The sequence below is a fragment of the Anopheles marshallii genome, chromosome 3, assembly GCF_943734725.1.
Source record: "Anopheles marshallii chromosome 3, idAnoMarsDA_429_01, whole genome shotgun sequence".
Taxonomy (NCBI): Eukaryota; Metazoa; Arthropoda; class Insecta; order Diptera; family Culicidae; genus Anopheles; species Anopheles marshallii.
The window spans coordinates 44,437,366-44,549,252 of NC_071327.1; the positions used below are offsets into that span (position 1 = coordinate 44,437,366).

The 111,887-nt window shown below is 41.8% G+C and overlaps 8 protein-coding genes across 8 annotated transcripts; 4 read left to right on the forward strand and 4 right to left on the reverse strand.

Annotated features, from left to right (window-relative positions):
* Window positions 1-22,688: 22,688 nt before the first annotated feature.
* Window positions 22,689-24,360, reverse strand: LOC128711727 (brahma-associated protein of 60 kDa-like). The gene is made up of 3 exons (XM_053806612.1): window positions 24,235-24,360; window positions 23,958-24,142; window positions 22,689-23,886 (listed from the first exon to the last, which is right to left on the reverse strand). Exons 1-3 carry the CDS (start codon window positions 24,358-24,360, stop codon window positions 22,689-22,691), a joined length of 1,509 nt encoding a protein of 502 aa, XP_053662587.1.
* Window positions 24,361-25,324: 964 nt separating this feature from the next.
* LOC128712662 (uncharacterized) lies at window positions 25,325-26,013 on the forward strand. Its single transcript, XM_053807550.1, has 3 exons — window positions 25,325-25,418; window positions 25,486-25,565; window positions 25,648-26,013. The coding sequence occupies exons 1-3, from the start codon at window positions 25,325-25,327 to the stop codon at window positions 26,011-26,013; spliced, it is 540 nt and encodes a 179-aa protein (XP_053663525.1).
* Window positions 26,014-26,131: 118 nt separating this feature from the next.
* Window positions 26,132-26,811, reverse strand: LOC128712663 (C-type lectin domain family 4 member M-like). Its single transcript, XM_053807551.1, has 3 exons — window positions 26,706-26,811; window positions 26,562-26,638; window positions 26,132-26,497 (listed from the first exon to the last, which is right to left on the reverse strand). Exons 1-3 carry the CDS (start codon window positions 26,809-26,811, stop codon window positions 26,132-26,134), a joined length of 549 nt encoding a protein of 182 aa, XP_053663526.1.
* A 1,297-nt stretch (window positions 26,812-28,108) lies between these two features.
* Window positions 28,109-38,518, reverse strand: LOC128712664 (C-type lectin 37Db-like). Its single transcript, XM_053807552.1, has 5 exons — window positions 38,510-38,518; window positions 34,386-34,539; window positions 28,594-28,694; window positions 28,410-28,518; window positions 28,109-28,350 (listed from the first exon to the last, which is right to left on the reverse strand). Exons 1-5 carry the CDS (start codon window positions 38,516-38,518, stop codon window positions 28,109-28,111), a joined length of 615 nt encoding a protein of 204 aa, XP_053663527.1.
* A 633-nt stretch (window positions 38,519-39,151) lies between these two features.
* On the reverse strand, window positions 39,152-61,799 carry LOC128715784 (uncharacterized). Its single transcript, XM_053810698.1, has 5 exons — window positions 61,718-61,799; window positions 49,852-49,875; window positions 48,196-48,663; window positions 45,642-45,656; window positions 39,152-40,809 (listed from the first exon to the last, which is right to left on the reverse strand). Exons 1-5 carry the CDS (start codon window positions 61,797-61,799, stop codon window positions 39,152-39,154), a joined length of 2,247 nt encoding a protein of 748 aa, XP_053666673.1.
* Window positions 61,800-64,597: 2,798 nt separating this feature from the next.
* LOC128712273 (regulation of nuclear pre-mRNA domain-containing protein 1B) lies at window positions 64,598-65,877 on the forward strand. The gene is made up of 4 exons (XM_053807168.1): window positions 64,598-64,754; window positions 64,824-65,434; window positions 65,511-65,654; window positions 65,722-65,877. The coding sequence occupies exons 1-4, from the start codon at window positions 64,604-64,606 to the stop codon at window positions 65,875-65,877; spliced, it is 1,062 nt and encodes a 353-aa protein (XP_053663143.1). The 5' UTR covers window positions 64,598-64,603.
* Window positions 65,878-66,899: 1,022 nt separating this feature from the next.
* On the forward strand, window positions 66,900-72,332 carry LOC128714007 (intraflagellar transport protein 172 homolog). The gene is made up of 4 exons (XM_053808884.1): window positions 66,900-66,938; window positions 66,996-69,034; window positions 69,107-69,447; window positions 69,529-72,332. Exons 1-4 carry the CDS (start codon window positions 66,900-66,902, stop codon window positions 72,330-72,332), a joined length of 5,223 nt encoding a protein of 1,740 aa, XP_053664859.1.
* Window positions 72,333-86,561: 14,229 nt separating this feature from the next.
* On the forward strand, window positions 86,562-102,668 carry LOC128713427 (uncharacterized). The gene is made up of 7 exons (XM_053808286.1): window positions 86,562-86,766; window positions 86,871-87,008; window positions 90,261-90,401; window positions 94,099-94,249; window positions 98,258-98,557; window positions 99,063-99,476; window positions 101,699-102,668. Exons 1-7 carry the CDS (start codon window positions 86,562-86,564, stop codon window positions 102,666-102,668), a joined length of 2,319 nt encoding a protein of 772 aa, XP_053664261.1.
* The last annotated feature ends 9,219 nt before the right edge of the window (window positions 102,669-111,887 follow it).

Here is a 111,887-nt window from a genome sequence, read left to right on the forward strand (position 1 = left end):
TTGGATATCAAGGTAGTAGTAGTAGTAGTAGTAGTAGTAGTAGTAGTAGTAGTAGCAGTAGTAGTAGTAGTAGTAGTAGTAGTAGTAGTAGTAGTAGTAGTAGTAGTAGTAGTAGTAGTAGTGTTTATGGGTTACATTAATATTCTGAGGTATGGGTACACGGTTTTTGTTTTTGCTGCTAAATACTATGCTAACAAGTCTAGTGCACTAATTGTTGTAAGATCGGATTTTCGCTTACTAAGCAGTTATTATAGTATTTTAGGCTCATACTGGAAAAAAATTCTTCTAATTTGTCTATATTGGTGTTGCGTTGCTACTACAACATTTATTTCTACAATTAAAAGTTACAGTACAATTAATAAAAATATATTGCACGCAGAGGAGTCGACTGTCCTTCACCAAGGCACGTAGAAGAGAGCGTTCCAGCGTGTGTGTGTCTGTTGCACACGTCATCAGGTGGCCATCTGCTGTCACCTGTGAGTGGCTTAAGCGTAGTAACCACACACTAGAACATCTCCAACATCCCCCCTCCTTAAAACTTTGTTGTACGCAGCCATCCACTGTGGAGTTTTTCGAACCCGCGAAGAACGACGTTGAGGCTGTACTGGGGATGGTGTTCCGCTATCAGCAACTAACTGCATGAAGACAATCTAATTCAATGATTGATTCAATGCATTCAATGATGTTTCGTCGCATCGCCAAGAATAAGAAGAGGATTTTTTTATACAAAATTTGAACAATAACAAGACAACATAATTGGCATATTTCAAGTACATACTCGATGTTGCAGCGATCTTTAAATGAGGCACATACGATTTGTCAAGCTAGGTCGGTTTATTTAGTCCTAGACCTTGGACCACTTTTTACAAATTTTCGCACTCTCGCTTCGGAATCTTGATCGCTACTAATCCTCGTGTTCTAATCATCCGCGTGTTGTCCCTAAATTCGTGTCTGCTATTCGCTCCTTATATGGGTATTTTGACTGCGCGCGTTCTGATTCGCCCGAATCCTTGGCCGCCGAACGCTGACCGTTGACCCTTTACCTGTGCCGAACCCTGTCATCGACGCGCGGTGTTTTTCGGTGCGGTATCGATACTCGATCAAGCAGAAATCGATCACTCTTGATCGATTTGGTGCAACTGTCATTCTATCCTTGATCGTTTGTTTGTTATGTCGTGTCAACATCCCCCTCCACGTGAATCCGTGCGTTTGGATTCACTAATAACTAAAGGACACGACCATCAACCTACTCTCTATCAATTTCCGCGTCAATCTTGGCTAGTTTCACTACTGGTCGCTTTAGCCGTTTACCGTGAGCCGTTCTCACTACCGCCTGCCTAACTCTTCCATCAGAACCGAGGAAAATCTCTTCTACTCTGGCTCTCAGCCACTCTTTGCGAGTACCTTCCGTCACGAATACTAACGATCCAACTTCCAGTTGTTGGCCTTCATCTATCCATTTTCTACGCTGGTGAAGGGTTGGTACATATTCCTTCAGCCATCTATCCCAGAAGTGAGCTGTTAGCTCGGCAGCTCTATGGAAACTACTTCTTAGTGCCTCTGCGGAGTGTGGTAGGGCACGGACCTGTTCCTTCTTACAGGTGGAGGAACCTAAAATGAAATGGTTTGGAGTCAATGCCTCGAAATCTGAAGATGCTTGAGGCATGTAAGTCAAAGGGCGAGAGTTGATGAGACTTTCGGAGTCGGCTAAAACGGTTAACAATATTTCATCATTCAACTTCCCACCATCGTTAAACGCGTTCATGGCTTCCTTCACGCTCCTAACCATCCGCTCCCATACTCCACCCATGTGCGGTGCTGAAGGAGGATTGAAGCGCCAGCTGGTATGTGCGTCAGTAAAGGTGTCTGCACTCGAGTACTGATTGGTTGCAATTTGCTTTCGCAGCTCGTTGTTTGCTCCGATGAAATTCGTTCCGTTGTCCGAATATATCTCTTTCGGTGGACCTCTTCGACTTACGAATCGTCGTATTGCCATGATGCAGGCTTCTGTTGACAGGCTGTGTGTGACTTCCAAATGCAGCGCTCGTGTCACCAGGCAAGTGAAGACTGCGACATACCGTTTTTGCTTCCTTCTCGCATTGATAACTTCTAGAGGACCCAAGTAATCGATGCCAACTGTGGTAAAAGGCCGAATGTGTGGGGTAAGTCTTGCCTCTGGAAGGGGTGCCATTCTGGGTATACTAGGCTGACACTTTTTTATTTTACAGTGCTGGCATGCTCTCATCACGTTGGAAACGGACGCGCGTAGGTGTTTAATGAAAAACCGTTGCCTTAGTTCGTTTACAAGCGTTTCGCGATTTGCGTGCCCGAACCGATGATGATAATCGTTAATGAGAAGCTGTGTAATCTGATGATTTGTTGGGAGTATGATGGGATACCGTGTGCTGAACTTTATATGCTTTGTTCGACATATTCGACTGTTCAGGCGCAAAACACCATGTTCGTCTGCGAACGGTGTTAGAGAGTACAAAGGGCTATTCTTTTCAAGCTCTACTGGTTCCTCTGGGTTCCCTTTTCGATGATCCTCTCTCATTTTTCGCACTTCCGACGGGTACACTTCCTCTTGCGTGTGTCTCCATATCAAGTTTTCGGCTCGTTCGTACTCCTCGGAACTTAAAGGAGTATGCATGGCAGGAATGAACTTCTTGATACTACCTTGTTGTAATTTGGTGGCTCTCAAAGTTAACAAGTGTAATCCTTTGGCCTTTCGTTTGCAGTTCGTCACAAAACGAAGTATTACGGCCATCGTTCGAATTAGGATTCTCCACTTGGAGAAACGCGTTGCATCCAGGATGATACGGTTATTTACGTCTGCTAAGTGTGCCATTACATGTACACGCTGTTCTTCTGTTGTTCGTTGGATGGGTTTCTGCAGGGGCCATGTTTCTTCCGGTTTATATAAAAATGCCGGACCTTGTAACCACATGCCATGGGGATGGATGGCTGTCTCATTACACCATTTGGTGAGGTAGTCAGCAGGGTTTTCCCTTGATGGGACATGTCTCCAATGCTGCAACTCCGTCAATGTGAGTATTTCTCCAACTCTGCAAGCTACAAACTTTTTGAACTCCCTAGAAGGGGAACGAATCCAGGAAAGCACCACTTCGGAGTCTGTGTGAATGTATTTTTGGCTGATTCGAAACTCCAGATTCTCACATACGGTACGCATGAGGCTAGCCCCGAGTAACGCTGCTTCCAATTCGAGGCGTGGTATGGAAAGATGATTTATTGGGGCTACTTTGCTTCGCGCCATCACCAAGCTACAATGAACGTCTTTACCCGTATCCATCCGTAAGTAAGCGGCGCAACCGTAGCCAAGTTCACTAGCGTCCGTGAACACGTGAAGTTGAATTTTGTCGTAGTCAACAGTGGTGGTCTTCGAGAAATACCATCGCGGAATGTTCAACTTTTGTATGCTCGGTAACAAGCCTATCCAACGTTGCCATTTCTGGTACTCCAAATCATTTAATTGCGAATCCCAATCTAAACCCGATCGCCACAGATCTTGCATTATAATGCGGCCATGGATTAATGCTGGGGCCAAAAAGCCTAGGGGATCGAATAGGCTCATAACTATCCGTAGCACTATGCGTTTTGTCGGCCTTCGTTCATCCCTAGCGTACGGTTCCAAATCATCTTGCCAGTTGGTAGCAAACTTTATCGCATCCGTCGATGTATTCCAAATGAGACCAAGAACCCTCGGGAACAGTTCCTTTTGGTTAATTTCAATAGCTTTGCTCTGATCACCACCGCACCCTCTTAGTCCATCGAGAGCTCTTGTTTCATTACTAAGCCAATTTCGCATATTAAAACCTGCTTGACTATGAATGTGCTGTACTTGTTTGGCCCTGATGTTAGCTTCATCTACCGTGTCGCAACTATCAAAATAATCATCCATGTAGGTCTTCATTTTAATCGCATCAGAAGCCTCTGGGTATGATTCTTTATGTTTATCGGCATTCAGGTGCATCACGTATTGGGCCGAACACGGTGAGCAGGTTGCCCCAAACGTTGCAACATCCATTAGGTACGTTTTGGGCGGTTCATTTTGGTTGAATCTAAACAGGAAGCGTTGACTATGCGTATCTTGTTTCTGAATTCGTACCTGGTGGAACATTTTCTCTATATCCCCGCCAAATCCCACACGTCTCTGCCTGAATCTACACAGTACCAATGGGAGCTGTACTAGTAGGTCCGGACCTTTCAGCAGCTTCGAATTCAAAGAGACTCCGTTCACTTTAGCAGCAGCGTCCCACACTAGCCGTTTCTTGTCAGGTTTGTGCGGGTGGCTCACAATATTTATGGGTAGGTACCATACTCTATTTGGTAGAGCTTCTAGTAGTTCTTCCTTAGAGGCTTCATGCGCAAACCCCTTTTCCATATACATGTGTATTTGATCGTGTACTTCTCGTTTCAGGTGCTCATCTTTTTCGAGTTTGCGTTCTAACGCTAGAAGTCGCCTTTTGGCCATTGGGAGCCTATCGGGGAAATGAACATTATCTTCTGCCCACAATAAGCCAGTCGTAAATCGCCCGTCATGCATCTCCGTCGTACTCTGGAGGAGATGATTTGCCCTGGATACTTCTCTCGATGCAGGAACGTTATCACTAAATGTGGCTACACCTGTACCTTCCAGCGTGAAATACTGACGAAGCATATCGTGAAGGATTTGGTCGGAACTCCTACCTTCAATGCTGGGTTCTCTTTTTTCGACCGTACTCACTGCGAGGTTGGTGAAATGCCGCAGTTCTCCTCGGTCGTCATGCTGCATTTCCGTTGAATGCCTTGCGTGGAGGTTGACCGCCACGGATGTTGTTGCGCCGTTGTCATGCGGTCCATAGATCGACCAACCTAGCAGGCTGCGTACCGCGACCGGACCTCCTTCGTTGCCCGAACGTACTTCTAACGGTTTCAACAAAGCTACGTCTTGCAGCCCAATCAGCATCCGTGGAACTGCGTCTCGATACAGCATGGCTGGCAGACCCTGGAAGTAATTCAAATTCTTAACCAGTGAAGAGTCTAAACTTTGGATCGGTAAACTTAGCTGTTTGATCGTGTGAGCGGCCGCTACGGTGTAGCGCCGCTCTTCGCCCCGAGCCGATATCTCCAACTGAACACGCTCTGATGCATCTTCCCTCCTCTTGATGTTGCTAGTCCAGCAAATCTCTAATGGCTCTCGAACACCGCTCACTCCTAGTTGATTCGCGAGAGCTGTTTCGACCATCGTAAGGGTGGATCCTTCATCCAGGAACGCATAAGTGTCCACACTGCATTTACCATTATGGACTGTAACTGGCACAATGCGGAACAGCGTTTGCGTAGATTTGATCACGTGAGCATGACATTGCTCGTTTGTAGTTTTTTCTACAATGGACTCTTCATGTAGCAGCGTATGATGCCTAGCGCCACTTCCCGCTTTCCCACAGTTGTACTTTGATTTGCAGGGATTCTGCCCGTGGCTGCCAAGACAGTTTTCGCAAAGCTTCAGGCGCTGTACTTTATCTCGACGAGCTGCTACCGTCATCTGTTTGAATACTTCGCACTGTCTTACACGATGTCCCGAATCGTCACAAACGTAACACTTAACACTTTGTAAATTCGTAGCGGGTGAGGTGTCGTTTTTGTCACTCACCTGCTTTGAGGAAAAGTGTTTATTTTGTTCATTTGCGGGGAACGCGTGCACGAGGGTATGGCCCCGGGTACTTTTCACTGGCGTGCGATCTATCTCTACTTTAGCTGCATCTTTGAGTTCACAACACTTATCCGTGAGTTTCTCCATGAACTCTCCGAACTCTTTCAGCGTGGGTTTGCGAAACTTCCTTTTGTAGTCGATCCATTCGAGTCCCCTGTTCACTGGCAGCTTTTCCACCAGTTCATCCAATAGCACTGGGTTCGCCATATAATCCTCCATATCGCAAGCCTTTAAATGGTCGTACAACTTTCTTACTGTTAAGCCAAACGTTATAAGTTGGTCCAAACGTTCTGGCTTTGGGGCTTCGGCGCGGCGAGCTTGATGGATCAGTTCTTTCACCAAAAGCCCTGGGCGACCGAAAAGTTGTTTAAGTATTATCATCACTGTAGACGCCGCATTCGGCAACGTGAATTTCGACTCTACCGCTTCCCTGGCTGGTCCGGAAAGCGCTTCTTCCAATCGCATGATGTTTTCTACCTCCGTGTACCCACAGGCTTTCGTCGACTCGTTGTAGTAGCTGCAGAAAATAGGCCACTGTTTAGTTTCGCCGGAGAAAGGTGGCAGCTTCCTTCGCCAGATTTTCCTCGCACTTGCACGTTCTACAGCCGTTAGCGTTACATTCTGTGACGATGTTTCCTCACATAACGTTGGCGAGCGCGTTCTCCCTTTTAAGTGGAGATTGTCTTCATGCTTCTGGTTGTTCGTCAACCAATCTATCACTTTAGATGTCTCACAAACACTGGAACCGCTTTTTCTACTGTCACTATCGTCTTCGATTCGACGTCGCACTGTTGCATGGTTCAAACGCAATTTTGCTATCTTAGCATCGAACTCCGCTTGGAGCGCGGCCACTTCTAGGTCCTGTTCCCTTTCCATGCGCTCAAGCTTCAACGCTGTAGCCGTAGAACTATTGCTTTTTTTACTACTACGAGCAACGGATCCACGGTCTTCTTTGGCACTCCGACTGCCCTTGCTTTCGATCACACTGGGCGCCATCGCACTTTTCTTTTCCTTCGCCGATCTCTTCGACGCAGTTTCGAACGCTTGCCTTTCACGCGTGGCTCTCTGCTTGGCTTCTTCGATTTCCTTTGCTGACTCCGAAGGAATTGTTCGGGTATTCTCGTGGTACGGCTTGAAGGATTCGCCTTCTTGCGAACGGGTCTTTCCATGAGGATTCCTGCTCGATTTTCCACTGGGTTCGTGGCTTTTCACTTCACCTGCCTCACCCTTTTCACCGCTAGCACACAATTCGTATACCCACTCAACTTTCTTAACTTCGTCTGAAACACCAGCACAATCGTAATGCCACCACTTAAAACAATGGTCACATCGCACCATATCGGCTACCGCATTATCACGGGTACAACCGCAGCAGTCGAACTTCGGTTTCGGCATTTAGTCCGCGTTAGATGATATGCTCGATTCCAACAAACGAAACTTTATTTACGGATAAACGCTTGTTAAAAGTTTTACTTTTGTAACCTTTACGACTTATAAAAGGATTTACGATTTGTAAAAGCTTTGCAATTTGTAAAAAGCTTTGTTGCAGCGATCTTCAAATGAGGCACATACGATTTGTCAAGCTAGGTCAGTTTATTTAGTCCTAGACCTTGGACCACTTTTTACAAATTTTCGCACTCTCGCTTCGGAATCTTGATCGCTACTAATCCTCGTGTTCTAATCATCCGCGTGTTGTCCCCAAATTCGTGTCTGCTATTCGCTCCTTATATGGGTATTTTGACTGCGCGCGTTCTGATTCGCCCGAATCCTTGGCCGCCGAACGCTGACCGTTGACCCTTTACCTGTGCCGAACCCTGTCATCGACGCGCGGTGTTTTTCGGTGCGGTATCGATACTCGATCAAGCAGAAATCGATCACTCTTGATCGATTTGGTGCAACTGTCATTCTATCCTTGATCGTTTGTTTGTTATGTCGTGTCAACACTCGATTTTAAGTTAACACCTTCGACGCCGAGTCAAAATCGTGCAAGGTATTTGCAACATCTGATGCAAGTCATTTGGTTATTACTTTTACTCCCGAACTGCAATACTGTATATGCTCCAATCAGCTGTGCGTAAATGTTAGTTGCAATATGAACGCATACAACAGCACCTGCCATAACAGAAAATAGGCATCGGACTAAGTCTTTTACCTTTGCATTTTGAACCCAATAAGGATGGTATGGTTCGTTTGTTGCAAGTGCATATCGAATGAAAGAAATGCATTTAAAGCAATGTTGCATATCGACGCATTGATTGGAGCTCTGATCATAAAACAAAACTCGATGCGTTTGCTTTCCCACAGACTGGAACTCCGGGGCAGCATGGATTCGCCGTCGAGTTAAATTGCTTTCAAATGGTATAATAAAATAGTTCGGTTCTCGATCTTTCTACAGCTCATACGTGCAATCATGCGAATGTAAAAATATCTGTCACACTCGTCTTCACTCTGCACGCACTTCCACTTCCGTGCGCAAAACCATCCAACCATTCACACATGCAGAATAGAGTAATGTACACGATCTTCTACAAGACAAAATGGCGCTGTGAAGCATAATGGTATTGCTTCACATTGCTGAGCTTCTTTCCTGTCGGATTTGGATATGATTCGGACATTCGATCTGTTTTGAGTAGAACAAGATTCAGAACAAACTAGTGATCCAATCAATCAGTCGATTGATAATAACGTATACACGGTGGGCTATTATACATGTATCATAACTACATTTCGAGAAGGGACAGAAGGGACCTCCACTGCAGGAACGGCACTATTGACGAATATCGAGGACGAGGATAATCCAACACAGATCCAGGGAGTAGATGATTAAGCTGCGATGATCATTCCGGTGGACATCACGATCATCGTCATCTTGTGATGCTTGGCCTGCTTGTGATGTGCGATCGTTGTTGCCGAGTGAAATAGTTTTTCGGATGTAATAGAAGCTTGAGGCGACACGGACGACTTTCCTATCGAGAAGAGCAGAAGCACGTGTGTATATTTTAGGTTAAGAGTTTGACATTTTTGTCTACAGTGTTTGCAAAGAAAACAGCTACACCATGTAGCTAACTGTCAGGTTGCATCCTGACACCCCTGCTCAACCGCTACAGTTAGCCAAACCAATGCTTGAGCAATGTCTACGAAAAACCGCTACTGGAAGACTCTTAGTCATCATATCCGCTTGTTGATCTGCAGATGGTATATACTTCAGACAGATTTTTTCTTCCCGTATCAAGTCTCGAAGATAATGGAATTTTACATCAACGTGTTTTAAGCGTCCAAAATCCTTCGACTCTTCAGCAATTCTTATGGACGACTGGTTGTCTTCGTAGAAACATATCGGCTCCTTAGGATCGTATCCTAAATCTCGCAACAGTCGTACCAACCACTGCTCATGACATGCAGCTACGCACAATGCTGCTAGTTCTGCCTCCGTCGATGAAAGAGAGACAACCTGTTGTTTTCGGGTAATCCAAGCAACAGTGCACCCAAAAACTTTGAACACTGCACCACTGATAGATCGCCTATCTACAGGATCATTTGCCCAGTCGGCGTCCGAAAACACTTCCATCGTCGCTGCCTCAGGGTTTCCACGAAACACTAAGCCAACATCCAAAGTTCCCTTGACGAAGCGCAAAATTCGCTTCAAGTAAGTCCAGTGTAAATCCGTTGGGCAACTTTGATATTGACTGCAAATATTAACAGCAGCTGCCAAATCTGGTCGTGTAGTCAACGTAGCGTATGTCAAGCAGCCAACCAACTCTCGATAGGGTTGATTCGTTCGATCCTTCTCTTCACCGCGAGGAAGCTTCAAGTGGGTTTCCATTGGAGTTGATGCCACCTTACAATTTTCCATTTTAAATCGCTGCAATAAGCTTTCCAAATATTGCTTCTGGCTGATCTTCATCACACAGTTTTTCAAGTCATGATCGATGTGCATACCAAGGAAGTATTTTACTTCCCCTGCATCAGTCATCTCGAACTCATGTGCCAAACAGTTCTTCACCGTCTCCACCAGCCGCAATGACGTACCAGCGATGATAATATCGTCCACATATATCAGCATGATCACCAATCCTCTATCAGTTTTCCAGATGTACATACATTGGTCGATCATACTCCTTTCAAATCTCAATCTAGATTTAACGAATGAATGAAAACGCTCATTCCATGCCCTTGATGCTTGCTTCAATCCGTACAAACACCTTTTTAGACGACATACCAAATCTGTTCCTGTTTCATAACCTTCTGGCTGACGCATATAAATCTCTTCCTGCAGTTCTCCATTTAAGAAGGCCGTTTTCACATCCATTTGATGTATAAGCATCTTCTCATGATTTGCCATTGCGAGCACAGTACGTATAGTATCAAGTTTCGCAACAGGAGAATATGTCTCACTATAGTCAAAACCACGTCGTTGACTAAAATCACGGGCCACTAGACGTGCCTTGTACCGATCAGGTTGTCCGTTTATTCCTCTCTTGATTCGGAATACCCATTTGCTGGTGATGGCTGTACGACCCAAAGGTAATTTCGTCAAAACCCAGGTATTATTCCTTTCCAGCGAAAACATCTCATCCTGTACCGCAGCTTCCCATTTGGGCCAATCATTTCGATTTCTGGCTTCTGCCAAGGAGTTTGGTACGTTTTCCACATATGCCGTTGCACTTAATGCATATGCCGCAAACTCGACATCATAATCCTTATGCCATTCAGGAGGTTTGCGGTTTCTTTGCGGTCGTTGCTTCGCACTTGACTCCTCACTACTTTCTGGCTCAGCTTCAGATTGATCACGGTAACCTCCCGATGCTGTTCCGCTTCCTTCAGAGAAACTCTCGAATTCGTCATCCGATTCTTCTTCAATTAATGTTTGAGGTTCATCATCATTTATCATTAACGACTCACAATTTTTATCATTTGGATCATTCTCAGCTGCAGGATACATAAAAGGTGCTTTTCGTTCAAAAACCGGTTCGTATCGCTTAGATTCATCAAATATGACGTCACGTACAACCACAATTCGCTGGGATCTTTCGTTCCATACACGGTATGCGTTATGGGAATATCCAACAAAAATTCCCTTCCATGACTTCGCGTCCATTTTCTTTCGGTGCTCCTTCGGAATGTGTACAAATACGCTACAACCAAATGTTCGTAAGTTAGTAATATCAGGTCTCTTACCTTCCCACATTTCGTATGGTGTAACACCAGATGGAATCGCACATGATGGGCTCCGATTCGTAAGATATGCTGCAGTTTGTATTGCCTGACCCCAAAATTTCTTGTCGATACCACTATCCTCCAGCATAGAACGTGCCTTTTCCACTAGAGTTCGATTCATACGTTCACTAACCCCGTTTTGTTCTGGAGTGTAGGGAACCGTCCACTCTACGTAGATGCCTCGTTGTTTGCAAAACCTCTCGAACATTTTGCTTCGATATTCTCCACCGTTGTCACAGCGAAGTCGACTTATTTTCTGCCCAAATTTTGCGGTTACTTGAGCTTCATATTCCTTGAACATATTGAATACTTCATCTTTTGATTCGATGAGAAACACCATTGTGAAATGCGACCAATCATCAATGAAAGTAACAAAATACTTCATACCACATATTCCAATTGGAGTTATTGGTCCACATACATCAGAATGGATCAGTTCCAGTACCCGTGACGATCTTTTTCCTTCGCGTATTGAAAACGGATTTCTAGTTTGCTTACCAAGCAAACACGGTTTACACATGAAATAATTCATGTCTTTGAAATCTTTCGAATCGCATGGCATTTTTACTCCTAATACCATTTGCTTACGAAAAAGATGTTCAAGGCTTTTACCGTTCAAGTGTCCATAGCGACGATGCCATAAATCCATATTTTCCGGTATACGACCATGTGTCAACATCACTTTGTTTCTGTCGAAATTCGATCTCCAGAACTTGAGCTCGTACAATTGTCCTTGTAGAGAACCACACGCTATGATGTCAGATCCACAATGAATTTTTACTTCTCCGTTCGAATACTCTACACGCATACCTGCCTTGTCCACACGCAATACCGAAAATAGGTTGCATCTCAGCTCAGGAACAAATAGTACATCGTGAATGGTATATGTAGCATATTTACCATTCTTAAGCGTTATTACTTTCACTGTACCGGTGTATTCTGCAACGATTGTTTCACCGTCCTTCGCAATTGCTATTTCGACTGGATTCTGCAACGGATGCAACTTTTCGAATAGCGTCTTGTCGTTTACCAGATGATCCGAGCATCCTGAATCGATATACCATCGTATACGATTCGACTCAATGGGAACTGTATTTCCCCTGCTCACACCCACGAAACTTACGCTTTTATTTGATCCACCACCATGGTTTTCTGCATCAGCGAAATTTGCTCTCGGTTTCGCATGTGCAAACATTCTTTTCTTATCTTGCCGATCTTTTAATATGGGACATTCAGTGCGTTTGTGCCCAAACTTTTTACAATAGAAACACTTCAGTTTATGTTTCTGGGCTTTTCCAGCAAACGCCATGGAATCGTTCTTCTCGCTCATTTCTCCATTATTTTCTCGCTTCAAACTCTCGCTGAGAAGACGAGCCTTTACAAAGTCCAGCGTCATTTGTTCCGGAGGCAGTGTTTCTATGACAGTCACTAGCTGTCCATATGAACTCGGCATGGTTTGCAACAGGTAAAACACAACCAAACTTTCTTGTAGTTTGATTCCGGTTGCTTCCAAATCATGTACCATCCGCTCGAACCCGAGTAGGTGCGCTTGGAGAGAACCTGACTCCACAAACTTCATCGCTGAAAGCTTTTTCATAATATAGAACTGGCCACATGTTCCTTGACGTGCGAAAAGGTTTTCCAAAGTGGTCCAAATCTCTCGCGGGGTCTGTTTACCTTTTATATACTCCAACTGTGAGTCGGCAATATTCCGCACCAAAACCGATTTGCATTTAGCATCCTTCTTTTTCCTCTTCTTCAGCTGGTCCTCCTTGGTTTTCTTTACCTCAGCCGAATCAGTAGCCAATACTTTGCATTCCAAAGCCTTTTCCGCTTCAACACGAATGCAATCAATCAGATCCAGCTCCTCCAGCAACACTTCCGTCCGGAAGCTCCAGTTGCTGAAATTCGTACCATCGAAAAGATACACTTTCTTTTCTTCTTCCATTGGATCAACAGTATTCAGGGAGACTACGATGAGAAAAAAAAAAATAAACAGATGAACTAGGTTTGGGTTATACTGGGTGTCAGGATGCAACCTGACAGTTAGCTACATGGTGTAGCTGTTTTCTTTGCAAACACTGTAGACAAAAATGTCAAACTCTTAACCTAAAATATACACACGTGCTTCTGCACTTCCCGATAGGAAAGTCGTCCGTGTCGCCTCAAGCTTCTATTACATCCGAAAAACTATTTCAGGTTATGGGCCCAGTATAACCCAAACCTAGTTCATCTGTTTATTTTTTTTCTCATCGTAGTCTCCCTGAATACTGTTGATCCAATGGAAGAAGAAAAGAAAGTGTATCTTTTCGATGGTACGAATTTCAGCAACTGGAGCTTCCGGACGGAAGTGTTGCTGGAGGAGCTGGATCTGATTGATTGCATTCGTGTTGAAGCGGAAAAGGCTTTGGAATGCAAAGTATTGGCTACTGATTCGGCTGAGGTAAAGAAAACCAAGGAGGACCAGCTGAAGAAGAGGAAAAAGAAGGATGCTAAATGCAAATCGGTTTTGGTGCGGAATATTGCCGACTCACAGTTGGAGTATATAAAAGGTAAACAGACCCCGCGAGAGATTTGGACCACTTTGGAAAACCTTTTCGCACGTCAAGGAACATGTGGCCAGTTCTATATTATGAAAAAGCTTTCAGCGATGAAGTTTGTGGAGTCAGGTTCTCTCCAAGCGCACCTACTCGGGTTCGAGCGGATGGTGCATGATTTGGAAGCAACCGGAATCAAACTACAAGAAAGTTTGGTTGTGTTTTACCTGTTGCAAACCATGCCGAGTTCATATGGACAGCTAGTGACTGTCATAGAAACACTGCCTCCGGAACAAATGACGCTGGACTTTGTAAAGGCTCGTCTTCTCAGCGAGAGTTTGAAGCGAGAAAATAATGGAGAAATGAGCGAGAAGAACGATTCCATGGCGTTTGCTGGAAAAGCCCAGAAACATAAACTGAAGTGTTTCTATTGTAAAAAGTTTGGGCACAAACGCACTGAATGTCCCATATTAAAAGATCGGCAAGATAAGAAAAGAATGTTTGCACATGCGAAACCGAGAGCAAATTTCGCTGATGCAGAAAACCATGGTGGTGGATCAAATAAAAGCGTAAGTTTCGTGGGTGTGAGCAGGGGAAATACAGTTCCCATTGAGTCGAATCGTATACGATGGTATATCGATTCAGGATGCTCGGATCATCTGGTAAACGACAAGACGCTATTCGAAAAGTTGCATCCGTTGCAGAATCCAGTCGAAATAGCAATTGCGAAGGACGGTGAAACAATCGTTGCAGAATACACCGGTACAGTGAAAGTAATAACGCTTAAGAATGGTAAATATGCTACATATATCATTCACGATGTACTATTTGTTCCTGAGCTGAGATGCAACCTATTTTCGGTATTGCGTGTGGACAAGGCAGGTATGCGTGTAGAGTATTCGAACGGAGAAGTAAAAATTCATTGTGGATCTGACATCATAGCGTGTGGTTCTCTACAAGGACAATTGTACGAGCTCAAGTTCTGGAGATCGAATTTCGACAGAAACAAAGTGATGTTGACACATGGTCGTATACCGGAAAATATGGATTTATGGCATCGTCGCTATGGACACTTGAACGGTAAAAGCCTTGAACATCTTTTTCGTAAGCAAATGGTATTAGGAGTAAAAATGCCATGCGATTCGAAAGATTTCAAAGACATGAATTATTTCATGTGTAAACCGTGTTTGCTTGGTAAGCAAACTAGAAATCCGTTTTCAATACGCGAAGGAAAAAGATCGTCACGGGTACTGGAACTGATCCATTCTGATGTATGTGGACCAATAACTCCAATTGGAATATGTGGTATGAAGTATTTTGTTACTTTCATTGATGATTGGTCGCATTTCACAATGGTGTTTCTCATCGAATCAAAAGATGAAGTATTCAATATGTTCAAGGAATATGAAGCTCAAGTAACCGCAAAATTTGGGCAGAAAATAAGTCGACTTCGCTGTGACAACGGTGGAGAATATCGAAGCAAAATGTTCGAGAGGTTTTGCAAACAACGAGGCATCTACGTAGAGTGGACGGTTCCCTACACTCCAGAACAAAACGGGGTTAGTGAACGTATGAATCGAACTCTAGTGGAAAAGGCACGTTCTATGCTGGAGGATAGTGGTATCGACAAGAAATTTTGGGGTCAGGCAATACAAACTGCAGCATATCTTACGAATCGGAGCCCATCATGTGCGATTCCATCTGGTGTTACACCATACGAAATGTGGGAAGGTAAGAGACCTGATATTACTAACTTACGAACATTTGGTTGTAGCGTATTTGTACACATTCCGAAGGAGCACCGAAAGAAAATGGACGCGAAGTCATGGAAGGGAATTTTTGTTGGATATTCCCATAACGCATACCGTGTATGGAACGAAAGATCCCAGCGAATTGTGGTTGTACGTGACGTCATATTTGATGAATCTAAGCGATACGAACCGGTTTTTGAACGAAAAGCACCTTTTATGTATCCTGCAGCTGAGAATGATCCAAATGATAAAAATTGTGAGTCGTTAATGATAAATGATGATGAACCTCAAACATTAATTGAAGAAGAATCGGATGACGAATTCGAGAGTTTCTCTGAAGGAAGCGGAACAGCATCGGGAGGTTACCGTGATCAATCTGAAGCTGAGCCAGAAAGTAGTGAGGAGTCAAGTGCGAAGCAACGACCGCAAAGAAACCGCAAACCTCCTGAATGGCATAAGGATTATGATGTCGAGTTTGCGGCATATGCATTAAGTGCAACGGCATATGTGGAAAACGTACCAAACTCCTTGGCAGAAGCCAGAAATCGAAATGATTGGCCCAAATGGGAAGCTGCGGTACAGGATGAGATGTTTTCGCTGGAAAGGAATAATACCTGGGTTTTGACGAAATTACCTTTGGGTCGTACAGCCATCACCAGCAAATGGGTATTCCGAATCAAGAGAGGAATAAACGGACAACCTGATCGGTACAAGGCACGTCTAGTGGCCCGTGGTTTTAGTCAACGACGTGGTTTTGACTATAGTGAGACATATTCTCCTGTTGCGAAACTTGACACTATACGTACTGTGCTCGCAATGGCAAATCATGAGAAGATGCTTATACATCAAATGGATGTGAAAACGGCCTTCTTAAATGGAGAACTGCAGGAAGAGATTTATATGCGTCAGCCAGAAGGTTATGAAACAGGAACAGATTTGGTATGTCGTTTAAAAAGGTGTTTGTACGGATTGAAGCAAGCATCAAGGGCATGGAATGAGCGTTTTCATTCATTCGTTAAATCTAGATTGAGATTTGAAAGGAGTATGATCGACCAATGTATGTACATCTGGAAAACTGATAGAGGATTGGTGATCATGCTGATATATGTGGACGATATTATCATCGCTGGTACGTCATTGCGGCTGGTGGAGACGGTGAAGAACTGTTTGGCACATGAGTTCGAGATGACTGATGCAGGGGAAGTAAAATACTTCCTTGGTATGCACATCGATCATGACTTGAAAAACTGTGTGATGAAGATCAGCCAGAAGCAATATTTGGAAAGCTTATTGCAGCGATTTAAAATGGAAAATTGTAAGGTGGCATCAACTCCAATGGAAACCCACTTGAAGCTTCCTCGCGGTGAAGAGAAGGATCGAACGAATCAACCCTATCGAGAGTTGGTTGGCTGCTTGACATACGCTACGTTGACTACACGACTAGATTTGGCAGCTGCTGTTAATATTTGCAGTCAATATCAAAGTTGCCCAACGGATTTACACTGGACTTACTTGAAGCGAATTTTGCGCTTCGTCAAGGGAACTTTGGATGTTGGCTTAGTGTTTCGTGGAAACCCTGAGGCAGTGACGATGGAAGTGTTTTCGGACGCCGACTGGGCAAATGATCCTGTAGATAGGCGATCTATCAGTGGTGCAGTGTTCAAAGTTTTTGGGTGCACTGTTGCTTGGATTACCCGAAAACAACAGGTTGTCTCTCTTTCATCGACGGAGGCAGAACTAGCAGCATTGTGCGTAGCTGCATGTCATGAGCAGTGGTTGGTACGACTGTTGCGAGATTTAGGATACGATCCTAAGGAGCCGATATGTTTCTACGAAGACAACCAGTCGTCCATAAGAATTGCTGAAGAGTCGAAGGATTTTGGACGCTTAAAACACGTTGATGTAAAATTCCATTATCTTCGAGACTTGATACGGGAAGGAAAAATCTGTCTGAAGTATATACCATCTGCAGATCAACAAGCGGATATGATGACTAAGAGTCTTCCAGTAGCGGTTTTTCGTAGACATTGCTCAAGCATTGTTTTGGCTAACTGTAGCGGTTGAGCAGGGGTGTCAGGATGCAACCTGACAGTTAGCTACATGGTGTAGCTGTTTTCTTTGCAAACACTGTAGACAAAAATGTCAAACTCTTAACCTAAAATATACACACGTGCTTCTGCACTTCCCGATAGGAAAGTCGTCCGTGTCGCCTCAAGCTTCTATTACATCCGAAAAACTATTTCACTGGGCCCATAACCTGAAATAGTTTTTCGGATGTAATAGAAGCTTGAGGCGACACGGACGACTTTCCTATCGAGAAGAGCAGAAGCACGTGTGTATATTTTAGGTTAAGAGTTTGACATTTTTGTCTACAGTGTTTGCAAAGAAAACAGCTACACCATGTAGCTAACTGTCAGGTTGCATCCTGACACCGAGTCGAATGTCTGATTGCTACTAATTGTAGTACTAACAAATATCAATTGATAGATTAGGTTTTAAAAGACTATAAAATCATGATAATCACAACTATAACGAATCTATCCTTAATAATATGGGTAATATGATATGCAAGTGTTGAAAGATTTCCAGGTGTTTGGAAATAAAATAATTACGATAACGTGTTCGCGACGTTACACTTGTTGGTTAAATCGAGTGAAGTTATCTGTTGATAGCGAGGAAGAAAGGAAAAACTGAACCTACTCGTTTGACGGCTTCGCACAAACTAGCTTATACTTTATTACTATCTTCATTGTGTTAGTAATATTCGCGCATCGCCAATACTTCTAACAATACTTAAGCACATGCTTCACCTTGAAAGCAAAGGTAGGTCATTAACACCCCAAATTGTGCATGCAGATTTGATCACAAGTACCGTAACATATTTTATCCGTTGCTAGTCAAAATGTTTGTGCACTTCTAATTGGAACACAGTTGGTATATACAGATGTTTGAAGTATGGGAACAGTAAAAAATAATTTGCCATGTATGTGCAAAATGGCAATGGAACATTCTAGAGTCCTCGTAGTTGACACTTTACTACATATGTTTGTCCTGTTGATTCAGATGAAAAAGACATATATCTTACATAAGGTTTTTTTTACATAATTTGCGACAATATGAACGAAAAAGACACGAAGAAGGAAGTATTTATAACTAAAGAAAGAAAAGAAAAAGAAAATAAAAGAAAAAACCTAACCAAAAAAATAACTATAGTAAATAGTTCACTATGCTAGCAAGTCTAGTGCACTAGTTGTTGTAAGATCGGATTTTCGCTTGCTAAGCAGTTATTATAGTATTTTAGGCTCATACTGGAAATAAATTCTTCTAATTTGTCTATATTGGTTTTAACATGAAGTAGCCTTGTACTTTACCATATTGGTTTGTTCAGAATTATTTTTAGAATTTTGTTTTGCGTTATTTGTAGTTTGTTTTTATTAGTTTTGGAGCCATTTTGAAAAATCTGTGCGCCGTATGTGAGCATTGGCCTGAAACAAGCAGTGTATAGGAGAAGCTTATTTTTTTAATTTAATTTGGATTTCCGGTTTAGGAAAGGATGCAGAGATGATGCCAGATTTGATGCATGATTTTTCTATGTGGTTTTTATATGTCAGTCTTTTATCTAATGTTAGACCAAGGTATTTCGCTGAGTCTTTCCAGGGGATTGTGGAAGAATTTATATTTAAATATTGTTGAGGTAGTCTGCGTGTTGATGTGTACCTCGTAGAAAAATTTGGCCTCTGATTTGACAACGTTTATTTTCAACTTCTACTTTCTACAATATCTGCTATATGGTTTCAAGGCGAAAGAGTGCTGGCTGAAACCCAAATTGATATTTGGGAATTATTTTCTTATTATCTGTATGAGAACGAATGCGTATTTCTATCAGCTTTTCAAAAATTTTACCCAGGCAACTAAGTAAATTTATAGGCCTAAAAATCTTTGCCTTGTTTAGGGATTGCAACGATTTTTGATGTTTTCCAAATATTAGGGAAATACCCAAGTTTAAAGCAACTATTGAACACTATAGTTAATTTTCCGATTTCTTTTGGCTTAACCAGATTTAATTCACTCAAGTCTGGTGATTGATGATCCGAGAACAATTTTTTGTTTATCGATGTTATATTACGTTCTACTGGACTTTTTGCCAGATATGTGATTTTGTAAGCACCTTCAAATTGTTGCTTTAGAATTTCGCATTTTTCTGAATTCACAATTATAGTTTGATCATTTACTTTTCAAGGAGCGATAGTATTTGTTTTGTTCTTAATTAGGCGAACAAATTTCCATAGCTTGTTTCTATCTTGGATGTTGATATTGATGTCCACAAGTGCATTACTCCACGATTGGTTTCTTATGTAATCTAGATGATAATTATTATGAGACCCGAGGGTGTAATATGCCTTTTTATATTCCGCGCAAAGCCTATGCCTTTGCCATTTACGTCTATACTTGTTCCGGAGTTTTATTAAATCTAGTACATATTTCGGGATTACTAGGTTAAATTGTCCAGGAGTAACGGTTTGACCGGCTAAATTGTGGGCTGTGGTCAAGACTTCATTGAAATGTGAAATCATCGAATCTATTTCATCAGCACAAAGTACAGTACTATGATTTGTGTGAGAAATATTTAAGTTTTTACTCATGGTTTTCTTGAATAGTGACCAATTTGCTGTTGCATAATTGTATATTTTGTTGGGGGGTCTTAAGATGGGTTTAGAGTTTATAATTTTAAATAGAACTGGAAGATGATCAGAGGCTAAATCTGTTAGCGTAATTGGAGCAGTAGTTTTATTTAATTATTAGATATTATTAAGTCCAATGTTGACGAATTTCGACTTGAATCAGCAGAGTAGAAAGTGGGTGTACTAGGGAGATGTATAGTAAAGATACCTTTTTGTATATAATCAAAAAGGGTCTTTCCAGCTGAGTTTGTACTAGCACAGTTCCAAACTCTATTACGAGCATTGAAATCACCACAGATAATAGTGCAAGTTTTATATCTAGTTAAGCTTGTCATATCTGACATATCTATCGTATCTATATTTTTATTGGAACCTGGATGATATGCAGCAACAATTCTTATATTATTTCCACTATTTGTATTCACTGAAATATGTAATGTTTCCATTACATATTCCATTCCATCCGATCTTACTACAATAGCGACACCACCTTTGGGTGCATGGGTTCTATCTAGTTTATTGATAGTGTAATTATTTAGTTTCAAGGATATCCCTGGTTTAAGAAAAGTCTCAGTTACCATCATTATATGAATTTCATGTGTTTTTAAAAAAATATTAATTTCTGTTTTCTTATTTAGGACGCCGTTTGCGTTTCAGTTAACTATATTAAGTCCTTGTATCGGTGTATTCATTTTTGATAGCAGAATTTGGCTACTACTTCAAAGATCGCTTTTATTTGATCTTGTTTTGTTTTACAATTTTGAAGTTTCTACTAAGCTACTACTTCAAAGATCGCTTTTATTTGATCTTGTTTTGTTTTACAATTTTGAAGTTTATTGGAAACTTCACCTACTATCGGGATGATTTCGTTATGATCGAAAAGTTCCTCATTGTTTGTATTGTCTACTGCCGATAAGACACGTGCAGTGTTTTGGCCCAAGGTATTACTGATTGTATTTTTACTCCATGCATTTCGTGTTTGTGGTAGTGGAGGGAAGTATGCCTGAGATATATTGAAATGATTGCGAACATTCGTATTGTGTTTCTTCTGTTTTGGTTGTGGTCTTTTAGGGCATCCGTGAAACCCTGCTGTATGGTGACCTTCACAATTCGCACATTTCAATTTGTGCTCTGGTATTCTACCCTCGGCGGCAGATGGACCCGTCGTTAGCGGACAACACTTGGATTCGTGGTCACCCGCGCATTTGTTGCACTTGTAAATACGGTTACAATTTGCAGCACCGTGGAATAGTACATTATTTTTCTTGAAGTGTGTTACAACACTACGAAAGTCTTGCGTATTGGTGAGTTGTACGACTGTGCCTGTAAAGGTTTGCTTCTTGGTATAGTTCACAACACCAGCTGCTATCACTAATTTGTGTACTAGCTGTACAGATTTGCTCTTAACTATGATCGGAGGAACTTTGCACTCGCTCGCTTTTGTTTTTGTCAACTCGTTAACACTGTCAGTATAATCGAATGATGTCTTTGGGTCATCGTCCAACATTTCGTCATTGCTCAGTTTTGTGTTTTGCGGGGTAAAACTTATTTTATTACAACTTTAAACGCACTCCATAAATATAACACATACGAAAACGAACACAACGAAATAGTGATCGTGACGCGCGCTCGAGCCACGTCCGTTGAGGCTACCGATCAGGATCCGTTTCTTATCTCTCATCACCTCGCAGGACGTATTCTAAAGCAGGGAGAGAAACTACGTGCAACAACGCGAGAAAAAGGGATGACCATATCCGCTACGCATCAGATGGTGTCAGTTCCCAGATAACAACGAGCGTGCGGATAAGCTGGCCGTGGCCTTTTGCCTCATTCCTAAATCCTAGGATAGTCAACCTAGGAATCTTGGAAGAGGCTGTAAGTGACTAACGACATGACTGTTAACATCTTAATCTTTTTTTATCGGCACAACCTCAAGAGGTCTAGGTCTGCCATTTTTAACTTTATTTATCCGCAGCGGGATAGTCAAGCGTTCCTTCTGGGGGCTGACTGTTAACATACCCACAAATATCATCGAAGCCACAAAAACAATACCCAAAATGCCATTTGTTTTGGGTATACATCAGGACATACACTCGAAAATCTGCAATAGTCTGAAGCAACATGGTACACAATCGTCAAACACACAATTCAAAGTCGTATCCGAGTATGCCCGGATTAAGATAAAATTCAAGGAGGAAACGCCTTATAAACATTGTAGAAATCAGACCGGTGCAGGCTGATTATAAATTTTACTAAATTTAAGCCACAGCATGCTGTGTGAAGCTCAGGCTAGTCCTGATTCACTATCAAATCCTTTCCTAAGAATTGTTTGTGGAGACGCCTGGACCTTCTTAGGCAAAGTTATCCAATGTTTATGCAAGTAATAAGTATTGGACCTTTTTACAATACAATCAGATGACTTGCAATGGTCTATTCGATCCGGCTTAGAATCTAAACTAGGCAAGGTAGAGTCAGACTAAGCCATCTTATGGAGTGCTTTGTGATACGAATACGAAACCTTACTTCTTAATCCTACTTTTGTATTGTGTATTTTTTCTTTCACAGTTTAATTGAACCCAAAAACACGCAAACCTATCTGCGGAATGGAAACTCCTAGAGTATTTATTTTCATTAAATTACGAGAGCAGTTCGTAAAAATAGCGTCAAACTGATTGCAGGTAGTAGAGACAACTTCGGATACGGAAGGCCTGCTAGCGTCTTAGTATAATAAAATTGAATATAGGGATAATACAAAATGTGGGAATCAAATGCATGAAGCCGGACCGCGTTATGAATTACGAATGCCGAGCGCTTGTTCCAGTTCGGCTCGCTTTTGGTTCACCTTGGTGAAGAAGTATCTAGAAACCGCTTCTTGTGTCCACGGCTGGTGATAGAATTCGGCACGGCGTTCTTCCTCCGGATTACCGACAATGTCGGTCATCGCCTTCAGGTCGCGCGTTTGTGACACGATCCACTTCTGTATGAAGGTTTGTGGATCCTTGGCGAAGCTTAGGAAGAACTCGCGATTCGTTTTCAACTGGTTGATCGTTTCGACCGTGTCGTGAATCTTACCGTCCAGTGTTTGTATTTCCTGCTGGCTAGCTGTGCTAAGCAAGAACGTATTCATCTGATTCTTGAGTGTGTCGTCAACCTCCACGTCGATATCGTAGCAGGCTGTTTGCTTATTTTCTAGCCCACCTTCAACCGTGATCACATGATTGATAACGATTGGATCCGGTGGGTGCAGCAACGGATTTAGCCGTTGCGGAATCTCAGCAAACTTCATGCGTGGACAGCCAAAGATCTGTTCCAAATATTTGTCACACGCAATGTACTCGCGCTCGTGCGCGTCCTGCAGCTTGTGCGTTTTGATGTACTGCCACAGCGCAGAAATAATGACCGGGCGTGTTTGTGTATGTACACCGAGCAGACGGGCAAGGCGTGGATCAAGTTTAAACTGCAGGGGTTGATAATCGAGCAGCAGCAGAATGGTGCAGCGTACATTTCGATCCCCCGGACGTTTCACCTGAAACCCGTCCGTTTCTTGTGTGGAGTGGGTACGGTGCCACTCGACCAAATGATTGTCCGGGCCGTACAGGTCCTTATCCAGCTCGATGACGAGCGATTTAAAGAAGCTGGAAAATTTACGCTTTATCTTGGTCGGATCGGATTTGTTGTCCTCCAACAGGCGACCCTCAACGCGCAGCTCCCACGATGCTACGGAACCGTCTGGGTTCGCATCGCCGTCACTTCCGTCCTTGCTGGGATAGAACGTGTTGGAGATGAAGATACGCAGCTTACGCTTCTGCTTCATCGGACGCTTTAATGCTTCCTGAATATCCAAACGTTTGCGCATAATGGTGGCATCCAGCTTGCGCTCGAATGCCAACAAATCCATGTAGGCCTGCGACTCGGGTACGAGATCTCGCACTTTTTGGGGTAGAATTTTATCAGCAAGCTTTTTCTTCTTTTTTACCGAATAATCACTGGAAAGTACGAAACAGCATTATAAAAACAAACATATCTTATCACATTAGCGCCTGTGTCGCACACTTACTTCTTCTGCTGCGCTTGATTCATCGCAGCCCGACTTTCGGAACTACGTTTGCTTCCGGAAGAACTGGACAATGGGGAACCCCGCATACTTCCGCCTTGGAAACCGGGTTGCATCGGGCGTTGATGTTGGTTCTGAGCCGGTCCCCCGCCTCCTCCCATCTGTGGCGGTGGAGTGTATGCTCGTGGCTAGAACATAATACATGAATGATTTGTCAATTTTCAAGCCTAGCCTATATTTAGAAAGGGTTGTTGAGATATCTCAAGAGCAATTAACTCACCGAAAAATTACTTCCCGGCCCGTACGGGCGCATCACTGGTGGCTGATTGTTTTGGCCCGGAGATGCCGGATAACGCTGCGAACCCGGACCAGCATTCACATTAGCCGCAGGAAACCGTTGCGACATTGTGAAACGCTTTGGTGTGCAGATGTTTCGTATGAATTGTGTATTTTAGGAAAGTTTTCTTCGCACAAAAAATAAAGCCAAGCCAAAGCGACATTAGACGCTTTTGACAGTTTTGACACTTCTGACAGATGATGGATTTTGTAGTGGTGGTTCGCTGTTCGCTGAGAACGTATGTTCCGATTGCTGGATCGAATAGGGTGTTACCGGTGTCAAATTCAAATTTCAAATTATTCGGTAAAATGTAAAATGTAGCATAATCGAATGTCGCTACAGTCGATATAGTCGCTACCAGAGATAGGTGGATAATGCGTTCCAGAAAAATCCGCGTATCTCGAGTTTCCTCTAAAACATTGCTTATATATCGTATTAAGGAATCGAATACTTATTCTCACGTGAATCGAAGCACATTCAAATTTGATATTTATACGTTTATGTCAAGAATTACAATAAAATGTTATGAAAATTATTTTTTATAAGGATTAAATGTAACGTATGTTTTACGTATTTTACGTACGTATTTATAGAAATTTGCAATTTAAAAACTGTATTCTGCGTGCAGAATTCCGTGAAATGTCAAATTTTTAAAATTCGAGTCTCCAAATCCGTGTAACTCGGGTATTGACTGTAATTTTTATTTGTAATCCTACTAGATACAAAATTTTACTGCATGACGGTTTCAAAACGATCAATATTTTGGTTCAAAGCATGACATAAAATTGTCCTGTAACTGATACCATATGACCATGAAATCTCTAGGGTGATTGGAGCACAAGAGATTATGGTTTTAAATTTCTCTCTTTGTACTTTCTTACTTAATGCTTTACGTAGTCTATACCACGGAGAGTGTACGATTTATTCTACAGGAATAGTTCGTACACACTTTGAGAGGGAGCAAACGTAGTTTCCGACATTCGTTCATTCAGCATTTACGCAATAATAAAAAAGCGTTTATATCAAGTGTAAAATGAAGCTCAAAAATGCAATTTTCGGTGGAATTACGGTGGTAATGTTTTTAATGATTATTGATACAGAATGTTACAACCCGTCAACTGCCCTCGGTAACTAATTTGTGCGAAGTAACTTCAATAGAGTGTGCGAAAAGTTAAAAGATCCTTCATATTACAGAAATGATCCATCAGAACCTTTGTGTTTGCCCGTGTGGAAATCGCAAAGGAGGAAAGCTTTATACTGTTCCTAGTGTGCGTGTAAGTATATTTATGTTCCATCATTTATATTTTGAAAAAATGTACCACATTACACATTTCATACTCTTTTGTCTAATTTCAGCTTAATTGGTACGATGCTATGGCACACTGTAATTCAATCGGCATGTCGCTTGCTACGATAAAGGATGCAAATGATCGACAATTGTTGCAGCTGTATTTGCAGTCAAACAAATACAACTTACGGTCACATCAAATCAAAAGTGCAAATCAGGTACCGTATTGGATTGCAGCCAATAATCTTGCTGCCGATAGTGGTCTTCGGTGGGGTCTCAGCAATCAAGAAGTAAAAACATCTGAATGGAAATTAGGATCAGCACCGCGCAATGATCGATCCGAACGGATCTGCGTTTACATACTGGGTGACACTATGCAATGGGTTCCAGCTCTTTGCGATGGTGAACCGCGGCAATTTATTTGTGAATATTAGCAAGCATGAGATCACGATTAAATTAGCAACACGGTCTGGCAGTTATTGATCAATAAAAAAAGAAAAAATAGATCACGATTAAAGAATAAATGTTGTTGCATTTTATTAAATGGACATTTCAATGCTCTCGAAATTGTTGGCAAACAAACTTTTTCCGCTGTGTGCATTGGAAATCATTCCACCTGAGCGTATCCTTCGCAATGGCCGCGCATCTTTCTGACTGCTGTCCATCCTCATCTAGAGCATTGTTTGGTTCACCATCTGTCCAGTTACTGTATGTTACCGGACGTCCAGTAAGGCCCCAACGATGGGTTCCTTGTACACCCAAATCATTTGCACCGATCCAGAAAAACTCCTTCTCTTCTTCGGGATCTTCTTCCTGAATCGTTTGATGCAAAGCATTTGCTTCTTCCTCATTTAACACCTCAGCTATCTCCATTCCGACACTATTGCAGAAAGCAACTGCACCGAACCAATCACTGATCTGGGAATAGTCAAATTACAGTTAGTGGGGAACACAGGAAACATTGCCAGTATTGTCATAGTACCCGATTGCTGGAAACATAGTACTCTTTCTGTTCAAACGGCTTGCAAGGGCAAAGGCATGGATTTTGCTGCAGTATTCCTTAAACAGGATAGAAGAACAAAAATTAATTCTACAGGATAGAGTGCAAAACTGGCATCATACTCACCCTCCACATTGTTTGCTGTAGTTAGATTACTCCAAGCAACGGAAAACCCAGCGATCAGTATTACTATTGAGTACAAACCCATTACACAGTGTTCTTTAAAAGTCATCACTTGTATCCGTAGGTTACAATACAACTAGAGGCGAAATAGAAAAGCTTACTTTATGTATAAATGAACACAAACCGCGCTGTGTACGTTTGCCAAAGAAATCTCCACTACAATGGGATGGTCGGCGATAAGACGTGTGCCGAGAAGGCTACATACAGGTCAAATTTCATTGATAAGGCTTGGTATTCCCCTTGTTTGCTTTCTGAACCTTAAATAAACGTTTTTTATTAACATAGGTGCGGAATAGTGTTGAAATAATGTTTCTTAAGATTTGTTTAAGATCCGAGGTTTTTTTTTTGAACAAAATAGAATATGATAACGAAAACTAGAACAAGAACAGATTATGAGAAATTTTTCTCTTTCGACTGCAAATCGCTACCTCTTATATTTAATTAATAATAGCCTAAAAGAATACAAATTGCAAATTTTTAAATCGCTAATCATGTCGTAAACTATCAATAGGGACTCATTTGATTTGGTTGTAAAATCCACAATTTCCATTTCCAATCCACAATTTCCATTTCCAATTCCAACGAAAATACGATAGACAGCTTATTTTCTTTCTGGGTTTGTTATATTTTGTGCAATGTGAGTTTTGGCAAATATTTTTTTTATTAATTACACTACACATTTCTGGCCAGTAATGCGAAACCTTATGTACATATACTTAAAAATGTGGTTGAGAGCGAAGAAACAAACACATAAACGAGCACGATGCCGGGTGAGAGGGTCAAAGGACAAAATCTAACGCGAATATAAATGATGTACTAATTATGAAATGTCGATGGACAAAGAGGATAAAACACGAAGACAGGATGACAAAAGTGCACGTGCAAAACGCGTCCAGTGCTGTCTACTAACTGCATAACGGCTGATTTTAACCGAGAGTAAAGAAACGGTGAAAAGGCTAACTTAAATCACTATACTTTGTTCAACGCCCATCGTACACGACCATCGTGGTAGTTGCATCGATCTCGTATGTATGAACTATATAAATACTACACGATAGAGTAGAGTGGAGCGACTTCGAGGTGAGGAGAGCGGAGTTTGGAGCCATTACTACCTCCAAACACTCGCATTTGTAATGACACACTTTCATTGAACACAAATAGCATGACAGCACGAAACAGTAGCGTTGTGAATGGCTTCCGGTGCCGATTTTATAACTGTGGTGAGTATGAGAAGCTAAAAAGGATTCAACGAAGAGCTGGGACTGGTATTTTCCGTTTACTTCGAGGTGGAACGAACGGAAATGCAGGTGGGCGGAAAGGCAACACGAAATCAGTCCGGCAATCGTTTAGACCTCGCAGATGAAGTACGTTTCGAAGCTACAGGGTGTGTCGTTCCACTTGAGACCCTTGCCATCGCGGTTCCACAGCTCGAGACAGTGTTCCTCCTCACCGTTTTCGTAGCGGAAGTTGTTCGGTTCACCGGCGTTCCAATTCGTGAAGGAAAGCGGTCGCCCGTTCGACACCCAGAAGAAGCTGCCTTCTTCGGCCAGATCGGTACCAGAGGTCCAGAAATGTTCCGTTGCAAGACCTGCGATAGAGAGAGTTAGTGAAGTGTAGCAAAAAAACCTTCTTTTATAACAAGCTTACCATAATCTTTCACATATTTCTCCAACCGATCGTTTTCTTCCTGTGTCTGTATACTAGCGAGCTGCATTCCGTGGAACCGACAGTACTGCAGTGCCTTGAACCAGTTAGCCTATAAAGAAAAGGAAGCAGATACATGAGTTTGAATAACTTCTCGGTTTTACGTAGCTCGCTTTTTAAAACATACTTTAAAGAAAATGCTAAGATAGTAACGCTTTTCTCCGAGCTTCAACAACGGCATAGTCCATCGTGGCGGTGCAGACGATTCTTCCACGCAGTTTGGACAGTCTGTGAATTAGGCAAGCAGAAATAAACATATTTAATCATTTAAATTGCACTTGAATTACAGCTTACAATTTACCATACACACTACGAATATATTACATCTTAACCCTTTTTATTGTCCCAAGTTTTTCAGAAGTAACACTTCTTTTTATTGTATGGGATGCATTTAACCCCGCTATACACTATTTTTATTGGAAGCTACAACGACTAGCAAAATTAAACATAATTCGCATTACAATATCACTTGTTATCAAATTAATTTGACCGTTGAATAGTTGAACACTGTCTGTGTGACATATGTACAATCTACAATACAAGCAGAAAAGAGTCATTAATTGGGTAGACCGATGGACGTTGATGCCCAAATTGTATACACAATTTAATGTAACATAGTTTAAATTAACTTCAAGCTGTAGATAGCTGTAGTGCATAGTATTAAAAAATGTAAGTATTATATGAATGCAACTAGGAGATTAATTGTTTATTGTTTAATGTGAATAGAATATTAATTATTTATTAAATCTCAACTTTTTGAAAATGCGTATCGTAGGTAATTATTCATATCCATTTAGCATTTTTGCCATAGGCAAAAAAGAAAAAAATTAGCTATAACACGCGCTCGAAATCATTGCGAGAAATAACATTTACAACAGAAAATATTGAAGCTTAGTCTCAAACGAGCATTATAAAATTAAGGGGAATAAATTGCTTCATTTCCAATTTTACTTTTTATGCTCTGTTTCCCTCAAATGATAATAGAGTTAAAAAAAATGTCAGACTGCAGAAAAATGAAACCACTATTTTAAGACTCCGTTTAGAAGGCCAAGGTTTGGATGTTATTCAAACTGAATAGCTAAGCTCCTACAAAAAAAAAAAAACTTGCCAAACTGAGTTGGGGAGGATCATTTGAATAGAATTCCGATAAAGCGGCATTATTTTTCAAGAGCATGTTTTTCAGCGAGGATATGTTGCAAGCCAACACAACACGACAGACACGAACAAGATTAGATGAACCGTGACATACGGACGGCAATGCACCGTGGACGGATTCCATCGAAGCATGATCGATCAATATGTCTGCTGGATGGACAAGAATTCATCCTGAACCACGCAGCTTCCGATCACGTACGTACTGCTAATCAACAGGCTCGTACGACACACAGGTGCATTAAGGTTAAGGTCATCCGACGAAGTCTCCGGCAGGATAATGTGTTCTCGGTTGTGCATTAATTAATTTCCCTCAGCAACCGAGCTCCCGTCAGATAGGTATTGACAGACAACGTGCCAAGGTTTCGCGCAGCAGTGCAGCGGTACAGTTTGACAATGTGAAATATGACAGGGAATATTATTACAGGCGCTTGAAGTGAAAGGAGTCTGCCTACGGAGTCTCTTCAGTTACGTGCTAGAAGTGCCATTGATGGTATTTCTTCTGGTTTTTATTTCTAGCATGATCTTTTGCCGACAATGTAGATGATTTTGCCGTGATGATAGATGATGTCTGCAACGAGTCATAAATTAGCGTGCTTCAGGATGTGATGTTTGTGGCCAAAAAGTTACTTAGCTGCAGTTCTGTATGACAGTCTCAGTAAATGGACGTCAATAGCTTGCCACTATGCATAAACTCTCTTCATTATTTTTTTTTCTTCTAAACGCTAGAACACGATTAATGATGCGCCGTACCGACTATGGCGCAAAACTTGTTCATCATCCTTTCCATCTTGGAATGCTACATTCATCGTAGCAGAAATAAAGAGGAAACATTACGCCAAACAAATGGCGTTTAGCTTTGAGGACGAATCATGCACACTGAAATATGATCGCATTTCCCAACCTTTCTACAGACGACCATACCGAGGCACCCGCCGCACGAGGGTACTCCCTTCGGAGCTCATCATTGGGATTCGTGATCTGTGTCCATTAAAGCTGGTGCTTCTTATGTAAGCGATGTTGTAGTTGGTCGAATTGGATGAACACCGCAACCGACCCCGTTCAACCCCCGTCCGACCGAGTGCCCATTGCGTAATGGCGTCGCGGGTATGGAGATAATTCAATTTTGACATTCCCGTGCGAAGACGGAAACCTCGGTAGGACGATCATCTCGGTACTCAAAATACTCGATCGAAATGGGAAGGATCGTATCAGAGATATTAATTTTTCGTCTTTCTGCAAAAGGAAGATGATAGGATCAAGAGAAAAAAAGCCACAACCCTACTACTCGCACACATTCTCCCCTAAACTCTCGCACTTCGCCATTTCGACCCCCATTGACATCCGCACAAACTTTTCGGGAGGTTAATATGAGATTAATTGTGCAGTTATGCCTTGACATTTATTTCACAGGTTATGGTGACAAAAGCGGCACATTTATGGGGAGCTGCGTGCGCAAATGGCATGCACCTTGAGGAAAAGTCGTTTGCACAAGCGGTCAAAACACTTCATCTTTGCCGTACACATCACCTTTACGCTGCCAAATTGGTAGGGTGAACTTTGGGGTTTGCTGATGGTACAATGGTTTGATTTCGGTGTTTCACACATTCATCCTTAGTGAGGTATTGTGAAGTGCAGAAGCGGCTTAAGGTCTGCATGTTAAGTTATCAAGCATTTGTTTGTTCACCTGTATAATAGGTTTGCTTGAACAGCAGAAGAATTATTTATTTGTTCGATGAAAAATACCAAGGATTAAATAATGTGTTCATATGTGTCAATTTTGACTCTTTTTCCTTTTGCTTTGATAATAAATTAACTAAATTAAAAGATATTGAAATAGCAAGCACAACATATTAAAATTTTGTACATAAATGAAAGAAATTTCGTAAAATTGTTTTGTTGGAAACAAAAGCAAACTACTGTACCAAAATATTCATCACTTTATAATTCTGTCAGGACACACAGATTAATTTCTCTATGAAACTCGTTCGAATACTTCCTCATGATCAATCTTTTCTGCCTCAGGGAAGGATACGTCCATGACACTCAATCACCAATCGGTGTAAATGCATCCGGTTTTATCTTCGTCTAACGCATTAACCGCACAATCATAAAAGCGGTCCATGGCGTATAACAGACTCTCTTCAAGTGGTCATGGGGTCACTCAGGGTATAGCTGACTTTGATGGGAGATTCCTATGACTATTCCATTTCATTCCATTAATTGTATTGTTAGGCATCTACTTGGTTCATCTGGCGAAGAATGTGCATTTGTTCGCTCGTTAAGCGGTGGACCTCGTAAAAAGATGTCGATGAAAATCTTGATGGAATTTGAGCATCGCGAGAAAACGTTCAGTTAATGCTCAAAATGTCATTAAATTCACATGGACACCGGGTTAGTATGTAGGCAGTTACGAGGATGAAGGAATTGAACGTCACCTTGTAAAAAAAAACAACGAAAATGACAGCGTCCCTGAGGCAGGTTAGTGATGGGCAGGTTACGAAACTTTTGAGCGCCATCGGGCAAGGAAGTTCATTGCGATCTTTGAGGTTTGTGCAGTACAGCTGTGCAATACAGCCGATCGATCCACAATGCCAATCGGTTTCTTACACCGCAATCAACAAATGCATAGAGTGTGCGTACGCTTTAGCTCCGTCGCGCTCGAATCGCCCTATCTGTGTGAAACAATTCATTTGGGCAGCTTAAAACCGTATTATGATCACGCAAACAAGCACACTGTGCAGAGAGTATATGATTGATATGAGGCAATGCAGGTGCGTTAAATGGATGCTTACCAGAAACGACAGCGAGGCTACAACATACATCATAATTTCGAGTACGCATACCGCCACACAAATACGTTGCCCGTGGTAATTTAAATACAATTCTTCGTTAATTTTCTGTCCAATCGGCGCAAGAGGCACAGCGTACGGTTTTGTCGGAAGGTGTCTCAATAGTGACAAATGTACGCACCGTGATTGATACGGATCGCGCATATTTTTCCACCCCTTTGCTGAGTAGTGGGCCGACTGTCCACAAGTGGGAAGGGCACATGCATGTTGCGTTTCATTATGTATATGCGTTCGACATTCTGTACCATTTGATTCAAACCACACCAAACTCCTGCTGTGGCTGGTGGCTAGCATGGCTTACGGTAATTCGTTTGCCGGTAATGGATGATAGCGTTACCTCATACCGTCACCGGTTTTAACACATGTTTGATTAAACCACCGATCGCACTGCGCACGGCGGGGTTAAGATGGATGGATTTTCGATGGAAAGGTTAAGCCAATTTATTAGCCACTATTAGCCACGAGCCTGTTTCTAACGAGTCGAGATCGGGATGAATGATGTTGAAAAGGAAAGTATCATTAGTAAAATTCATCAAATTGCTATTTTTGCTCAATTTAGAGTGCGCAATTTGTTGGGCAAAGATCATGGCCATGAACTAAAGTGTTTGATGGATGATTGATATGTCTTGAAAGAATCAAAAAATATCTTTATTAGCACTGCACAGTTTATTGCTAACTTTTTTGTTGGGAAACTATTCAATTAGCAGTTCAAATTATTTATCGCATTCAATTACTCGAAACTTAGTATTTCACAATATGGGAATTCTTTCAATCTGGATTGATGAGAATTTTATATCCGGCGACATGGTAGTTTTCAAAACCAATGAGAAAAGAAACCAAAGAAACGTTTGTTTTGTTTGTTTGGCCGAACAGAAATGGAACAACAATTTCTCTCAGATCTCAGAACAAGTTTTGTTCATTCATAAAAGAAACAAAAATCGTAAAGGCATCGTAAAAATCAAAGAAAAAGCAACAATATATTTGCAACGGTAATCAATAGTGGCTTTAAGCATGATTTACCGTGCACCGCAAGGTTACCGCGAGAAAACAAACCACCTAGAACAGCCTTCAGCATGTGGAAATGTACCAATTGTTTATTGAACCTTCTCGGTTTGAGCCACATGCCTGCACGCACCGGACAAAGGGAGTTTTTATTTGGGAATCACAAACCATAAACCTCCACAAAACAGCCATTGGATTCGACACCTGACCGGAAGCTTGCGCCATCGACGACGTGGCCCCTTTATTTCACGCAACCAACCCTCGAACGTCTCACGCACCGCTTCGATTGAAATCGAGAATGACAGTGTATGGGAAGTGTAACGCACCGTAGACTGTTGCGAGATCAAGTTTCAAACAAACGAAGTGATCTGGCGCACCACCATTTGCCTGTAATTAAGGTCATTATTGCGAAAGGATATGTAAGCACGGTAGCATAACATTGAATCAATCTAGCACGACTGTTCCCATCAACAGCAGGGTACCCTCGAATCAAAATCGTCCCCAATGTATCAACACGTAACGTAATCCAACCGATCCGCGTAATCCTGGCCCTATTCCATCATGCCACAATCGGACCGGATAACACCGTTCCCCCGTGTGCCCGTGCACGAGCCAAACCGGATCGTTTCGGTGTGTGGCGAAGGGTCACTTTCTTCGGCATAATTATGTTAATCGTTAGTCGCGGGCCCACCATCCGGGCATGAAACGTGCACCGAAACAGTCGGTGCTTTTATCGCTGTGATGTCATAAAGCTAGAGAGAAAGGCAAGACGGTTTCATCTCCCAACAAAAGCATCCAGTTGTTGATTTTTTTTTCATTAATATCACATAAACACACACACTCGCACACAGACACGCGAAGGAAAGAATCCACCTACCACCAACAGAGGGGTAAATTAAGGAATGATAATTATTGGTACCGTGAGAGTTGCCCGCAAGAGCCTTTGGAGTTGCGCACTGAATTACACTTTCACTGAGCAGCACGACCAACACTGCCAGGACGAAGCCCATCCGATTCCATCGCACACAAACAAGCTTTTTTGGTTGCATCATGAAGCTTTGGTGGAACTTTGTGTGAAGATCAATATTATGAAGTCAGCACTTTTCAACGGGTACGGTTATTTGCACTGCTCACTACAAAAGAGTGTTGGTTTATGGTTTATGTCTGCGCGAAAAAAAAAAACACTTGTATTCGCACGACCTAGCGGAGCTAATTAGGATGCACTTTACAATTCATGCATACAATCACGAGAAGATCACGAGTCTCAACTATAAGATGAAGCCACACGCGCCACGTACGTGAGCTTTGTGATCAACGACTGCCAAACCGCAACTAAACACGCACGCGCTCGAAAAAAGGCACCAAAGACGCCGTGCATGCGAGCCGGTGTGCCTCCCTACCACGGTGCACAAAAGCCACCCCCTCCCGACACACGATACGAAAGATCGAACGAACGGCGAACGAATCAACCGAAGCAACCGATCGACAAATGGATGCAGCGGGTGCGCTGCGTCTTCACCCGAGCGAGGTTCGTCGCTTGTCGCGTTCGAGCGCAAGTCTTTCGTTCCATCACCAGCAAGCGCAACCAGAGGAAGGACGAACATGCGAGGACAACTACATGGGAAATCGGATCGGTTTGTGACCGTGCGGGAGCTGGTGACCAAACCTAACCTTCCCCCAGTTTTGCACACACACTAAACCGCAAGGCCCCAAGACCTCCGTTATGCTAATGGTGCTGTTTAAATCATTCGAACGTACAATAACACACAAAACAAAGCAAAAACTAAAACAAGACAGGTGGCCTTGGGAGGTGTGTTGGTGAGAGTGCCCAACCGCCCGCTAATCCGCAAGGTGGTTCTGTTCTGGGGTTAGTTTGTGGGGTTGCGAAAATGAAGAGCATAACCAACCAACGGAATGCAGCATTTGGTTTCGACACCACGGTACGAAGCGTGCGTGAATTCTAGTGCCATCTAAGGGTTCCTCCGTGCTTGCATACCCTGCGTACCCTGTGGTGGGTCAGCCTAGTGCCGTCTTTTACGCTGGGCAATATCTGATCGGTGAACCGGTTTCAACCGACTCGTGTTTAGGAGAGATGAGTCGGAAAGGGTTCCAATGCATGGCGGACTGTACACGCGTTTTGTTTTTTTGTTTTTAGCTGTGAGCGTCTTACATGAGAGCACCTCAGCTGACCACAGTTACTTGGAACCGGACGACAATCTTTACATCATCCCCGGGATGATGATGGGCTGAGGAGGTGAGAAAGAGAGATGGTTTACGTTTTCGTCGCCACTGTACGGAGGTGGGAATTGAACTACCGAACGAGATGTGTTTGTTGTTTTCTCTCTGCCTTGATCAAACATTTCAAAGACGCAGAAGTACGTCCGAAATAGTAATAATAAAAAACACACACACAAAATGGAACATATCTAACGGCAGCTTCACTGTACTTTAAATCCCTCAAATCGTGTGGCATCGGATCCCAACCGGTGTAAACAAAGTGATTACACAAGCATGTCTGTTTCTTCGTGCTCTCCTTTTATAGGATGTAGTGCCATTTTTTACATGCCAAGGAAATTTGGGCATATCAGTGGGAGCGAGTTTTTTTTTCTCCTCTTGGTGGTAGCAGTAACCGTGCTAAGCACCGTTACGTTCACATCAAGACGTTTTGGAATGAAGCACCCAATAACAAAAGGTGAAGTAATATTAAATGTAATGGAACACATAATGACAGTTGACTTGGTTTGAGCTTCCTGCTTCATTTACGCGTAAGAGTTGTTATCTTTAGATTTATATTCGTTTCAAACCCTTCTGGAAGTTTGAACAATCTAAACGTGGCACGAAATCTGCTTGCCCTCTAGCGACGCGAAGCATAAATCACTCACGGTGGTCAATGCTTACCGACAGCCATCTTTATCCCCCTACAGACCAACAGAAAACCACATGAAAAATGGTTTCGATAACGAAAGATCGTGTCATAGCTGAAATCGAAAGTAATGTCATGTGGGACGAAAAGGTGTCCTGTCTTCGGTGCTGCTTGCCCACCTGATCAGATCAGACGATAGTCATCCTTGAGCTGAGCTTTCGAGCTTGATCTCGGGTCACAGTGAGTAGTTCACATGTGCGCGTCCTGATTACGCCGGTCGCCCAATATCGCGGTCCACCGGTACGGGCATCACCAACAACCTTGAGCAAAAGTCCAAGTGAATGGGGAATACTCTCTTTTTCCACTGAAAACAATTGCAACCATATAACGAATACAGACAACTCAAGGATTATTACACTTTCCAGCGAGTACCGCTACCGGGGATTGTTTTTGTATTGCATTTTCTGGACGGTGTAACTTCAGGTCAGGGAAACCACATTCTTAACACGTTCCAACGGGAGCAATGCTGCTGCACGCTGCCACTTTGGAAGAGAATGGAGAATTGCTGTGCTAATTACCCGACCAGCTGGTAGGTTTACGCTGAGAGCTGATTGCTCGTTTGTCGCACTAATGCGAATTGGAGATTATGACAAAATTGTGCTTTTTTATCAAAATCAGGTCAATTTAATTCCCAACATTTCCAACAACATGGTTTTGTACGTTAAAATTACAAGCTGTTAAAATGGCACCGCTTAAAAATCAATGTCGTCATGGGGCAACAAGCAAAGAGTTGAACGCAGTTGGTGCCAATAGCAGTCGCGCTTGCAGTGCTTACTATTGATGTAAACAAACATTTCAGAGAATGCTGATTGGTAATAAATTCCAATTAAAATGGAGCGTTGTTTGCGTGTTACATAAGCGCTCATTCTGGCGGAAACATTCCAGTTTATAGTGAATTAGAACAATCTGCATACCGCGGTATGTGATCCGATGCAGGCTGGGTGCTAAGTAATAATAATAACAATTAGCAAACATTGATTATTTATGAAGCAATCATATGGTAGTAGGTATCCCTGTCACGACATGAATGTATTTTGCCGCCAGCTAAATAGCTTGATTGTGCTGCGTTCGTTCGAACCGTGCGTACACCGTGCAGAAGAACTGTGATTGGGTTGCCTTCGGAACACGTCCTCTTCGTTCGATCGTTTACTGTAAGGCTGCGAAAACATGGGATCGGTTTCGATGGATGTTTAAAAATAGTGCCTTCAACCTTCACAGGCCGTAACTGAGCCAGAACTCGTTCTGATTCTTGGTAATTCTAGATCACCGCTCGGTTCCACCTCGGTGATACGCGCACAAGCGCTCCGGTGTGGGAGGTCATTGTGTTTCGGTGACATTTAAAATCTTCTTATTGCAGGATTCATGTTTCCGGCTAGACGGATTCACTCGCATTGTATAACATATTAGCATATTAGACTGATTATGCCGCAGAGGGTGCATTAAAGCGAATTGTGAATAACTTTGAGAGTCTTAACTGATCGTTGGAGACATAAAAGTTCAATCGCATGGATTCCTTAAGAGTTTTTAGAAAGCGTAGAATTGTTTTAGAACTATACTACAGAACAAACCACATTAAGCTTAATGTCAAAGTTCTTGAGATATCCGATCGGTTGGTTGATATTTCAACGCACAGCACATTTTGGGGAAGATCGTGTAGTACTGAGAATGTTACAAGTGTTATATCTGTTAATTAGCATTTGACATTTGTTTGAATGGCTTCCATCATGGAGGAAGAATACAAAAGGAAGAATTCGCAAAAATGGATAACATAAATATGGCAAACTTTATTCCCTAGAAGGTTTAAACAATGCAAAACGAAATGTTAACCAAAGATGGACAAAACGAAGCAACAACGAAATCAGAAAAACCATGTATTGATGGTGTGCGAATCGGTTAAAATACCATCTCCAAATACCAAATTAAATTGACCGGAGGGAACAACGATATTAGTGAGGCAATGTGTTAGCAAAAATAATTAAGTTAACTACCAAAGCACCAACCATAGTTTATTGGTATACGAATATAAACAAATGTCTATTATAATTGATTAATAGACGAACTAAAGTATTTGTTGAAAATGATAGATTACTCACCAACAATTGGAATCATCTTACCTTGGCCATCCTGCCCAGTGAAAGAGAAAAAGTGCAAATCCACTGTAAAAATGGTGTCTACGAAAGAAACATAAAACAATTCTGACGTTTCCTTTCTATCTTCACAGCTTTAGTACGATTTATTCATGATGAAAACATTTCAATCAGCCCATGCGCAATTTCTCTGACATGGTTTGGTCTTATGCACGAAATGGATCTGCCTGCTGGTAAGCCCCTCGGTTAGTTTTTATCCTTACGCAGCCATCATAGTCTCTATCCATTCGCGTAGAGATTATATTAAACACTACTGTACGGTCTCGACGATTAAATCAGGTCGAAATGTGGGATGTTGCTTGTTGCTTTTCAGATGCTGTTGTTTGACGTCTTGTTTGAGAACAGAAAAAAAAAATACGTAGTCGGGATCGGGTGACTCAACGCTAGCCTAAATTTAATCTGAAAAAAGAATAGTCAACCAACAAACTTTTTTCGTATGGTGTATGAAGCCGTCTGGTATAATGTATAGTTACCCTAAAATCATGTTGAGTATTGCAATGTCCAGTAGCAAGTGTCCCGTTGCTACTCGTGCTAGCTTCGGAATGGTCTACTAAAAGCAGGACCTCCGGCAAAGATTGCTCCTTGACCAGAGATCCAATATTGCAAGTTTTACGTGTTAAAGATGGTGGTGAAGGACACGCTAAACTCGCCGGGATGCTGTCCGGACACGTACACCTTCGACACGGCACTGGTGGCTGTCGGCGAGGGTGCAATCGTTGGTGGCGCTGGTGAGACGACCGGCAACGTTGGTTCAATGGCAGAGAGGAGACGGTTTTGTCGCTCACGCTCTTCAAGCAGCGGCAACAACAGACTCAACTTGTTGGACAGGTCGTCCGCCGGGTTCGTTGTCGGTTGAATGCGAATGGTGGAAGTCGTCGGGATGGTAAGTGTTTCGGTAATGAAGGATGTTATTACGGTGCTGGTAACGTCACTCTCGTACACGGTGGTTAGGATCTCGCGTCCCTGGAATGTGACCGGCAGTACGATCGATTTCGTCTGCGTGACCGTTTCGACAACTTCCTTCACGTGTGTCTTATAGTCGGTGGCCGTTGTCACCACCACCTGATAGCGGTTCGGGTCCGGTAAGAATTCGGTTGGGCGCGGTATGAAGTTGGGCTCGGGAGCTACGCCCAGGTTGCCGAGCAGCAGCTGGGAAAGCAAAATGTTTGCCAGCGGTGCGTTCGACAGTACCGAGTTCGGATCGGCAGGTTTGCCCTTAGTTTGCACGAACGGTGTGGCTTCGTAGATCGTGGTCGAGATGGTGGCGGAATAAGCAGTCGAACGGCCGCGGAAGGTGTTCTGGGACACCGAGATCGTAGTGGTAGGCGTGGAACTGAGAATGAACTTGGTGATCTCGAACAGACCATCATTGTTAAAGGACGTTATCTCCTTGTTGAGCACGTGCACGGGCAGTCCGTTGGGACCTTGTGTCAGTGAGAAGCAGGAGGTACATATCTCCTCGATACTGGTGGTAGTGGTCTTGATCAGACTGATCTCCGTCTTGGAGTTGGCAACCACCGATACGGTTGTATCCGTCGGAAGGAAGAACGTCACCGTCAGTGCGGCCGTACTCGGCTGGATGTTGGAACTGCCGAGACTAACTGTCTTCCGTCGCCAATCCTGCGTCGATGGCGATGACTGTCCGAAACGATTCCAGTTACGACCTTGCTCTTCTTCTTTGTAAGTACCTCGCGAATTACCTCCGCGACGTGAGTTGCTGGGCCGTGTAGGAACCTTGTTGTACGCAGACAGGGTAAACGTTGGTCTTCGACTGTTGGCATTGTAAACATTTGGTTTGTATGCCAACGATTTTAACGTATTGCGATTGCGCGATCGGGCAGCATTTCTAGCCAGGGTCGTTTGTGTTGTGGTGGCACGAGGCCGACTTGGTTTGACCGGCTCGTTCGCAGCAATGCGACTCTTTGACAGCAGCCGATATTCGGAATAGTTGTCGCGAAGGTTCTTGTTCAATCGAGGTGTTGTCGGATAGTCGACGTAATCGTCCGCCGTGTAGTACCGTGCATCAACACGATTTGTAATCGTTGGTGTGTCTCGATACGTGACCCGACCGCGCCGTGACGTTCGGCTATTGATCGCTTGGCGCTTCACTCGACCACTACGATCACCGGTGTCTTCCGGAGATGCTTTTGCCGCTTCCTGCTTTAAACGTATTTCGTTCGTAATCTCACTTAGCACGCTCAGCTCAGGATCATCCTCGAAATCTTCATCCAGCGCATTCAAATCAAGCAATTCGCCAGAATCGCGTGCTAAATAACGTTGAATGCCAGTCGAAGATGTCAGCAAGCGACAGCGCAGTGCGCATGAAGGGGATTCGGCACCCGCCGAAAAAGCGTGAAACCATGGTTTTCACAATGTAGTAAAAACGGTAGCACAGAAGAACAAATAGAAGAAAAGAAAGAAAGAAAAACACATAATTAGGCTGGAGATGACCACCGGCAGGCTAGTGTGCTACGGTTTGCAAGTTGTGTATGTGTATTGGGCGTTTGTTTTGCGGTCAAGTCCGTGTGGTGCGGCACGTGCTTTGTGGTGATGCAGATAGATGCAGTCAGTGTTACAGGGTCAGTAAGATTCGGTCAACACACCATACCGACAAACAGTTGAGCCGTCTCCCTCCGGTCGCTTGTGAAAGGTAGCCTTTATAAAACAAACTATTATTAATAACAAAACTCCCAACATAGATGATCCCCATGTCCATTGACTGTACAGATGAGTAGGTTAATGCCGTGTACGTACAGATAGTGAGAGGATATGGTGTGAAAGTAGAAGTGTGAAGTAGTGTGTTAAAATTGTGTAATATTACTTACAGCTAAAGGATACGAAGGATAATAACCAAACGATTTTTTTCACATGCGCTAATATCTATTATTTGATAATCATATACTATAATCTTTCAGGAACTCGGAGAGAGAATAAGTTTAGTAGCATTTACAGTATATTACAATAAGACAAAAGTAAAGCATATTCAACATCTACATACTTCGAGTCGTCACCGTGATCTACATTTGCTTCTAGTTCATGAGAACTTGTTTTATTGCGAACAGTTGATTTCTAAAATGTTACTTTTTCTTCCATTATGGCTATATCCACTCTTGGTTTCTTTGCAAACAAAGATATTTTCCTAACTTGATTGTGCTTGTATAGAACAGTAACATCTGAAAAAATGGGTTGTCATTGCAAATGATTCTGTTTAACGTTACTTAACAATTTGGAATAATCTTCGTTTGTTTTATCAGTTTTATCGTTACTTAAGAAAGTTTGATCCCAATGAGTCGCATTCGATATCTCTGCTGGCATCGAATGGAATAGATATAGACAGACAATTGATATGAGACAATTATATCATTAGATGCTTATAAGGTTCTTTAATACTAGGTTCTTTTAAACTTATTAACCTTAAAAGACCGACAATCTTTTGCTGAATAGCTAATGTGCTTAAGGCAATGTGAGACAATGTGTATAAGTTGAAGTTTGAAGACTGGACAATATTTTCGTATAAAAACAGTCATTTTATTGTTGATTGCTGTTTTAATAAATAAAAAACTCTAACATCAACATGATCAATCACATGTTCGATGGTGGCTAGGAAGTAGCTTGATCTTACAAAATATCCCTTCATTTTTTTTGTATTTTGAGGCCACACACATTGTGCTCTTCGTTACGAACCCTCTTCATCTTCATTACCATGTTATTCGTTGATTATACAAGTTCAACAATCAATGTTCGATAATGCCACACATTATCACGAGGTGCTTGTTATCTGAAAAAGGGTTATGTTTTCTCACTTTTTTTGTATTCGCAAGCATCGAAAACTAGCACAACTTATCAGACACCATTAAGTACCGTCTGCCAAGTCTAGTTCCGCCCTTGAACTTGATGGCTTACCAGCTTCCTTCCTGGTAGGACACTCGTTTACGAGAAACGCAGAGACGGAAGAGGAAACCCTAGCTTAAACGGGCCTGAGAAAAACTGGTACTCGGCGTCGTAAGGGCTTGTGTGATAAACGAGTCAATGGAATGGTCAGAGATAATACCCTTTGGTTTACACTCGTCCAAACCATCTCATTCCCATCGTTCGGTGGCATAAACTGAGTCTGGGTCCGGTTCACCGGTACCAGTTCGGACGACCTTTACGTACGCGTAACGCGTCGGATTCCAAACGTCCCACGGTGGACCCACCGCGGACTACACCACTGTGCCTCGGGGCTAATTGGCGCGGAATGATAATTGTGCTCTTTTATCGTTTCTCTTGCCCAGTGCTCTCTTGCAAAGCTGATCTTGCGCAGCACCACGAGGCGTTGACGGTTGCAGATGAATACCATCCACATCGTCATCATCATCATCATTTCCATTCATCCGGATCCAACTCTAGGAAAGCGGTCCCATCGCATCCTCCCTTTCCTCCAGCCGGCCAATTTGACACAAATGTCAAGGACGAATTTTCTGTTTGATTTACTGCCCGTAGGTGAGATGCGCGGAAGAAGGTTTATCTTCAGAATCGAATTAGATTGTCGTTTTTATTTCACGCATCACAACAGTTGGTAGTAGCACTCACCTTCTGTGGAAGTTGTCTACTTGCTCCCGTCCATGACAGTGGACGTTACTCATTGAGCATTGATTTCAAGAAGGTTAATTTGCTGAATGTGGTATTTCCGTCTAGGAATGCTCAAACTGTTTGAAACAGCTTACTTACATTATACGTGTCCATAGTGAAGTCATCATTGTGTCAATACCTTTTATTTTGAGCTCCATGGGAAACAAAATCGTGTTACGCGCTTAGAGATGAACTTTAAACTGATTGACATGTCCGTTAGGAAAAAAGAGCACTATTCTTGAGCAGATACAAAAAAACCGAAAGATTTGTTTTGGATATGTTAATGGTATAACATCCAACGTCAACAACCCAAAAGTCGAATTTTAATATGTTTTATTGTATTGCATATGATTTTGCAGTTCTATTGCATGAATACAAAAAAATGAATATCTTATTTTCAAGCCTTATAGATTAACTGCAATGTACTGTTTAACTACAGCCTGACTTAAAGAAAATTATAGGTTATAGCTTAGATAACAAGTTGCGTGATTTGAAACACTTTAGGCCATATCTTGTTTATGGTCATTCCGAATTGGGTACGACCCCCTATTATCAAGACCATTCAGCCAGGTGAACGTAAAATCTTATCCACCTGATTAACTAAATTGCTAGTTGTATGGGATAACTTTCTTACAAAAGTCAGGTTTGCAAATGTGCTATTAAACTGAAGTGTTAAAGTTCGCTAAAGTACTCAAGCAAAAAGAAACCAATTTTTGCCTAGGAATATTGGGAAAATATTATCCGTTATAAGTGGTATAGTTTAAGTAACCCATTGTGTGGCTTTTGCTTTGCAGATCTTTCATAGCGATCCATTCTTTTCCCATAATGTTCCCGTACAAACCGTTCACTTGTTTCAGCTAACAGTTAGTTAGATGCCCAATAACAATAAACTAGAACTGGATCATTATCAGGGTTTAGTGCAATGTTCAGGAAGCTGCCCGGTAGATCAATGCCCAATTATCGTGGGCATGAAGACGATTGCAGCCTCAGCCTTGGCTTCGTTTCTTCACGTGATTGCACCTTGAGTTTTTTTTATTTATCTGAAGAACGGCCAGACCACTATATCTATGCCTTGAGTTTCATGTTGTGTGTGGAATTCCGTCAAACGATGGCCCAACGAACATGGCAAAGCCGAAACGACAGCAACATAGGCTTATGCAGTGCCGTTGATGTTGAACTGTCGAGATGGCTTAAAGGTTAATTACCTGTTCTGTTGCTGGCAGGCGTGCTGACGTTTCGCACCGTATGCGTGTAGCGTGAGTGGCGATTCCACCGTGATTCCGCCTTGAAAGGAATATTGTTGTGGCCATCTTTCTTGTTCTGCACAGCGGTGGTTACCAATACGGCACAGCCACAAACTGGCGTGGGTGCGAACAGAAGCGATCTCATAATTTGATGTTGCTCATGTATTGCGGAGCACCCATCGCGATAGCCATTTTCGAAACATTGCCCGTTTAGCAGACAAAATGCATTACGGTGATCATACGAAAGCGATATGCGTATAAGCGCTGGCGCTGGTTACTGCTGGTGAGGAAAGAAGCTGGGACAGTTAATTCATGTAAAAATCTATCCGTGAACGGGAAGTTTCCTTACGCTTTGATGGCACGCTGGAAACGATCGTAAAATAAAACGATGCCCTCCAAAAGGTTGCATCGAATAAGTCCGCTTTGGCTTTCTTCTCCTGTCTCAAACTCAAGCGAGCGATGCTTTTAAAGGTTCACCTCATGAGGACAAGATTGTGTAACGCAAAGCAATGTCATCCCCAAAAGAAAATAATAAAGAAAAAACCCAGAAACATTACCAAATGGAATTTCCACCCAGGTAGACACCGGTGGCATCAGCGTAGAAAGTAGTAATTTAGATAGTTTTTGACGACAGCTACTAAGCGATTGATGCGCCCAAATGATGGGTTACAATGTTGGCTCGGGTGGCACTTGATCTTTCGGGGGAATTTTGCTACGCATGAGTGGAAACATTCATGAAGCTCGACATGCTTTTTTAAGTGTTGAAGTTACGTTTAAAAATAAATGACGACTTGCACGGCAGCAAACACCGCCGAGTGGATAACCTGCACTTAATGTACCTCTATGACATGCTTAACGGAAAAGGCCATTAATGAGAGAATCGATAAGGACGCTTCAACATCTAGATACGATCAAGATATGAGTTAAACGCTTGTTTATGGTTGGAATAATGGGCGGAAAGAAAAATCGAGACGAAGTCAAAAGGTCAGGTAGGATAAAGATTACTTTGAAGAGCATGTTGATGCTTGAAAATGATATAAAAAGATTATTGTGTTCTTTTTATCGCTGCTAATGCTTCCTTTTGGAACCATACGTGTTTATCTGATATCGTATACGTAGTTGTAAAATGCTGTGGAAATAGAATAACATCGCTGAATAGGTACATGGATTTACATTTTAAATTCACTCCAATAGAATGGTCAAATTGATCATATTTGTTACAAATGATTAATTTTTGTACGTACCCGAGAGCTGAGATGCTGTAACGAAAAAATGCAAAGAACACATTAGACCTCCAAAACATACACACACAGGTAGCAATTGAAAAGAGTGGATTGTTTCTGGGAAGGATGCATAATTATGATTCTTTAATTATTAGTACTATCCGTTCATTTATCTTGTGCCCGCGTGTACTTAATTTAAAAGCAATACATGATTTTTTTTAAGACTTGCTCAAACATTCCACTGTATGTGACAAAGTAGCCAAATCCACCGATCGTCGATTCCGAAATGCATTAGTCCATTTCCCATGAGTAGATCAATGCACCGCTAGTGTTCAGTATGCCAACAAAGTATTGGGAGACACAGTTGCGTAACCGCTCATTAGTCCCTATCACTCACCACTTATCGGCTGTCCGCGTGGGGTGTTTAGAAAATGTTTCACCAACCAAGGAGCATGTTAGATTTGATTAGTTGTCAAACATTTCATCCGTCAAATTATGGTGGCCTGGCGTATGGACTGAATGTGGCAAAACGCACACCAAACACCACCACTGTTGTGTGTCCTTAAAATGAAAAGAATTTACCACCGTACGTTCACCATTCCCATTGCCCCATCGCCCCTTGTAGCCTTTTCTCCATAACAGATTGTAGCTATCGAATTCGTGGTTGCACTGTTGCTGCAATTGGCAATCGATAGGACTACCGTACGAAGTAACCACAAGTGGTATGGTAGCTACAGTGCAAAAAAAATACCTATAATTACCACAAGTATCGATCGATCATCCGCCACGGAACGAATGGGCTGAAAGGCGACGATAGCTAAGGAGCATTCAAAGCATTTGCAACGAATCGATAAATTAAGTCTAATCGAAATGCTTAACGACAGGAGCATTGGGTAATGCTACGGAATGAAGGCTCAAACCTTTCCCTGGAGCCGTAACATCGTAAGCGGAAATACGTCCACACTTCCTGATTGTGGTAAAGATAATTTATCTAGCGTCTGTTACAATTCCATTACTTGACATTTCAACCGTCTGACAAATGATTTGAACTTGGCTTAAATAGCCCTCTGTCTGCAAAGCTCAGAAGGAACGATGAAAGAGATTTATAATTGACATTAATTATTAGATACAAGAAATCATCTGCATCATAAGATTTATATTAATAACTGGTACGCAAATAATCGAGCACATTTCATTACAGATAGTGAAATGAATTAATGAAAATCAAATAAGATAAGTAACATGTTACGCATACCTAACAAACAGGCAGGACAAACACTTAAAAGAGCTAACCTAATAATCGACTTCTCTCCCAAATCGCTGCCCATCTCTTCCGGTTAGCTTTGACACATTGGAAATCAAACTTAAGATAAGCCCAAACCAAATAAACTGGTCTGTTAGGCTCACTGGTGACAGCAGCCATAACTGATCGTTAGTCCCGTGTCTCATTTCCTGGTGATGTTTTAATTCATTGCTCCACATGGACAGTAGCCGCTACGGTGCCCAGAAAGATTGCAGCAGTGGACATTGTGGAGACAGTTCCATTCAAATCAACTCTTCCCGCTACCGATTACTGGCGAATCGGTTCGTTTACAAGTGTTGATGGTGGTAAAATGTATGCACAGGTAACTTTCACAAGACACCACTTCTCTGGATGCTGTTGTTATCGTGTGGTAGTTTTTCCGGTCGGAGATGGAACGAATAACAGCCTATACGTTGCATGGTCGGTCAATCGTGAAGAGAAGGATTTGCATAACAAGCGAATGCAATCGAATTTTTCGTTACACTTGACACATGTCTCTTTGCGGGAACGAACCCGTTTTCCTACGTAGATTTATTATCTACGCAAGTGTTAATAACTCTTTTCGACGAAAAAAAAAAATACCACACTTATGCAACGAGTAATCATAATTTTACGTTACTTGTGAGCCATATAAGCCTTCAAACATGTGCTAATGTGATTCCTCTTGTTGTAAACATCAAGTATTTTAACCAACAATGCAACAACAATATCATGATCGTTCCGGAACCAGCTGATAGCATTTCATCGCTAGCCTAGACATTGAAGGTCTTTCATTGACAGATTGTTCCCTTTACAACCGCACACACACACTCTCTCCAACTCCCTCCCTGTGTTTTTTTGTTTAGTCCTAAGTAGACATAAAATGTGTTTGTGTAATGTAGCTAACCACCGTGTCACCGTGTCCTTCCCAAGGCATGCAGCTGTCACTGTTACCGCCTACCAATGATATCACGATCGCACTCGACCGTTCGGCTGCTCCAAACGGAACTGAACGCTATTGCTCAGCAAATACTGTTTATGCGTCTAATTCCTTGCAAGCACTAAATTATAGGTCAAGAGCGGAGTAAACAGAACAGGTATCTTTGCACCGGCAACCACACCACCAGAACCACCGCACCGCAATGCCACAATTACCTCCCGGACATTCGAGAGCGGTTGTTAATCGTTAGAATGAGTTTGGATTAGGACCGGAGGACTTGAAGGAAAAGGAAGAGGAACTGTTTGAAGGACGCTTGATCGATATTGATTGAATAGGGTCCGCAGGATAATTACCTCTCTGTTTGCTGTAGTACTTGTCGCGGTAGAACGAGTCCACGTGCTCCGACTCGCCGGACTGGAGTGACTCGATGTCGTAACGATCGTTGTCGAACGATTCGCCCAGATCATCGTACTGGTCCAGATCACGCTCCTCCCGGTAATCCTCGCCGCCCGTCTCCTCGTCGTTGTACTGTTCGTCCTGGATGCCACCGTCTTCCTCGGTCCGATTGTACTGCCGGCCATTTCGACCATTGAACAGATCGTACCGCGAGCCGCCATTTTCACTGGAGGTGGTTTGGTTTTGCTGTCGGACGTCCCGGACGGATGCGAGCGGGGAGAAGGGTTTCGGCAGAATCTCTTCCACCGATGGCACGCGAATCTGTGGCTTGCGACCCGGATGTAACCGCCGTTCCAGGTAACGCTGGAGTATCTTCTGCGTGATTAGGTTCTGTCGCTGGATTTCCAGTACTTGTGGGTCTATATCTGTTGGGAGGGTGTTTGCCGTTGTTGTCGGGGTGTCGGGGGTGTGTGGGTTTGTGTGGTTGTATGTGGGACGTTGTTTATGCAGGCAGGAAGTGGGATGGTTGCGTTGCGGGTCCGGTGGCAGATGCGTTTTCGGGTCGGGTTTATCGGCCGTAACGGTGTGGTGTGGAATTTGGTTTATAAATTTCAAGTAGCAAGCAAGATAGCGAATGCAGAAGATAGATTTGGAAAAGAAACAAAAAAGAAACAGAAGTAAAGAGAGAGAAAATACGGAAATAGAGGGAGGGAGAGTGTGTGTGCGTGCTCGGGTCCATCAAAGTTGTGTAATGGAGGCACCAGGGAAACGAAACAAACGGTCCCAAAGTATCCCCGGGATGCGAACATCCGAAACCATCACCTTGCGATGGGGTGTTGTTTTTAAAAGGGTGCTTTATCCAACGTTTATTGAATGCTTAGGAGTGGCCCGCGATTATTTCAATACGTTTGGATGGCGGCATTTCCTCTTGGACAGATACTTAAGACGACGCGAGACGATGGCAACGGTAAACCCAATCCGCGTAACATTGCAAACTGAGGTGGGATCGAACCCTGATTTGAGCTCAACTGGAGAGCGATGGTTTCATAAATAACCGATGAATAAATTGATTATGTTTGATTTGTGTATGCGAAGCGTCTCACCGACCATCGACTGTTGTGTTTTGGAATTCTGCTGCATGATGGGATATGAAGGCGCCACAATGAGGTTAATGGTGAGCATGTGTATCCTATTAAGCTGTTGGTTGGTTGGTCGCTTATCTGGAAGGGTTTCGGATGCCAAGCCCCAAAATGGCGACGATCGCTGAATGTAATATGTTATTACACGCGTGTGTGAGTTACGTATCTAGACTTTTTTATGTTTTATGAAACAATGTTCGATTTTGGGACATGCATTATCCCAAGTTAAATATAATTTGCAAATTACCCCAAAAAGGTGGACTGTATTCCAACACCAAGCAGATTATTCCATATAAATAGTAAATGGATGATCTGCAACTGTTTTTTTTCAATATTTACTCGAGTAAAATGTAATGTAATTAAAGAGCACTTGTACGATCCCTTAACATTGCATCATTTAAACAATATTGCCGCATTTCATACGATTCCGCTCAATGTGATGCACCGCTTGTACACAAAACAATTATAACTCACCGTAACTTTGGCTGCTTTTGAAACCTGCAAACAACGAAACAAGACAACGAGAGTTTCATTACCATCCAATTCAAATCCGTATTCGCAGGGCGCGGTACAGCGTTAAAAGCGACAGGCGGTGGTTAGCAGCGGGGAGAAAAGGAGGAAGCAAGGAGGATGACGAAACGAATTCTTTCGCCAGCAGCAACATTAATGGTAAAAGCTCCTACAACCTCCTTATTTACAGTCCCCCATCCCACCCCCAGGCCAACACCTTGCGCGATCGGTCATAGCCGGAGCTTGGTTTGCGGGTCAAGTTGCCAATAATTTCACTCCGCGTTCCGTCCGATGTCGCTGTGGGGTTGGATCGATGGTGGATATGCGTTTTTTTGCTTAGTTTTCAAATTTTGTAGGACATGGTCAGGTGTGGTTCACGCTGGGCAAAATTACACATACAATCTGGCGGTGTCGTGGTCGAAGCATGGGTTACGATAATGACAAGAAAATTATTTGCTATTTGGCTACTGTTTGGACGAAAGCATGGAGGATGGTGAACCAAGCCGAGCAGGGAGAAGATGTTTGGCATTGACCTTGCGATTGTGCAATCATACGAGAATGTGTAGCTAGATGAGTGTTGCGGTTGTCGCAATATTTTTGACGCACATTATTTGATGGCAAACGTTTCAAACAAAACATATTTATTGACTAATTCAAGGGGTTTTATAGCGTATTGTGTATCGACTCGACTGGTTGTTTGAAGAGATTATAGTTTATAGCTATAGATTATAGTATAGTTAATTGTTCATACATGACAGTTAAAAAAAATGAATCATGTTTAAGCACTGATCGATCAAACGTTCGGTTGAATCGTTTATAAGTAACATTACATTTGGAAATATATAAACACTTTAACATCAGCAGCTCCACAAGTTCTGGGGATGGGTTTTACGTAACGTTTTCCATTAGAAACTCCTTATTGTTATTGTGTTCAATTCCGAGACTATTGGTCAACGTCAACGTTCACTATTGCTTTGGTCAGCACCTAACCATTGCGTATCAGGCCAATTTTCCGATGTATCGACTTCGGCACCGAGAAGCTAAATGAAATGTCACAGGAACTCATTTTCACGCACTAACGTGAGACATTGAGTGGTGCGAGATGAATCTGAGCGTTCCGTCAGGCGCCAACATAGACATTAGAAAATTAACAGAATGTTTTTATGGAATTAAATAAAAATAAAAACATCTATATTCGATATCATCAGAAAATGATTATTGAGAGTATGGTCGCATTTGGGGTATCTTCAGGAGCAACAAAAATTTAATAGCGAACCCTTTGCAAGTTAATGCAAGAATTTATGATTATACCTTGCATTATGGATGCATGATCTTCATAGTAATGGCATTCCGATTGCGTTAATCTCCATAAGGTAGCCCTTAGATTTTTCTTGTTGAGTGTAACGAGCTTGCTCAGTTATTTTTAGATGGTTACTAATCCTAGGTTAGTGTTAATTTGGAATTGAGCCTTGGATTGACGTACCAACAAGAACCACGACAGACTGCGAACCATAATTTAAATCACGGCTTTTCTGTTACTAGTACGTTTGGGATTACACACTTACACATGACTTATATTACGGGTGATATAGCCGACGTACAAATCGTGCGCACACAACGTCAACTTATGTCAGCAATAATAAAACACCAAATATTCTGGTGAAACAAAGTGGAACTCAACGTTCTTTAAGGCATATGTCCATCTATTTAAAAGGGATTTACAAGCAATGTGCACCGATGAGCCACACCATACCGATTGCCTGGTGATTTGTCATGCGAATTGTCTAAACAGATCATATCGCAAATATCGCCCAATACTGTCCTTTAAGAGCATATGCTTAATTTTACTATCCAATATTAGATTCATTGCATCAGTTATGAGTTATAATTGTTTCAAAACAATTATAGAAATATATAAATATAGAAATTATAGAAATTTATATAGAAATGCTATGTTTTTGCTTTAGTTATAAACTTTCTCCACAGAACTATCACCATGGGATTTCCCTTGGGAATGCACAATTGCAACCTAACCGCTGAAGCTGCATTAAACTTCCGCCTTTAGATGTCTGCTAATAAACGTTTAAAAATCCCTACCCAGAGGCCATTTTCTAAACTGTTCGCCCCCGTCCCGAGCGAGATAAATAATATCGTTTTCTTTCCGACCAGATTTTATTTCCCGGTGCCCAACGGTCGTTCCAAGTATTCGGCATGATTTCCGGATCACAGACCGATCCTAAGACCAACGGATGGCGAGTGATTTTCACCCAACCATTGTTGCGATCATAGCCAATGCACCTTAGGTGCAGCACTTTCTCCTCAAACCCCAGAAGGACGGTAATGAATCGACGTAGCGCAAGTGGGTGGAAGGTTGAAAGAAAATCCTTCCGCAGTTTGTCGTTGTCCGGTTAGATTAAACTCAAATTTCTTCAACTGACGGACCCATGGCGTTGGCGAGATCATGGCGATGAATGGTGGGAAAGAAGTGGGCGATGAAGCTCGAGTCTGTACTTGCACATTCGCTCTAACGTCTCTAAAAGCGTGTAGCTCTCGGTAGCTCGATAGGGGAAACGAGTTTTTTTCCACACACCGAACGAACATTGCTCGCTGCCCACATACTGTCCGACTGGCCGGAGTATTAAGGTGTGTGTTTGTGGTTAAGGATTGTGTGCAAAAAAAAGCAACAAGCATTCCAACACCGGTTGACTTCGTTCGGATCGGTAGATCAGTGCAAAAACATAACAAAATGAAAACTATAACATGCCTCCTTTCAGCAACGATCAAGTTGACCTTGCACCGATCTTGTGCCACCATGCCTGAAGTCCCGATGGTCATTGAGCTGTCGTAACGGACCAATCTACTAGATCGGATCAAGTACCTAGCAAGCGCAACGGAGCGGGAGCTATTATGCTCGAGCAGCTTTGTAAATCAATTCCATCTCCAGATCTAGCTTCTCTAGCTCTAAAGCTTATAAAGAAGGATACTTCTTTGTCCGTTCGGGTAGTTTGAATTCATTTGCAAGCAACTCTCTGTTCGCGTCATCAACCTCCCAGCAAGCAAACAAACAGGTAAATCATCTTTCCGTTCACATTCTGCGTTACTTTCGGAGCAACAAAACACACCCGAAAGCAGCCAACTTTGCACTGCGCCGACGAGCAGATGATGATTGTTAACGCAGGTTGCTTCGTACGAAAGGCCAGGACCGGCTAAAGGCGGTCGGTTTGACGTAGAAGGTCGCCCGGTCTTCCGGGCAAAAACGGACACCGGTCAGAGCAACATTCTTTTGCTCCGTACGGGCTCAATGATGATCCTTTCGCGTGGATGGAACAAGCGGAACATTGGGTGGAATGGTAAGCAGTTGCTCAATGATTGTTGATGCTACTTCATGACATTTAAGTTGTTGTTTGATGGGAAATTCCTGGTTAAATAACCATTTTATTTCAATTACCGCAGTCCCAGCTCAAACCCCCTCACGGTAACACCCAACCCAACTCCCAGCTCATGGTTTTAGTGCGAAGAATGTAAATATTTTATAAAAGCCTAATTGCTATTTGGATAATTGTTCCCTCTTTTTTCCATTCGAAGGTTCCTGTTTTTGGTGTCGTTTCTTTTTTTTCGCACCTGGTTTAAATGTTGCACTTCCAATTTTTCGTTTTTACTTTCACCAATATTGCTGCCAAGAGGGTGTCTCGATGTCAGTTATTCCAAACCTAGCAGGTTGGTGTTCCTTTACATCCCCTACATCCACCGGCTGGCATGAAGCGAAAGGTAAAGGTGCAATTGCATCGTCCACAGATTTGGCTGGCACGGTGAAGTCCGTTCACTTTTTCCCCTGGAACACATTTCGCACGAGTCACATTCCGCGGGCCACGGGAAAGTGTGCGAGAAGCGTCTTTTGTCCGCTGGTGTTTGTTTCAAGGAGAGGACGGAATCCATTCCCAACAGGCTGTATTCCAAACGCCCGATCCTTGCGATCCAAGCGAAATGTTTCGTCGGTGCAACTGCGCCGAACAACCGAAGCTAACAGCGCTTTCTTTTGCACAGCTCTCGCTTTACGTGGCGAACTAGCGAACTGGAAAATCTAAAACTGTACCACCCGCTAGCAGTCGGGTCGCTCCAGCCACACACAAACATATGGCGCATAGTTTCTCCTCTGCATCCCGTCCCAACTGCGAAACAAACCGCACTCATTGCACAACTTTTTAGCGGAATTAAACGGTCGGTTACTTAACGATCACGACCCGGTTCCAGGTGATGCGAGACAGGATTTGCACTGCGAACTGCAAAACTGTCTTCGGTGGCTTTGTAGCGCAAATTTTTACCGTTCCTTTCACTATTGTTTCAGTTTGAACATGTGTCGTCGGTTTTCCTTTTCCCCATTTTAGCTCACTACATTACCAACAGGTCCATCCATCGATGTGATAGTTCCTTTTCGGCTAAGCTTGATGTACTTTTGCAACAGGAAACGATGTTGTAGATTGTGACCATATGGCTTACAAGTAATTGCAGGAGCAGGATCTTGTTAGCAAGCTATCAGGAAAGGTTTTGAAATCGACTTTGATAGTTGCTTTATCGCATCCGGAAAAGCGATCTCGGTCTGCCCCGGGCATTCCATTGTTCATAATCTAATATCCAGCTTGAAATCTCTTGACACGACGGTTATAATAATCATACGGATTATTGAATGTGAAAGCCATTAACAGGTTGTCTGATAAGTCCCCGGTCTGACACATAGATGGCGCCGATAGTATTAAATGCATATTATTTTTATACAGTACCAACCTTCAAATGATTCGTGTCAAAATTTGACGTCTGTATGTCAATTAGTTTGTGAGACAGAGCGTCTTTTGTCAAGCAACTTTTGTGCAAGTGTTGTTCCACCAAGACAACGCACCGTGCCACAAGTCATTGAGAACGATGGCAAAAAATCATGAATTGGGCTTCGAATTGCTTCCCCACCCACCGTATTCTCCAGATCTGGCCCCCAGCGACTTTTTCTTGTTCTCAGACTTAAAAAGGATGCTCGCAGGGAAAAAAAATTGGCTGCAATGAAGAGGTGGTCGCCGAAACTGAGGCCTATTTTGAGGCAAAACCGAAGGAGTACTACCAAAATGGTATCAAAAAATTGAAAGGTCGTTATAATCGTTGTATCGCTCTTGAAGGGAACTATGTTGAATAATAAAAAACGAATTTTGACAAAAAAATGTGTTTTTCTTTGTCAGACCGGGGACTAATCAGCCAACCTGTTATGATATTCGTGTAAAACATTGAAATTATTAGTATTTCCATTATATCTCATAAGATAGAGTTATTTACATAAACTGATCCTTTCATGTGGAAAATATTTGATATACGTAATACCTTAATGTTAGTGGGTTTGGTTATCTGATAGTCATATCCTTTGGGCACTTTTTGCTACTGTTATTTATTATTTAAACATAATTCTAGAAATTCAACATATTCATCAATTTTTATGGTACGGAATGATTGGAATAAGTTATATTAAACGCATCAATATTTTTTTTCATTTTCTTTATCCTCATCTTGACCCTACAACCTTAGGGGGACCTCAGGAAGTATGGGTTTTTTAACTTAATTTACACATAGTTTGATGCGTCTACCAAAAAAGGCCGAGGTATTGGATTGGCAGACGAAGGCTCTCGATCGTGAGCGGTTTAGAGGATTCCTGCAAAGAGCCAAGATCGCTGACCAAGGTAGTACCGCCGGTTAAGTAAATTATCATAAAACTATCCTGCTGCTTCAGTATAAAACATTGATCATTGACTTCAATGATCTGGAAACAATTTATTTATTTAATAGTGTAACGGAGGATAAATTTCAATTTATCGATGTAATTCCATGTGACGAGTGTATTGAAAGTAATTAAAATATATCTATTGCTACCTTAAAATGTCATACGTAAAACATTCACAACAAAAATAAAAAAACACGCATATCTCTATGCGAAAAACCAAACAAATAGAATCTTCATCCTCTGAGTCAAATTAATAACTTATCTTGGATCATTACGATAAATCGATTTACTCTATCCCGTGAAACGTGTTATAGCATCGTAATTACTGTACAAATCATCCGTAAAATCCATTGCCACTATCACATTCTCATTCTCTGCAACAGAACCGCCATCAGGTCACGCGATAATCAGGTAGGTGGGTGTACGACCAGCGACGGAATTAATGTGGCTAAAGTGTGGCGGATCTATGCTGAATTGATTCACGTGTGAAAAACGTTATTTACCCAACCATGCCCATGCCGGTGGAGCCTGCAATCAATTTATTGCCTTCGAAGCACACCTCTTCTTCCCAACCGCTCACAGCTGCCGTCGTCTTTCGACTTCTCACAAATTAGTTGCCAATCGCAAATTCATGTTCATGAGAGCGTAAGCGTTTGTGTTTTTGTTTTGCTTCTTTAAGCAACAAGTTTCTGCTTAGCGCCGCGTGCGCCTATTTCGTACTACAACAATGGAGCACTGGAAGGGTTGGAGCGGAAAATGGCACACAAATCCGGCAACAACTCAACAAATGCACAGCATTGACGCTGGTATAGCATAAATGGTTTCATCTTCGGCCCGACCTGCTGTCGGTCGGTGGCAAACGTGTTGTCAAATTGTGCAAGTGGTAATTGTCAAAGTTTTCGGAGAGAACGTTTCAACGCGCCTACCGCAGTGAGCTCGGTGTAGCTAATTGATGATTCGCTGCGTACCGTGATCGTTGATGGTGAGATGGAGCTTTTCTTCCTTCCATCAGGACAGGTGAGCTTCGGAATGCTCGCGAAACGTGACGATAATTACTGGGAACCTTGAACTGACTGGTAAGCATTGTAGTCCAGCTGGTAAGCACTGCTCTGTGATGATGGTTTTGCAAACGTAAACACCATACGTTGATCAATGTTTTGCAAGAGCCACAATTAAGTGCATTTAAAAGGCGTTCATGTGGTTTAAAGATTAAGACGGTTGCAGGAAAAGAGTATATGCTGTTCTTTGCCGTAATTCTCCCACACGTTGGATGTAAGTCTACAGATTTTGAAAAGCAAGTAAGAATGATAAGGGTTTTGTGTTGCGGAGTTACAAATTTCGTTTCTATGACAAGTGACCTTTCGTTTCTGACCAAGACAACGAAGAACATTTCAAATCATCCGAATGTTCCATCATTTGTATGGTCATATCATGAGCAGTTGCGTCCAGTGAAGTACTGAACCAGGCCATTGTAAACTATCTGTACTAAAAAGGGCTCTAAAGAATTGATGATAGTAAAAACGAATATATAAAATGGATTAACCTACCATTTTATGGCACTAGGAAGGTGAGAGTTGTTGATTTTGGAGTTGAACCACTTTTCAATAACCAACCATAACGATTGTCGAACAAAATAATTGAAGTTTAAAAATACCGTAAAGTTAATTTCGTTCTTCTGAATCTTTTTTTTTCTTTTGAAAATGCTTCGGTGCGAAAAGGGATTAAAAATCAAATACAATAATCCCAATGTATTGGGAAAAATGAAAAGCTGAATTCGTAGCATGAAACATAAGAATAGAATGAGGAACATTGCCTATATCAACGCTTGCAGATTTGATTGATGTACTGTTGCTATAGCCCTTGATCACACTTTTCGAGGTTGTCAAACATGCACCAGATCCGCGTGGTACAGTGAGTCTTCTCATGTTCGCAAACAAAAGGCAATGCATTTCATCAAGCGCCAAAGCATCTTTTCCAAGCATAAAATGCGGATTGGCCGTCACTTGCGCACGGTTGCTCAACATTTTGGCTACTACCGAAGGCTTTCCGCAGCACGGTCAGCAGCACGATCGTGTTTCGTTTCGATTCATGCTGTGTGCGACGTTACGCCACGGATCAGTCGCGCTATAGGACCGCAGACGGTCATGGAATTCTCCCGCCGTGTTAAACAAAACTAGACAGCGGAGAGCAAAAAAAAAAAACAAAAACACAAAACGCGACAGACCGTGAGCGGCTTCGGTGGTTGGATGGCCTCCGTAGAATGTGCTACCATCGTTCTATTGGCGAGGGGGGTGCGATACCCAATCCTATCTGACCCCATCTTCCGACGCTAAAGATGACCACCGCTGGAGATTGGTACCGCCGTTGCTTTCGTGTCTCGGTCGATCGTAGCGCGATGCAATTAATCACCCGGAATGAATTAATTGAAATTCAAATTCCCTCCACAACATGAAACGCCCGACCGGTGGCGCACTGCTCGGTGGCGGATGTTAACCGTGAGGAAAAATATATGTTTTTTGCCTACTTTTCACGCGACTACCGATGTGTGGTTGATCAGGTTTCCGTGAAAAGTAGTGTGCGCGTGTGATTTTACAGCGATATGTTACCCGATGACGAAACACGGATTCTTCGCGGATCAACTACCACATTCTTCAGGCGAGGTAAAATGAGTGGCCGTGTAAATGAATAGAATATCATCCACAGCGCCCATTGAACCGTTCTTCTACAGAACAATGGTGTTTTATGCTAATCATAACCAGCGAACCAGTCTGCAAGGAGCGGGACGGTAGCGATCTCGAATGGGCTAATAATAGAATACAGGGTAGGTGGGACCCGAAAATCTCACAAAATGGTGCCATAAGAGTTTGCTTCCTTATTTGCTTGGTAAAGAATGTTTTGTCTGCAGCGGGAAGGAAACAATTCGCAGTTATTTTAAGATTAGATCGCTGATCAGTAAAATCCGATAACTCAGCATTGTTGCGAATCACCTGACAACATTGTACAGTTAGTATTGTTGACAGTTCATTGTACCTTTAATGTATTGCTGTATCTGTTGTCACAAATAGTAAATCAAAATACAAAGTGTGCAAAGGGAAAAGAAAATACGTCATGTTCTTTATAGTTGACATATTCAAGACACTTCCCTTGAATTGAAATCGTCATTGAAATTAAAACCATAAAAACATTTTCAATGCTACAAAATGTTCATTTCACTACATTCAAGGTTATCCTCGCATGGTGTTATAGCATACGGTCGCGTATCTTAGCATTTCATTTCCCTTTTATCTCCTTCATGCGTACAATTTTCACTCCGAAGGTCTAATCAGCCAAGAGGGAAAGCAGCGGTACAGTTATTTTCAGCTACGGTGTGGCGAACGTCATCATCATCACCATCATTCGCGCAGCAGCATCGCGTTTCAGTGTAAAAAAAAAACCGGTTCATCACTCTCACCTGATCACGCTTGCACCCATGATAGGTCGCGACCAGACAGGCCCATGCACCTCCATTAGATAGCGCTCCACAGGGTACTCTACATTCGAAACGACGGTATTTAGGTCACCTACCGCGTGTGTTCGGTATGTGCGTATTTTGTGTTTTATATAAAATCGATTACGTCAAGACGGATTCGTCGCTAGGACGTTCGGAGGGCTCAAGTCTTTCGTTTCGTGCAATGTGCGTAAGTTCGTTTTTAACGAGGTTGATATGTTTTCAGATGAGACTATTTTGAGTGCAGCAAACAAAAACATACAATTTTTAAAGTAACATTTTACCAGACGTATGTTAAACAACTTTTTCCCGCTTTAAATCTCTCTTCTTTGTCTCGATCAAAGCATGACAAACAAACCGGTTTCACTTTTTCCGACGATATTGCGCCATCGCCAGCGATAATAGTGATATGCAACTGGAACCCCGAGGGCTACTTCAATGACGCCACGCTGCTTTAGATGCACTACTTTTCTTAACCGATCTATAGAATGTGAGACATGATGATGGCTGATGCGATGGTGCGCTTCAATGTGTGATGAAAGTGTGATTGCATATGCAGAAGCGTACTATGTTTAGATAACACTTTGAACTTAATCGTCGTAACACATGGGTTGAGCAGACGATGGCGCGTGCTATTAATTCTATTGGCCAAAACGGTAGAGCATAGATGCTGCAATCGATGTTTATGTACAAATTTAGAAACATTCCACGTTGACAAATTGGCGGGGGTTTGGTAGGTGTTTGTATGTATTAAGTAACATGTAGTACGGGCCTTTAGAATTGGCATAATTAAATTATATTTGGAGAAATGGGTACAAATGGTAACACTACATCAATTCTAGCTTGTGCTAATGTTGGGTGGTATCGAATATGCTGGAAATTCCTATCTTGCTTCATAGTGTAAAGTGAAGGCCGAAACCGCCTCCAAGCAACAAGATTTCAAATATTAGCATAACTTTCGCACATCCTATGAATTTATTTTCTGATGGTGGAATATTTGAATAACGGAGTATATGTTCAGACATTGACATTTACATTTAAAGTCATTTCTGTATCATTGACCAAGTCCCATTGACCACGTTTGTGACGCATTGCATTTCAGTAACGACTTCAACCATCACTAGTTGTATTGCATACAAGTCTTCATAATTTATTGTAGATTAATGAGATAAAGTACAACTCAATAGTTGCTTGAGGTTTACAGTTAGTGTGGAGATTAAACCGGCAACTAGATTGATTAGATGATGCAGGAAACCGAGTATTAAGACTTCCCTTGATATATCAATTGAGTCGTAACTTTGATTCTGTCACGGAGAATATGCAAAGTTGTTTCTCTGTCCTGGTGCGTGTATTAACGTAGATGCGATTAAAATTAACTTAATCGTCGATTTACAGCAATTAAAATGTCGCAAGCGGTGATCATGTTTCTGGAAGCACGCCAACACATAACTACTGCCAGCGGGTTGCTGCGGAAATGGGCCAATCAAATTTGCATTCGGCAAAACATCTCCCCACGAACATCTAATCCCGACCTACGCCATCCGTACAGAGTGAAAAATGGTTAAATTTGCACATTTCGTTCCTCCTTTCTTTCTTCAAGGGGAACTTTCAACTTTGACTGGAACGAATCGATGAAAGGATTTCCCCCATGATGATGTATTATGAAATGTTATGGCGTACGAGTGTGAAAGATGGCTAAAAAAACCCACGAGAAGGTCAGACAATGAGTGTGTTGCATCCAAGTGTTGGGAATATTCCTGATGATGGAATTATATCGCAGTACCGTTTCCATTCGTCCCAATTATCACGGTTGTCGTCGTCATCATCATCGTCTTCAGCATGGTCCTACGAATTCGTCCACACCACTATTCGATTGCGATTACATAAACAAATGCGAACAGCAGGAGCAGCAAGAAGAAATAAAACATGCCACACCAAAAGGTAAGCCTTCGGCCGGGATGCATAACGGGTGCGCGAGAAATCGCACCAACCGACCAACAGTCCACCTTGCCGTATGATTGGGGTCATTGAAGGCTTATGCTGAAGTTGTGTTTTGTGAGGTATGAGGTAGTATGAGGTTGGTTTGGGTCAAGACTTTCGCAAAGAAGGACTTTATTTTGGCCGTAGTTTCATGGTTAATGGGACAGCGAATAAAAGAAGCATTGGAACCATGAGGGATGTAATACTTAATGATAAGGATGTGCTACTAAGATATTATACAATTTTGTGCTCACGAATATCCTCTACAGTTACTGTTTGACATTTTCAATATTATATCTACCAAAAACTTTCTACAAATCACTACAAAATCGCCAAACATACAGTCCCAGTAGTGAGTCTAGTTACAACAGGCAAACCGATCGAAAAGAAGGCCAGCCTAGCTGGTTCAACCGAAGGAGGACAAACATTATGCAACGTGTCGGGGTCCGCTAGTCCATGGGGAAGCACTAAAATGCGCACCGTACGCATTCCAAAGGTACTAAGCTAAAACGGAGGCAAGCGAACCGAGCGTGTTCTATACAAGCCCCGATGTAAATATGATTTTAGACCCCCGCAAAGGGGGGAGGGTTTGAAGACCGAGCACTCACCTTTCTCTTTGAAGTTAAAATTGCCGGGTTTTTGCGTTGTCGCCATCGCCACGCACAGCAACAGAACCACTAAGCGTACCATGTTTATAGCATAAAGTTGAATTTTTCTATCCGTTTTCTCGATCACACTTTAGTCCTTTGAAGCAATTCAAATTATACTAAAATCTGAATGTGCGAATTAAAGGAGTACACTTGCGATCAGCAGCTATAAACTTGTTGTCGGGCCTACATTTGGAATGAAATATTAAAACACAGGCAAACACAGCAATTGCTTAATGTAACACTAAAAATCTATAACTGTCAGATCAATCAGACCGTTCCACACGCCAGAGATGAAAGAAACACTAATGTTTCAAAATCTCTATAATCCTTCATCAACAACAAGACCGTTACACGTTTATAACACTCCGCATAAAATACGATAAATTGTTGTTTTGTTTCTTCACTTTCAAGTTACAATTTAAGTGTTATTTATCGTTAATTTAACACGTAACACCACACAAATCCATACACACACCAACAACGGAAGTGGAGGAAAAACCTATGTCAAACTGGCAACTTTCAATTCTCGCTCGATCACAGTAGGGACAATTCAGATCGTGACATGCATGACACACTTGGTAATTACATTTGTTTTAATTATATGCCTTTTTTACTTTACTGAAAGATATCTCAAAAATCAAATGCCATAAACACATCGGCACAAGTAATTTCAACAGGAATAGTTAAAAAGCTACTAACAGGTTTAGGTGGCTTGACATCCGCCAAGATCATGGGTAAAAGTCTCAAAGCCCTAACCTAAATTACAAACTACATGTCCTTGTGCTTGGCGCCACGTGACGGTGCACCGGAAAACGGAACAACGAATTCGAATTATTACAACTCAGCCCGATCACGAACGGATCACGCACACTCCACAACAGCTTCTCGACGGCGCTAGCGAGCAACTATGACTACTACTGAGCGCGAACGATCTCCACCCGGCCACAGATCGATCTGTCGAACGTTCGAGCTCCGTGAAACAATCCCGCACTACTACCACTGCGCGCACACAACGAACGAGCACTAGGCGGAGAGACGATTGTTGTGTTCGGTGTGCACCGGTTTTCGGTGAAGAAACCCGCACCAATCTCACCCTCCTTGGGTTCACTCCGCCCACCAACTGTCCCACCCGCTGGAGAGTGCATGTGCTGGATGCTGTTTGCATCTTGTGACGTTTGCCTTCTGTCAAAACGGGCGCAAACGTTGCACAACGACACACCGGCATCAGGTACGTCGTCACCACAAAACTGCAACGTACGATGCCAAACGCCCAGGATCTTGGCTCGCAATAGACACATGCACACATGTGAAAAGCGCACGAACCTCCACCAAACTGGATCCCAAGCTGCTGCGATGCTGCACTGAAGAAGGTCGAGCCAAGACTGCTGGATAGCGACCGGTGATTTGAATCACTTTCGATTTTTCGAACACACACTGATCGTATATACATGAGCGCGTGAGATAAATGAGGCTTGGGAGGCTGCTGCAGTCATACGGCGTGCTGATCGCGAAAGACGATCTGAGGGAAACCCCTGGTTTCTTGCGCACCCCTCCCGTTAAGCTCATCAGCGATACGGAGGCTTGTTTTACCAGTTTTTTTTTTTGAGCTGCCGTTGTTTTTCGTCTCAACAACAGTAGTTTTACTTTCAACCATATTGTCACTTGGAAGTTGAGATACCTGTGGTGGAAGATCGGTGTAGATGTGAATGAAATACAAACGCACACTCATACACACTTGGTAGCGGGAAACGGGATTTTAAAGTAACGAATCTTGAGACACCTACACGTGTGGCTGCTACGCGGGATCAGGTGGCACGCATGTGAACTCATTTCTGCTGGAATTCAAGATTCCTTTTATGTAGGTTTTCATCACATTAGAAAAGAGAATTACTTGATTCGAGACAATATGTATGGAGTTACAAATCTTCTTCAGCTCATAAAGAAAAATATTATTGAATGAAGATTTATGAAAACATGATCAATGCTCTAATATACTGGGAAAAAGACAATAGTTGCAATAGCTAATAATAAAAGTTAAGACTAAATAAATTACTTAACTGGCGCTGGAATAGCCAGTCAATCTAATATCCCGGCTTTTTGTCGAAGGCATCAACGCCATCACTCCTACTCAATTTGGGCTTACCACGTCCTCACTGTCCATATGGACGACCTAAAAGTACTTTTTTTTTTGTAAAACACTTACGTTTTTACGGAGATTTGAATAATAAGTAAAAGTACTTTCGCTCGGTATTATTCTAATGACATAATAAGCGCAGTATTGGATTCGAAGCGAAGTCCATCTCCATCTCAGAGACAGAGAGGTATCATTATAATAGCTATCTAGTCCAATTAATATGGAATATTGATATGGAATTATGCGAAGTGAAAAGTTTCCAATTTCAAACATGTGAATCATTTCTTTAAAAAAAATTGACCAGATTCTTAATAAAATACCAACGCTACACAAAATGGATTAAACTCACTTATTCCTATGCACTGCACTGTACGCTTGCATTACCGCTATTTTTACCGGTTGTCAAATACCGTCTGTTCGAAACTTCACACGGATCTGTGGATCGCTTGGTATAAACTTCCATGTGACAATTTATACGGATTATCCGGGGAATAACACAGTGCGTTTGTTTTGATAAAAAAAATCTCGAAAGAACGACACCGTGCGACGCTGGGCAAATTTCACTGATTTCTCTAAGTTGAATATTTTTAACTGTAAACCGCGACTCAAGCATATACAACAGCAAAGGCACGGAAGCTGTGCAAAGATAAACTAATTTCTTTAGCGTTTGCCGATCCGGAAGCAGTGAGATTTGCAGATACTTCGAAAGAATGTCCTCGTTCACAGAAACGGGGCTGGTGAAGAAGCTGTTCGAACTCAACCAAAGTCAGCAAAGTATTCAAACCCTTTCACTGTGGTTGATTCATCACCGAAAGCATCACTCAATAATCGTTAAAACATGGCTGAAAGAGCTCCAGCGAGGTAAGCATGCAAGGTGGTTGATAGTATCTTCCGGTTCGCATTGCTCAACTATGTATAACTTCTTTACAGCACCTGCAGCGAAGAAGCTCACCTTCATGTACCTGGCGAACGATGTGATACAGAACAGTAAAAAGAAGGGGCCCGAGTTTGGGCGCGAGTTTGAACACGTGCTGTTAAAAGCGTTCAAAAATGTAGCACAGTCATCACCGGAGCCGAAAACAATCAACAGCCTCAACAGAATTCTTGGGATATGGGGAGATCGGGCTGTGTACGAGGAACCTAAGATCAAGGAGTACTCGACGGTACTAAATGGAACGGATACAATCCCTAAGGTGGAGGTAAACGGAAGTGAAAAAAAGCGGAAAGGTGACAGTAACAGCAATGAGAGTGATTCATCGAAAAAACCTCGTACAGCCGTCGTAACGGAGAAGAAAGTGAAGAGTGAAGTAGTAGAGGTTAACGGAAAGGTAGAAACACACATTACACTCAGTCCCCATCAGCCAGACGGTGATCCTCCTGAACCGGAGGACCTTATTAAGGTTATTTTGGAACTGGAAAATTCAGCATCAAGTGATGCTGCAGTGCGCGAAAGAATAGCCAGCCTTAAACCAGAGGTGTCCGAATTAGCTGCACTAGACAAGCTGGAAGACAAAGATGCAGCAATAAAACTGGCCGCAGATGTGAGTTCCTAAATATCTTATTCTTATGCGGTGATTCTCATTGTTTTTTTTTTTTTTTTGGTTTTCCTTCTTCAAGGTTAACGATGCCATCAAGATTCTAAATGATTATAACGCGCGGCTGGCAGTGGAAATGGATGACCGCAAGAAGCTGACGACCATGCTGAGAGATTTCTTACGCGAGCAGCAGGAACTTCAACAGCAAGTGGAAAATCGACTAGTGGTTCGTGACATTGTAAACAAAACGTTTCACTTAGTGGGTTTTACTAATCTTTTTTTTTTAATTTTAGGAATACCAGAACAAACTTTCTAAAATCAAAGAAGTACAAAAAGAAGTTAGAAACCATATGAACAATCTGCCCGACTTGACCTCCCTCCCGGATGTGACCGGTGGTCTGGCACCGTTACCATCGGCTGGCGATTTGTTCAACGCACATCATCACTAGGACAGCGTGTGTTTGATGATCTGACTTTTAAACGGTGACTAAATCCGAAATCTACCTTCGGGGAGCTCTTTTTCGGTAAAACACTTATGGTTTTACGAAGATTTTAATAGGTAAATGAACAAATGTAGTCGAACATTTACCTGTGCTCCTGTGTGCGTTTGTATACCTTTGTGTTTACGCATGAAAAACAGTGTATGCTTTCTGATTTTCCAAACATTCTCCAATAAGCAATCTAGAACCTCCTATCGGAAAGGACTCGGCGCAAAGTATTGAGCATTAGAACAACAATCAAGAGACCAAATAATATGTAGTCGAATCCAAAGGTTAGTCCAGCTTAAGTTCTAAATGCTGACAACCGTCGTAGGAGAAACAGTTTGATTTGTACTATTTGTTACAGTTTGTATCCTTGGTGCAGGATATGTTGTCCGGGAAATCAAAAAAGCAAATAAATGACTGTTTTAGTCAAAAGTTAAATATGCGTCTCAGGAAAAATTTAAAAATTAAGATTTTTTTCTTAACATGGAGAAATTTAAGTTTTTCATATTTGCCACGTGATTCCGCGTAGCTTTACCTTATTCATATTATTACTAAATTATTTAAAAACTTACTCTTTACTAACTCTTTGTATATAAATTGTATACTCTTTTAAATAACAATTTTCTGCATACTAATATTTTTAAAATTTTACGTTAAAGTCGCTAAAAGTATGGACATGAACCTAAACACTTAACATGCGCATAAACAAACCATTCATAATTTAAATCACATACACATGCGCTATTAACGACAGCAACCTGTTGCCTGGAGACATGTTCATGCGTTAACGTAGACCCACAACCACGTGTTGTCGGTACAAAGCGTTCGTTCAGTTTCCAAGGACGGCCGTTTCCAGGAGACCGAGGCGACAACAAACAAACGCTACTACGGTGCAAAATCGATTTCATCATTTTCAAATGTGTTGCTCGAGCGAAATGCTTGCTGTTTTTGTTCTATAACTTGATTCATGTGTGAAAAGCGGAAAAATGCAGCTAAAATTCATGAAAACTATCATCGAGGCTCAGGTAAGATGTGAATGATGGTTTGGGTTAGATACTTGCTCACCAGATCCGTATCTACAGGATCATTTGTACCGCGTTGCAGGATTATGCTGGTCAGCAAACAACCAGAAGCTAGCAGTGGCTACGGCTGACCGTACCATCCTGCTGTTCGACGAAAATGGTGATCGGCGAGATAAGTTTTCGACCAAAGCGGCCGATCCGAACGCAATGAAGAACTCCTACGTAATCCGGGGCATTACGTTCAGTCCGGACTCTAGTCGGCTTGCGGTAGCCCAAAGCGATAGCATCGTCTATGTGTACAAACTGGGCGAACAGTGGAACGAGAAGAAGGTGATTTGCAACAAATTTCCGCAGGGTTCGGCCGTTACCTGCATTTCGTGGTTAGTCGGAGGATTAATTGTGGCCGGACTAGAGGATGGCAAGGTTCGTTCACTGTACTGCAAAAACAACAAATCGAAAACACTGTACGGTACGGATAGTATGGTGGTTACTTTGGCGCAGAACACCAAAGGGACCGGCGTCCTATCCGGACATGAAGATGGTTCGGTGGTGCGCTTTCTGCTGGTAGAAGAACCCGGGGAACCAACCGGGAGATTGCTACAACATCCGGTGGCCCCAGTAGCACTGGCCTGGCCGCAAGGTGGTGTCGTTGTTGCGGGATGCGATAAGAAGATTTGCTTCTACGATCTGCAGGGCCGTGCTATGCGCACGTTTGACTACGGGCGGGATGAAGTTGAGCGGGAATTTTCTGTGGCCTCCGCCAGTCCCAACGGGCAGGCTGTTGCCGTCGGAAGCTTCGATCGTCTACGCATCTTCAGTTGGAGCCCTCGCCAAAATGCCTGGACAGAGTCCCTATGCAAGACGATCCCTAATCTGTACACCGTAACAGCGGTTTGTTGGAGAAAAGATGGCTCGCGACTTGCCGTTGGGTCATTGTGTGGCGCTGTACTTGCATATGAATCGGTACTGAGACGCACCATCTGGCAGGACAAGTTTGAGCTAACGTTTGTAGCTCCGAGCCAGGTGTTATTACGATCGCTGCACGAACCGATCACAACGATGCTGGTTGAATCACAGCTTGGGCTCGAAATTGACGACATAAGGATTATGGGCAAGGACAGCTATCTGGTCGGACGCACTGAAGACTCACTGATCTTGTGCGATCTTACACGCTCGCTAACGAGCGAAATCCCTTGGATAGCAACCGGACGCCACGAACGGTTCTACTTCGAAAATCCAACCGTAGCGCTAATATTCAACGCAGGTGAACTATCGCTCGTCGAGTACGGTGAACACTACATCCTTGGATCAGTTCGAACAGAGTTCGTAAACCCACATTTAATCTCGGTACGCTTGAACGAACGCGGTAATACGCGTAACAACAAGAAGTTGGCCTATCTGCTCGACATGAAGACGCTGTGCGTGGTAGATCTAATGCTGCAGTCGACGATCGCACAAATATCCCACGATTCCAAGATCGATTGGTTGGAGCTAAGCGAAACAGGCCACAAGCTACTGTTCCGAGATCGCAAGATGCGTCTCGTGCTGGTCGATGTAGGCACCGGGCAGAAACAAACCCTGCTGGCCAAGGTCGCTTTCGTACAGTGGGTACCGTCGAGTGATGTGGCCGTTGCTCAAAGTGACACCAATCTGGCAGTATGGTACAACATTGACCTGCCCGAGCACGTCACGATGATGCCGGTACGGGGCGACGTGGTGGACGTGCTGCGTGAGGATGGCCGAACCGAGATCATCACGCGCGAGGCCGCATCGGAGCATGTGTACCCACTGGACGAGGGTTTGGTGGAGTTCGGCACAGCAGTCAACGACAGTGATTTCGGACGGGCCATATTCTACCTTGAGTCTCTTGGCGATCGTCCGGCGGCCAAAGCAATGTGGCACAATCTGGCCAATATTGCACTGGCGCAACAAAATCTTCGCGTTGCACAGCGCTGCTTTGCCGCCCTCGGAAATGCCTCGAAAACGTTCTACATCGGAGAGATGATCAAGATCGCTGAACAGTACGAGGAGACAACGGGACCCGGCATGACGTGCCCTGAGGTGCGCGCCATGATGGCACTGCTTGGTGGGGATCTAAGGTAAGGGTTATGAATGGAAGAACAAGGTAGAAGGAAAAGCATGCTTAAATAGCTCTGCTTCTATCTCACCAGAACGGCGGAACGTATTTATATCGAGCAAGGAGATATTGAAGCCGCTCTCGCCATGTACACCAAGCTACGTCGTTGGGATGATGCTATAAAACTGGCAGAACGTCGTGGATATCATGGACTTCCCGAATTGAAGGAATCACAAATGGAGTTTTTGCTTTCGACCAGCCAAGAGGAGAAGGCAGGTGAAGTATTGGAGGAGCGCGGTGAAAAGGATAAAGCCATGACGCTGTACATGAAGGCAAATAAGCCGGTGAAAGCCGCTAAGCTAGCATTGAAAACACCACATTTGCTATCAAATGAGAATTTAGTAACAAGAGTGTCGGCGTCGTTGATTAAAGCAGGTAAGCCGTGAAGCGCAATATGGCATTTCAATACTTCCTTTTAATTATGATTATTTCCCTAACGATTACTTGAATTTAAAGAACTTTTTGAGCTGGCGGCGGAACTTGCAAACCGTACCGGACAGCAGCAAACCGCTATAACTCTCTATCGGAAAGGAGGTGCCTACGCAAGGGCGATCGAGCTTGCCCGATACGTTACCCCGGATGATGTGACGAGTCTGGAGGAAGAATGGGGAGATTGGTTGGTGGGAAAACGGCAACTGGATGCCTCCATAAGCCATTACATCGAAGCTGGTTGCACGGTTAAGGCACTGGAGGCCGCAGTCGGTGCAAAACAGTGGCGCAAAGCCGTACAAATAGCGAAAGTCGTTGATGATCCAGAAGAAATACAAAAATACGCCGTTGAACTAGCGGAACATCTGTGTCAGGTTGGAGACGTTAAAACGGCCGAAGAACTATTGGTACGTGCCGAACTCTATCGTGAAGCGGTACAGCTGCTGAATAAGCATGGCCAGTGGGAGAAAGCTTTCGACATTGCAGACCGGTTCCTGCCAGGTGCAGACGTGCGTGAGATGTTTGTGGAACTGGCGAAAGGACTCGAGCAGGAAGGGAAATATCGTGACGCAGAACGTGTCCTGCTCACAGTCAATGAGCCAGATTTGGCTATCAACATGTACAAAGAGTTGGAGCTATATGACTCGATGATACGTTTAGTGGAGCGCTATCACAAGAGCCTGCTCGAACAGACGCACCTTAATCTGGGCCGTCAGCTAGAATCCAAAGGTCGGTTTAAGAATGCCGAGGTTCATTTCCTGGCAGCCGGTGACTGGAAGGCGGCGGTCCACATGTACTGTACGGCAGGCAAATGGGAGGAAGCACACCGCGTGGCCAAACAAAAAGGTGGTCAGCCTGCTTCGGAGCAGGTTGCCTTCATGTGGGCAAAGTCGCTTCCAATCGAAGGTGCCGCCCGGCTGCTGACCAAGATGAGCCTGTTGGATAGTTGCATCGCATACGCCTGTGAGGCGGGTCAGTTCGATTTTGCCCTCGAGCTGTGCAAGGTGAGTGGTCGATCCGCGGATGATGTACACTTAAAAATTGCGATGGCGTTGGAAGATGACGGCAAATTTACCGAAGCTGAAGCAGAGTTTCTACTGGCAAACAAACCACGTGAAGCGATCATGATGCACACGCACGGTGGAGATTGGAAGTCAGCGCTTCGCGTGGCGGAAAAATATCTCCCAGAAGCGGTACACGAGGTGCTACTTAGTCAGGCAAACAGTGCGCTCGAAAGTCGCAACTATCCCGAGTACGAGGCACTAATGATTCGTGCCGATCGACCTGATTTGATCCTGGAGCATTACAAGGAATACAACATGGTGGCGGATGCACTGCGCATTGCCAAGGAGTACGTTCCCGGAGCAGTAGCAGAGTTGCAAAAATTGTACGCCCGCATGAATCGAGGCGCCGGAGAATCAACGGACTCACGATACCTTTTACAGAAAGCATCGGAACACGCAAGAAATGAAGAGTTCCGTCGGGCCACTGAATGTCTGTTGCAGATTAATGAGGGAAATGCCGACGAGCCGACAGTGACCCGGGCATTGTTGAGGGCCGCAGAGATATGTAACCAGTTCCTCGAAGGATCGGAAGCGATGGAAATGGCTCGCGAACTTGGTCCGCGCTTGATCGAGATCAATCAAATAGGCCCTGCAGCCCAACTGTATCTTGCTGCAGAGTTACCTCAGGAAGCCGTAGACGTGTTTATACGTACCGATAACTGGGCGAAGGCGCGACGTCTTGCAAAAGAAATAGACCCGCAGCTGGTAGTGTACGTGGAAGCCCAGCAAAAAGCACGCCTGCGCAATCAAGGCAATGTGGAGCAGTTGGCGGATATTGATATGGTGGGAGCCCTCGATCTTCTCGCCGAACAGGGCCAATGGATGCGTTGCATCGAGAAGGCTAAACAGCACAGTGTCCCAGTGCTGCAGAAGTATATGGCGCAGTACGCGGCACAACTCATCCGCGACGGAGACTGTGTGGCGGCGCTGAACCTTTATCTTGAGCACGGCGTTCCACCGGTGAGCGCCAACTTCAACATCTACAATCGTATTGCGTTGGAGTGTTTTGCCCTGCGGGAACCCGATGCAGCCACCGTGTGGAAGAACGTCCGTACATTTTTGCTCAATCTAGTACAAGCGTTGCGAGGTTCGGATCAGGCGGAAGCAGAAGTTATAGACCGGTTCGAGCAGCTGCTAGTGATAGCGCACTACTATGCAACGAGGGCCGCTTGCCGTCAGGCACCAGCGTTACAATCAATCGCGGTTAAGATTTCGGTCGCATTGTTGCGCTACACGGATATAATTCCGTGCGACAAGGGATACTACGAAGCCGGTATGGATCTGCGCGGGATGGGCCGCGAATCGGAAGCGTTTGTAATTCTCAATCACTATCTGGACGTTTGTGAAGCAATCGAAGAAGGTTCGGGCAATTTGGTCGATCATTCCGACTTGTCGTCGACGGACTTTCCCAGCTCGGTGCCGATTCCGGCAGAACTGCATCTGAAAAACGAACTGCAGCTGCACGAGGAGATCCGCGAATGGGTGCTTGCCGTCAGTATGGATCAGAAGGTTGATCAAGCGTTACCTACGGATGATCGGAATCTGTACGAGGCCAGTCTAGGGTTATCGGATCAGCCGTGCTTGGTGAGCGGATATCCGGTAATGGGACGCCAACCGGTCGTCTTTCAGCGCACGCACCGGCTGGCCAATCGGGATGCATGGAGCAAGCTGACGGTTGCCGCTCGAATGGCACCCCAGACGGACATTCCTGGGGTTATCGATTTCATTGAAAAGTGGTGCGGACCGGCAAACTTTTTGTCGGGCTAGAGCGGAATCGACAATAATTCTTTTTCGTGTGTGCGCCTGGTGGGATGTAAAATATTGGTGATTGGCCAGATAAATGAAATATTTTCAAAAATGTTCTACATACAACATTGAAAATTATGTTGCAACAGACGACGATATTGCACGTTTTTTATTTCGGCATATCTCTAATACAATTGTTAGCTTAAACGTATTCCACTCTGTCTACTTCGGCTGCGTAGGGTTACGCCTGAAAGAAAACAATCGTTGTGGTACCAGGTTTGAACTGTTCAGAGCAAGTAGTTATATATACAAAGCAATAAATATTGTGTTGCCTAAATGTGTGTGCACAAAAATTGTCAATGAATAAAATAGTGTCCTCAAAAGAGATAGTGACAGTGTCATACTTAATTTTTAATCCTTAAAGTTATTACATAATAATATTTAGCCAGCAATACCTTTTAGCATCACTGAAGGGTTAAAAGACGAGTTCACCCTAGTCGCGAGTAATCACATCTTCAATATTTCGCTATTGCTCGGTGGATAACAGCATCCGCCAAACGCCATCGGTTGTGTTTTTGTGTTTGTACCGAAGCTTTTGTTCGTCGCCCCGTAAATATGCTCAGCGACGAGCAGGTGCGCTATTTCCCAATGCCTCGCATACGTGTCCCATTCATTCGTGTCCCTCTCGCGAAGGATACAAAAAAAAACAAATACAAAACACCCGACAGTCCCAGATGGACCGAAATTTCTACCCCCAAACCGAGGATACGGCTTGGTACCAACGGATGCTGCCAGCGGACGTTAGAAGACAGATGAAAGCATTGCGCGAGAATACTATCTACCAGCGTGAGAGCCATGGTAACAATATCAACAATAGCTGTTCTGTTTGAATAAAAAAGAAGAATGGCTAAACATCGTCATCCGAAGCGAGTGCGATGTCCGGACAGGATGCGCGCATGGCACCTGTTGCGAGCGACGGAAACCTGTTACGGATAAACTTTTCCTTTCGCTGATAAAGAGTTGTGGTTCACTCTCCGAGAGATCCTACAATTTAGCATGGCGAGAGTTATGGAGCGTGTGTTGTGTGTCTCAAATGTCAGGAAAGGATGCTGGATGGTTTTTTCGTAAAAAAAACTGAAGACAATGCAAAACAATCTAACAAAAAATATTGCACTAAGAATTGAAATTGTTTCGTTTGAATACATAAGATAACTAAACAGCGATTAATAAATCATCAGTGATTTATCTGATGGAGTCTCGTAGATGTTTTAAATATTTACGATTTGAATTGTCCTAAAATAACATTAAATAGCGTAATGAACATCATGATTAATTGCGAAAATGAACTGTTTAGAATTATAATAACAAATATTTGTTGTTGATGCAAGAAGGCGCGTATTTTTGTTTGTACCAGTGTATGTTGAACGAAGCACACTGGTTACAAGTGGTTTATCAAAACAAAATACTTACAACATCTCACTCAGCAAATCGTTTTGAGAACACCCGAGAGCAGCTGAGAGCATACATCTAGGCGCACAGGGATGCTGCGATCTCTCGCCGTCTCCGCGTGTTATCAGGATGCTATTCTCTCCGCTCTTAAGCTACACCTAAACCTGACACCTGAAATGCCTAGCTAGAGCTAAAGTTATCAGTTGCGTTTCCCGTGCCACTAGCTCAGTTATCAATCTCGGACGGTCGCGAGCGGTTCGCGGATGTATCGCAACCCAGTTTTTCTCCGTTTCGTCACAATATCAAGAGTTTAGTAAGTAGCAGTTTACACAACAGCTTTTTGTAATAGTGTGTGATTTACATAAGTCAAACATACTGAGGCCCGGTACCAATCGTTTGCAATATGTGTTGGGTAAATTTATGTTTCAGAATAGGTGCAAATTGTTTCCCGCAACCCACATCAACAATCCCCGGGGGTGATTTATCGCTATTAATAGGTTTTAATGCTTCGAGCTTTCCATTCCCTAATCACTCAGCATGGAGCACGATGCAAATGGAATAAGAATAATGGTTTCATAGTCTTTTCTTTGTGTGCGAATTGTATGTGTAAGGTGTGTGTGTGTGTGTGTGTGTGTGTGTGTGTGTGTGTGTGTGTGTGTGCTTCTATGATGTGTGATACGTAGGGGTATTTTGTGAGATAAAAGTTTACTTCATAAGAAATAGGTTCACCCTATGTGTAATGGTTGAAATGGAAAATATTAATACGAAGAGGTGTAATGAGATATGCAAATTGAAAAGTGTTATTTGCTTCACTTTTGAATCAACCCAACATTGAAATGAAATTTGAAAAAAATATCTTGGAGTGCCTTTCTTTCTTCGTTTAAAAGCTTTCGTCGAAAAGTGCAGTGGTGTTTTTACTTTTTCGTAAAAAGGTTTAATGAATAATGTTTCTCGTGGAAAGTGAAAATAAGTATCAACCAAAAGCCTACCGAAAAGGATTATATAGATCCAATTTCGTAGAGATCGTCATGAATGTGTTGTATATTCTTAAAATGAGGTCAATAATGTTAGGGGGTATATTTATGTTGTGTTTAGATTAGAAAACAACAAAAGAAACTGATCACTATTTGATGATGAGTTGAAAATTGAGTGATGAAAAAGATGAATAAAATGAGGGTTTTGTTAAGTGGAAAAAGGATGTCAAAAGTAGTGATGTAACCCATAAATAAAGTGTTAAAAAGTGTTATGATGCTCTAAACATAGTGGAAGTTGATGCGAAAATTTGCTGCATGTTACCAATAGGTAAGCTTGAAAACTCCTTTCTCTCGATTACCCATACGGTTAACATCGCTTTTAATTACTATTAACTTTTGAGCTCACATATCAAAAACGGCCCAGGAAACCCACTTAAACCGCAACTGCCGTCCTGTCGCCATTTCCTGTACGATTTACTACGCTTCGTCACCACGGTGCGGCGTTTACATCTCGAACATAAACATCTGCACTCCTTATGTAGCGTTTTCCTGCAAAGGGGAAAACATATCTATATTTAAGACATTTCTAGCATCCATCATAACGGTTCCCGGGGTTCATTATGTCGCGCATTTTGTGCTCGAGTAATTTCACCAGACACTGTTGCGTTTCACAGAAAATGTTAACTTTGTTCAGGTGGGTGCAATTTGGAGTCAAAAAAAGGAAAATTGAAAAGAAAAATACATAAACGACACGCGCTATTCGCATACACACAGAAATGTTGTAGACAACGGCGAACAACGCTGTGTTTGGGAACGCAAGGGAAAGGAAAGATGAAAAATCCGTTACAGACCGAACCAACCGCCCCGGGGGCCAAGCTCTTCATCAGCATGGTCTGAGGAGTTTCTGGCTGGCAAGCGGGGAGCAAACCGTACGGCTACAGCATCCCTGGAAATGACACCTGACCGTGCTCTGTGCCTGTGTTGAGTACTGGTGAAAGTGGGTTATGTTTTGTGCTGTTCTTTTCTTCCTGCTGGCTTCTACTCAAAAAATTGTTTTTTTTTTATCTTTTTATTACAAATTTTGTCCCAATGGAGCGTACAGCAATGACAAACCTGTGTAGGAACGCTGAACCTTTTTTTGGTGTTTGATTAAACGGAAAGTTTCGGTTTATACTGTGCTTCACAATTGTCAAACAAGTTATTACGAAGTTGATTCATTCGGGATGGAATTAAAACATAAAGCAAATAGGTTTAACGATTTTTTTCCCTCGGATTTCATTAAGAGCTTATTGTACTTCAATAATATTGAAGCTTAAAAGTTTATTTATATTTATTCTGTTTCCTTTCCGTTCCCGATGCAGTACTAACTCAATTACCGTTTATATGCCAATTTGTTTTGATGACCTTTTAACGTTAAATTGGGGCCATTAAATGTGGCAAAGGTTAGATGCACCCTCCTGCTGCTTAAGAAGATCACTGATCAAATCAATGTTCCACCCCTGGGGGTGTGAAAGTGAATCTCCACACGAGCACGGATATCATTCGACTAATTGAACGGTCGACCGACCGGTACACGGTGTGAGAACCTCCTCGTATGGCCAAAAGCTTTACGACAATCGTCGCGTATAAACCATCCTATCCTCGGGAGATTGTCATCGAGCCCATCCCGGGGGCGTCCCACCATTTTATCTTCAAGAGATGACCTTTTCTGCGATTTCGGTGACGTTCTGTTCTGAGATCTGCTCTTGTTTGCCACTCCCCAGCAGAGGTCGAAGGGTAACGAATCTAGCATTTGATTTGCTTTATGGTACGGTAGCCAAGCGCCAAACATTCATCGTTGTTGGATGTACGAGGCTACGCACCAACACGTGGTCCTGGTTTCGAGAGCATTTCGTCCTTCATGCTGCTTGCGGATGGATGATGTTTTAAAGCTTGCAGTGCAAATTTGTTACCGGTGGGGGTAATTTATTTCCATATTTATCGTATTGTATTAAATTATGTGTTATTTGCTAGAATCCAGTCCGGGGAAAACTAAGCCGCTTAATGCGACGTGAATTTCCATTCGTTAAAGTTAGATTATTACATTTACAGTGAATATTCGGTTATAAACATTCTTAAGCTAAAATAAAGAAAATAACTTGTTTATTTGTTGACGAAGATGAGATATAAATATTGTATATTTATTAAATATTGATTGTTTAAAAAAAAAAACAATTCACAGTGGGTCGATGGCACATGGTTCGGTTGATCAGCAATTTCAGTAGTATGAAAAGATAAAAAAATGACAAGATTACTAGCTTCCTCCAAAGTTAAGGAACATTTTGTACAAGGAAATCAGGATTTGGCCGAGAGACTGAAGTGAGCTGAAGTTAAAGCTGAATTGAGCTAAAAGTCGTGACGAATATTCGAAACTACCCAACATTTTGTATAACATTACCATATGTCTAATAAACTCTTCAAAAAGTAACATAGAATATCATATTAAGTGCTCAGCTAAATATAGACCTTTTTTGGGTAAGTTTTTGAAGTGTTTATTAGACCTATGGCAATTTTGTTTGAAATGTTGGGTAACTTCGAATATTCAACACGACTCTCAGCTGACTTTCTGCCAATTTCTGATTTTTATTGTAGGAAATGCTCCTTATCTTTCTTATCAGTATGGTTCAAAATTTGAAGCGTCTGAATAGACAAGTATGATCCTTCGGAGGGTTAAGTATATATCCGTATGTTGGCCGTTCATTGGCTGTGACCTTGAATCCAAAGCCACAAATATTGCGCACTCTTTCATTTATTTTGCTTTTTTATCATCAATTTACTCGCACCGTGTATGTCGTTTATACTGATTTGAAAATACGACAGCTCCTAGTATATATTTTGTTCCATTAAAATTTGCTTCCGTCTGCCACGTTTAGACAAACGTTTTACACTTCAAATTCATCTGTAACATCAACCAGCGCGTTTTTCACACCCCAATATGCGGTGTAAGTTTAATCTAAAAACTCCTGACATCCAGCATCACATTCGCGTGAAAGCGTACGATGAATACGGTACGGCGTCGCCTTGCTCATCTTCCAACCATTGTGCTCATTATCTCTCCATTATCTCTATTGCTCCATTAGCGTACGCTCCGTGGGGCTAATTTGCACCTTTCGACTTTACCATCTAATCCTCGTTGCAAAACTTCCCAGCCCAGTGGGACACCACCCAGCACTACCAGGTTTGGGTTGGTCGGGCACAACCGCATTTAGATGCAATTAATATTGTATACCTTCATGCTAAGCGGTCTATGGCGTTCCCGTGTTCCATCAGTACGCGAGAACATCTTTGCCATCTTTAAAAACTGTTATAGTTTAATTAATTCCACCCCGAATCCCCTATCAAATCGCAGTGATTCAACCAATTTATTGTGGGGATTGAGAGATTAAATCTCCTAGCACGATACTAGTGTAAGGCAAAAGTAATTGTATTGAAATAAAAACAGACAAAAAAACCACACCAAGCGCAATATGCCATTTCGTGCGAACTCCCTGTGCGTTTACCATCCTTCCCCACGGATCAAGGTTTTTCGGTATTCGAATTGCGTACAAATTTCATCTTTAAATCATTGACTTTTCACAGTATATTGAGGCGATTGCCCTTCGGTTGCTTAAGAGGTGCTTATCGTTGCAAAGAAAGCAATGCCTTTGTGTCACACGCGGTCGTTCGCGTGCTAGGAATACTTAAACAGAACAGCTTCGTGGTTACAAATGCGTTTCGTTGTCTCTCTGTTCTGATGTTGTGTAAATACAAATACGTTGTGCAGATGATTAGCTAGTGTCAGCAGTAGATGAAGCTTTGGCCGATTATATGAAATAGAAGAAGTTCGAGTTTTTTTATAATGCATACACATAAAAATCTTTTTACGCAATTTTCGCACATTTATTCATAGCATAGAGAGAACAGGCCACATTACTGCAGGAATTTATTGTCTTTAGAAACAAAGATCAATATGGTGTATCGTGTTCGCGGTACCAAACCAAAGCAAACAGAAATTACATTTCAGAACTTATTTCCCTTTTGTTGGTCCCACCCCAATCATAGCATTGTATTAACATTCAAATTTCAGCCAAACCGTAGCAGAATGTCACAAACCCACAAATGGGAAAACATTCTGCGAAGGTTCCCCAAAAGGGAGAATGGACATTTTTCATGCACATTTTTGTGCTGGTTTTGGTTGGTCGCAAAAGTTCGTCCGGTCTCTCTTTCGCTTGGGAAGATAGCTACTACTTTAATCCATTTTCCAACTGATCTTTTGGAATTGAATTTTTTTTTTTTTTTTGCAAAACTGCTGTAAATCAAGGAAGAGCAGTTGATTGCCTTTTTATGGTTAAATTTATAACATAAACTAGCAAATTAATTTTTCGCTTGCGTACTGCAAATTAATTTGTATTGCGTACCGCCATTCATATAAATCACTTCTCACAGCTCGATTATGCCTTCTGCAATGAAAATCTCGGCTATTCGATTTCAGCACGATGATTGTAAACATCTAAATCTCATCCCAGCTCGTTGAAAACCCCAAAACCCAACCTACATAACTTGGGACGGTTATGAGCGATACGAATTTTTATGGAAGGTTTTCAATTGATGTGGCACCTCGAATGACTAGCGTGTAGTCATCGTTGCGGTAAGGACCCCGCTGTACTCTACCACCGCTATAGAGTACTGCAAGTAAGGCAAGAAGGCTGATTGCAGTGGGTGGTTTGCTTGTTTGTGGTTGAATGTTTGCTTCAATAGCGGTCAAAGTGATAAACTTTTCCCATTTTCCGCACGGGTAGAATATTCATGAGAGGCAGATTTTGGATTCGCACCAAACCGGCCACAACTGGTTCGATTGCGCTGGGGTTTCATTTCAAATCGGAGCAATTTGTTGTTTATCTGTTACATCCAATTGTACAGTTTTTGTTTTCAATTATTTGTTTTCATTCTATTCAGAAACATTAACTAGGGGAAATTGGTAGATATTGTTTGCGCTAATGTGTGTTTCCTTTTATTTAAATTACGCAAGATCTTCTCCAAGTTAGAGATTTTACAGGAATTTACAGGTTTCTTCGTTCGTTCTTTCTTCAATAAGAAAATCCGTTAAATTTAAGACAATGTAAGTTTTTATACTTGTAAATATTAATAAACATTTCATTTACTACTGTTCCGTTTCATCGGAACGAAAGAGAGAAAGAGTGAGAGGCGACAAATTGAAATATCGCGGTTGCAGCGGGGCGACAATTAGAGTACCGTTAATCGAACTTAAGCGGGGAGCAGGTCCTGCGCACGATCAGTATGATGTGTATAGCGATACAGATAAGTCGCAAGTGTTGGATCAATAAAGTAACCTCTTGTGCGTTTAAAGAAAATACCGACAGTCTAACTATCAGTAGAGTTCCGCTGAGATATCACATTGGTCCTTCGAACCGGATATACAAGTAGCTGGATTTCGGTAATCGCTCATCATGACTCGAACACCTCGAACGCCACACACACCAGCCGCGAAATCGGTCGTGGAACCGGGATCGGTGGATGTGACTGTTGATGCGATGCCAAACATTCACATGCGTGACCTTGCGTGTGAGGAGTTAACTCGCATATTAGACAACATTTCGCTGGCGAAGAAAGAGGTAAAGGCGCTGACTGCGGTACAGTGCAAAGTGTATGGAAAAAAGGCGGATAGTGCATTAGAAGCACACAACAAGCATTATACAGAAATTATAAAGCTTGTAGGAAGTGATAGTGCAGTGCATGACGCAAAGTATAAGGAAATGATGAAACTGCATGAGACAGTGATGATGGAAATAGAGAGTGCATCTGAAGCCTTTGCGGCAAAATCCATAGCATCTCAAGCAGTAATTCCTGGTCCTAGTGTCTCACCAGTGATTGTGCATGCTCCATTGCCTCGGCCAATTCCTTCGTTTAGCGGCAAGTATGAGGAGTGGGAGCGATTTAAGACAATCTTCAAGGACATTGTGGACAAAAGTGGTGAAAATCCGCGATTGAAACTCTATCACTTGGAAAAGGCGTTGATCGGTGATGCTGCCAAGGTGATAGATGAAAAAACGATTAATGACGGAAATTACGAACGTGCGTGGCAATTGCTAACTGAACGGTATGAAAATAAGCGTCGTATGGTGGACTTGCATATTAGTGGACTTTTCCATTTAAAGAAGTTAACCGAGGAAAGCTATGTAGGTTTGCGTAATTTGGTCGAGTCAGTTGAAAGCCATGTTGAAAATCTAAAGTATTTAGGTGAAGATTTTACCGGTCTTTCGTGTTCAATGGTTATACATTTAATTGCAAATTCTTTGGATATTGAAACAAAGAAAATATGGGAAACTAGCATCCCTAGAAACGAGCTACCGTGTTATGAAAAAACCTTGTGTTTCCTAAAAGAAAGAGTGTCGGTGTTAGAAAGATGCCAGAGAAGTGTCACTGCTGGTCATAAAGGACGATTACTTTCAAAGAAGCCAGGGTCCAACGAACATGCACCAATGAAGTTCAATGCGGCTTCAACATTGTTTGATGAAAATGCGTGTAATTTGTGCAAAGGACACCATGAAACAAATAAGTGTTCAGAACTCTTATTACTACATGGAAGGAATAGAGTGCAATTGGTTATGACAAAACGGCTTTGTTTGATTTGTTTAAAACCGGGTCATTGGAGAAACCGTTGTAAATCGCGTGTGAAGTGTAGTATGTGTCAGGGAGCGCACAACACAGTATTGCATTATAACAACAATTCTGAGAACTCGGAACAAGCAAAAGGGGAAGCCGAAAGAGTGAGCGCGAGCCAGCATGCAGATAATGCAGACAAATCGAAAGGTATTGTCCTGTTGCAAACTGTTTTGCTTTATGCGGAATCAGGGAACAAAGAGTTGTTGTTGTGTCGCGCGTTGCTGGACAGTGGGTCGCAGATTAGTTGTGTAACCGAAGCACTTGCAGTGAAATTAGGACTAAAATTGGAAAGGGTGAACGTGCCAATAAAAGGTATTGGAAACATTGACTCGCCTGTAAGGCAGAAGTGTTCGTTTACGGTGAAATCCCGATGTACCAATTTTAGTATTGGCATTACTTGTTTTGTATATCGTGAAATAACGGGTAAGATGCCGTCTGTGCAATTCGATACACGCGAGTGGAATTTGCCGAATCCATCATTGTTAGCTGATCCAAACTTCAACAAGCCTGGCAGTATAGATATTTTGTTGGGCATGGATTGTCTCCCGGAATTAGTGTTGTCAGGGTCCATAAAGCAAGCAAATACAATGCCGATGATTAGTGAAACCCGTTTTGGATGGGTGATAGGAGGACGTGTTGCAGAAATACAAAGGGAAGAAGAAACTTATACCCATGTGACAGTAAGCGATCGCTTAGAAACGACAATGCAACGGTTTTGGGAAATAGAAGAGGTGACAAACGAGCGTTGTGTGAAAACTGAGGACGAAGTTTGTGAAGAACATTTTCTCGAAACACATTATCGTGACGACACTGGTAGATACGATGTGAAATTGCCTTTGAAGGAATCGGTAACCCAGTTGAGTTCTTCGCGAAATGTAGCATTGCGTAGGTTTTATTCGTTGGAAACCAAGTTGTCGAAAAATCCACAGTTGCGGTCGCAATACCAGGCTTTTATGCGTGAATACGAAGATTTGGGTCATTGTAGAGTGATCGACGAAAGTAAGGACGTTACCCCAACAAGAAAATGGTATCTTCCGCATCATGCTGTTCTTAACCCGGATAAAAGCACCACAAAATGCCGTGTGGTTTTTGATGCTTCAGCGAAGGTTAACGGAAGGTCATTGAATGACGTTATGATGACTGGACCCAAGGTACAACACGACTTACTCTCGATCAAGCTTCGATTTAGAATGCCTCGCTATGTGGTAAGTGCCGATATTGCTAAAATGTTTCGACAGATTAAGGTGGATCCCTGTGACAGTCCGCTACAACGAATATTCTGGAGATCGTCATCACATGAACCGTTGCGTGTGCTGGAGCTTACAACGGTTACGTACGGAACTGCAGCGGCACCCTTTTTGGCGACACGAACGCTGTTACAACTTGCTCGTGATGAGAGAGAACGTTTTCCTTTAGCAAGTCAAATCATCGAGGAAAATTTCTATGTTGACGATGGTTTGTTTGGGGCAGACGACGTTAATACGGTGTATGAGGCGCAATCTCAAATCATCGAAGTGTTCAAAACGGCAGGTATGAAGCTACATAAATGGACAGCTAACGACGAAAGGCTTTTGGAATCTATTCCCATCGAAGATCGCGATGCACTAGCAAGGTTCGATGACTGTCAAGCTAACGAGTATATAAAAACGTTAGGCTTGATGTGGAATCCTAATAATGATGAAGAGATTCCCGAACTGTGCAAAGAAGTTACCTGCAACGCCACAGTACCGTCTGAAACCCTGCCGATTCTGGAAAAGTTTGAATCCTTTCGAAAGACGCAGCGAATATTAGCGTATGTTGTGCGATTCAAACAGAATGCCAAGCGACGTAAGGGTGATCGAATTGATGAGAAAAACCCAACAATTGCAGAACTGCGAGAATCTACGCGTTGGATTGTACGTGCTATTCAACATAAGGAGCTGTCATATGTAATATCAGCCGTTAAAAGTGACAAACCTGTGCAACGTTACCGGAATCTCAACCTATTCCTGGATGGTGATGTACTGAGAGTTGGTGGCCGTATACGTAAGGCAGATCTGCCGTATGAGAATAAGCATCAAATGCTGCTTCCACATCGAAATGTAGTAACCAGACGCTTGATTTCAGCAATTCACCGAGAAAATCTGCACATAGGCCCATCCGGGGTGATTTCAATTCTGCGTCAGCAATTCTGGATAGTGAATGCTCGATCTACGGTTCGAAAGGTGCTGCATGAATGCATTCTTTGTTTTAGAAGTAGACCAAGCACCATGGATCAACAAATGGGCGATCTACCAAGCTGTCGAGTAACAGCTGCTCCTACGTTTCAACGAGTTGGTCTGGATTTCGCTGGGCCAATCATGTTAAAATCAGGCATTCGTCGTGTCATTGCTGTAAAGGGATACATATGCGTATTTGTGTGCACGGTCACAAAGGCTATTCATTTGGAAGCTGTAGAAGACTTATCAACTGGTGCGTTTCTTTCAGCCTTTAGACGATTTGTGTCCAGAAGAGGAATTCCCGAAGAAGTTTACAGTGACAATGCCACCAATTTTGTTGGAGCGAAAAATGAACTTCGTGAGTTGTGCGAATTGTTTAGGAATGAAGCAACAAGACAAGACATTTTCCAGTTCTGCCAAGAAAGAGAGATTGTGTGGAGAATGATCCCGCCTGGTGCTCCTCATTTTGGAGGGATTTGGGAGGCAGGCGTCAAGAGTGTTAAAAGTGTATTGAAAAAGGTTTATAAGTCGGCATCTTTAACGATCACCGATTTCTACACTCTTCTGTGTCAAATTGAGGCCATCCTAAACTCTAGACCGTTATACGCCCTTTCAAACGATCCACATGATCTGGACTGCCTTACTCCTGCACATTTTACTATCGATCGTCCATTGATTGGAGTTGCGGAACCATCATATCTGGATCTTCCAGATAATCGACTGAACAAGTGGCAGAGGCTTCAGCAACTTCGACAGCAGTTCTGGAGGCGATGGCAGAAGGAGTATTTAAGTGAACTGCAGACTAGACACAAGTGGACAAAACAGAGGGACAATGTAAAGGAAGGAGCACTAGTGCTGATGAAGGAAGACAACATGCCGCCACAGTTTTGGAAACTAGGACGAATTTCCAAGGTGTATCCAGGAGAAGATGGGTTGATACGAGTAGTGGACGTGCGTACGAAACACGGTTTATTCAAACGTCCTATACATAAGTTGGCGCTTCTTCCCATGCCGAATCTGTAATATCCCCTGGTAGGGGGGAGGATGTTCCGTTTCATCGGAACGAAAGAGAGAAAGAGTGAGAGGCGACAAATTGAAATATCGCGGTTGCAGCGGGGCGACAATTAGAGTACCGTTAATCGAACTTAAGCGGGGAGCAGGTCCTGCGCACGATCAGTATGATGTGTATAGCGATACAGATAAGTCGCAAGTGTTGGATCAATAAAGTAACCTCTTGTGCGTTTAAAGAAAATACCGACAGTCTAACTATCAGTAGAGTTCCGCTGAGATATCACAACTACCTTGCAAGTAAATTATCATGTAAAATTAATCCAGTGTTGGCATTTTGTTTATCGTTTTCTAGGTTTTTTCCGGCATTGAACACAGTATAAGTTTCTGTTTAAAGTTCTTTTTTTGCTTTAAGTCTGTTTTAACAATTAGGAAAGATAGATAGATCGATTAGAATCTCACAAACTTAATGTTTTTTGAGATGGATTTGGAACTTTAAAGTGTTTTAAAAATTTGAAACTTTTGAAATATTAGATTAGGATAAAGAAATCCATCCATTTTGCTGGAAAATTTGTGACTTAATTGAGCTGATTTAGGTCAGATAAGTATCGTTTTGTTATAATATTTGTTTGTCATTTTAAAGGTATCTTCATAAAGCCTCTTTCATAGAAGCCATGGCGAAATAACTGAAGAAATCGATTATCAAAATCTTCTCTCCATCCCGATTTCTTTAAGCTTTGAAAGTTTTGTAATGACAGAAAAAGGTGGTAATCTCTTGATACTAGATCAGGAGTATATGATAGAAGTATTAGATCATCTCACCCAAGTTTCCTAAGCTACTGGCTCTAGTCGCATGCAACATATTTTCTGTTGGTTAGTTCTGGGCATGGTCTGTGAGATCTGAATTTAGTGTTTGATGATTCTCTTCCAATCCCACCAAACACATAGCAAAACCTTCCGATTAATCGTGGTTTGACTGCTGTTTGAGCTGCTTGACAACGCTATGATCACGTTCGACCAATTTCTCAGCCCAGTCAGCATCCCTTTTAAGAACTGACTCAGTGTCCTTTCGATTTCCCGAGGAAGATGAAAATATGGTCCACTTTGAGTAGATGGTCTTGAACTTTCATATGGTCGATCGTTAGTATCTGAGCGATGGTATGGTTTCTAATATGATGATCAACTTAGACCATATTTTATCCATAGACCATGGTTTTATAGACATTTTGTCTAAAAAAAGGGTGTCGACAAAAATACGCCCAATCTCATATTTGCTTGGTTTCAATTCAACTAGGAGCGGTTTTAATTGAACTCTGATAACTCAACTCCAATTTATATTGGAGCCGATTCGTTCGGCAGAAATAGTTAATTTAGCCCAGTACCGAAAAAACCTCCAAACTTAAAGCGTACTTGAGATTACATGCTTAGTTACGGGTTCCGACATATCTAGTTAAACGCAATGCTTATTTTCCTGTTATGGCTCATAATAAATTCTCTTTCTATCTTCTATAGCTCTTGTATAGGAATATCCTCTTACATAAGTGATTTTTTCAAAAGAAAACTGAAACTCTCTTTACACACCTTCGTCTTAATCCAATCTCCGTTGGCCATTTTTGGCTTTCGTCACACAATTTCGGCATGTCTATTAGTACATTCATTATTCTACTTCATGTAGCACATTAGCAGTCACAGGAAGCTTAGTGTCCCTTTCAATAGCTAATGATCTGTACATATTTTCTCTCGTTCACAGTATCTAGTGATAAATCATCGCCCGTGGATTACGATTCCCTCTCGCCCGGTGAATGTCAGTGCGCGCACTAATGTACCGGCCGTCTCTCGTGCGTTTCCGGTGGTGGTGTTGATAAGGACACGAATTAGCGCGACAGAAACTCCGGCGCCACCTTGGCCTTGGCTATGCTATGCACGCTCGTGGCGGTTCGCAATGGCAGAGCCGTCGCAAAACATCACTCGGACCGCTCCGACGGGCCCATCCAGCATCCGGTGCGACATGGAACGTGCAGGTGGTACGGGGGAAAATGACTTCCCGCTGTCTGTGGCACGCTTGTCGCGCCCTCGTACTCGGTATGGTGCTAATGTTCGTTGGCGGTGGAATGGCCACCGTAGGTAAGTAGCCCGCCTGACAGTGTGCACCGTTTTTGCTGTGTGAACCATCTTGATCCTTTATCCTATGTTTGGTTTCCATTCTTTTCTGCTATTCGATCCGACAGGATACTACGCAAACAACTTTCCCTCGCTGTCGGAAATACGGAGCAATCGCACGTCGACAATAAGCGTTAAAAACGAGCATCGAGGATTACACCTGAACAATCTGTCCTACGTCGGACCCATCATCATGGGCGTCGGAGGTAAGTAATGCGGGAATCCTCACTATTCTCTTAAAAGTGCATAATGGAACGATAACCAAAATTTCAGTGTTCGGACAATAAGAAGCTCATTTGATTGAGATGATTACGTTAGACAATAGAATGAGTGCAACAAATTTGAATGAGACACAGATTTCCTTTTTTGCTCTTTTGTTTATTAGGTAATGCGTTATCTAACTTTTTTATGCGAAACTTACAGTAAGGGAAAGGTTATTATACAAATATTTCGTAATTTTTGGTACATTTATTGCTATTACATAGTGCAATACGTAGATATTACGTTCTGCAATGTTTGTTTTGCATTTAAATCTTGTTTCATGAACAACATTCATTTCACATTTAAATTCCACTCAGCAGTAATTTCGTTGCGCATGAACACGTTTGAAGTAAACCTCTTTGCCATTCGTCTGTACCGTAACACATATTTTCGATGATTAATGCCATTGGGTGTACAGAATGAAGAAAGAACGGCTCACAATCGCATGTTTTCCATCTTAATAATTTCTCAATGCAAAACGGTACGGCAGCAAGCACGAGACGGTAAGAAATATTCATGTTTAATGAAGTGATGACTGCACGAACAGACTGTGTGTCGTTGGGTCCGATTCAGTAAGCCATCACCACCGCCTTGGAAGGCAACGCGTTGATGAGGTTTACATGAAGAAGGATCACACACTTTGTATCCTTTTGGCGAACCCAGGCGAGTGGCGTGAAACTTCTCTCGATGGGTTTATCAAAGGAAAACATACATTTTCGGTGTAGATGATGATTCGGTTTGGACAGCCGAATATATAGCTAGTCATTCGTTTGTTACTTTTCCCTGATGGTGAAAACATGCACTACGCTACCGTACGCAATGCGGTAAAGGAGCACAGTTTGTATGATGAATTTTATGGTTATGTATATTTTATGGGATGAGAATACCTTTCAAGTTATCAGCAAACAATGTTGTTCAATTTATAATGTATTCAACACGTTTAATGTTTCTGTAGTCAAGTCTAATAGGTTCGTAAATCATTAAATTTTGTTCGTCATTATAGAACTAAAGCTCGAAATTTATCTTATATTAATTTAATTTGAACAAGTACCATTGATTTTCATCCTGGTGTTTTATTTACTAAATAATGACTTCCATAAAGAATTAGAAATATCTACTTGTAAAAAGGCAATTCAACTCTACAGTAAACCAGATCATGTTTCATACAAACTTTGGGAAGCCATGAATTACGTTAAATAATTCTATCTCTTTGGCTTGCACTATATGCACATCATTTAACAAACCGTCTATCGTGTGAAAGCAATTAATAATCATCACCAATTAAAGGCCATATTTGCACATGTACCCAAAATCCAGTAGGTCCATTTTCGGTATTCCCTTTACATTTCTTCTAATTCCATTGAAACGACGTTAAAAGCTTTATCAGACAAATGTTCCGTCTGATCCACTTCAGTTTGGCTGCAAGCATATTTTTCCCACACAGACAATAAGAGCTTCCCCTTCCTATACTGGTGTTATTTCGAGTTTTGGCCTCAAACAAGATAACGATACTAAGCAAATCCAACCAGAATGCCAGCAGGCATTCTCACACCATTTACGATGAGATGGAAATTCCACTTCACGATCCTTTTCACCACGGGATACCTTTTCCAAAATGGAAAGAGGAGTATAGCAAACAAAAAAAGGGAAGGCGGATTTTTCGTTTGCCGGAAAAACATGAAACGCATGGTATTGAATGGGAAATAATACGTTTGAATTGAACGTATCCGTCTTTTGCACGACGCTGTGCTATCTTCCTTGCTGGGGTTGGGAGAGAGGGATTGAAGCAGATATGTGATAACGTACACGGTTTATCATATATTGAATTTTTTTTTCGGCAAATGCTTCATTCATGGTCAAACTTAGTACGTCAAGCGTATGCAAATTGGTTCCACTTGTCATCTGTATCTGTCAATCTACGAGGGTAAACTTCCATGGGAATGCAAACTTTGAACGATCGACAGTTGTATGCTTGCGATGTGATAAATTCATCGAGTAGTGAAAAATTATGCTCTATTATTCAATTTTGCATTTATATCTAGCCCGTGAGGAATTTTTTATTTCGATGATTATTTGCGAATTTGTGACCAAGAACATAGCAAATGCGACGCTGTTTTGTTTAATTCAATGTTCAATGTTTTGATAAAATTAGCGAATAAAAGATATATTGCTTATTTTTATATTCATTGTGTAATCGTAGACGATAATACGGCAAAAGCCGTCATACTGGAAATTTTAAAAATAATAAATAATAAATAAATAAAATAAAAAATAATCGTGAATTAGGCCAAATCCAACTGTGTACTTATTGTCTGATTTTTTAATTAAAGTAGAATAGGGTTTACTTTAAAAAGATTAAATATGCATTTTATCATATGAACACAAACAATTGCAGTGGGACCAAATAAAACACAACATCGTATAATTAAACTGCTAATATTCATACCCTTCCGTAACACTAAATTAATCCTTGTACAAACAAAGATAAGAGAAACCCATACATACCAAGCGATGTGCAATTGAAATTTTTAACCGTTAATTCTATAAGCTATTTCTTGTTCAGTAAAAACATCATGTCAGTCAGGAGCTCACTGACGCGTAAACCCAATGCTTATCTAAATGATGCGTGCATCTAGCCCGCGAGTAGGAGCGTAAACCGTGTTTCATGTTCAAGCTGTATACACTTGCATGTCTGGTTACGTTTACTAATTGCGTGTTCTTTTTACATCTCGGTGATTTTGTTGTCATTTCACGAGTAACATTTTACCATCCTCTCGACCCCGTACAACACGCTCTGATGACTTTAAATTGCTGTACTTCTTTCGCTGCAATATGAAACCTTTTCTGTTTCGTTCTTCCGTCCAAACTTCTACAAAGCCTGTTCTCGCGCGGAAAAGATATGGCCGTGACCTCAACCAAAACCCCACAAAAACAAATGCCAACCATAAAAGAAACTGGATAGCAAACGGAACAGAAAAAAGTGAAAGTTCCTTTCCGGCAAATGGAAAAGATGTGTCAGACATTTAGACACAATTGAATTGTTAATGTACAAATTGTAGGAAACGCCAGGGTCGAGTATAGTATAAGCTTTTCGTACTCTAACTGGGAAGGGCAAGTAAAAGCTAGATAGTTCATTTAAAATTAGAAGTTTATTTGCCATTAATTTTGTTTTGCCTTTTGCTGTATTACTTCTTCAGGTTTCATCGTGGTGGCTTCGTGTGTGATGACGTTCGAGGCACGAGACTCAGCCGCAAAGGTAGTCCCGGCACGGTTCAAGATGAATGCCCAAGGGTCCGCCCGGAATCCTAGTCGCAGCAACAATTCCCGCCGTTCCACAGGTGAGTTAATGTACCAGGTGTACCGATTGCTTAATTTGTTGCTGTCGAAAAATCGCGAAATGTATCATTTTAAGTAGGGTGAGATTATGACGAGGGCACAATATCCTCGTCATCTTGAGAAGGGTTGAGGAGAAACAAATCAAACGTCATTGAAGAGGTTTCTCTTTATGTGAGCAGGTGTCTCTGTGGTGGAGCGATTTTCTTATGTAAGCCAGTTTCAGATGATATTTCAAATCATTTACCCCCTCTCCAACAGCTCTGAATACTCCTCGTCTCAAAACATCCTCGATCGCTTAGCTGATTGATGATCAAATAATCTCCTCTTTTGCATCTCTAAATTTTTCGACAATATCCCAAATATCCCATATATCTACATTTGTAGTGAGGTCCTTTAGTGATAGGGTCTTTATTGCGAAGAATTTTGGGGTATCGCATATTATGGATGACATAACATATTGACATTACCAAACAAGCACTTTGTGAAGCACTTGGTTTAGTTAAACTTAGCCCAGTCGACTTCACGAATTCACTTGCTCTACAATCTTTATAGTGTACTCTTGTGGCACCATTTCCAGAATGTGATTTAAAATTACAGACAGCAACATTCAAATATGATATGATACAACATGGGACGCGTTTAAAAATCGTTCACGCGATTCGCTATTGCACTTTTTCTGTGGCATTCAGAAACTCCACTTCCTGCCCAGGTGTGAACTCTTGTGTTTATAATTCTTGGAAACACGCCGTGTCATAGTTCAATCTATGGCTCCTCGCTCGACTCACCAGCCATTTTCGCCGTTATCTATCTCCATATCCCACGCGGCTTGCCACGAAATTCCGCCCACTTCTGGTTATACCTAGCTAGTCGGTCAACTCCCATCGGGCACAACTTGGTTGTGAAAGGGCCAAGAAATTTCAATATTTTCTCCTAGTTGCTTGATTTGGACATCTTTCATACTTTCATACTTTCTCTTTCCGGTCTCGCTTCCAGAATTCCCTTTTAAACTCGCATAACTCAGAACCCTTGCCAGTTCACATGGGTCACACATAGTTCTCTCCTGTCTGAAAACTATAATCTTGTGATTTTTTTAGTTAGTTCTCTAATTAGCCTTTTGAGAAACAAGTCTAATGTAATATAATAAAATTATTATTATATAAAGTTCACAATGTCTACGCATTTCAACGCGCACTTCGATTACTTTGACTACTACTACCTTGAATTTAACTTGACTAATCATTGTTTTAAGACTTGGATTTTAGGCTCGTACATCTTATACAACAGACAAAACTTGTCTAAAATCTCAATAAATGAACCAGTTAAAAAATAAGTAAACAAATAAATAATTTTTTTTTGACTGTTTAAATTTCTGAGATAAGGTTACCCTTAAAATAAAAATATTTATAAGTTATGAGATACAAAATGCAGTTGCGTTGAGTCCGTTATTTTAATATCTGATATTTTGATTTTTTTTTTCAAATGATTAAACAAGCAATTCAGCATTGTTTTCATTGTGGAAGTAAAAATGAATTCCCGTATTCATCAAACGAGCCTGCCAATGGAGACGCCTGGTACTGGAAGTATTTCCTTAAAATTCAGAACATTCCAATCAAATTTATCATCTAAATTTAATGTTAGAGCATATGGTTTGTTCTTTGCTGGTGTGCAGCATGTATGCTTGTACATAAATAAGTTTTGAACAGTTTCAATTTCTAGGGTACTGAGAGAATTAGACATGTTTAAAAGCACTCGATATAGGAGTTTATTTTTTAACGTTAGAATTACTACACGGTTCGAGCGTTTTTCATTGATGATCACTTCACAAAAAATCCGAAGACCTAAAAAATGTTTTAATTCGTTTTTCACTTCATACCACAGAAAACATGAACTATGCTAACATTGTTTTTTAGTCCCAATAATTAATGTGATGAAAATGAAGCGTTCCAGTCAACATGGCTGGTCCGGTATTTCTAGTCTTAAATACCAAGAGTAATTTAAAGAAATATTGTTTCTAGATCATACTATTATTACTAGTTGAAATTGATAAGCTGATGGTATTGTTCGTCTTGTGCATGCTAATAGAATATAGTTTGAATACGAGTATTATTAACATAAATAGATGGTATTCCCGTCTGAGCTTCACTACTGGCTGTTAGTTTCTGTTGTCAAGGACAGCAATGTTCAGGACATGAATAAACATACACTGAAAACAAGGAACCGTAACATCCATATTCGATCTCCGACAATCAACAAATGGAATTTACAACTGGTTTCGAGCAATTACCTAACTTGTCAACTACATGTTTTGCAACATGCATATAAAAATACCAAATATGTATTCCATTCAAAATCCAGACTGAAACATATTGCTTTCGAGAATTTCATTAAATTAAAAAAAAAAAACAATAAAACTGTTCATAATATGCAGGCTGGTGCGTACATGGTTCACATTTAGAAAAGAGCAAAACATGCATACCTTGTACTATACACGAGCCATTTATTTCCACGAAAGAGTTGTTGCCCTTTTGTCAAATGGTGGCTGGTTCAGTTTACAGTTTTTTCTTTCTACTCAAATTTCCGTTATTAACAATTGAAAATTACTTCTAGCGAGCAATCAGAAACCTTTCTGTGAATCCTTTGTACTACCAAATTCAAAACTAACACAATAACAACATAGAATGATTTGCACTGAAATACAAATGCTTACTGCTTTTTGGTTATAAGAACTTAAATGTGACACAAATGAATCATAAAGTAGTAATATTTTTCGAACATTTTAGTTTCCACGCTGACATATTACTATCGAACTTTTGAATTTACAATAATTGTTTTCAAATGTTTATTACACCCTAATCATATATACAGATCATCCGTAATTATATAAACTTATCTCATTATATAGCAGTTATACTATTCGCCAATTTACTCTAACCTGCAGTCTGTGGTCTTCTTCCTGCGTAGGTAAACTCTGTGCGAATGGCAAAAAATCCATCTCTATCTCCACTCCATCGTGTCATCTTTTCTCAATTAAAGTTTTCTTGTTTGTGCCGTAGTTACTGCCACAGCAGCCAAAACTTCTTCCCACACCAACCGCAACGAGATAAAACGCCCTCTTTAAGTTGGCGTGTTCGCACTATCTCGCGTAAGTTAGGAATACAGCAAAATACGGCCGGTTGCATCGGTAGATTACGACTATAGTGCGTCCTCAAAACTTCCATGATGTCCTCAGGCTCAGCACGAGCACGAGCCAAAGACGGTGGTACGTGAGCAGCAGCAGCACACTTAACGAGAAAGTTGGTCAATACAAGTTTTTTTTTTTTCTAGTGCACCATACAGCACGACTTTTAGACATCACCGATTTGCATTGGGGTTTTTGCATTAACTTGTTTGCTAACTTAGACATTCCTTTGCGCAATGAGGAAGCAACTGGTCTGCACAAAATAGTTTCTGAAAATCTGGAAATTTTGTACGTTTTTTGGCGAGTAATCGAGTCATTATATGTTAAATATTGCATTTCTAACCGAGTGCATTGTGTTGAACGTTAGACCAGTGTGTTCAGATAGCTTCGTAGCTCAGTTAATACATTCACATTGCTGTTGTTGAACGAAATATCATCTCCAGCGAGTACTAGAAAGGTTATAACAATCAAAGCATCTAATCATCTTTGTGCATGTTTCGCTTCTTTATTTCTCATTTCAGGTGTTTCGAACGGACCGACAGCAATCATGGGATCGCAGACGGCCCGTTGGGAGCAGCACTTGGGCGTCTTTCGAACATCGCCCGCAACAGAAAAGGTCCCCGACCGTCAAGCACTTACGGCAGCACTCGTGCACTTCTCCAAAGCCTTAGGGTAGGTAGACTGGACCGTTCACTGTTCGTACTGATAAGAGTCCTTACGCAATGATGAACACTCATACTGCGTGCTACACTCTGTAGGTTTTGTAGTGTGTCATAAATAGTGGCTTTTGCATGTTGATTGCAATATTAACTTACCAGAACCAATTTATGCAATTAATTGCAATAATTTTCAGTAAATTTCACAACCACTATAACAAGCACAAGCGTAAATAGCACACGGCCAATCATTTCGAAGATTAAATTAGTATTCTTATACACACTGTGTACCAGCATTTGCTGTGTTATGGAGATATGCAAAGTGGTACTTGTCGGTGTTCCGCTTCAAACAGTCAACCCACGTTCGTGACATACATTTATGCGAATGGGATGCCCTTAACATCCAAATAACTCTATCCCATCATGCTACGCCACGGACAGCACTATGGTTGATTTGGTCATTCACGATGCACGATTCACGAATAACTGCATCTTCTGAAGCTCACTAGCTAAAGTCACATAATGATTAGACCAACGTTCTGTACGATGACGTTAGTTGAGACTTTGTCAACACTAGAAAGGACCGTACAAAGATATGAGGGACAAAGCTCAAAAACATATTAGTTTTTTCTTCTGTTTGGCTATTCCGTTAGCATGTTTGAAAGTGTTAGAGGATAATCAAAGCAACTTATTAATATATCACATTTCCTTCACCTAAAATGACCCTGTGGTTTGGAGATTGTGTAAGAATGTAAAAATGATTATATAAGAATGTAAGAAAGAAATGGGAATGTTCTAAAAAGCGAATGATCGATTCATCAAGCAAACTGTTTCGCGTACAACAGCAACATCAAACAGGTTTCGGCTTATGAATTTACTTGATCCGAAGCTATACTCTTCAAAGCAAATGAAAAAAGAAGCTTCTTCGAGATGAAACCTTCGTTCAACCGTCGGTTTGTATATCGCTTACGACGGTTCTGTGGCCCAACGAATCACCTTCGATGGAGAAGAATTCACAAAAAAATCGAACGCAAGATAAACTTCGTTCAGTTCCGTACGAAAGATGCGGCTATTTTTGGACGCAAATCGATACTACACTTTCATCTGGCGTACAAAGAGAATGATGCAAGTGTCTTGCTACCAAATGAACGCACCGGTAATGGAATAGCCGTCCAAGCTATTTGAGTTCACCATACACTGGTATGCTTGTGCCATGCCTTCCCTGCTCAGCAATAAGCTTCTTTCGGCAAAGAGGAACAAAGACACATCGAAAAATACCTACTCGTGATCATACTTTATGTTATGTAGCTGAACCGTTTGTAGTTATTTTATTTAGATTACAAATTGTATTGCATGTTGGCATAATTCATATTCTGCCAAATTGTAAAAGTTTCTAATCTGCCATGCATGATGGAAGATTAAAAAAAACGTTCCCATAAAATAAAGTTCAATGCTTGAAAATGTTAGTGCACAGATCGAATAGCATCATAATCGCACCACCGTCATCAACATCATTACCTTATCTATTGCATTATCATCACAAACGATACCGAAACACGATGTCGGATGTCCTAGTTTCTAGGTTCCACCGAGAGATTTTACACGGCTACTTACGGTTGTAGCGTGCAAGCATGAAAATGATTTGTTACATTTTGGTCGACCATACCATTCCTTATCCATCTTCTCGTTCGTCGCCTTTGTGTGGATAGCCATCATCAGAAATAGGCGTCTATCGTCCATCGCAGTCCAGTTTTTGTACAAATGACAAGAAATCACAACATTTCGTGTTAGGTTGAACTACGCTTACCGATTCCTTTTCACACTTAATGGTGTAACTAAGTGAAGAATCGGTGTTCCATTTTCCTTTCCATGGCATCCAATCGCTACATCGATGAGTTAAACCGACTGACCACCAGTCAAGAGTATGTTTCAACCGATGCTCCACATAATGTGGCGCTTGCTTGCCATCAACTGGCATGTAATTTGTGTTATGGTGCATGGAGCCATCAGCATCGGAGGGAGAGTATCGGAGTGCCATGTTTGGTGTAGTAACTGCACTGTGTTTCTTAACGTTTTGGCTGGCTTGCTTCCGCTTGGTCAGTGCCAACTTCCTTGACTTCCATATCCGTCCGACAATGGGACGCGACAATGAAATCAGGTTACGGCGCTACTTTCCCTTTGTGGCCCGCTCGGTTGAAAGGATGGGATCGGGTCTGTGTGCTTGCGAAGAAAACTTTGTTTCTTGTTTGAAATACAAGAGGATTACTGGAAAGCCAATCAAAAGGATGTTAGTGAAGCTGTTTAGTAACGTGCGATAATGTTTTGTCGTTTTATGTGTTGACATAATGTTTCTTTTATTCGATAGGGCTTTATCCGAAGGTTTAGCGCAGATTTAGTGTTGTTTTTTTATTATGTTAATTATGTTAAGTTTTTTTTTACTTTTGACTATCTATGTGTTTATTAAAAGGACTAATAAGGTAGCTTGTTTTTCCTTACAAATGTGAAGACAATTCTTGATATTATAGCTGACTTTAGTCTAAAAACACGTTATTCATATTGTCTTTCCTGAACAGCGAAATAGAAATTGGTATTAAATTTACCCATAAATTAAAAATAAAACTGTTTCATGCTTACTGTAATCGAGGTACAATTCGCAAAGTGAAATTCTTTTATCACTATTTATAGTGTGCTAGAAATAACAACCGAGTTACAATGTTGCACGAAATTAAACCATGCCATGCTGCATGTTGATTGCACTCGAAACCAAGTGCCTTCTGGAGACAGTTGCTTCCGCTTCTTGGTGTTAATTAAATTTCTCCGACTTACATATGGTAGAACGGCACGATACGGCACGCTGGAACGATGGTGAAAGGATGCTGAGTCATAGATGCCTTACATTCATGACCATAGCAACGAACAATTGCCATGGGTTGGGAACCCTATGATTTCATTAGTTCTTGCGACCATCCGAGATTCTGTAGGAATGTTCAATTCTGCATTCTGTATCAACATCCTTGCATTGAATGATCTTTACTACAATTACCTCGAAAACACACTCCCATATGCATTGTTTTTCTGCCCACATCAATTATATTGTACATAAAACGTCAGCAGCATGAACCGAACCGATGACGATAAAATGGAACATTTGTATGAGAAGCATACATGTTAAATGGATATTGCAAATTGTAGGATGTATTTTTGATTGTATCTAGCAAACACCAAAGATGTGCTGTGATCAAGAATTGCTTGATATATGTAACCATCTCAATTAAATGAGTTTTTGTAATAAGTTACTCTACGATTTTCGAAAGTAATATTTCTTAAAAATAATGCTTTTTATCTGAAAAGTTCGTAAATAATTTTGAATTATCTATAATCTTACGCTTTAATTACATAGTGGTGGCATACATAAAAATATAGTACAACCATAGGTAAAAACAATCAATAAAAGCCTTAATAGCGTCTGTATGTATTATAAAACATTTTATTTATGTATGGTAACATAAAGTAAAACAGTTCAAAACAATACCTAAAACTGGCTGGTTAAAAAAAACTAAAGTAGTTCTATTCAAATAGAAAACGAAAACGCCCGTTGTAGACTTATAAAGGTGAATTATGTCATCTAATCATAACGATAATAATAATGCGGGATGCGATAACAAAATAAGCGTACTTTAACCACAGGATACAATTTTAACACCCGCTCGTATTACCGACACGACCGCCAGTGCTGAAGAAAAATTGTAACCATTTATCATAAAACACTCGAGCCGGTCCCATCGACGCCATCACCAACGGTGGCATTAGACAGATAAGGACGAACCGCAAGACACGGCGCAAATAAACCCGTGAAAGGATATACTATCCGTTGAGCCGTTATGATGAATCGTTTTACTCGTTACGAACCGACACCGACCGACAGAAAGCGACCTGTGCTACGAATGTTTCTTATGGTTCGCACTTTGCTTCATCAACATTTCTTTTCTTCTCTTTCACTCGACACACATTGGCCCCATTGTAGGACACCGAAAACGTCACCCCATCGGCGGCCGAGCGAAAGCCAAAGTCGGCGGGTATCGCGAAGCGGATCGGTGCCCAATTTGTACGCTGAAAAGCTGAGCGTTCCGTTGCTAACCTCCGGTTCACCCGCCAACATCCGGTCCGAAGCAAGTGGCCATCATCGACACCATCGGGGTTCGCGGGTTAGCAGTATGGTACAACGTTCAACGCGAGACCCAGCTGGCACTGGGTTGCTGCATCCGGGGATGCTTCAATTTCACCGACACGCCCTTTCGGTAGATGATCCAGAACCGCTGGCAAGGTAGGACGATGGCACACTCTGCTTGAAGTAAACGCCTTTAATGGCTGAATTGAAGATGTCGTAGAGTATTTTTTGCAAGCTTTACCTTGCCTCACGTAACCCCATTTGTATTAAATAGTTGGTTGAGTACTTTATTTTTGAAATATGATATTAATTTGAATTTATCTTATTGTACCAATTAACATAATCTTCATAAAGTAAAGAGTGTTGAAGTCGGTATTCAGATTCTTCGTCATAAAAGGGATAAATGTTACTATGTATTTTGTTTTTTTAAATAGAAAATCAAGACATAATTGGACAAGCTCTTAAGTTGTGTTGATTCAAATTCGAATGCCATTGAACTTCAAAAAGAACTAATTGTAGTTTTCAAAATTCAATCAGACTCTACAATTACTGGCGGTTTATTATGAGCGAGCATAACTGCTGACTCTTCACTAAAAATGCAATCAACTTACCATCTCAATCATTCCTATTTTGTTTCCTCCTTTCGGTCTCCCATACCTAGGACACTCAATCAAGCTAGCTCGAACGGTTCAGTGCAATATGGGTACGGAGGTGAGATCGTACCAGTACACAAGTTACGCGATCGCAACAAACGTTCGGACACCGCCCGACGGCACGTCCTGTCGCGCCAGACCAAAATCGAAAAGGACGAATCGCTTGGCAGCCCCAAACACGGCCACATCAGCCGACGTGCCTCCACCGTGTCCAACACGTCCGTCTCCTCGAAACTGAACCGTGGCAGCCGACGTGCCTCCACCATCTCCAAAACACCAAGCGTTGATTCGCGAGGAGCAGCTTCCACTGTCGAAATCAACAGCCCTGACCGGTCGCTGTTGCTTGGTCTGACGCCTCCTAGGAAGGGCACGGTGGGTGTGTTTGGACCCATTTCGACGCCGTCGGTCGAGAAGGAGTGCCGGTAGGTGGTGGTATTATTTATAGGGCTGCAGCACGTGTCTGCCGTGCTGTAGTCCCATTTTGTCGTATATTGCTTTTTTGTCGTAGTTTAAGTTTATTTTTACTGCTCATCTACACACCAATTGGACATGGGTTGAAACGTTTTGGTGATTTCTGCGTATCTACTGCGTAACCATATTTTTAGCATGTATGTACCGTAGAATTGTTATCAAAAATTGTTCAAAGCCGTTTTTTTCTTTTTTTTGTCTATATGGAACATTAAATTGCAATAATAACAAACCAATTAGAAGAAGTGCACCACAGTTTTGTGCAATTCATCAATAATCGCCGTATACGGGATCTGTTTATTTTCTTTTTAATGCTTAACATAGGCTGCACAAGCTTCAAAAAGTTGAAGAAAGTGCTGCTCTAAACAAAAACTACATGTAGTATTTGGTGGCGTTTCTGATGTTCCTCTTCATCCGTGTGATTCCACATGTATTTAATGGTATTTGGTGGGATCAGCTGGCTATTATATATGACAAGCTGCTGCAATCTAACAAAATCGTCGCTGAAGTCCCCAACCGCGGCTCGGCAATATTCATCGCGGCATACTTTAACACTTAATTTTTGGTGTACTTTGTCTATCTGCCTCTATCCTTTGAAATTTCAACGGAGATGAGCACTACATGTTTCAGCAGAACGGTGCACCACAGCTTACGACAATTGGACCGCCAATACCAGCTCCAGCCGGTTTCTGAACAATTTAACCGACTTCTTGGACAAAACTTTGTTGATTCCCAGCTTCCCGGATTTGAATCGAATGGACTTCTTGATTGGTTCTGTATGATGTCAAAGCTCAACGAACACAAGGACATCGGTTTGGACCATTTCTAGACGAAAAATCTCAATTTTTTTACAAAATTCCCTTGCAAGTCGTGCGTCACGCTTACGTCTGGTGCGAGCAATGTGTCAAACTCTGGAAGTAATATAAAGAACTGATTTTTTCTAAAGATGTGAACGTTCTGTATAAAAATAGTTTCCAATAGTCACAACCAGAAACAAAAAATGTTATTTAGCATTTATAATAGTATTTTAAAAGTGTATTCGAACTTATTGATCACAGATTAATACGTGAATAGCGTAGGGAAAAATGGACACTTTTCCCCGTGAAGATATCGCTTACAAAATCAACTAGGATCATGAAAATATCGCAAAGAAGAAAATTGTTTCAGAGGCCATTTACCTCACACAAATTATTTAAACTGGTACGAAAATAATAGAACATGAACCATCAAACATGCATGACGCTAATCATAGGTTATCGTTATCCACGGATCTAAAAGAACAACCACCCCATCATCTGTTGAACAGCACCACAAACATTCAAATGTATGCCTCCAACTTGCCCTTTCTCCTTTTCGAAACAAAGAGTTCCTTTCTTTCAATTTCTACCCAACCACTTGCCAAACAACCCTACTGGGGCAACAAAAGTTCAATGTCTTCGGAACTGTGGTTAGTATTTTTCTTTCGAGCCGTATCGATTTCAAACCTGACATTTATGTTTCGTCCCATTCCGAACCTATTCTTTTATTTTTGTTTTGGCACGCATCACTTTTCCTATCCTGCTCTACCCACATAATTGCGTATTGTTAAGCATTCCAGCACTCAGCCAAAGACAAACAAAGCCTGAAATCGAGTTTCGTAGTTGACTGACCCGGAATTTTCGTTTTCTCTGTGGTGTATTTTACTTTTCGTTTCGACCGTGGTTTCGTGAAGCTCTTTTTTTGTTGGTCACGACTTGCCAACATTGTAGAGTGGTAGCAAAATCACTTTCAGATTTATATTGCTTCCTGGCAGCACAAAAAACGTGGCTACCGTAGCAACGAAAGGATCGCAACGAAAGCACCACCGCGTAAAGCTCCACCAGAAACACAACGACGCAACAGGATTGACGGGAGCGAAGTTCATTTTTCTCGTGCTTTCGATTGCGTTGAACATTGTCGGGGCCCTTTTGGGTAACCGGTTTGTTTCACTTCACCCACGACACGACACGCTAAATTCCGTTCCGTCACGCAACGATGCTAATGACCGAATTATTATTACTCTTTGGTGCGCTCTTTGTTTTACTCTCGTATCGCTCTTAGCACTTCCTGCTGGTCCTTTTTTTGAGTGAACTTTACATCGAAAAGTGAATAATAATCTTTCTTTCTTTTTTTCTCTATCGGTTATTTTCTTCTACAGGAGCCAGTTGTCAATTTGCTCCGAACCAGCAGCGATCAGTCAGCGCAATCTTTCCTGTCAATCGAGCTTGGAACCGTGCGTACCAGAAGAAGGCAGCTCGCCCGAGTGTGAGCACGCGGGGGAAGAGGGTAATGATAATGATTGCGGGGAGCAGCAAAACAAGAAAAAACAACCCCATTCCCCATCGTTCATGGAGCCTCTTTGCGTTGCAAATCCACCTCTGAGACCGGACACACTCGTACTCACGTCGAAAGAAGCGGATGCAACCGGAAAACATCGCGACAGACAGCAACCGAACCGACAGCTGCCGCTTTATCGTAGCAACTCGAGCAAAAGCTTCCGCAAACCGAAACCAAAGGTTGCAAGCAAAAAGCTTAGCAATGAGTACGATCAGATCTACGTAATTAGCGCCAGCGGTTCGGGTGGAGTGGCGACCACCGGTGCCTCGAACGGAAATGCGACCGGAAACAATCGTTATCCCAATTTCCAGACGCGTCCCGCTGAGGATGACCATTACGATTCAATTGAGGTCATACACGAACGGCGCAGCAAAAATTTCAGCAAATTCTCCACCAGTTCTGGTGCCCAGGATGAAGGTGCTGGCGGAAAAAGCAACGGTACTGCATACCTGGATGCTTCCGGTTCGATAGAGGGCGAATACCGGAAAATGGGTTCGAACGTGATTAGCGTGGTGGCGGATATATCGCCAGCGCCCGTAAGCAATATCGCTGCATTGGAAGCACCGCTGCAGGAGTCCTCCACTAAGGACGCACTAGAAAGGAAGGCCAGCTGCAGTAGCAGTCCGGAAGGCAAGAAGGATGAGTGCATCGATGAAGCAAAAACCATTACAAACACCAACGCCATCGAGCAGTCGATGAAAGAGGAGCAAAAGCAACGTAACAACCACTCAGTATTAGCCCAACCGTTGGAAGATGCTGCGGTGCATGATGAGAAAAAAGACTCACAATAGAGCTAATGGCAGTAGTCGTTGGTCGTTGCTTGCGGTTGACCGGTGGGTCGGATCCCAATCGAAGTATGGCTCTTAACGGCACCTTGCACCCCCGGGGAACGGACCAAGATGGATGTCAAAGACGATGTGTGTGAATTCGCTCGATGAGTGTTGAAAAGTTGCTTGCAACATCAGTTAGCAGCCTTTCGGTATCTTATACGTTTCGTTGGAGCCAAAGGTATCGAACGAGGTGGTGATAAAAGTAGAAAAAAGTTCGCTTCTGTCGAATGCAGAAGCCACACCGGGACTTAGCAGATGATGTTCTGTCGTTTGCCGTATAGAGTATATTGCATCATGTGGATCTTAAAAAAGGACATGGAAAAACGTTATACTTGGGGGAAGATTGTTTTTAAGAAAAAGATCAGATACATGGCCCAGAGCGGTTTTGGGACTTTTTTTAAAATGTCGGTGATGGCTACATGGACTTCGTTTTCTGGCACATGGCACGCGTTTAAATTGACAAAGCCGTTGGTGCATTTTTCGATTACACGACGTGCTTGGAATTTCAATTCGTAATTGCGGGTTCTGGATCGCTTTCCCGATTAAACACACATTCGATGGTTCATTCCATCATCAAGGAAGACGCAATTTTTTATACTTATTTAACTATTATTTGTATCTATTTTTACTTATTACATTTGTTCAAATGAATTGATAATAATAAACTGTTAACAGGTTGTTTAATATAAAAATTAAACTATTATGCGAATCGTGCATTTTGAAAAGTAATGTATGAGGGGTTAAACATCAATTTTATTATATTTTTTTAATTTATGTGGCTTTATATGGTTTATATGGTGCAAAATTCCAATTGCTCACAACTGATGTCCATGGAAGAAAATACCAACGGTATTGATCGAAAGAGACTGAAAGAACACATCAGGATACAGGATACTTTACTGAAAATAGTTATTTAAAAAGCTTTTGTCATATTTGCCTAAGTCATGTGCATGTTTACACACCTAGAAAATTATTTTTCAATCAATTATATTTTAATTTTTGTGAATTTATAGTCCTTCAAAACATGAAAATTTCAACCTCAAAAAATATTTCACATTCATTCTTACAGCTTACAAAACTACAAACATTTCTTACAGCTTACAAACTTAAAAGTCTTAACGAAGTTCCTTACAGTTATGTAGAGCACTGTATGTCATTCTTTAATCAATAGTTACAATATGTTTTCCTACCATTTCGAAGATCCAAATGTCCTCCTAATGACACAAACGGTACCAAAGAAAAAAACTCACCATATGTTCTAATCCCTACTGTGGCAACACAAGTGCTACATCTCATCACAAACACGAACATTGCTGCGCTGTAATCACCAACATCACGCTTGACATAGTGCCAATGACGTGGGTGCTTCATGATAACAGAACCTTTGGAAAGTTTTGGTCGGTTTTCTTTGTTACAATGGAACATCCATCATATATGAACATAGCTTGGGTAAGTTGTGTCTGGAGGAAAAAGCTTACAGATCTCTACAGGACGGTTCGAATGCTGATCATGCTCGGCCAAACCCTTAACCAAGGGAAAACGGTTTTGGTCACGATTTATGTGCGGAAAACAACTAAAACCGCACACGAACTTACTCGCTATCTACCATTCGATCGGAAACATGCATTAGTTTCGATGGTTCGGTCAAATCGAGGTCAAGCTGCCTTGCTTTTTATCGCTCACACATCTTTAAAGAGCAAGCTGTGTACATTTCATCATCAGTCGCTGCCCACTGTATGTGGGACGAGTGTTGACCAAAGGTAAAAATGTTAGTTGAAAAGACAAAGCTAATGGTATTGTCTGTTTCACTCTCAAAAAAGCTCCACTGCTAAAGTTTTAATATGTTCCGTAGGGACAGATCACTCGTACGTGGAACTTCTTGGTCTGTTGGATTATGCGGGACAGCTTTAACAAACTTTCTAACCACCCAGGTTAACCATTTGGTAAGTGAGTTAATTTGTGTGGTAAAAGCTAGAACCACCTATCATCATTTGCTTTCTCGTGGGAGTAACACTAAGGGATATTACAATCTAGTGAAAAAGGCACAACATTGTCAATCATTTAATTATTTTAAATTTTAATGTATCTTTTATTCGTGTTTCATTTTTTAGTAATCTAAATTTTCCTTAAATACTGTTAAAAATTTTGTTGATAATCCTGTTTCAAGATAAAGTTTCTATGAAAGCTTTTATAAAAACTGTTCCATCCTTGTACGAAACCTAATCTGCATTTTTCGGCAGGTGCACATACCAAAGCAAATTATTTGAACCCGATGAAACAACAACCATTGTGCTAACCAGCGTTCAAATTGCTAGCTTTTCCTGCTAGCTTATTTTACAAACTGTATCATACCGTTGCGTCTTTTTTCCTGCAACGAAAAAAGAAACACAGAAAACCCAAACAAAACTTCACTTCAAAGCTATCGAGCCAGAACCGATTCGATTGGGTAAAAATGGTAGCATGAAGTGTAATCGAAATTGCTATCTCTAGCCATGCGACGGTATAACCGTATCGAACCGACGACAGCTACAGAAGGACGTAAAGCTAACACACCCAGCCGAGTTGTAAACGATAATATTGAAAACAAAAAAAGGAAGAAAAACGATAAACTCAGTATCTAACGAATGTTTACGCTCAACGCAAGCAGCCATAACAGAAAAAGACGAGAAAACTCACACATGCTGCGAAAAGCAACGAAATCTGGTGAGGTCGATCGTGCGCAGCAGGTTTCAAAGCCAAGGAAGAAGAAAAAAACTTTACAAAATCCAAAACCAAAACTTTCAAGGAAAAAGTTACGGTAAAAAAGGAAAAGATAAACTTTCATATGGGTCGAGCGTGTGCAAATTGGTTAAAGCATAAACTAACCAGACCGCACTTTTGAACTTTGTTCAACAAGGTTTTCCCCGTATATCGAAACACGCCCAAAAACGAAGGGACGGTAAAGCATGGAAGTGTGTTGGGATAAATAGCAGTAAGTAAAACTGAGACCATAATCACATGACGACGCGCCTCTCGTTGACGCGTGATAGGCCGAGCAAATGTGCGCGCGAGAATTGATTATGTACCCAACGTAGAAGTAAACTCGATGTGCATGTGTTTTTACTTCCTCTAAGTGAATGTTGTTATGATTTGTTTTTTTATTTATCATTATTCATCATTCGTAGTAGTAAGTAGCGAGTAAGGAAGGGTAAAACTTAATAGTATTGTTAACTTCTAATGTAAAGCAGTGTGCACACTTGCCTTCTTCGTGTCTTTTTTGTCCTGTAAAGCAAAAAAGTACGTTTAGAAACGTCTTTCGTTCAATGTTACACTGTAAGCTAGTTGGCGAAATATAGAAATAGATATTTACAACAATCGTAAAAGGTTTTCAGGAGGAAAGGAAAATAGTAAAAACTTTCGAAACAATAAACGATCAAAATGGCTGCGGGATATAAAACGAGTGAAAATGGATAAGGCAGAGGCAAAGTAAGCGTTGGAATGAAAACAATTATTTACCACCGTTACCGGGTTAACATCAGTTACCATAACCAGCTGTCTATTTAGAAACGCTCTAGCAAAATATGTATTAAATGAGCTTTCACAACACAACAGACTATTGGAAGCAGAACCAGCTGCACGAAAGGAATCACTTATCGCCCGTTTTCCTCCATACTTACATCTCGACATCAAAATCGATCAATCACCAAAAACCCTTCTTTCCTATAACACATTGCAAATAAATCCATAACACACAGACTATACTCACACCAAAGACGCTGGAAAAACGAAACTAAAGTCCGTGGAAGTGTAGTTGGATGTCTATTGATTTGATAGCGTACTACAAAATAGTAGCCAAAATCCATGTGCCAAATCTTGGAACTGGGCGCTGGACGCATAGTAAAACACACGGTACGGTACACAAGAGCGCAGGGTAGAAAAAAATCCAATGTCGAGTGGAAAATCAAATCAACTCCCCAGCGTAGCCAACAGAGCTTCAAGTATATGTTGTTTGTTACGAGCTTTTAGATCGGGGTTCGTACGGGAAACATTTGCGTGTGGTCATGCAGTTTAGTGGATCAGTGAACCTTTAGCCACACACGCAGAGTTGGAAAATAGTAGCAAAGAATATTAACGAATCATTTTTGTTTGGCACATTTAGAATTTATTTTGGTTTCACCATCATTTTGAGTTTGTAACACACAAATTTATTACTGAACTAGCTTTGCTGTTTATTACCTAAAAAGAAATGTAGTTTTCCAGCTCTGTACATCGTATGGCAATTAGTTTAAAGCAACAGAAAAACACGCGCAAAGCATCGACCAGGGCAGCATACCGAGCAATTGTTACACGTAATAGTTATACCCCCGGCACTGTTCTAGCGTTTGTATACGGAAAACTGATATAGATTACTTACACAGTAAAGATGGAGAATATCTGTTGCCTATGGAAAACAGTAAATAAATGTGGTTTTGATGTAGTTACCGGTGTTTGTTTTCTTGTAAAATACTAGCATGCTTGTTAGTTTTATATCTCATTTGAAAAGATTTAATATAAATGGTTGATAACCGATTCCAATTTGGGTGAGTTTGTATGAAAGAAGCATAAAACTTGCCTTAAAAACATGTTTTCGTGAATGGAGATGCCTGGTAAGCCACAAAGTTATTAATTTAAACTGATCGATTTAATGCTTCCAAATAACTTTTTTTTTTCGTTATGTAACACTTTATGACACCAACTATGAATAACACATGTTTTTGAGCACTTTGCATATTACAAACAATTTTTAGTATTCCAACAAATGTTTGCTGTCAAACATCAACATCGGGGAAAGAAAAACAGGGCGTATCAACCATTGCGCATCATACTAAAGCTGGTAATGGCAAAAAAACGTACCGCACACATATTATGTCCTCATTTGCTCGTTTTACGCGAGTCAATAAAAATGTAAGCCGTCGACTACTAAAAAAAATATATATATACCCCACACGAAACGACCAATGCAAATATCTCTCTCCAGACACTCGAGCACCAGAACCGACCGAGTTATGGAATAATGTTAATAATAACGACACCACTTGGATGATTAGAAGCCGCATCTCGGCACCTCTTTGCATGTACCATCGTACCAACAACGGCCAAAACAAACCGTCGTATGACATAATCGACCAACGAACGATACGATCGCCTACAGCTAAGGTGAGCAAAGGTAGTCTCCAGTGGGAAAGCGCTTGAGTGTTTCCCCACTCGGGATGCTATCGCAAAAACAATAGAAAAGCGCGAGGCATGACATACTTTGCCGGAGCAGCATCGTTGTTTATTTGTTCTTCCGCATTCCACACCAATGCTCGATCGGTTCGCGCAAACGAGCCGTCGACGAGTGACGAAGACACAAAAGAACTGCGCACGGAAAACCACATTTTGTGTCGCCACAAGCGTTGGCATTGCCGTTTGGGCGATGCAACGTTGCACCATTGTCGAGTGGCAGCTGCCTTGGAAGAAATGGACGGAACGCGGCTAGGAATTCCGACAATAGGTACAAATAATCCTCCCAGAAGGAAATGGTTCCAACTTTTACACCATTCGCATCCTTTGTTAGTGCTTTCAAGCATACTATGGTCTGTCTACTCTCCTCCTAGCAAACAAAAGCTTTGCTTGATATTGCTAAGCTTGCATTGTTATTTTTCAAGGTGAGCTGTAAAGTGGTTTATAATGAACGATACTGAAAAAAGCACTGCTTACTAAATATATAAAGCTGGGCATATAGATTGTATTACAGTTAAATGAGGATGCAGAAGTAAAAGGTAGTCTAAAACCCCAAAATACAGGGAAACTTGAAATTTCACTTCGTATAATTATAGCAATTTAGATATATCACATAGGAGTGACTAAAAATGGTACTTCCTTTGCACGAGCATTATTAATGTTGTGTCAAGTTTGTGGCGTTTGCGTGACCGGAAATTAAGCCATGACTTGTACAAGATGGCTTTTTCTTTTCTTTTTACTTAAAGCACACGTCAACGACACCAAGACATGGGTAAAATAAAAATATAAACACCTTAATTTGGCGCCATTGACCTTCTCAAGGATTTTGCTCGTATACTGCAAATAAAAATAAAAAATGCTGTATGGATGTTACATAAACTATTAAAGGATTAAGGATTAAGGACAAAGGATTAAGAAGTCATCGCTTGTTTTTCGTGAAGCTTATAAGATTTGTTTTAACTAAAGTTGTTATGTTCGATATGAACTAGTTTTATTATTATTATTATTATTATTATTATTATTATTATTATTATTATTATTATTATTATTATTATTATTATTATTATTATTATTATTATTATTATTATTATTATTATTATTATTATTATTATTTATACGTAATTTGTCTGACCTTGGCGGTCTTCACGAAATTCTTAAATAGTACTGGTAACAAACATGGTAATTAAAATTGTTGTTAAGAAAATTATTGAATATTTCTTTACAATTTTTGCTTTTATTTTCATAATATTAGTAGTCGAAGTATTCATGGAAATACCAATTTGATCAATCTCCCTTTTTACGAACGTTTATGCTACAATCTCGCTTTTCTCTTTGACCCAACCCTACACAAAACATTCAAGGTCGAATGAAAAAATAGGAATAGGATATAGAGACCCCAAAGCTCCACATAATTATTTCATCGCCTGGACATAAATAAAACCTAACTTGCAAAAATATCCCACTTACAGCTATGCTATGAAACCCGTTGGGCGTTGGGTCACATCAATTCAACCAAGAAGGAATGCGAAAAAAGTTCGTCGTCATCAAATTCGATGACGGCACAACTTTCGTTCCCCTCTTCGTGATGGAGTTTTGAAAAAGGGAAACAGCAGGTTGGGAGACTTATTTCTATTTCATACCACATAACGTCACCTCTGGATTAAGCAGGGAACGAGCGAGAATAGAAAAAATAGAATAATAAAAAAAATCCTAGACAGGCTAATATGAATTCCAACGGGGAGGGTGAGGTTTTATTGCTAGAAATAGACCCCACCAACGATGGGTATGAGAGACGGTAAAATAGAAGGGACGAAAAGTGCTGGCAACCCATCTATAAACGTTCATGATTTATGCTGGCTCGGTAACACCAGCACAAAACTTCTCTTGCGCTTCTTCGGCATTAACCTTCAAGAAATCGGTACCCATGCCCTTTATACTGGAGCAAGGCAAAGTTCGTGCCTTATGCCGCTACGAGCAGAAGCACGATAATTAAATCAGCCACCATGGTTGCTGACTCCGTTACTCTCGGTGTGCCTCCCAAAAGCGGGCCTCCCAAAACTTTTACCGCGCCGAGGGAAAAGCTGACAAATGAATCCACTCGGGTGTGATTTCCTGCTTGATTGCTTTACAATCAACTACCGATTGGTGGTACTACCATTAAAAAGGAACAAATCGTTTCAGGGTGTACGCATAAACATATTTTAAGTTCTCCCAGTTTTCACTCACCCATGCGCGCCCTTTTGCGAACTCAATCGGAAAGGGAATTGTCTGGTTCTGTCGGAATCAGTACGATACGCTTCGATGCGGGACACTCATTTGAACACGATAAAATGGTCTGAAATATGATTTATAGCACCATAATTCTCAGTAATCAGATGAGCCGATTGTTGTGATTTCTGTAGCGCTGTTTTGTGGCACGCCCAGCGAATCAATTTTATGTGTCTATTTTCCAAATTTTACTATGGAATTAAAATCATTTAAACTACTAAAAACGGTTATAAATGAAGCATGAATTAAAAAAGATTACAATTTATTAAAGATTATTAAAGATTATTATTATGTTCCTTATAAAACTGGCGTAAAGATAAATAGTACGCGATATTAATTCACAATTTTGTACAGTAATTTATAACTGTTTCAGGAAAATTCCAAACAGCTTAAGATTGCAGGTTAGTAACTTTGAGTGCAATGACAATTTTCAATGGGACATGAGTACCAAAACAATTTACGGCGATTTTCCTGTTCATTAAACCATTGAACAGTCAGTTAACCTTCACTGAGCTCAATGACATCTTTGAATTGAACTAGACTTTTCATATGCGTTGTGCTACTTGGTCGGAACATTCCAAAAGCAATCACACACTCGACTGATGCAGTGTTTAATTATCGATGAATTCTGATGCACACAACTAGGCACAAACTTTACATCATCTACTCCTCACTATAGCATACAGCCGTGAAGATCGAAATTGATTCAAATTTTTTAACTACACTTTCGACAAAGTTTTCTCCTCGAAGTTAAAGTACAGCAGGTGTGCTTGGACTCATTCAAACCGGGAAAGGAACCCCGTCTTCAACACCAATGTGCTCATCGAGTTGTTTCGTCTGGAACATGCGATCGTTTGTTTAAAAGTGTTTGTGATGGGTTCGAATTGAATTTCCAACATTTATCATTCCTTTTGAAAACTTTGGGGGTTTGTTTGTTTAGGCAAAAGGCCGTTTGAGCAAATTTGGTTTGACAGTTGATTTGGTTGTCGTTTAAAAATTGATGAGGCATCAAAATACTTGATATACAAAACATAGAATAACATGATTTTTTCATGTAAAATACAGAATTGAAAGAAAAACCATATATACTATTTTTAAAGAATTTTATATCGATAAAATGCACTCCCTACTTCACAAACAGCTTGATGCAGTTCATCTAATTTCTAAAGAGCTATCATTAGCTTTACACCACCACAATCATACCCTTGAAATGCTTGATTATCTGACTTTTTTGCAATTACCAGGTTCATTTAAGCTGCATTAGGACCTTCAGGCAATTTTACATGATTATGCACGCTCGTCAAGGTTTAGCAGGGAACACCAGTAACGCCATTACGGAGATGCATTTATTCAGCGCTCCGCGGAATGGGTCGCAACGCCTGCGTGTTGCCAATGCTTGATGCCGGCCGACTCACCGATTAATATCGCCTGCAGTCGTCAACACTAACCATGAAAATATCCGTATCCGCATATTCCTTACCAACGTGCAGGGAGGTTAAAACATAAAATACAATGGCACGTTTCTGGTGGTTATCGATTTTCTCTCGCGTGCACTTGCACAGTCGAATGCAAATGGGTACAATGCTTCGTGAGATGCAGTGAACCACCTTTACGTGATCTTTTGGCTTTTTTTTTGTGTACCCCTTCAGGCCTTACAAGGTTAAGACGAGA

Excerpts from the sequence above, each read along its gene's own strand:
- LOC128711727 (XM_053806612.1), bottom strand. The coding sequence starts at position 24,360 with ATGTCGCAACGGTTTCCTGCGGCTAATGTGAATGCTGGTCCGGGTTCG. Across the intron at positions 24,143-24,234 it reads GGCCGGGAAGTAATTTTTCG|CCACGAGCATACACTCCACC; the intron begins GTGAGTTAATTG and ends ATTATGTTCTAG. Across the intron at positions 23,887-23,957 it reads AATCAAGCGCAGCAGAAGAA|TGATTATTCGGTAAAAAAGA; the intron begins GTAAGTGTGCGA and ends CGTACTTTCCAG.
- LOC128712662 (XM_053807550.1), top strand. The coding sequence starts at position 25,325 with ATGAAGCTCAAAAATGCAATTTTCGGTGGAATTACGGTGGTAATGTTT. Across the intron at positions 25,419-25,485 it reads CAACCCGTCAACTGCCCTCG|AAATGATCCATCAGAACCTT; the intron begins GTAACTAATTTG and ends TTCATATTACAG. Across the intron at positions 25,566-25,647 it reads ATACTGTTCCTAGTGTGCGT|CTTAATTGGTACGATGCTAT; the intron begins GTAAGTATATTT and ends GTCTAATTTCAG.
- LOC128712663 (XM_053807551.1), bottom strand. The coding sequence starts at position 26,811 with ATGACTTTTAAAGAACACTGTGTAATGGGTTTGTACTCAATAGTAATA. Across the intron at positions 26,639-26,705 it reads TACAGCAAACAATGTGGAGG|GAATACTGCAGCAAAATCCA; the intron begins GTGAGTATGATG and ends ATCCTGTTTAAG. Across the intron at positions 26,498-26,561 it reads ACTATGTTTCCAGCAATCGG|ATCAGTGATTGGTTCGGTGC; the intron begins GTACTATGACAA and ends GACTATTCCCAG.
- LOC128712664 (XM_053807552.1), bottom strand. Across the intron at positions 28,519-28,593 it reads ATCTTAGCATTTTCTTTAAA|GCTAACTGGTTCAAGGCACT; the intron begins GTATGTTTTAAA and ends TTTTCTTTATAG. Across the intron at positions 28,351-28,409 it reads GAAATATGTGAAAGATTATG|GTCTTGCAACGGAACATTTC; the intron begins GTAAGCTTGTTA and ends TCTCTATCGCAG.
- LOC128715784 (XM_053810698.1), bottom strand. The coding sequence starts at position 61,799 with ATGGTACGCTTAGTGGTTCTGTTGCTGTGCGTGGCGATGGCGACAACG. Across the intron at positions 49,876-61,717 it reads TTTTAACTTCAAAGAGAAAG|GTTTCAAAAGCAGCCAAAGT; the intron begins GTGAGTGCTCGG and ends CGTTGTTTGCAG. Across the intron at positions 48,664-49,851 it reads CAAAAGCAGCCAAAGTTACG|ATATAGACCCACAAGTACTG; the intron begins GTGAGTTATAAT and ends CCCTCCCAACAG.
- LOC128712273 (XM_053807168.1), top strand. The coding sequence starts at position 64,604 with ATGTCCTCGTTCACAGAAACGGGGCTGGTGAAGAAGCTGTTCGAACTC. Across the intron at positions 64,755-64,823 it reads GCTGAAAGAGCTCCAGCGAG|CACCTGCAGCGAAGAAGCTC; the intron begins GTAAGCATGCAA and ends ACTTCTTTACAG. Across the intron at positions 65,655-65,721 it reads AAGTGGAAAATCGACTAGTG|GAATACCAGAACAAACTTTC; the intron begins GTTCGTGACATT and ends TTTTAATTTTAG.
- LOC128714007 (XM_053808884.1), top strand. The coding sequence starts at position 66,900 with ATGCAGCTAAAATTCATGAAAACTATCATCGAGGCTCAG. Across the intron at positions 66,939-66,995 it reads AAACTATCATCGAGGCTCAG|GATCATTTGTACCGCGTTGC; the intron begins GTAAGATGTGAA and ends CCGTATCTACAG. Across the intron at positions 69,035-69,106 it reads CTGCTTGGTGGGGATCTAAG|AACGGCGGAACGTATTTATA; the intron begins GTAAGGGTTATG and ends CTATCTCACCAG.
- LOC128713427 (XM_053808286.1), top strand. The coding sequence starts at position 86,562 with ATGCACGCTCGTGGCGGTTCGCAATGGCAGAGCCGTCGCAAAACATCA. Across the intron at positions 90,402-94,098 it reads CAATTCCCGCCGTTCCACAG|GTGTTTCGAACGGACCGACA; the intron begins GTGAGTTAATGT and ends TTCTCATTTCAG. Across the intron at positions 98,558-99,062 it reads GATCCAGAACCGCTGGCAAG|GACACTCAATCAAGCTAGCT; the intron begins GTAGGACGATGG and ends TCCCATACCTAG.